General features: G+C 35.1%; 1 protein-coding gene across 1 annotated transcript; it reads right to left on the bottom strand.

The window, feature by feature from the left end:
* Window positions 1-23,221: 23,221 nt before the first annotated feature.
* Window positions 23,222-75,144, bottom strand: LOC144446372 (putative G-protein coupled receptor No9). Its single transcript, XM_078136118.1, has 4 exons — window positions 73,608-75,144; window positions 57,260-57,439; window positions 23,548-23,970; window positions 23,222-23,277 (listed from the first exon to the last, which is right to left on the bottom strand). The coding sequence occupies exons 1-4, from the start codon at window positions 75,142-75,144 to the stop codon at window positions 23,222-23,224; spliced, it is 2,196 nt and encodes a 731-aa protein (XP_077992244.1).
* Between the last annotated feature and the right edge of the window lie 63,677 nt (window positions 75,145-138,821).

Raw genomic sequence — 138,821 nt, 5'->3', positions numbered from 1 at the left:
GGTAATGTATTCTAAGCATATCATTCGTAAATCAGAAATCAGAATAAGGTAAACTTTGCTATAAATCTGCTCTTTCAGAGCAGCCTTCTTGTGATTGGAAATATATATAAATAGTCATCTCCTGAGCATCTCCTTCACAGAAATGTGACCTATCAATATTTATTTCTTTACATGTCGGCGTACAATTGTTCAATCAATGGAAAATGTACAGTGTGGAATAGGTTCAATTATCGTGGTAAGATTAAATAGGGGAAACTAATTTTGATTTATAACATCTGACTAACTTCACTCAGATTACAATCTCATCTCATGATCCCCGAACAGCAATTATCAATGTACATATTTAATGCCTGTGTCTACGTTCACCTCTTGGGGAAAAACCCTGCAACAATTATTTCTAGATTTCTCCACTATTTTCTATTGAAAATTACTTTGTAGTGATTATATCAAATATTCGATAACTGAGTTGAGTATCATTATGATACTTATAATCAATCTAATTGGATTGGCGTAACTCGAATCAAATAGAGATCTAAACGAATCAGGGTTGATATATTACAACTCCCAACGTCCCTTCGGTATCGAAACTATCTATCTACATACTTACATTATAATCCTGTCTACGTTAACTGGATGTTTACAGGCGTAGTTCTACATAATTACAATCACCTTGCGTTGTATGTGGGTGTGTATTGACCAAACCTAAACTCAAATGAATTCTTCTTTTCCCTGAAAAGGTTAAAATATATGCAAGTATGACGTGGTTAAAGTCAGCGAAGGTTATTTTGTAGACCATATATGCCAAATATTGAGCAGTTCTGTCTTTAAAAAAAAGTTCTCTTAACATTTAAATTTCTTAAAATTTCTCTTAACATGCAATTTGTTTAGGGATATATAATGGCCGTTAAACATTTATTTATTCGTCACACACAAAAAAGAATACAACATCACAAAAAAATGAAAGAAATTTAAAAGACACATGTTAAGTTTTGAAATTGTGTGACTGGGGACTGGCAAATATTAACAACAGAGCTAATCAGTGACCAGTCCCCACTTAAAGAGTTTACATGTTAAGTAGTCAAATTAATTTCATATCTACTGATGGTGATGATCTCGAATGACATGAAACACGAACTGTCTTTGGTGAGTTAACAACATACCTTCTAATCTAAAGCACTCTTGAATTTGTTTTTAGTATTGATAGATCTTCATGAGTATGGTAACCTATTCCATATCTTAGCTCCTTTATAGGTAAAAGAGAACTGGCCAAGTCTAGGTTTTCTGGGAAAAAGACATCTGAAATTGTCACAAATCTACTGTTACAAGAATGATTGAAAAGGAAATCTAAACTCAGGTTACTGTGAAACTATGTGGTAAATTTCATATGTGTAAATAATCCAACCTGGTAGTAAAATTGTTCATACATGTTCAAACTATTTATATGGTTAGCTTCATTTTCAGTTTCATCTAAGCACGTACACCCACGGTCAACGACGGTTAACAAAAGTCCCCTCGTTTAATGAGGTATCCATATGTAAATTTGGACGTAACCATGAATGAACACGATCTTAAGCCAGGTGCACACTAGAGGTATCAGCTGAGCCAAATTTCACTCGTGGAAATTTCCTCCGGTCGATACCTCTCTTGGGCAGGCAACATTTAATGAGAATTGGGTCATTCGTGGCCGTGAGCCAAATATCTAGAATGTTTGATATTTTTGGCCTCGCGTGAATTTTTCCTCGTGTGTGCACCTGAACGTGAGCATTCTGCCCACGACGTTCACATGCACATGCAAGGCGATGACGTAAGTACAAAATGTTTGTGCACAGTCTAAAATACAGGTGAATAACTTCTACATCAATAACGACGGTATTTTCATGATTTTAAAAGACAAACGTGTCGATCTTTGGCCGAAATACCCGTGGCTACTGCCTTCGAGGGAATAGTCAACAAGAGGCCTGTTATTGTGTCATATAGCATGAGATATTTATCTCGTTTGGTATTGGTTCGTGACTATTCCCGCTCATTAAATCAATGGCTAAGGAATTTTGGCCAAATGTCGAGAGGAATCTAGAGGAATTGGCGCGAGGAAATTGTCACGAGTAAAATATTGCTCAGCTGTTTCCCCTAGTGTGCGCCTGTCGTTATCAACAATAGAGACCCAGTAGTCTATTGACAATTAATGTCATTGAAATCATCTGCAATGCTATGTGCAAATCTTTAGATTCCGCCAATCAGGTTGTGTCTCAACTTGATATCATTGACACCACTGGTTAGCGTAGTAGAACGTTGCCATGCAAATTAATGTCATGAGATGTTCATTGAAATATTGAAGTATCACGTTAAATCATCTTAAACGGAACATAACTTTTGCAGTGTATCAAAGCAAAGATTAGAAGGAGAAGGGCGCAATACACGCTAGTCCATTAAAAATTATGAAATTGCCAAGAAAAACAGCAATAATTAGAATGGAAAATGTATTGTTCATTATTCCCAGAATCAAGAGGACAGTAATTTAAAGTATAGCCTACTTTGAAATGACAGTAATGCTTCGAAACGAATGCGACTTTTCGATCCGTCTTCTACTGACCTTGATCACTTCAATTTCAGACATTATTGCTGACTAAGTAAATCATTGAAGAATCAAGGTTTGGGTCAAAACATCGCATTCGTTTCAAATTTACCTTAAAGTTTCTATAGTATCTGTATTTTACCATAGACTTTATAGAAGAGACTTCTTCGACTTTACTTTCCTAATAATTAGAGAAAGTACAACTCATCAAAATAAAATATGTTACTCTAGCCATGTTACGTATTCGATTGTTCCCAGGGCATCGTTGTTATTGTCGAGCAGCACTATTACATCTAAGCACGTACACCCACGGTCAACGACGGTTAACAAAAGTCCCCTCGTTTAATGAGGTATCCATATGTAAATTTGGACGTAACCATGAATGAACACGATCTTAAGCCAGGTGCACACTAGAGGTATCAGCTGAGCCAAATTTCACTCGTGGAAATTTCCTCCGGTCGATACCTCTCTTGGGCAGGCAACATTTAATGAGAATTGGGTCATTCGTGGCCGTGAGCCAAATATCTAGAATGTTTGATATTTTTGGCCTCGCGTGAATTTTTCCTCGTGTGTGCACCTGAACGTGAGCATTCTGCCCACGACGTTCACATGCACATGCAAGGCGATGACGTAAGTACAAAATGTTTGTGCACAGTCTAAAATACAGGTGAATAACTTCTACATCAATAACGACGGTATTTTCATGATTTTAAAAGACAAACGTGTCGATCTTTGGCCGAAAAACAGCAATAATTAGAATGGAAAATGTATTGTTCATTATTCCCAGAATCAAGAGGACAGTAATTTAAAGTATAGCCTACTTTGAAATGACAGTAATGCTTCGAAACGAATGCGACTTTTCGATCCGTCTTCTACTGACCTTGATCACTTCAATTTCAGACATTATTGCTGACTAAGTAAATCATTGAAGAATCAAGGTTTGGGTCAAAACATCGCATTCGTTTCAAATTTACCTTAAAGTTTCTATAGTATCTGTATTTTACCATAGACTTTATAGAAGAGACTTCTTCGACTTTACTTTCCTAATAATTAGAGAAAGTACAACTCATCAAAATAAAATATGTTACTCTAGCCATGTTACGTATTGGATTGTTCCCAGGGCATCGCTGTTATTGTCGAGCAGCACTATTACTATCAGTATTACGCAACCCACTATTACTCTTTATTACTCGATATCAAATTAATTATAAAGTGGATTAGTCCATAATGTAGTTTTCTGATAGAAAAATGTTTCTGTGAAAATTGTTTTAACCAAATATTTTCTCCTCGAGCTCATTTCAACAATAAATTCTGCTCATTTCCTTTGTGCAGACTATTAACTATTCTGATCAAGTTGGATGACACCTTATTCGACGTCTTAATAAAGAGACGTTCAGTGACAGGTACCCGAATAATCCGTCCTCGAGCTCATCCTGCCATTTTCAATATTAATGACAATTCCCTGGAACACGTGTTCGAATTATTTTGATCACTTATAATAATGCATGTTAATTGCTTGAGTTCAATATTTAAAAGAGAATTAGAACGGAAAGTGAACATATGGTTCAAGTCATGAGAAATCAGTGGTAATGTGCTCTCTTCTCAATCTTGCAAGCCTACCAACCAATCACAATGTCTTCCGTTTCCTTAACACCTGCACAATCACAATGTCTTCCGTTTCCTTAACACCTGCAAACATGTGTACGAGAAAGGTATTGACAACATTAGAAAGCTTATGATTATAAAATGCAAATCACTTGACAATCTCGTTTGTCCACTTGTGCTGAAGACATTAAACATTGTCAATAGATTAATGAGGTTTATGTTGAATTATACTTGTCGTCAATTCATGCTTACGTTTGTATTAGTATATCAATAGTTTTTCGTCTGCATATATATCGTTCGTATAGGCTTGTATAGGAAATCCAACGAGTTGGCGTGGGGTATCGGCTGTGCCTCGTGATAATTTACATTGTTCCGATGTAAAGGGTGAGGTTTACACCCAATACCTCACGCCCATGAGTTGGGTTTTCGACTTATACTACGAAAAACGAATGAAATATGATTTTGTTTGATACTTTCTGTGATATTTCTCACAGAGTCGATATGGTTACTCATCTACATATGAATGCGTGTTGGTGAGAGGAATACAATAGTGGGTGTACAGCTTTGTCTTGTATGAAGGGCCCGTCTCTGATTGGTCGCTTAACAACATCGTAGAGATAATGTATTCATTAGATGTACGTAATTAGTTAACAGTTGTAACCCATATGAACATTGTATAGCATTGTTCATGTAATTATTCAGTTGTCTTTCATTTAGTCAACACTGAACGAGTGTCATTTTTGCCCAGTCTTGAGTCAGGATGGACGTGACTTCCCTGACATCAACGATAATGATAGTGAAGTGGAACGATTCTGCTGACAATTCCAATTGACGCCTTTGAAGACTTAAAACCAACTAAACAACAAAACCTAACACGTTTTGCAGAACCTGTAAGTAGCGAACAGTTAGAAACAATTCAGAGGTCCCCAGTACCAAAAGACACACGTAAATCAGCCGACTGGGGCGTTTCTGTAAAAACGTGCGGTAGTACAATGGCAAAGCAAATCCAAGATGTGTGGTAAAGCTGTTGAAACCTATTTGGAATGAATTCCGAAAAGTGGCCCATTCTATCGACGTCCTTCACCAAACAAGGAAGATGGGATATCAAACGTTTCATCGCAGAATGTTGGTGTCAATACACTGTCAAGAAGATGTGTGCAGTGGCTGCTATCACACAGCTGGACATTCTAGCAAGGTTAATATAATTCTATGAATTTTGCGCCTCTCTTCAGCCGTTCAAATCCTAAAATATTTTCGTCAAATATCTTTGTTGTTATTGTTGTCATAATTATTGTATAACAGTCGTTATCTTACTGATTTTCACTCGTTTATTAAGGTCTTCAGTACCAAGCACTGTCCCGTCAAAATTATTTGAAAAAAAAATTCCTTTCTTTCTTAGATTTTTGTCCCATGATAAAATTATGCTACAAAATGATTACATTTACTTACTAAATTAATAGAATTGGTGTGTCCGTATTGTTTCACACATGCCTGGTAGTCAAGGTGGTTAAACTAATTTATTTTTCAATTTTTCGTTTAGTTACAGTAGCTACATCTTTATACCAAGGTTTTAAAGAGCACCTTACCAAAGAGAAAACCAGACATAGATCTGACGATGCTCTACGATTATACAAGCGAACTGGCTGCTAGTTACAAAAGGTCGATTCTGATGCGCTGCAGGCGCCTAACCCAGAAGATTTAAAAGTTATGCTGACTACGTTGACTGTACCAGTGAACGTCCCTGAAGGTGACAATTGCCGTGAAAAGAAGTCCTTCTCAATTACAGGTAAAGAGAGTTCTCCTCATTGTATAAACATCAATATTAAAAGGAGCAACAGTACAGGTAGCATTGATTTGTAAATTTGTGAATAGTAATTTACAATTGTTGTGTAATTTCACCTTTGAAGAGCCTTATTAAACTGGATGCGAGTTGCACATACTCTGAATTTCTTTGCTATGTTGCATATTTTGAATGTTTGTGTACAGGTGGACTTTTTAATGATCTAGCACATTCATATGTTAAGTATTAAACCCTCAACAGTTTGATAATTATGTAAAGTAGTAAACCCATACTTAACTTCCTTTGTTAAAAGTGTGGGTTTTACAAATTAACATGTCAATAAAATGTTGAGGTTATATAGTAACATAAAAATACGTTGCGTTTAAAGAATATATGTAAGAGTAAAACAATAGGGCACATGAGCAAGAGTGGTATTAATGTGAAAATCCACTATTACGACGACTCTACTTGGGCAAACTTCAGCTTGCGTCGTGTCTCTTTCAGCTGTTCACATAGTTCTTCTTTGTCACTTTTGACTTCGGCCATTTCTTTTTATTCTTCAAAAAGGGAACTCATGTATTGTACTGAAGCTTGTAGCATGTGCAACTTTTGTATAACCATTGGAAACATTCGTATCACTGAGTTTGCACGAGGCTTTTTCTAAAGTAAAACTTATTGGAGGTGTTGGTTGTTATTGTGTGCGGACAAGTAAGTGTTGGCGGGTTGCTACATGTTGGGCTTTGATGTTCCGTTAGTTAACGGGTTTAGTTTATGTGATAGATGCTCTATTGAAGTTGGACAAATAAAACTTATTCTCGTGTCGGCATTTGGATATCAACTCAGTTCTTTTGTTTAGTGTGGAGCTTTCGTCCGCACCCAATAACTCACACAATAACAACCAACACCTCCACACATACAACACCAACCCACCGACACAGACAATAGTGATGGTATTTCTATTGTCTACACTCTATATATACAGCACACCCAGAGAGTAGGCCTCAGAGTTGTCTGATGATCGCACTATGCGTGGAACTCCGAGTTACAACCAAGAAAGAGTTCCAGTACTACCAAAACTATTACGCTCTGCCACTGCGGTATAGAGCACTGTCTTAGCAGATTGATACTCACCGAGTTATATATATATATATATATATATATATATATATATATATATATATATATATATATATATATATATATATATATATATATATATATATATATATATATATAAATATATATGAGTCGTTTGCACAATTAAATGATTTTTGGTAATTAGTCAATATGTTATGAATGCAATATTCAAATTGCATATAATCTATACATTCAGCAAGGACAAAAAAACACACATGTCCGATATTGCTTGATGGTGCAGTTGTTACTTTCATTGAGCCATTAGCATAATTAATGATTTTCTGGTAATTAGGCAATATATTTATGCATGGCTCAATTTCAAATTTGATATGACGTTATGCATACATCGGTCATGGCAAAACGCACGTACCCTACATCCTAACAACGCTTTACATTCTATATAATTTGGTATGCCTATACGTTGCTGATAACAAAGAACATACCAACATCAACCCTAAAGGATGGCATATAGTTTACATCTGGTTTTGACAAAGTGTTAACAAAATATTCGATGGGCACTTGAATAAACGGAATCACCCCATGCACACACCTATAGCAAATAATCATGATAATGATAAACCATCGCGCCAGTCCATGTGTCCCATAACATTTAAAAATCGAAATCAATGTAAGATAACAAGGAACAATTTACATTGTAAGCCATCTCTAAAAGCGAATTCGTCTTATACCGAGCATATGTTATTGCTATAGGAAATAATACCGACCTAACACTACATGATAACAGGATGCGTAGAGACATCTCCGTTGAGATTCACAGGTTTATTATACACAAGTAATCATGTAGGATTTAACCCCAGGGCATTATTGCCTTAGCATTTTTAAAAATATGTACTTCATATTCGTTAATTTTCTTAGATTGGTTTGCTTTGACCCGTGATCCATACGTAAATGAGTTTTTGGATCACTGGCATACTGTAGTCAACTTTATACGGATCTGTGTAATCGGACTACAATTAATATTGATATTGATAATCTGACGTGTATCATGGAAAGGAAAATGTTCTTATCTGAATTGTTGTGGTGACAAACCATTAAAATGGCTTGGATACCAACGTTCAATGCAAGCTTAAAGGTTAACCAGCATCACTGGTGTTGAATATAATAAACAGGTGGACGATATGTGCATAAGAATAAAAGACAATTATATCCAGTAAATGGCCTCGCATTTTTCCACATCTAAACCATTTTCTCAGCGATATCCTGATTTCAACAAAGACATCCATACCTTCGGTGATTCTTTGCCAGCATTATGTTGGCCCATTTGACGAAATTGAACGAAGATGTTATGAAACCACTGAGTCCACCTGGTTATGATCATTCTAAGTAGTTGTGTGAGGAATTCATATCTAAATAACTACCCTTACTGAGCTCCATCTGAGACTTTTCTAATTAAACAATTAACTGACTCTGATATGTAAATTCTTTGATTGGTAAATTCTATGATATATGTACGACGTATACATTTATTTGCAATACTTCAATTCAGTTACTGATGTGAAGGAAATATTAACCTAAGGGCGCGAAAATTGAAAGCAATTGAAAGTGGATATCGTGTGTATCATATAAGACGCCACTTTCGATCTCTTGCAATTGCCCACTTGAATCTGTCCATATTTTACAGTAAGACGACTGTGACATTTCAGGTCGTGCCAAATATGTCTTGACATTTCTAATAGTCCCATTGTAGTTTAATGCATTTAATGAAAGTATAAACTGAAGACAACAGAGATTAAAATCATGTTTGTGTCGTTGACAACAGCCGAGAAGAGAGGGTGAGTTTTAGCGTGTCGGATTGTTTAATTTGCATATAGATTGAAAATGATAATACACACCTGGAGTTATTTTCGCAAGCGTTTACATATACATCTGTTGCGCCTCGCCATCATTCAATTATTAATCGAAAGTTTACTTTTTTTATTTACGTGTTAGCTGATGTAAAAGGGAACGCGTCGCTTCACACACTATTTAAATCGGTCATGTGTTAGATGTTAGGGAAAGTTACAGATGTTTGAATATTCTCCTGTTTTTGACACTTATTTCATGAATTCATAATGAGAAATTTCCAACTAATATTTCAGTTCAAATGCGGTAAATAGCAAAAAATAAATAAAAGTAATCATCGACTTCCTCAAAGCATGATAATTTGATGCATTCTCATTGTATTTAATTATGGAGTAGCGATCAGTTGTTAATTCAAAGCTATTGATATCCACTATCGATATAGTCTTGTTCAAATCTAGGAAGTACGTGGACTGCATATGTCGTGCGTATGTGTATTGTTAGTAATGAGCCAATGTTATGAAGTATACACTTGTAACATATTATCTGGTAAAATTAAATGAATGTACTAGCATATATATGTAGTACTGTTGTCTTTCCACTGTACCGTATACTAACTCATTCCATTTTCACTTCCGAAAGGGGTGATATGTTATGGCGGCGTGTGTTGGGGGGGGGGGGGTGTCTGCCTATGCCTATGTCACCATTTTCTAAAAAACGGTTGGTTAAATTCAAACGAAATTTGGTACATAGATTTATTTGTGTTATGGCTATAACATATCTGATTTGGGAAACCTCTTTAAATATTAATGATGCACGAGCCATAGACAGCGATTTTTAGTTATTATGTAATAATTTCAAAGGGCAAGATTCAAATTTGATATAATTTGGTACATATATTGATGATAACAAGGTGCTTAATTGTATAAAGTTTGATGTTGATAGAGCTGATACTTTCATGAATTATTTTTTTTTGTAATTAGGTAATATCTTTAGATTGCATGTTTCAAATTTCATAAAATCTGGTTATACGTCCTATAATGTATTGTTACGAAATACTGGGACATTTAGCGCCCTCAGTGATCACCTGTGACCAGTCCTATACTGTCAGTATCTGATCCTGAGACAAGTAAAAGATCCCTGATTCTTAGGTGCGGTTATCCGACTATTTTGGTATGTCAGTCAGTTGTTGGGAGGCGGAGACTGGTCATGTGAGTCTGGTAACCGTATTTCTTGTGCTCGTAAACTATTCTCTTGCTTACCTCTATTTTCCAATTTCTTCAATTGGGAATATATTTCCTCGTACACCTCTGTGAGGTAGATTGTTGGTATATCGAGTTATTCCAGGGTTTTTCTGGTTTCTTTTGTTCCGTACGATTGGTGTGGCAATCAGTGCATTCGTGCCGACCCAGTTTTACAGTGCGAGTTCTGCCTCGCAGTCTAAACGAACGGCCCGTAACGAGGCGTTCACGGTTGTCGAAGGCCAGTTTGCACTACCGTTTACACTGGTTTTCGTGGGCATTGTGGTGTAGTATTTTATACAGTTTAGAACTTCAGGGTTTTTGGTATATTTTCCAGATATTTGTTACAGTATAATGAAACCCATGTGTCCTCTAAAGCTTGTTGATGTACTAGCTTTGAACTCAATCGAGTCATTTGTGAATTTCGGTTATTAGGTAACATCTTAACAATTCAATCTTAAATTATGATAACATTTTGTACATGCGTTGATTAGAAGACGGCGCGAATGTTTTACCGTACAATGATTGTTAATGTAGCTTATAATTTAATTGGCTCATTGGCATAACTAATGATTTTCGACAATTGGGCAGTTACTAAAGAATGCAAGTTTTAAACTTCAAAGAAATGGTATGTACAGTACTCTGATTATAACATAACAGGGAGCATGTTTTTTTCGATACAGCATGTTTATGTAGATTTTAACTTTAATAATGAGTCATTTTCAAAATTAACTATTTGAAGTTCCCTTAAATGAGGAATATTACAATGGGCTGCGTGAGTGCGTGCATTCGTCCGTCTGTCTTTAATACGTAATTTCTCTGATATGCTATATTGGATATCAATCAAACCTGGTACAAAACTGAAATACACAGAGACTCCAACCAAGTAGCTATGTTATTAGTTGCAAGCTGTCTTTTAAGACCCGGGCCTTTGACATTTACTTTAACCTTTGGGATAAATTGTCAAAATCAAGCCTGTCATTGCATATCATAGACTATGTGTAGTATTAATGTGTTGTCAGCTTCATTTAAATCGTGTGTACAGATAATATAAAAGACAAACAACCATTTCTTTCAGTATAATTTGCATAATTAATTATTTTCAGTAATTAAGCTATATCTTAAAAATGCATGCAGCAAACTCAAAATAGTGTAGTGCATACATTGATGATATCAAATTGTCATGTGCCATATAAAGTTTAATAAGTTCTAACGACTTTGTTGTATAATTAATATTTTCATTAATTAGGCTAAATGGAATGCACGTTTCAAATTCAATATAGGTGCACAGCTTCTAAAAAGCTTTGTAATGTAGATTTTAGTCTTATTGACTGATTTGCATAATTAATGATTTTCAGTAAAAATAATTTTCAAACATAACTAATTGCATATTAAGCATTGCCCTCACGGAAGGCATTCAATTTAAATCTGGTTACCTTCCGTAAGGAATGAGTAATTATCTGCGTTTCAAAGATTAGCAGATAATTGCTATCTGTTCGGTATGTGAATAAATTTGTCAAGTGCAGTTGCGACAGGCACTAATGCGTGATTGGTCAATGTATGCTAACAGGTGTAACAAGTGTTACAGGTATATAAAGGGTGTTGAAAGGCCGGTGTGTTCAATCTCGGTTGCCAACACCCACAGTCAGACATTTAAATTATTATAATGACTATAGTAGTTCTGCTCCTTTTCAGACAGACGTTCAGGATTTCAACTGTTAACGTCGGCACCGTTTCATGATTCTTGTTTGTTTGTTTTTGTTTTTTTCTGTCTAGCCTATTTTGTTCCGACTGTAATAACTTCATCAAGAAGATTGTAGTACATCCATGAACTGTAACAACTCTGAATTGCACTATTTATGAAATGTAAGGGGAGCTGAATAAATGCGTGTGGTACGTGGGGACAGCAACCAACGCAAACGCAATTTGCGAGTTCTTGTTTTCATTGTATGTTTGAATTCGTATGCTTTGAAATTTAGAATAGATGTGTAATGTTATGTTATGCTTCAGTGTGAATGTATGTGTGTGTGTGTGTGTGTGTGTGTGTGTGTGTGTGTGTGTGTGTGTCATAAACCACTGCATCAATCCTAATGAAACATGCTACACATCTTTCTTATGGTAACAACAAGAACTAGTTAGATTTTGGTAGACATCTTATGAATAATAGTGTACATTTGCATAATGAATGAATAATGGCATGACATTTTTGACCTTGACTTTCACCTTGGGGTTATAATAATCAAAATCAAACCGTTTCTTGCATATCAAAGATTAGTTAGTATTTATTTGCTGTCACCAATTTCTTTTAAATCATACCACCATTGTCACAAAACATAAAGTATTGGCGGCTCTGTGTCTCCTATGAAGACTTCTTATATTTAGGCATTATCTGAAGGATGCAAGTTTCTAAATATAGTTTTATACACATTGATGATAATAAAGCGTAAACACCTGTTTAGGCCTAACAATTGTTTGGTTTCGGTTAGCCGACCCTACCTAGTTTTTCACAGCCGACCCTAAACTTTTTTTTACGTATTCGAGAAAAAATAATAAAATCGCAAAAATTGTGAAATCTCACAAGAAATAGTGGATGCTCAACTTAAGAAGACAATATAAAACTGTTGTTCCAGTCTGTAATGGCTCTACATCTGATAGGAAGAAATACATAACACACAGACCATTTCGAAAACAATGGAAAACCTGAACTTAGACACACACACATGAAACAAATATTTGATAAAAATAAAAATAAAAAATCTACCTACCTCCACCTATCCTAAAATTGAGCGTAATCTGAACCATACAATTTTTTTATTAGACCTTATAGCTTTTTCATGTAGCTTTTAATTTTATTGAGTTTTGTCTTGTCAAGTACTGTAAAAAAACAAACCCGCCAGATCTGGCTATATACGTGCAGTCCATGGTGCATCGAGCCTATAGAATAGTTCGTAAAATTAACCACTTAAGGGATGTACCATGCATGTTAGAATTTCGCATTGTGATGTGTGTAAAAAACTAATCGAAAGTCTTGCGTTTTTTCCTTACGGAAGGTATCCAGTTTATATCTGGTCTGATGATATGTTTGTTTTTAAATGAATACTAGTAATTTTTTATAGTTGTTATGGAGGCGATTAATTGAAGAATGTACAGAGCTAAACACTGTCTATTAATCCAGGGAGTATATGTATACATTTTTCGCCAGTGAAATAAAATAGATAAGTTCATCCACTGAGTGGTGTGTTAAATTATGCAAGACATTGTAGACACCAGGCAGAGTCATGTCTTTGAGTTTCATTTCCATGACATGATGTATTGTTTGCTCGAGGCGATTGTTCAATCAAGATTTTGTATTTTCTTCAGTGGTTTGAGGTTCTATGTATGAAAGCATATATCGGATCCTAGACATAAACTGTATGCTTCCCGTAAAGGCAAAACCATAGACTTTGTTCCTACAGACATTGTTGGAATGCGAAATTAAGAGCTATACCTATATACATGTTATACACAGCTTACCTTGCTCACACCGTGTCACATCTCTTCCGTTAAAATTCGAGTTTTATTGGTAAGTGTAAGGTTGTTTTTACGGTTCACAGTGCCGCAAACGGATTTACTTTGATTCTTTCTGACCAGTTTCAAGCGAGATTCTGGGTTTTTTACTCCGAGTCTTCTTTCTCTGCAAAACCTGAGTGCTACAGCATTGTTTCGGCCCTCGTGGTTGTTTTTATTGTTCTCTTACCTGGTGAGTTGCTACTGTTACTCCAGCCAACTAACTTTTAATCAGTTTGCCATGTCTTTCTGCCTTTCAGATTGACTTTTAGCAAGATGGTTACATTCATCCCAACCTGGGACCTCAAAACAGTGCTCGAGATAAGGAGAGCTTGCCCATTTTCTATCAGAATGTGCAATGTCTGAGTAGAAATCTTTATTTCTCAGATGCTTCTTTCGATATTATCGCACAGGCAGAAACTTGGCTTCACTCGCGGGTTTCGGATTATGAACTTTAATTTGATTTGATTTGATTTGATTTGGCAAGAAATATTCACGAAACAAAAAAACAAAAACGGAAATAACACTACAGCTTTCACAAACAAACAAATACAGCATGGAATACCTTTGCCGAGGATAACACAAAAAAGTTTTAACAACTTATTTCCATTGTGGTCCTCCAACATGAAACATTACATAGCATAAAAAACGACGAAAAAAAACCAGTACATAGCAGACAGAATATACTAAAAAAAAAAAAAAAAAAAAAAAAAAAAAAACCTGACTGACCCGGCTACTACATATGGAGCGAGGCCAGTCTACAGTAAATAAACGAACTCACTTTCTTCCAATTCATACAATTTCTCGTACATAAAAGCTTTAACACTTTTCTTAAAAAGTTGCAAAGAGCTGACATTACGAATACACGAAGGTAGACTGTTCCAGATTTTTGCGCCAGATAAACGGAATGAATGTTGACTCTGAGTATTGAAGGTTGGAATATAAATAGAGGAAGAACTAGATCTGGTGTTGTATGAATGCCTACTACTGGTTAGGCTGAAATGATCGGAAAGATAACTGGGTGCATTACCGTTCAGCACTTTATAAACATGATTTAGTTTTAGCTGTTCAACTCGTTGTTCAATAGGAAGCCATCCTAGTTGTTTGAAGTGTGTGTAGGATATATGAGTTCTTGGATGCAAGTTTAACACAAATCTGATCAGTTTGTTTTGAGAGATTTGTAGTTTAGATTTTGTACGTCGGGTTAGGCTTTTGTACCAGTAGGAGCATGCATAGTCATAATGGCATTGAATTAGGGCTGAAGCCAGCAATTTCCTAGTGTTAAAATCCAAAAATTTAGATTTTCGATATAGAAATTTCAGTCTGGCATAAACCTTTTTGAGAACCTTTTCAGCCATGCCCTCACCACCAAGCGATTGGTCTAATTCTGCTCCCAGGTAATTGACTGATGTTTTGTGAGTGATTTGGGTATTGTTACATACAACATTAAGCTTAGTGTTGGAATTAAGTTTACGTTTTGAGCCAAACAGAATTGATTCGGTTTTTCCTAGATGTAATGATAATTTGTTGTCAACTAACCATTCACTAACTGACATGAGTTCCTTACCTAAAAGCTTCTCGATCTCTACAAGCTTATTACCAGAAATTAACAAGGCGGAGTCATCAGCATACAGGAAAAGTTTACAGCTGACAGCAATTTCCATATCATTAACATAAATCAAAAACAACAGTGGCCCCAAAATGGAACCTTGTGGAACACCACAACAAATATTTTCAACATCAGACGAAACACCTGACACATCTACAAGTTGCTTTCTATCGGTCAAGTAAGATGAAAACCAATCTACAGCTGAGTCATCCATACCTATGGCTTGTAATTTACCTAACAAAATCTCATGGTTCACCGTGTCAAAAGCTTTCTGTAAGTCCAACATGACCATTCCTACAAATTTCCCCTTATCCATTTCCATACGTATGTGATCTGTTAAGACCATTAAACACGTATCGGTAGAATAAGACGAACGAAACCCAGATTGATACATATACAGAAGGTTCGAATCTTCAACATACTTAGACACCTGATCATGTACGACTTTTTCAAAGACTTTAGAAATTATGCTTAAAATAGACACAGGACGGTAATTACTGACATCAGTTTTATTGCCCTTTTTATGCAAAGGGACTACTCGTGCATTCTTCAAATCATTGGGCACTTTCCCCGACTTAAGTGACAAGTTGATTATATGTTGTAGATGAGGGGCAATAATTTCGGCTGCATCTTTTACGAATCTGGCCGGTATGCCATCTAGCCCAGTGGCTTTTGCAGATTTAATATTTTGGAGAACTTTGCAAACGATGTCCTCACTAACAAGAGATAAACTAAACGAGTTTGGAAGAACACCCCTATTAGCATAGAATCGTTCCACACTCGGTATGTTAAATCGACCTGTGCCAGTAGGGAGTTTCTGCACCAAACTTGTAGCCACAGTAGTGAAAAAATAGTTGAACTTTTGGGCAACCTTTGATTTATCAAATATGATTGACCCATTGTCTGAAAGGCCAAAGGATTTAGCTGACGTTTTAGATTTTAAAGAGGAGCCAAGCTCCTTTAACGTTTTCCAGATCTTCTTTGGACAATTTTTTCCCTCCTCAAGTTGAGCACTGAAATACACCCTTTTTGCATCGTCAATCAGCCTTTGAGTATTATTTCTTTCTTTTTTATATTCATTGTAGATATCAGTGTTATTAGACCTTTTAAATGTAGAGAAAAGTGTATCACGTTTTCTTATACTGTTTAAGATACTATCATCAAACCATGGTTCTGATTTTTGTTTCAGACGGATCTCCTTTAAAGGAGCTATTTGATCTAAAGTATTAATGAATAACGATTTAAAAGTATTCCAAGCAGAATCGACATCCTCACATTCAATAACGCTAATCCAGTCTGCTTCTCGCAGTTTTTCATGAAAACCCTCCTTGGAGTAAGATTTCAATGACCGTAGTTTTACATTGTTATGTTGATTAATTTTTTGACGAGTAATCTTTCTAGTACAGTAGACCATGCAGTGGTCACTTATCCCAATATCGATCACACCACTATAGGAAATTTTATCAGGATCTGAGGTTAAGATCAGATCGATCATAGACTTACTTCTATCTGTAACCCGAGTAAAGTCCTTTATTAACTGAGAAAGGTTCATCGCGTTACAAAAGTCCTTTAGAACTCTCACCAGTCCGGTTTGTTTATTCTTCCAATTGGTGACATCAGTGTTAAAGTCGCCAATCAAGATCACTTCTGAATCCGCGCAACGATCATTCGTGATACAACATTGCTCTAATTTATCATAGAAGTTGGTTTGATTTGGTGGACGATAGCATGTTCCGATGAGAATAGACTTTGTTTTTGGCAAAAGAATTTCAACCCAGATTGTTTCCAATTCGGCACTTGCAAGATCTTTCTTTTCATTAAACGCTATATCACTTCGAATGTACATGCAAACTCCCCCTCCTTCACGATTCCTATCCTTCCTTACTACTAGATAGTTTGGAATCTCGACTTCAGGGTCAACTACCGATTCATCGAGCCAGGTCTCAGTTATGCCAATCACTGCAGCTTTTGTTTCCAACGCAAGCATTCGGACCTCATCAATTTTACTCAATAGACTCCGAACATTCAGGTGCACGATATGCATACCTTTCCTTTTGAACACTCCGTACTGAGAGTCTTTCTCTGGTTCAGAATAATTGGAATCATTGTTATGTAGATTAGTGACAGCGATCTGATCATCATCCAATGACATGGTTGGGAGATTTGACATCAAGCAGGGCCGACATATATGTGGTAACTTTAAAATGATCAGTATTCTGTTTGGCGGCGAGATCGAGAAAATACACCTTCAACGAAAAGGGATGGTGATGGCGTTCTCATTACACTTAATAAAAACAAGTATCACGCACGAAGACGTCCCGGACCATGAAACAGCTTATGGAATCGTGTGGGTCGAAGTTAAAGGTCACCCACAACAGATTGGTTGTGTTCATGACCCTGATTACACTTCTGCCGACACAGTTTGTGAATTTGACAAAACTTTAGAACTTGTTCGACAAGGTATGGGAATGCATACTATTATTTATGCATATGTGGTGATTTTAATCGCAGAGACATTAGGTGGACTAAGGCGATGCTATGAGCCAGAGTCATGGTCTTCATCAAAATCAGAATTATTCATGAACCTATTCATGAGCGAACACAATCTATTTCAAGCTAATAATTCAGCTGTAATAATTACGTGTCAATGACCTTATTTTTTTGCAGTAATCTTAATTTAAATACCATCTGTACGGAACCCGTCGTGTCATCCAATCACACAGCCATCCTTTGTGGTTTACGCATATCACTTTAGATTTGCATAACATCTCTATACCTCGTCGCACTGTTTATAATTACAGAAAAGCTGACTTGATGCATATGAAAACAATGCTGAAGTCAATGTCCTGGTCTACGTTGACAAAGTGTCCAACTTTGGACGAATGTGTTGAATTGTTCTATGATCTCCTTTTTTGTCATAGACAATTGCGTGCCCATGTTAAACATATGCAAACTCAATTTCCTTCTTTGTTCGACGGTGACCTACCTCATTTGCCTTTTGAAAGAAAAAGATTCCCTTTATAGACAATTCAAAAGGTGTAGAGTCAATCACAGTGAATTCTCTAAAGTGCGGGCAGAATTCCAGAAGGCAATAAGTGTAAATTTCAAGAATACATATACGCCCTAGAAATAGATACATCACAATTCGATTTTGGTCGTATTTGAAGACAATAACAAATCGCAAATCCCCAATTAATTCAGTCTCTCATAATGGTTCACAAATACAGGGTCTATGTCAGAAATATTCTGGAATACAGCCCAGTCGTTTGTCTCCTTGGCAAAATAAACCACAGGCTAGCATTGAAAGGGTTCAGGAATATGCATCAAATTACTTTGTCCATCCTCTCTCAGCGGAGGATTTTTTTAGACATGCCGTTCTTATACAAGTGTGTAAATAATGTTTTTGATAGGCCGTATATTCTCTCTAAGTTACGGTTTAATGTTCCACAGAGGAGAACTAGAAATTTAACTTGTTTTAGACCCGATTTCAGTAGCATTAATGTCTTTAAACACTGTGCCATTCAGAGATGTATGACAACTTATAATTATCTTTGTTGTAGTATTTCGAATATTGACTTTAATCTATCTCTAAGAATTTTTTTAAATGCAATTATGCAAGATTGTCATCTCATGTCCACCTGGCAAGATTGATTTTTATATATTTGCCTTGTAATGTGTTTTTATGTGCATTTTGTTAGTTTTGTTTGACATGTCTGTGATTTTTATTCTTGTCTTTTCATGAGTTTTTTATTTTTATGAGCCTGTGAATGGGACTTACTCCGGTCGATCTTCCATTATATAAATAGATAGATAGATAGATAGATAGATAGATAGATAGATAGATAGATAGATAGATAGATAGATAGATAGATAGATAGATAGATAGATAGATAGATAGATAGATAGATAGATAGATAGATAGATAGATAGATAGATAGATAGATAGATAGATAGATAGATAGATAGATAGATAGATAGATAGATAGATAGATAGATAGATAGATAGATAGATAGATAGATAGATGATGTACCCTTAATTGAAAAATCAGTTATATGAAACTATATGAATTTTGAAGCTAGCATACATGAGAAATTGCCTTAAGTATCGAAAATCTTTAATTATGGCGATTATAATCTACATCAAAACATGTAAGTGACGTAATTAGGTGAACCTCATATGTTGTATTAATTGTGCATCGTTTAGATTCAAAAGAACATTTCTTCATTCTATGAGCAGTAAAAAAATTTCATTACTATGATTGTCAATCATTATGGTCGAATTGACTGTTTTCCGGCCAATAGGATGTATCTCATGTCAAATTCCCAAAACATCTGAAAAAAAAACAGAAAATGAAATAAACACTTCGCATTAACAATTCTGAACAGACTTTCCCACGGCACATGCACGCCAACTATCAAAGCAATCCGAGTACTAGTTATGGAGAAGTCGGAAATATCATGTTCGACTGACAAATACTCTAAAATGTGCTGAAAATAGAAAATGATCGTATCAATTCGGCATGAATCTGAACAGACTCGCCCAAGCCACATGCATGCCAAATGTCAAGTTGACTGACGACATGCAATGACAGTTTTTTTGTTTTGTTTTGTTTTAATAATAAACCTTTATTCGTCCAAATAAATTCGGAAATTTGTTGAATGGTCGTCGCAGGAGCAGCACCCTAGTGTTGCAGAAGCAGGAGGAAACATGAGTCAAACTGAGCATCACCCTTCTTACATACAGACCTGGTTAAATTTTTAATCAAACCTGGCGGGTTCGAACCCAGGCTGCAGAGGTAAGAGGCGTACGAGCTAACCACTCGGCCACCGACAACCCTTTTTTTCTTTTTTTCTTTTTTCGTCGCATTAACAATTCACCTGTCACTAACAGGATAGCTAAAATTTAAGAAGGACTTCTCTTTTTCAAGGACTGGGTCTTTTGAGTTTGCAATGACAGACTTCATCAGTATCAAGCAGTAGGTTAGACGTTGGCAAAAAAGACGAACTAGTACTAAGACTCTCTGAACTTAAAAGTAGGTTGAACACATATGTCCACACAGATTAGCCATCACAGTTGTGTTACTTAATGGATACTTTGCAGTCCGAAACGTCTTAGTATATTATCCTTTGACACTGATATATACTTTATACAAGAAGTCCAAGTGATGCACGTTGATTTAGTCGAATACTGTCACATGAACCCAGGATACAGATCATCAGAGTATAGGTGAGAGCTGTTAACTCTATACTTATCACTTTGTATTTATACATACGATGAAGGTGGGAAATTAGCTCGGAAAGAAGGCTCACACTGACGCCATATCCCGGGCGCCAAATCAATTCATTTGATACGAGTTTTGACAAGCATTTGCATAAAGCCAATTCATCTACGCCTAATCAAGGCGTCTTGGCTTATGCACCACAATCGAGAGTTCCGTTATACGGTTTCAAAGTAATACAAGTTAATGAATATGCTCTTGAACTTACCGATTTAATATTCCCACTTTAATACGCATTCGGAAATTAAGAATTATCTTACTGCATTTCTTTGAACATTTTAATTACATATAATGTACATCGCGACATTACTTCTAAAAAGTCTGTATAAGAACCGAATGATTGTGTGTTATGGGATTTCAAATTGATAAATATATGATCGAAATGTAATGATTGCCGCCATCTTTCACCACAATAATTACGAAATGGTACTGAATAAGTTTACGAATTTAATACATTGCACATGGTGCGACTTAACTTTTATAATTTAGCGATTTTCTTTACTTGTGTGTGTGAGTGCGTACAGATAAGAGTAATATGTACCAGCTAATGTTAGTAATATTTTTTAGCCGTATAGTCGATTTAAAAGGTCGTTCTTTATGTGATAGAAGAGCTGCTGACATCTCTTTTCGTGATCGAGTGTAAGGCTTCCGGCAATTTTCAAAAGGGTATTGTTTGTGACATTTGAGGAGTTTGCCATATACTGCAATAGCTGATTACATTCTTTTTGTAAAGATGAATAGGCGTCGTCGTGTATTTCTATAAGTATTGAATTCACAGTGTATATATATAGTTTTACAGAATGAGGTAACAATACAATCTATTCGCACCCAAGTTATCGTAATACCATTAAGTTCACGAGTCTCCTTACACAGATTTTTGAAGGTAGGGGTCAGCTTCTGTCGATGACTGGGACAAGAATCTGCCATTTTTAAAATAGGAATATCTGTCTGTGTGTCTGTCTGTCTGTCTGTCTGTCCGTCCGTGTGTGTGTCGGTGTCATCATTTTCTAAAATTCGGCTGGCTCAATTGTAATGAAATTTGGAATGTATATTCTTTAGGGTAATAGCTAGACCTGATTAGGTTTTGAGCCAGATCGGTTAATGTTTAGAGAAATTTGCATATTAATGAAATCAAATAATTAAGCAATATCTTAAGACTCCATACTTCAATTTCAATAAAAATTAATATATTCATCAAACATTAGAAAATACATTTGTTTATGTACTTTAAACTGTTAAGACAATATGAATTAATATAATTATGCTATATTAATTTGAGTAAACTCGGAAGGCTGCCCTCAGCGGCCGGTCGCTGTCAATGGTTTTATGATATTGCATCTAGTCTGCCCAAATTAGCGGGTCGAGCAGACCAAATCCGAAACATTTGGTGATGTGAGTATACAAATACTATATTTTTTTAGATCTTCCCTTTGGCTCTAGTGTCTACATTTCAATTGAGTTATACCTTTACGAAGTTCAATTCCGTGAGAGAATGCAATGAAGACAAATGCGTATGCATGAAGTGTAATATATATTATTTATTTGCCAGAGGTCGAAACAAAAATTTACATATCAAGTGAGGAAAATGAAATAATCAAGTAATCACATCGCCAATGAGAAAAAAAAAGTATATATACAAGAATAACTTGAACTTCTGGCTAGACCACAAAAATAGTTTGTTCAAACTAGTCGAGTTCGAGGCCCAAGGAAGACATATACAGTAATATGATATAAAAATAACCAAAAAAACTTGAAATAACAGACCAAAACGAAAGCAAAACAAACACACACACACACACACACACACACACACACAAACAAACAAACAAGCAGGGAAACACACACACACACACACACACAAAGAAAACATATGCATGAAGAGCAATGTCTTATTACCAGAAACAAATACAACTGTCGAAAATATATACAAGGGGCAAACGAGGGTTATAACGATGTTTTCAGAGTAAATTGACTTAGACTGTTTTAATTCGGATTTAAAGGTAGATCTTGTTCCTATCTTTTTCAGTTGGTCAGGTAACGAATTCCAGTGTTTTGTGGCTGTGTACTTAAAACTGTGTTGGCTCAAAGTGAGATTAACTTTTGGAATGTAAAAGTTGTCTCCTGTTGAGAGTCGTGTCACATAATTATGCGGTATTGGGTCGAGGTAGTCGTGCACTGTCTATGAGAAATTGTTGTTTTTCAAATCAAAGATAAATAAACAAGTATTAAATATACATAACTGGTGAACATTTAAGATGCTAGGTTGGCGAAACAGAGGGGCAGAGGGAGCACGAAAATCAGAAAATGTGATGAGTCGGAGTACTTTCTTCTGAAGATTTAAGATAGGTTGAAGAAACGTCTTATAGGTATTTCCCCATATTTCTATACAATAAGACAAATGGGGTAATATCATGGAATTATATATTAGGAGGAGAATTGATTTTGGCATATAGTGTCGAATTTTTTAGATAATTCCAATGATGGGGAAAATTGAATTTATAACTTTTTCGATATGTGAATTCCAAAGCATGTGTTGATCTAAAGATACTCCTGGGTAATTAATTGAAGCAACTCGACGTATCTGAGAATGATTAATGCTCAGGCTCCCCTCTGTTGTCACTGATCGTTGAGAGGTCTTGATTATCATGAAATTCATCTTATCCGCGTTGATTGTGAGCATATTTGCATCACACCAATCGCAGACTTTCCTAAAATCAAAATTGAACAGGTCAAGCTGAATGGTATCAGATTTGTCGTTAATAAATTGAAACAGATTCGTGTCGTCAGCAAACAGACGAAAATCAAATGCATTTGTGGAGTGTATAATATCATTGATGAGATCAAAAAAAGTATTGGGCCTAAAATAGAACCCTGTGGAACACCACATGTGATATCTCTATAGGATGACAAGTTATTGTTGACATTTACACACTGTTTACGATCAGAGAGATAATTTTTGAACCAGAGTAACGGCAAACCTCTGATAACATAATGATTTAATTTCTCTATAAGAATGTTATGGTTGATTGTATCAAAAGCCTTCCTTAGATCAATGAAAATACCAAAAGTTAAATAACCCTTGTCCAGTTTGTCGGCAATGTCAGTTAGAGCAAGTTTCGTGCTGTGCTTTTTCCGAAAACCAAATTGAGTCCTTATAAGGATGTCATATTTGTCGAGATAGTTGATGAGTTGATTACTGACAATAGATTCCATTTCTTTGCTAAGAATGGGTAAAACTGAGATTGGTCGATAGTTACCAACATCAGTATGGCAAGATGGCGTCCATGATTCGAACATGTCGACTGTATTATATTGTAGGTAGTGTTTGCTGTGATTTTCGGGCTTCTTCTTCTGTGTTTGACGGTGACATTGAATTCGGCGTGAATCAAATCCTACATTTCCTACAATGTAAACGCAAATAGAAGCGATTCACATCTGAATTGCAAAGTTGAGTGGGTTTTCAGCTAAATTATGCCTTACTTGTCAAATTTGAATGTAACACATCGTGTGCAAAACGTTTCACCACTTTCATGTGCCGTCTTGGATAGTTTAGAAACTACGAAATATTATCATTACTTATACACGTGATTGGTTACTTATTAATAGACGTGGTTACAAAAGGTCTCCATCAATCGCACGGCCATTCCGGTGAAGCATCTTCCTTCACAGCCGAAGCGATACACTCAAACTGAAACCTTTTTTTCAGCTTCGTTACCGGATCGAACACGTTATGTGAACTTACAGTTCACTACATGCTCTTCGAAGATTCATTTGAGGTTAACCATGGTTCACACGTACACATCGTTCAGAAATAAAAATTATCATGGTGTATACCAAGTTCATAGTTCTCCTCAGCAACACAAATTTGTTTATACCATAGTTTTTTGTTAGTTTAATTTTAATAATTGGTGGTTCCCTTACGGGAGACGCTCAGTTTACATCCGGTCTTTAGAATGTATAGCTCTGCCATGATAGATGTGACGAAGCTCGAATCTGCATCTGTATGTTATGCCCTAACTGTCATTGTCAACCAGATGTAAACTTACTGCCTTCCTTGAGGCCTTTAGATTAGTTCCTTCACACATTAGTATCAGATTGTGAAATCCTGAGCGAACACATGCATATCACTTAATTTGTAAATTTGATTAATATATCGCAAATGACTCATTAAAATTGTACATCATCAACAGGCTATAGAGTACAAGTGTACATTCTTATCATCATTATATTACCAAATTATACGACATTGTAAGTATACATTCTTCAATATTGCTTAATTACCGATAATCATTAATTATGCAAAAGACTTATTAAAATGAAAAGCCAAGCTTTGTAGGGTATTTCTGCAGTGTGATTCCAGAAGTATCATTTTCTGAAAAACAACCTGGCTTTGGAATTAAGGTTTAGTGTTTTCTGTTTCATGAAACATATGCTCAATTTTGTTATATAGACATCTTTATTGGTATCCACGTGTTTCATTAACAACTAACTATAGAATCAATACAATCCCGACACTTGTTCATACCTCTATGCTAGCATGCTTAATTGGTTGCAGATAGAGTGCAAACACCGAGTGGTATATGAGTCCCCAGTTCAAGCCTATGCCGTAATTACATGTTTTATCAAATTCAAGGAAAGGAAGTGCATCAAAAGAAGAATACCATACGTGTCTCGATGAAAATATCCATGCCCATTGCTGGTATACAAATGACACTGTTTCATTAAAGGGCATGTAAACAAGTGCACTAACTCGACGGTTACATTTTGCTTTTTCACTTTCTACAAAATCACTTTGAAGTTTTAATTGCTATTTATTCAACTGCATGTATTTTTACCTTCCGTAAGGAAGGTTATATATTAGTGATGAAAAGTCTGTGTGTGTATGTCTGACTGACTGTCTGTCTGTCTGTATGTATGTGTGTGTCAGTATCACCATTTCCTACAAAAACGGCTGGCTCAATGCAAATGAAAATTGGTAAACGTGTTCCGTAGGGTAATGGCAAGAACTGATTAGATTTTGGTAAACATCCCATGAATGTTAATGAGTAATATACGTAATTAACGTTTTTCGGTAATTAGGCAATATCTCAAGAACGCATGCTTCAAATTCAATATAATTTGATACATACATTTGAGATACCTAGGCGCATCTGTCCTGAAAATATTATTGATGTGGCTTTTAGTTTTAATAAGATATTGGCATATTTTTGGTAATTAGACACCATGGCCACAAAAAGAAAGTTGCCTAAGGTGTGACGACGCAAAAAAAAATTTAATTGTTCATGATTAGTTCTGCAGTTGTCATCCCTGAAGTAACCAATAAAAACAAATGTTCATCATGCAAGTAACAAGAATATATGGAAACCACTTAACCAACTACATAACTTATTTTCATGACATTGAAGACAATCACAACAATGGTGACAGTGGCACACACGCAAAACTGTTTTATACAACTTTCATCATTTCATCGTTGAACTCTATCAAACTGGGAAATGTTTGCATGACTTACTTCTTGAATGATCCTCTAACGTAAACATTATTTCCCACCTTCAGAATAAAGGAATACTCACAAATGCGCTCCTCACTAAATGAAGTTCAAAAAATAAAGTCTCAATTTTGATCGAGACTGAACTAGTGAAGGGATCATGTGAATCTATCTAGGCGAGGAACATAAAGTCTTTGGAACTGATTGTCCACCCATAGTCTATTTGCCTGTGAACTATACCACGTTCAATACAACTGCCATTTTTTTAAATGTCCAAGGAGCACACGGAACACTTACAACATTTAGACAATGCAAGGTCATATTCAAATTAGCATAAGTCTCATGCTCAATGAAATGCCAAACATCCACCATCCTCAAAATAGCATCCTCACTGTCATATATAGAGTTGAATATGGACAAATAACGTGTAAACACGACCTACTGGTATGCACCACATTAAATGACACTTGAATGATGTATTCCAAAGATATTTTCATGATATTTTCCCAAGGCTTTTAATATTCGACCTCATTCGTAATTGGACATGAATTTCTGTTTTAATTTTTTTTGCTCTTAGACTGTTTTTGATATGTTCTTACCTCGATCTCTTTTTATCAGTATTGACTGCATTTTAATCCCCTTTGTTTCATGAACATTAATTATGTGTTTTTTGTTTTACTTTGTTGTGTACAATGCACTGAGACGTATGTGTAGTGCGTTCTTTAAGAATTAAATAATAATAATAATAATAATAATAATAATAATAATAATAATAATAATAATAATAATAATAATAATAATAATTTTCTTATTTCCAAACAATCGTTAATTATACAAATAATTCGTTAAAATCAAAAGCTACATGAACATCCTTTTAGGACACGTGCACTTTTGTTATCACCAAGTTATATGATATTTTAATTATGCATCCAAAGATATTTGCCTTATTCCTGAAAACGTCAATTACGCAAATTTACATTACGATGATGTTTTAAAAACCTAATAAGTTCTTCCTTTTCTCATAAGGACAATATTTAATTGACCCAGCCATTTTATTTGATTTATTTAAATTATTTGATTTATTTCTTTACCATCCAACAGGCATTGCCCATTAACATGAGGAATGTTCAGTGTTAGAGAGAATGACAGACAGACAGACAGACAGACAGACAGACAGACAGACAGACAGACAGACAGACAGACAGACAGACAGACAGACCCATTTCATAACCTCACCTAAAGGAGGTACAAATTACTGATTTGATTGAGTTACTGCATTCCCATCACTTCGTAATTATGTTTCCATCTGGGTAAGCATTGAGACAATTAAGTTTGGCAAATAGGTATGGAGTTATGAAGAGGTCCACTTATTTGGCAAAATGGAAAATCTTGATGTAGGCTTTACATTGAATATTCAATATTCCCAATATAGATATAAATACAACTGCTGTTATTTTAAAGCATTTAGTTCCTAGGGAGTTTTCATGTTGACCTTTAACAATATCGGAATCAGATGAGGATTGATTTCCTTTGAAAGAGCAATTCCAACCAGACTTTCCTTCTGGCGCACGTACAATAGATTTTCTGTGCTAATTCAGAAAATCTACAATACGAAATATGATTTAGATGAACTGTTTCATAATAGGCTTTTTTACAACCAATTCAAGCTTTTACAAAGACGACAGATTTTGCTGTATTTAGCGATTTTCTTATAACAAGGGCGTTATACCATACACTGAAAGACGGTCGTGACATAAAGATCTGTTTTGACGAAAGGAGACGTCGTTTGAGGAATATTCAATACTGCATAAAACAGCTGACGATCGATTTAACATTCAATAATAAGGTATTTTTCACCTTTTAACGGTAGTCGATTTGACTTGTCTGTTCAAAGAATCTACGGAGACATAGAGTTGTTATTGCCATGTTAGTTCGAAATAGAAAATACGTCCTACACTCTACACATTGAAGAAGTTTGGGCGTTCAATGTCATCAATATAAGCATGCATATTTTTTCGCGAGAAACTGTGTGTCCTTGATTGTCAAAGAATAGCATGATACATACTATAGTACCTGCATTACACTGACATTCTAACAATGTATACCTTCTGAGTTTACAATTGTATTTCAATACAAAAGAGGGGCTGTCTTTAACTAGGTAATTTTATTTGTTTTATAAGTGTTTTCTTAATTAATTTTAATTAATCAATTTACCGGAGTTCCGCATGAGTGTTGCCACTGTGTCATAAAGACACAACATTAATGTTTCAATTTTCTTGTCATTATGTCTTGATGGAAAATGGACACAGCACAGCACAGTCAACATGTCACGCTCCTACGTCAAAGAAAATTCACATGTAAGACAATTGGCCATAGTTCTCTTCAGTTTTTTAGAACTGTTTTTTTCAAAAGATAAAAAATAAGTTTGATCATGAAAATCCCTGTACCTGGGTGTCAGTTTGTCATTGTACAAAATCCCTGTACCTGGGTGTCATTTTGTCATTGTATAAAGTGTCGATCGTTTAATGTAATTTTAGATGTTTCCATTGATCTTGTATCGTAACTGTAGTTTTTGCCGGTTGTCTTAAATTTTTATGTACGTTTTGGGGTCCACGTTTACAGGTGTTCGTCACCTGCATGGACTGCCCGTCTTTTTTCAAAGTTAAATAAATAAAAATAAATAGTCAGAAAAGATACCACTGTATGGCTTCACTGAGCAAGTGTTGTGCTTTGAGAGAAGACGAAACCGCGTCTACACTGTATGGATAGTAATGAATCCATTCAAAAGAAAATGAAATGAAACGATTACATATATTTCGAGAGGGGTTTATATTCGACAACACTTTCCCATACTACGATTTTTGAGTTTACTAATATTTGGAAAGGTCATTGAATGATTCGTGATGACACAAGGATGTGTCTGAACTTGGGGAAGGGCTTGAGGAGAAACTTTACTTATGGCTATGTTTCCTGGTCTTAGAAAAAAAAACAATATTGAAAGTTATATGTTGTCTTCACTTGTTATGGCTTGTGTGCTCATTTCTGGAGCGTTCATGACTTTCATGCGACATTAAATGAAATAAGTTGTTGAAATATTTTACCAAATTACATGGATTTGAAAGCTGTATGCAGGTTGGTTGTTAAAAAAAAGTTGCATCAACTTGTTTGTAGATTGCATCGGGAGATAAAACCATTAACTTAAATTGAATATAACTATGAGTCAGTTAAACCTAGTGGTAAGTTTTCGTAAAGTGTTTGGATTCCAGTCGAATTGTATGCTTTATGAAGTATCGAAGTATCACAGCGAATGATTTACTTGTTCACTTGCTAAAACCTTAGATAATTTAGATAAATTCAAACATTTAATATTATGAACAGGTCAAACAAGATATGCAAGTCATAAAATCGCGTATCTAGGAAAGTGGAGAAAAACGATACTTTACGATTAGATGACCTCATTTCAAGTATCAGATAAATGATTACAAATATACAATCTAAAACTAGATATAATTGGAAACCACGCTTGTCAAATCCACAAGCTTAATTCGATCTGATCATAGAAGATTTACTTTAACAAATACATTGTGTGAATTTCATCAGAGCTAGAGAATATCTACTGAACCAAATTCACATGAAAGAGTTAGTTTTGCTATCATTTTGTAATTATATTGTTGTACACTGACAGGCAAATATTTGAATTACATAAAATTTGCAATCCTGTCGATAATAAGTAACGGACCGGACTCAACATATAACTAGTAATAAAGTTATATATCAGAATAGACACCCTATTATATTCATTACCATATATTTACAACTGCAAAGTTTCGGCCTGTGGCTCTTAAAATTTTAACGCCAAACAGTCGCGCTATTTGCACACGTCTGGGTCCCAGGCTACAAAAACCTAAAAATGTTTTCCCCACGTGAGTTCTGATGTTATTCAAAGTTAGCCAAAACCACCGTGCCGTTTGAAGTTGGTATTGTTATGATATTGTAGAATTATTATTATGTCACGAGTCATGTTTAGCAATTAAGAAAAAGCACCATATTTGGAAACATTAATTAAAAGCTGTGTGCATGATAAACATTTCACCATGTGGTATTGCAGTAGACGAGATTCACCTTTGTCCTCTTGCTTCTGGTTTCCGCTGTTCTTCAATAAAGATGACGTGGGACTTTCCTTGAAAGAACATTTTCTAAACACATTTTCCTCTGGGTAGATATTGGAGTTTGAATGCTTTTCATTGTAAAAAATACAAAGAAACATTTAACATACTGTAACCTCTCTGAAATGGGCATATACGTAAGCACGTTTTAAAACGCTATTATCTGAGATGTTGTTGAATAAGATATACATTTCTGTTGTTTATAAAGGAGGACGTGCTTGTATCAATATGCCATGCATATTATTATCAATCAAATAAAACAGTCTTTCACCTTTAATGGGAATTCCTGATGTCAAATTGGATTGAAGAATCTGTATTGACATACAAATTAAAACCAGCGTATTTCCCAACTAAAATTAACGCTGTAAACTGACCTCTTTCTGCGATGCTGAACCGTACCCATTCACGAAACTATCAGTACGGCTATTGATTTCTGAGTCTTTAACAAAGGTAACTTTAGGAAACATTATTTGTGTAATACGGATCACAATATTTAGATAACCTAAGGACGAATTTATGGAATATACAATAAGATGTAAAGTGAAGGTTCTCCATTCGTTTTTGTTTAACACAACATTGGACCAGATGTAAACTAAGCGCCTTCCCTAAGGGAACCGCCAATTATTAAAATTAAACTAAAAAAACAATGGTATAAACAAATTTGTGTTGCTGAAGAGAACTATGAACTTGGTATACACCATGATAATTTTTATTTCTGAACGATGTGTACGTGTGAACCATGGTTAACCTCAAATGAATCTTCGAAGTGAACTGTAAGTTCACATAATGTGTTCGATCCGGTAACGAAGCTGAAAAAAAAGGTTTCAGTTTGAGTGAGATGAAATGGTGACATGGGTCCAGCGATGTGGTGTATTTATTTATTGCTTCGCCCGTGAAGGAAGATGCTTCACCGGAACGACTCTCAACGAAGGGAAGGAAGGGACGACTCACTCCGTATGCAAGCAGGACTAGGGTTTGAGTGAGTATGTTCGATTTTATGCCAAGGCGTAATTTAGCTGAAACCCCACTCAACTTTGCAATTCAGATGTGAATCGCTTCTATTTGCGTTTACATTGTAGGAATTGGTTCACGCCGAATTCAATGTCACAAACACAGAAGAAGAAGCCCCAAAATCACAGCAAATGCTACCTACAATATATACAGTCGACATGATCGAATCATGGTCGCATGGACGCCATCTTGCCATATTACACTTCATGCATACGCATTTGTCTTCATTGCATTCTCTCACGGAATTGAACTTCGTAAAGGTATAACTCAATTGAAATGTAGACACTCGAGCCAAAGGGAAGATCTAAAAAAATATATAGTATTTATATACGCACCAAACGTTTCGGATTTGGTCTGCTCGACCTCGCTAATTTGGGCAGACTAGATAAGACTAGAACGAGTATAAAGTTGGCGTCAGATTCAGATTCAGATTCAGATAGCGTCACATTGAGCGTCATATTAAGCATCTGGCGCTGAATATGATGCTCAATTTGATGCTGGGGGGGGGGGTTACTAAACTTGGATGACTTGTGTAGAAGCAGACATTTATGACCTGGGGGTATCTCAGGTAGAAAGTCTTGGATGTATTCAGACGTTACGGTTAATTGTGCAATAGTTGGCAAACTCATGTAATCAGCCTTTTTTATGGCCTCGATGTAGTTTAGAAGTTCCGAATCAATGTTTTAAATGTTTTTCCCTTGTTGGTGTTCTATACTAGTCTGGTAACTCCTTAGCATGCCACCATGCTACCTTAACCCGCCTTAAACGATGATATTTAGTAGATTGAGAGATGAAATTCTAGCGTCAGACACTGGGCGTGGTGTTATCTTTTTGGTATGGCCGACTCCAACTTTTCTGTTTTGCACGTCAATGTTTTTGCTTGACCGGCAATATAGGAGTGTGGTTGTTGATACATTTCATCAAGTCTAAAATTTATAAGACTCTTTAAGTAATGGTAGTAAAGCTAATTTTCTTCACAAGGACTTCTGAAACTCATACGAAATTACCTTCTGTTCACCCTAAATCTCCAATTCAAGAGTACTTACAGCGATCGAAAAAACATATAACACTTCACTTCACTTCCAAACATGAGTTTGTTTCGCGTTCGAATGTTGACAAGCTTGCAAGAGTACCCGTTTCAGACTGCGCCGAAAGTTGTGTCGTTGACGTAATTCGAATTTGACACCTCCTACCTTAAGTGATGCTGCGCACGCTGACCAGAAACAACTATTCTGTCTTTTTTTGGCCGTAAGTGCATTCATTGTCTGATGAACGCATTTTTTCAAACTGTTGGACTGCGAGCGTCCGACATTGACACTAGGTGAATGAAGTCGTTTGATGTTTTGGAAGAACTATAATGTATAGTTAAGGTTTAGGTAAATCCCTTGGGTACACATCATTCACTTACCAACATGCTGCTGAGCTTGTATATATGTAAATTTATCATGTGTATAGGCCAGTGATGAATAATTTGCAACATGCTATTTCATTAGAAGTCTATTAGCCTGGAAAACTTTACAGATGGCGAATTTCCACTACTTCATTATACAGCTGTTCGGGCAACGGACACTTTGGGCAATTACATCATAGTTGTGTCCTCTTGCTTATAGCATGGCATGAGGCATGACAGAGCCTAAGACGATTATACGTTTCTTTGCCACCAATGAACGCCCTGTTTTCGAACGTTATTCCTTTAACTATATTATGAAACGTTATTTTTTACCAAATGTAAGACTAATGTCCTTACACACACACACACACACACACACACACACACACACATATATATATATATATATATATATATATATATATAATGAATTATAATAATTAAATATCAATTTATCAATTCCCACAACCATGAACTTCAACAGACTGAGAATTCTTTTAAATGAGATGGTCAAACCATCATGTATTTGTTAGACTATCTCCACCTCTAGAAGGATCTTGACCTATAGAAACGATATCGCTTTTCTTCATGAATTTGATTTTAGCTTCAATACCATATACTTATAATTGTAGTTCTCAATCAACTGAAAATACTATGTGTGGAAATACGCATTTACTCTGCAGTTATGAAATATTCGACATACTAGTTTTTTACATGCAGGTATATTATGTTCTTATCAACTTTAAATGGCCTTTTAATTCATTCCGTAAAAATCAATAACGGAATTGCGTCCTCAATTGACGCTGTAAGTAGTAATTATCAAAATTTATCTAACGTTGGTCACGCACTGCTGTATTATATATTTCAATATCTTTTTTTTTGAAAATGTCGACAGTTTCAAATGTAATATGTGTGTGAATGTCTTTATTATTTTCAAAAGCGTTGGGATGAAAAGAAAAACAAATGTTAATCTAATCAATTATCTGTAGTGTCCATGAAAGGAATGTAAGTGACAGGAAATTAATTCTCTGCTGTAGCAAGTAGTATTAATACCTTACATTGAAAAAACAACTGTATGGTTATTATGAGAGCAAGTCTAACGTTAATGTCTAATAACTATTATGAGAAGAATTTGCCTTGTCAACAAACAATGTCATACCATAAGGCTTAATAGGAGAGCTAAAAGGTCATCACGAAGTGTTCTCCCTCAGCTCATCATTAACATTGAGGCGTGCATTCGCCAAAATAACACATAAAAGAATCATTCTTCTCTTTTAGACAGCGTTAATGATTACACATACTATATTCAGATTAGTTTTGTGAAATATTATCTTCTGTCAAACATTATCTGTTTTTAAAAAAAATTAAGTCCTTAATGGCCGAGCTGAAAAACAAATTGGATTGACATTATTCAAAGTATGTTGAATTTTTTCTATTTGAATATAACCTAAATAACCTGGTCCTCGATGATAGTGAGAAAACATAGATTCTCTAAGGATCATTTTCCTAGGCAATACACTAATATTCATAGTTATAGCCCGGTATAAACTATAGCATGGAAGACAGAATTATTAGTGAGAATGTTGAACTCTTTGCAAGTTCATAGAGGTTGGACATCCCATTGTAAGACTACGTGATCCTGTGGACAATTGTGACGAATCAATATGCAAATATTTAAAGAAGTCATCGAATGAAGAATTTACTGAGTTTCATCAAAGGGTGGTGTTTATTTCATATTACTTTGCCCTAAGAGTATTCAGTCAGTAAACATTGATTCACGGGTGTGTTGATATTGATAACTACCTGAGTGTTCTTGCGTAGACAGTGACGTTTGTATGCACGCACCAATAAGTTGACAATTCCATATCCAATTCAAAACCTATCATCATTTATTACTGTCGACATAATCATAATCATAATGTTTCATTCTTATAAAGCGCATTACATTGAAATAAATCATAATGTGCTGTACAACTGATTAAAAATGTCCCGATATTAGAAACATACTAGTAAAAAGGTTCTCATGCAAAAAGGTAAAATATGTAAAATGACTAAAAACGACTTAAAAGGGTAAGTTTCCAAACTGCTTTTAAAACTGTTGAATGAAGAAGCAGCTCGGATCAGTGATGGCAAGGCAAGAGTCTGACGAGGGACACAGATTGAAAAAGCTCGATTACCATAATACATAATGCTGCTAATAGGCTGGTGTAAATTAATGTTACCATTGGACTGAGAACGAAGGGCACGACCAGTGGCTCGTCTTGTCAGCAATTCACTTAAATCAGATGGTGCGATTCCATTTATAACTTTAAAAAATAATACATAAAATGTTGAATTCAATTCACTGCTGAACAGGGAGCCAGTGTAAATTATGAAGAATTGGAGTAACATGGTCACATTTTATTCTTTCTGGTGACAAGTCACTGAGTTTTGAATTGTTGTGAATCTCATATAAAGGAAGACCATAAAGTAAGCTATTACAGTAATCTAATCGATATATTATGGAGGCATGAACAAGTTGCTCGGAAGAGGTTTTACCCAGTATGTTGCGAATTTTTCCAATCTTCCAAAGCGCAAGGGAGGCAGCTTTGCAAACATTCACAACATGGTATGACATGTTAGCAGCTGCATCCATTGAAACACCAATATTTCGAACAATGTCAGACGGATGTATATGGACCTCATTAATCCGCACATTACAGCGTGGGATCATCCAAAATATATCGTTTTGAAAATCGTCCACTTTCTTACAAGGCTGTGGTTGGGGTTGTGAATAATAGTATCTGCCTCTTTAGCTGCCTATCTATTCGTATGTCTATTCGTCTGCAAGCTGTGTCTGTTTGTTGGTGGTAGTTGTCCCCAGTAAGTATTTAGCATGTGTTGACTAGTTATATAAGAGGGTTTTTTCAAGATAAAATCTGACTGTTTCATTTTCAGAATAAACAAAAGCTTTGCTTTTGACTCATGTTTAACAGTTCAGTACACAGGCGATGGTGATACTGGTACAGTATTAAGAGTATACATCATTGCATTTTAATGGAATGTTGATGGGAATTATTTTCAGATTTGCAACTTTCTCATATCGTTTATTACTGCATCAGGTTATGCATATTCATTTTGTTGCCGTTGTTGTTGTTCTTCTTCTTCTTATTATTATTATTATTATTATTATCATCATCATCATTATTATTATTATTATTATTATCATTATTATTATTATTATTATTATTACAAGTGAAGGGGTTTAAATATTACATAATAATGAAAAATGTCGGGAGGACTTTAGAGGAATATCACTTATGGTTGTTGTGTATACGTAGGAGGTGTAAAGGTTGACGTTTTGCACCCACAACTATTTGTTCAACATTTCCCATTCAAGCTTCAAGTCGTAACAATTGGGAGCTTGGTACTTGCCATGTATATGAATAAAAGTATAACAATATCATTTTATTTATGACTAAATTGGCACTAGCACTGCGGCCCAGCGAAGATCTCAATTGTCCAGTATTCCCCGAAGCATTTAGGCACTAATATGTGATTGACAGCTACGGTAGCGGTAGCGATGACTCAGATTTTCACAAACCCCTTTGGTCTCTACTTACGATTTTTCAGACAGATTGGTGTGCATTTGAAAAAGTTGAACATGAGCTGAGCGAAGTTTAGTTGTCATAAAATAATGTTGCAAAGTTTAGTGAAAAGAATATCGATTTCAAGTTTTTCTGATATGAGCGCAGTAGTACTGTGCTGACTGTGTGGTGAGTGTCCGTGGAACACATATCGCTGACCTGTTGATAGCATTATTTGCTGACGGGTATTAAACTAAAGTATACGGAATAACTCGAAACTCTCGATTTTATTTGCCACACAGCTTTCATGAAATTAAAGACTGACTTTTGTGAAAGCAAATGCTAGGTCAGTCTGTATGTATTACGTGTAATTTACTTACAGAATAACGAAGTTAGAGGTCTGTATTTATGTAGGTGTACATGGTAAAATGTGCCGGTTTACAAATTAGAATTGTTTTCTTAATGAGTTTTAACAACATAGTCAGCGATAGCACATCATTTTCCAGAGTAGAATTTAAATAATAACAAATCTAAAACCAAGCTATTTTTTTTACTAAACCTCTTTGGTCTCTATTTATGAATTTTTAGACCGATTGGTGCGCATTTGAAAAAGTGAAAAGTGAGCAAAGTTCAGTTGTTATAAAAGAACACGACCATTGTTTTTCTATGGGAAATCTAACATAATAGTATTCGGAATTAAATGCTAAATTCGCACTCCTACAATCGCTTGATTTAATTTTTTTATCTTCGCGTTACTCGCGATACAATTTTGAGATTTTAAGTCTCTTCTTGAATCTCTTCTAAAATCGTATGGATTTGATTTGATTTCATCGCAATCAAAAATGCGATGTCATTGTGCTGGCATGCCATAAAGTTGACTTGACCTGTGTCATAACTTCTGCTACTGTAAAACATTGTAAAGAATATTATTTCATTTATTACAAATTGTACTTTCATGAATAGCCGATAACATGTAATAATATATTAATCCGAATGCAAAAACGTACCTGAAATTATGAAATGTACGGCATACATGTGAAGAACACGTGATATAGGTCATTCCAGGCATTCCATGTCATATGTGTCAAAAACAAGGAAATGTTTTCATTGATTTTCATTTCTTTCCATGTTTTTTGTCAAATTTTGGAAAAATCATCCACATATTATGGTGATTTTGGTTACCATGGCAACCGATGTTAATAAAATGACACCTTTTTTGAACTCAGCATAAAAACTACCCCAGGTATGGTGGTTAATATTCAAATAAACTCGATTATTACAAAAATATCATATTTAATTATTATTATTATTATTATTATTATGAAATCACGTTAGAGTATGCTGCGGTGTTTACATGTATAGCCTTGCTGTAGTTATATTGCATTCGTAGAGTAAAAGAAGATTCTGATTTTAAATATATTTCCTTGTGTTCCTTGGTAGAGATCAGAAAGTTTCGGCTACATTCAACGTGTACGCGCACGTGTGACGTAGGAGATTTTATGCTACTACGTCGCAATTTTGACCTACTTCTCTGCGTACTGACAAGTTTCGCGGGCGTTTCGAACGTGGCGACAGCTGTTTCCATGTAAGTAAACAATGTGAAATTTCTTTAAAAAATTTTTGTAAAATCATCACTAATATAATAAAAAAATGTTAATGCTTTTAGCAAGGTTGACCCTTCACAACATAATACACCTCAGTAATTTTGTTTTCCTTGATAAAATATTTAAAATGCAGCCTTGAATCTGTGGCTGCCTTCATGTAACTGATTTTGCACAGAAATCACGATGTATGATGATGACTGTCGCGTCGCTGCAATCGTCAAGACACTACAGGGTGATTTTATTGTGAAAATACGAGATTATTCAAGTTAATATATCTGCTTAATTATTTGTCTTGTCATAATGTCGAGCCATACGGTTATTGTCATTGCGCTATTTATGTCATATAACCAACACATTAATGTAATATTTAGGCTAACGATGTAATCTATTACTGATATACGTAAACGCCTAGCCGAAGCAAAATTAGGTCACAGCTGGTACGCGAACGCGAACGTGAGTGAGATGCGCGTTGGCGTACACGTTGAATGTGTAGCCGAAACTCTCTATCAATGACATCAACGGCAGCAATGAAATTGAGATGCATTAATTAGCAAAGGACAAAAACCTAACTTCACACAAGAACTGAAATAGATAGGTTGCGCTTCTCGAATTACTTTTCCTAATGTGTTATATATAGTATTTCCTTACAGGAATGAACAAATTATAATACCTTGTGCATTTGTTCAAATCAATTAATCCATCGTGCAATCGATAAATCAATCATTCAACCAGTCGTGTCACAAATAGACAAGCCTTCCAAACTGAACGTATATCATGTCACAGATCCCAAAAGTGTCTTTTTGACAGTCACCATAAGGCAACTTGTTTAATTCAAGACTTCGGTCGTTGGGTTCACTCCCCGTGGAGTTAAATAACGAAAATATCTGGTTTGGTTGCGAAAAAGGATGAGTGAACGAATATAACACCCGAGCGTTAGAAACAGGAAATCATGCGAATGTTGTTCATCACGACTTTAAACATCAGAGTAAGCGTTGTGAATATTAAGGATGTTTTCAAAAGTGTCAGCTAGCCAAGCATTAATTTATTCACGCTTGCTGATCGACGTAATCCGTGAATTGTGTCATTTTCAACACATTAATAGCCATGCTTAATTTCTTAGCATTATCAAATGTCACGACATGTGTATATAAACCCCAATTGCGTCTGTCTGCAAAGGTATATATTTACCCGAATGTACTCTGATTTGTGGAAATTGAAACAACTTTAGGCTAGTTGTTTTTTAAACCATCTTAATCATCTTAATCGAACATAACGTATCACGAAAAGTTAGCCCATGATAGGCAAGAAACTCGACTTAAAGAGCCAGCAACACCCTTTGATGTTGGCAGTGTATGTTTAGCGAGAACTGAAGAACACAAAGAGTTTCGCATGTTCTATGAGTAATACACCTTCTACTTAGACAATGTAGTAGTAAACGAAATTGCAGTGAGCCTGAAAACCTAACTAAGTCTTGAAATGTACATATTTATGTAATGATTTATGGAAATCTTAACAAGATCATAAGCAAACAACAAGGTTATTTTACAGTTTACTTTGTAATATCCATCGCAACGAGCAATATAAATCGTAAAACTATGTTACTTATTTTTATGGCGCAATGACGGTTGACATAGCAGGTAATAATTGCTAAGGTTTAATGCCTTTTCATAAAGGAAAGAATAAACATCTTTATAATGTACTGAAGAAAGCGGAATGAAGATTTCATCGGCGTAACAGATTTGTTATTAGTCATCATCAGAACATATTTCTACTCCAATCATTACATTGTGATTAATAATAATAATTTTAATTTCTCCCTCCAACAATCACTCATGTCAATACATGCAGTTAAGGTTATTCAAAGACATCTTATTTCCGTACCCTCCAGCAGTAGTATTCCAGTCAATCCGTCGTGAGCCCATAATAAAATACTATCAACAAATAGCATATCTCGATGGTTTAGGGATACATGTCCGATATGTGTACAAAGTTTATCAATTTAGGTTTCCGGTGCTTATCTATCAAACGACTCAAACAAGTTGTGCTACTTATATTTCATAATTATATTAAGATAATACATGGTCAACTAGATGCCACATTCTATGTATAAATCATTGCAAGTTATCTTTAAGAGTGTGGGAATTAGTGGTTGCCTTCTAAATGAGAACAAAGACGACTATAACAGTCTGTCCAGGCATACAAATCTAATATAGTCATGTGGCTTAACACCAGTTTTGAGCATTACTGTTACACGTTGGATAAAAGCGCCAAATTTGGCATGAATGTTCCTAAAGACCTACTTATTGATTTTAGAAGGGACCCTCTTGAATCTTTACATAAATTTGTATCAATCAGTAAAATTAATAAAAGGCCGCCATCAACCATGAAAAATCATATCAAAATGACTTATTGAAAGGCACTAATTTTGGAATGAATCATGCTTCAATGTACAGCTATAAGAACAAACAACCACTGCGCGAAGGGCTTACATAACACTTAGATGTATGTTATATTTAGACTAGTATAAAAGAACTAAATTCCCATTTTCACAAAGTTCAAATGTACTCGTAAATGGAAGTCTGCAAAATTTAAACTTTGGCAGAATGTCGAATATTTTCTGTTTAAACCAGTATTTAAGTGATTCATCGGATTGTGTTCAATATTTCATATTGATTTATCCAAAGTAGCCAATTTGTGATTTGTCGTTGTATCTTCCTGCTGAAGAATTGCATAGATGACTTACCGCAAATAAAGCTGCGCATACATCATTGTCACTTAAAGGAAATCATGTGGCTATCTTTACAGATAGTATGTCATAGTGACGTGTCACACGTTGACTACTACACAAGTCACGGTGCATGCCGAACTGACATTAATGAGAATACAGTTTTAAGAGACAACAATTCTTCCTCTTTGATGAAGCTGGGATTTCATTTGCAGTGCCTGAATACACTAATCGGTCTTCATTTATATTACTGTCATTGACCTATGTAATACTCAAAAGACGACATTATATCTGACAAGCTACCTGTCATGTATGATAATTGATGTGTCGATACTTAAGATTCGTTATAGGTCATGATTCGTGTCTATCACTCTTCTCATAAAGATTGTAGCGCATGCTTGTTTTCTGACAGATTTAAAAATAGAAAACAGCAATGTAAAGCTGTGGTCTGAATTTATGACGGGGACCTGGGGAGAATTGGGGGTACACGAAAATTCGGGACTGGTCTGTCGCATGGCAGTCACCCACCTTATCACTGAATATATATATATATATATATATATATATATATATATATATATATATATATATATATATATATATATATATATATATATATATATATAGGCTTTACTTATTGGGTGAAGCTGCAGAAGCTCCTGAGGTTTACTTTGGTTCAAATCATCAGGCAAATATTTAGTGCCCCCCCCTACCACCTTCGCACCCCAAATATTTCATTTCCCCTACCCTATTTCTTCCTAGCCCCCCCTCCGTAAATTCTGACTCAGCCTTACTCCCCCCCCCCCCCGTAGCTAGCTGTATGCTTTATTGTGTGTAATCGTACCTGCTGACATTGCCTGGAATCAGTGACAGACTTCTCCAACAGCATTATTCCTCAATGCTTACCATGAAAGAGAAACGCATGAAATGCTTATATTTGTTTAAGTCAATATCAGTAAATAAACGAATTTGTTTATTGATCTCTAATTTCACCTGACAGCGTCAAATGTTTTGACTGTGTGTGTATGTCTGTCTGAGATTATGTTTTAGTTGTAGCCCGGGGGCCGGGGGAATTAGGGGGGGGGGTCACTTTTGCCTTATTACCGAAAATCTATATTAATTGATGCAAATACCAGTTATGCAACTACCATAAAAAATGTGTACCAAAATTTATTTAGTAAACGATGACAGACAGACAGACCCATACTCACAGACAGACAGACAGACAGACAGACAGACAGACAGACAGACGGGTTATACAGCAATGGGGCTGAACCACTACAGTGCAAAATTAAAAATTGCTATGCCCAGCTATGTATTATTCCATAATTTTTTTGGTATCCAAGCATGGATTAGGGTTAGGGTTGTTTTTTTGAACAACTCACGTAGTGCGTAGTAACAGTTTTCTTATTGCGTTAGTAAGATGGATATGTGGATGGTACTGCTGCGATAAGTCAATAGGGTGAAAATTTACATCAGCATATTCACACTCACACACACACACACACACACACACACACACACACACACACACTATATATATATATATATATATATATATGAATATGATAATAATAAAATATTTTTCCCAGAGACATAGTTGACATAGTTTGGTAACATTTGAGTATGAGGAAGCCTGCTAGAGAATTAACCAGTGTATGTCGTAATTGGTTTTGCTGTCTTTTAGGTGCCAAATGTATTTGCTGAGCGCAGTGTCTTTCTTCTTGTGATCAAGTTTAAATGAAGACTTGTGGTTGTTAAACCTGCTTTTGAATTCTGTGTCACTAATACCTATGTGTGATTTGTGATCTTGGTTAGTGGTGACTGTTGCTTTGTAAACAATGCTTTTTATGAGGCATTTTCCTGGGAGGGGGCACTCCTTTGATTTCCTGCAGTTTCAGGTACTTTGTTGTGTTTGCTTAGCTTTTGAAAGTATGGCTTTGTTGTGACCGTTAATTATTTTACCCATATTGTCCATGCAACTATAGCTCACTTTAATATTATAACGGTTGAAGCTTTTATGCAGTACACTGGATATGGGGATATGCTTGTCGATGAGGTTGAGAAATTTTCTGCCAATGTTTGTTGCAACGTGTTTACTGTAAAGTGGGTTGAACCAAGTTATATTACGGCTGCGATTCCGCTTGCGTTGAGTGTGTCGTATTGGGTCAAATTTGAGCGTGTGTCATCATATCCTGCTTCATTAAGTGCATCTTGGTAGGATGATGTACTGGCGTCGAATAGTTGTTCATCACTGGAAATGTTGGATAGTCGTTGGTTTACCGAGCTGGGTATGTTCTTAATTATGGCTTTAGAATGGTTTGATTTCTTGTTGACGTAGTGGGTGGTGTTATTTGGTTTTGTGCACGTTCGGTATGACTCGTCACGCAAGTTGAAGGTGACACCAAGGAAGTTGACAATTTTGATACCTTGGTCGGTTGTGATTCTAAGGCCGAGTTTCTTGAATTCTGAAGTTAGGGGAGAACCATTTGATTTCGGGGGGGGGGGGTATGGAGGATTTTGAGGGGAAAAAATTTGTTTCCAGGTGAACCAGAAAAAAATTTGATCCTGTAATGGCTTGAGAAAAAAATTGTCATAACAGACAGAAGTGAAAAAAAATTTGTCACAATGCACCAGAAATGAGCAAATTTGGAAACCTTATTCTTATGTATTCTTTGGCGGCGCGCCGCCATAGGCAGCGCAAATGTTTTTAATACAAGTATAAATTCCTGTTTTTATCCAGCACTTATCATTAAAGCATGCACTATATAGCTCTGCTTTAAACCCAAGTGCACACAAAGTTTTCCTTTCCTTTTCTGACCCAAGAAAACATATTTCAGGATTTTTGTTGCAATATCTCAATGACACAGTCAATATCTGAAGGGGACTATTTGGCTTCTGTAAATTAAGACAATTTTAAAAACAAGACAGGATGAGTCAATAAACGTGTTAAAATCAATAAATTTTTCTTTAAATATAAATCTCTTATAAAGATGTACAAATAAATCTTTCTCAAGTTGACAATGAAAATTGAGGAACAACAAATATAACGAAATACAAAAAATAATATCTTCCCTGAGAACTTAGAGGAATTGACTGATTCAAAGAAAAGCAGGTTTAGTACTGATCAGAGTTGATTTTGGAACTGTTCTATAATTTTAGAGGTACAGTTGTGAACCATTGTGACGTGGTATAGGTATGAACAACGCATTACAAACTTAATGACTAATTTAAAAAAAATTGCACTGCTACTCCATTTGAAAAAAAAAATTGATGCAGGACTGACATTAGAAAAACAAATTGCTGTCACTCTGACTGGAAAAAAAAATTTGCTCCCATACCTACTTCCTCCATACCCCCCCCCCCCCCAGAAATCAAATGGTTTTCCCCTTAGCTGCTTGGCTACTCTGTTGGCTTTCGATGGTGAATGGTTACGGGGTACAGCTAGGCCATCATCCCTGTATAACCCTACCTCATTATCAAACATATGTTTGACTTTACTAAGTAAGTAGGTGCCTATAAGTTCCCAAGTTTCTGCTCCGTCATAGCAGCCCATAGTAATATCAAATAGGTAAGGCGGGTTAGACTTGTGCCATGGTGAATCATCGTGGAAAAGTAGGGTTTTCTTGGTATGCATAATTATTTCCTTTTCTTCGTTCTTGATATCTGTAAAATTCGATGCGAAGTCAAGTGACCTTGAACAGCAGAACTGAATTAATCAGTAAATGCCGGCACGCTAACAAGTTCTTAATAATACGTAACCTTTGTTTTCAATTTTTTTTTGTGTACACACAGCCGTCAGTGAACACACATACGTTATGTACATAAACCAGAATGTAAAGCCAACGACTACTATTACACCCTACTATTACACCCGACGATCCTTCTGGTGAAACGGTCCGTAGTGTACATCCACAATGTAATATCAGTCTTCTTTCATTTTTATGTATGATAGCTCTCCAAGGTGATCGAGCATTCTACTTGGCGAAAAGAAGAATGAAACTATATATATATATATATATATATATATAGTTTTGGTAGTACTGGAACTCTTTCTTGGTTGTAACTCGGAGTTTCACCAGACAACTCTCGAGTTGTCTGATGATCGCGCAATGCGTGAAACTCCGAGTTACAACCAAGAAAGAGTTCCAGTACTACCAAAACTATTACGCTCTGCCACTGCGGTATAGAGCACTGTCTTAGCAGATTGATACTCACCGAGTTATATATATATATATATATATATGGCAAGGAAATAATTATTTATAATTATTTAGTAAATGCCGCCACGAAAATAAAATTAATATTTCATTGCCAACTACAGAAGTAAACCTTCGTAAGGAATAATTTAGTCCCACCATCTTGTTACGCAATGAATACACGAACATTTACGTGTACATATCGACCTTGACAATCTCAATTTATCAGTCGCCTGATGATCGCTCAGGAAGCGCCAAACTCAGAGTAACGACTATAACATCCTTATTCTTTAGATTAAGTCTGTAATGCTCTGCTACTAATATTGCATCCAGCACTGTTCTCTCCAGTATATGAGAAAGTAATATCTTACACGTTGAGTATGGTTTGTCTTCCTTACGTTAAACTTGTTTGACTGGTAATATCAAATCAAATTACGTTTTCAATCCACATGACAGACACTTTGTTGATTGTTTTTTTATTGATTCTATGCAATAATTCCCAACAATTGCATTGGATTGAATGAAAAGTTATCAAGATTTCATAAGACACTCACAGTGTTTCTTTTAAGTCATAAACTTGACAACTTGAAACAGTTAAACATTTGGTATTTGCTGAGACAATCAGGTTTATGTAATCATTGCCTTGTTAAAATGAAATCGTGCCGCTACGTATACGCCATAGTAATTTATAAATATGTCCGTAGTGACAGCTGAAATAGCAATTCTATATACTCAACGTTTTCACACTCTTGTGTATTATGGAATACAACACATTTCCACATTTATTCAAGTCTTTGTATTGAATGAACTTGTTTGCAGCACCTTTTCGCCTTCGTCATTTAATCAAAAGGAAGGTGACGCATGAAGCTTACTTAAATAACGAAATTGCGAGCAAAGTTTACACGCAATGTTGAATGATTGTAAAGAATATGTAAACTATACTTAACACAAACGTATTAGCAACGAGCTAGCGTTTTGTCTTTCATGTTATCATTTACATTATAAATGGTTTTATGAACGTATCTTAATTCTAACTAGGGTTTATATCATATTTCTTCGTACTGTAATCGGAATGGTACTGTTAAATATACAAATTATCAAGACATTTATGTTCTATAAATCAAGCCTTGTAGATACTGATTAAAATGGAAGATTGGTATTTCACACGCCCTTTCGGTGATTAGTGTTACCAAAATTAGGTGTGTCACGAACCCTTGGGAAGTTTTATCACAATAATTACAGTGAATTTGAATGCAAAGTATTGAGAGTGACAATTTAATCGAGTTCATTACATATCAAGGATCACTAATTATTATATGGGAATGCTTTACAAGTGAAATTGTATGCGGTCACCACATGATAGACGTATTACAACACATCAATGGAATAAAAAGCTAATATTACGTTTCAAGAAAGGTCATCCAATACAACAATCAGGATTGCCTCAGATCTTCTATTCAGTTAATGGCATGCGTGCAACATACGTGTATAGTTTCAAGTTCCCAAACTAGCACTGTTGGAGTTATTGGCATAACGTCAATTGACCAATCTTTGGAGGCCATGATGACAAAAGAGAACGTTCACTCTGCGTGTGCCACATGCCTATCTGTATTTAGATCTGTACTTGTGTTCATTACTTTAGTGTGGATATAACGGTCTTTCGATCGGAGTATACGTATCCTCATGGAATTCCTTGATGTAAATGAATTGAGTAACGATTTGTTTTGAACGAATAAAACATGCAGATAACGCTGACAATGTATATAGATGTTGATGTCACACATTTCCTTGTGTGTGTTTTACGCGCGTTTCGGCGTACTTCTGTAGTTTTTGTTCAATAAATAAAGGATTGGACCGAATCCCACATTTTCTATTGCAGCTAGAGGCGTGTAATATTATATATTAATATAACAAACTATGGCATAGATCAGCATGTACATTTTTATTGTTGAGGTTTACCCACCTTTTGTGCGTAAGTAGTCACAGACGGAAAGAAGTGAATGTGGTTGTTAACTAGTTCATATTTTTGGACGGGAATGACAGTGACATGGCTGATTTCATCACTTTGAAATTTTGAAATGCTTTTAATGAATGATTTCTTTTTTATGATGATAAAGATAACTTTTATCATGGCAGTGACAATGATACCTGTAATACTGTGTAGGAGTGAATATGCAGTACCTTTAAAATCAAACCAACCAAGAATCAGTTTTCAAATCATGTATGCAACACAGAACAAGTTTTTATGACACTCATACGGAAAATTAAGGTTGCAAAAAAAGAATGCAACGAATGCTTTAATTGTATTGTATGAATACACTAATATTACACATAAAGTATTACAAAGTTTTTACTTTTATGATGCAATTAAAAGAAATACTCTAACCCAATATACTTATTTTAAATGGAACTGCCATTAATGAAACATGTGACAACTTCAGTTGTATCCGTGCTACAGAAAAAATGAACTGTGTTAAACTATTACACTGGTTTGAGCTATGACCAAAGCCTATTTACTATGTTGACGTCAACAATTATTGTTATTGCATGCATCAATTTCCTTGTAGCCCATCAATTCTAAAATCACAAAACGTCTCGTATGTTGTAACGTTATGTTTGTATAATTACAGATTCACGAATACAGTTACAGAAAAAGAAAACCCATTTCGTATAATATGGTGCAAATGTCAACCATAATAATACGCACCTGTCCTATGAAGTTTGTTGCTACAACTTTTACCTTTAATGGGTATTTTTAAAAACGAACGATATTCAGTAATTAAGCAGTATCATGCACTCTTCAAATTCCATATAATTTGGCACATACATTAACTTAAGAAAGCACGCTTGTCAAAAAACCTGTTACCATAGGTTTTCTTACGTTTATTGAGTTATTTGCATAACTAGTGATTCCCTTACGGGAGGCATTCAATTTAAATCTGGTTTTAACTTTCATATTGCTATAATTTGTCATTTAATAGATAGTATTCAAGGGGTAAGGACTGAATACGATTTATTTGTATATATTAGCAGTACTGTTTTTCAACAAGAACAATAACCCAACTTTCGATACGAAATATTAAGTCCCAAACAACTTTCTAATTATAAAAGACCAGTAAACATTTTCACTCTTGTAAATAGTTCTGTTTCAAAGTTGTTTTGAACTTTAAAGGCTGAACAAAGAATGTTATTCATCTAACTGTTAATAATTAGATACTACATATTTTTAAACCAAACCTTTGGTGATTGTGTCATCCGGAATTTTGTGTAAATGATCAAAATGCATAAATATTCAAACACTTTCAAATGTTATCAATGTATACATATACGTCATAATGAAAGCTTTAAATGTCAGAGATCAGTACAGAGTAGTATAGTGACTTATTTGGTGAACCCTGCTCAGGTTTGAATGGATTACGGATCACGTCAAAAGGAATCTGCGGTACACTATTTCGACTGCCTATGTTGAAGTCTGAACTTTAAACCTTGTGAGAAGTGTATCATGATCGCACGCAAATCTTCGAATTCTTTTTTATTTTGATTTCAGTCAAAAAAACAAGATTTTTTAAAGCTTTTTTTCAGCAAAAGACAACAATATCATGATACTAGTTAGGATGAATAGATTTCAAGGAGGCCAGCAATGGGGTAAGGGATGGTGAAATGGTTGTAGTTACTGTTGTAATGTTAAAATCTACACAATTTCGCAACAAAAAGTAACTGCTTTATATCAAGTAGATATGTCTTTGTATTGGTTGCGATAACAAGTTGTGTTTCAAAGATAAGTAAACCATGACAAGAAAGTGAGTGTTATTTAATAGTAGATTAAACAATTTACCAGTCAAATACACAGTAATGAGCATCTATCGATTACTTGTATCTGATTTTGCCTTTCATGTGTACTGCTCCAGGAAAAGATCAATTACTTTTCGAGCCGTCTACAAAGAGAATGTACTATCGTCGGGTAACCACTTCTGACACCAAATCTCCTGCGTATTCACGAAGATGAGTTTACGTCTGAACGGCATCAAGAGTACAGATATATTGTTGTGTAATTACTCTTTGCAGCGTAAAATGATGAAGAATGACGTCGAATGTTCGCCGTGTACGCAAAAGGCGTCAAGGGAACTGAGTGCATTAACTGACATTTTGACGTTTAAAGGAGGGTGTTTAGCAAAGTCGCATCGGTCACTTAAATTGTTCCATAATAGATTCCGTTAAAATTGTCAATTGAAATGTCAGACAATTGTCTGTACTTTGTAGGACTATTTAGTGTTGTAGAGTCAAACATATTACAGGGACAAGTAACATTTATATTATTTTGTTATATATATGTTCTCTTTTTTGAGACACGGAGATACCCAGATGAGACTTGGAAATATCGTAACCAGTCATCACGACGTCCCATATATAATAACATATTTGAAGTTTATTGCAATTACGATATATCCCGTGCTTGACGTAAGTCATATTTGCCCACAGGCCATAGTGTTGGAATATTCATTGCACATTTTCATCTAACTTTGATTCCCTGGGGCAGCAATCAGGAAACGTAAACATTGTTCATATTGATCTCCTTTTTGGCTTATTACGATGAAACGAATTTAAAGATTACACGTCTTTGGGGTCAAATTCTCTATTCCAGTCAGTACACATAGTTTTAATTCATTGCTTCCGGTGTTGAAACAAAAGACATTGAACGGGCAACTAAGAATGAGTATATGTACTTTGAATATTTAATGCACAGACTCTGAGGATTACTTCAAATCATTTTAAATATATGAGGGTATGAGTCAGTGCGACTTATTAATCTCATTAAATAATACATCCCCAGCCTTTAGTGCGGCAGAAGTATAGATGAGGGGCAATGACAGGATAGAGCTTAAAAGGACAAGAATTACACACGAAAGAGGATTTTATTACGTTGCACGTTTATTAAATAAACATCTATATTTGGTTTTAAACTTTTCATAGAGGGTTATATGGGTTTCTGCGAGATCGTACGCATGTAGACATTCTATAATAAGAGAAGTATGGTGACATAACTAATATAACACACTTTAGAGAATATACAATCGATTCATTTGAGAAATTGTTATAAATAATATCTGATGCTCTAACTTGAATGCTCTATTAAATGTAGACGTGATAATGTTATATAAGAAACCCCGTTTACATCGCTGTCTTTCCCGCTGTCTTCATATATTGATGAAACAAATCAGACTTGGATTACCTTATATATTGATAGTGATAGGTGGGTGGGTGTATTGATGAATGGATGGATGGATGGATGGATGGATGGATGGACTTATGGGTGGAATTATGGATGAGATTATGGATGAATAGATTAGCATTAACTAACATTCCATGACGTAACTCTTCCTGGCAAACCTCCACTCAAGTATGTCCCAGGTATCAATGCCATTACAATTGTCCGTTGCACTCTTGATAAGCTGGTATTCATGTATCGTCAACTTGTGCTCATGGCGAAAGGTTTAATAAAGATTGGCCCACACAGACACAGGTATAGGATTACTGGTTTCTTGAAGTAGAGTGGCCAGAAATGTTATAATGCATATGATTGTTCGGGTAAAAAATGTAAATGGGTAAACTTCAACATATGATTTACTGAAATAGTATCTATTCATAGCAAAGATTAATGGCGTTTGTTGTCTTTTTGACAATAGAAGACTTTTTACTGATAACTAAGTTTGTTCTTAGATCACTTAATTTTCTGCTTTGCCCGAGACAAAGCTATACTATTCAAGGTGATAACCTCAAGTGATTAGCTACTTTATTTCGTTCTTTTCCCATGTACTGTCATTCTTATGAAAAACTGCCAATGTCAATCAGGAATTCATGTGTCCTGCCAATTACCTTTGAAGGTTAACAACCTTAACAGGTTGTTGGAGTATTTCTGTCCATTAATACATTTTGTATTGTCACACCCTATGGAATGATATTCTACATGTCATTGCATGTATCGATTTGCCATCATAAACTATTATTTCACAGGAATTTAAAATGACCCTTAAGGACCGAGGTTTGTTTTGAGTTTCGTCGTATGTATGGCTGTCGCAAAAAGTATACCCCTAAGCTGTCACTTATTAATCTTGTCAATTATTTTATCAATCAAATGGATGAAGGCAAAGTTACTCTTTGCATTTCCAGACTTTTCCAAGGCTTTTGATACAATTAATCATGAAATTCTTCGTTCTAAAATGGCCCATTACGGCATTAGAGGATTGCCTTTGCAATAGTTCACTGATTACTAATATAACAATGGATATATTATGTTTCTGATCATACATACATACATACATACATACATACATACATACATACATACATACATACATATGCATATACGCACACACACGCATACACAAACGCATACACACGCGCATACATACACACACACACATACATACATACATACATACATACATACATACATACATACATACATACATACATATGCACATACGCACACACACGCATACACAAACGCATACACACGCGCATACATACACACACACATACATACATACATACATACATACATACATACATACATACATACATACATACATACATACATACATACATACATACATACATACATACATACATACATACATACATACATACATATATAATATACATTCATTCATTCATTCATTCATTCATTCGCTCACTCACTCACTCTTTTATTCATTCATTCATATATATTCCCATATTTTCGTGGGGAAAATGAAAAACAATAGATCGAAGTCAAGTCGATGCTAGGAGTCGATGTAAGGCTAATTAGACTGGTATCATCGGTAAGATAGTACGTACTCCAAAGGCACTTAAGGCGAAAGCTTAAAGAGGAAATGTAGCATAGGAAGTAAAACTCCGTATTAGAGGATCTCTACAATTTACATATGCCACGTGCAATTACGGAGAAATTCTTACTCCATGTACCATGTATTTTCAACGTATCAACCTTTTAAAATATGCAATACATTTCTTTTCGCATATTTTATTTGTGGGTATCATATTCGATGGGTCTTTGACACAATGTTTTGTACAGTGTTCATTACATGAAAACAATGTAGTCACAAATATGACTGATTACTTGGAAGTTATGACCCCAGGGAACCATGCCTCTCCAGAACATGTATCATCATGATTCCGTTGACGACGTCATGTAACACCCCCACCCTCCCCCACCCACCATTGTCGAGCTGAAAAGTTCCGTAAATGTGATATATTAACCGTCAGGTTGAAATTATCTAGTTCTAAATGTCATGTTTGTATTCAGCAAGGTAGACCATAGTGGCCTCGAACAGCTATATTTCCTTGTGCATGATCAGTCGCATGGGAAATGAACAACTATTATTGCATTAATATTCATTTGAAAGTGTTTGACTAATATACTTGAAAGTGACAAGTTGCTTCATGGATTAACAGTTGATTGCTATTAAATTGTTGTAAGCCTGTGCATAAAACAAGTCCTTCCGAATCGAAAAACTCCTTAGGAACCTAAATAATCCAGATGATATTTAAGCTTATGATTGATTAGAAAGAAAAACAAATTGTGTCCACTTCAATGATGCAAAACGAAAGTGTGTGATAAAGTGTTTCTTGACGGAAATGAATTCAAAGAAGAGAAAACAAAGAACTATTTTAGTAACATTCACGGGAAGAGTATGGCGAGCTGCACTCTAGATTTGAAAATTGGCATCCATGTCATCTCACAAACTTTTGTCAGATTTGTAAATTCACTTGATAGGGAAATAGTGATCTTATATGCTATTGGTTCCTTTTAGTCGTCTTGTTGGTGTAACTGTCAAGTGTCTTCCTGTCTGGCGTCATCGTCTTTCACTGTTAGACTAAACCCAAACGAATCACTAACGATGAGTCTTTGTGAAAGAGACAAATAGGATACCTACATGTGAAGAGTAAACACTAAAGACAAGTTTGAGCATTTGATTCAAGAATATCAGCTGCAGAATAAAATGCACTTTGTGAATCTATATAGAGCACCTCACCAACACGTTTTCTGGGAGCTGATTATAGACTACGATGCACAACACTCGAAATCGTTAGTCTTTAGGGTACAGACAGATTCATTGATTGACATTCATAATGATCGTGGTTTCTCTACACTTCTAATAACACCGTAGATATTACAGTCGTGTATGTCGACGTTTCAGACACATGTAACTTACGACATGTACAATTGAGCCTGTAATATATTATATCAGCGTGAAATGTTTACTATATACGTCGATGTTGTTTCACTATGAATAATTTGTCGACATATGGTCAAATGAATGACATAAAACCCTTAGAGAGCGAAATTAGCGCCTATGATTGTGATTGATCAGCGGTTTTCTGAAAAGAGTTAAATAAAGATGTTCAAGAATTTACAATGAGTTCTCACATTATTATTGAGAATACTCTTGCTTAAATATAATCTGCTGAAAAAAATGACACTAAATATTCAGTTATGTGTACACAGTTTCCCTCACAAGGCATGGAAATGTCTTTCTTCAGCCTTCGTACATTGAGGTCAATTCTAATTTCCAACTTGTGTGACTCATTCGTAGTAGTGCCTTACCCCCAAAGCTAAACATAAAACTGTACCTTTGATGTAGAATCGTTCATTGTCGTAAAGTCTATGCTTTGGGCAGAGTTCTTGTCATACAGAGGCTGCGCTGCTCGACATACAAAGCTTAGGGACGATAGTTACTAGTCTGGCAGCGAGACTACCCTAACCCTAACCATAATCCTAGCCCTTCTCCTAACTGATGTGGCTGCGATTGAATTCCAAAATCACAAATACAATAAAAAGTTAGACAATATAATTAGTCAAAGTAAAATTTGACAATCCCCTTATCCCATGTTCTAAAATTTGGCTATCCCCAAGAACAGTTTTTTTACCCCCCCCCCCCCCACCCCACCTAATTCTCCCGATCATCTTTCCTTCCAATTACTGAACAATACAAAGTTGCAGCACATGGTATACATTGTTTACGGTAATTGAAACTAGTTCTAATAGTCCTTATCAGTTAACGGTTTCATTGTATAAGCTTTAAACATTAAAGGTTAATAATGACTGGGTGTCTGGGCAACATAAAGCAAACCCAGATATAAATTGAATGCCTCCCGTATATTGTTGTTCCAACACACACTGTTGGAATGCAAAATTCTGTGCAATAGCTATCATACATGATGTTCCCTTTAATTAGAAAATTAGTTATGTGAGAACTATGTGACATTTGACCTTGCGTACTTAAGATACTGCCTAATTATCAAAGAATAGTTAATTATACAAATGATGTTTAAGATTATAAGTGACATCAACAAGCTTTAAAGGATACATGCGCTTCTTTGCCATCAATGCATGTACTAAATTATCTGAAATTTGGGTTCTTAAGATATAGCCTAATTGCCGAAAATAGTTGACAATGCAAATTAATCGTTAAAACTAAACATTTATTTATTTAGTTAATTATTTAGTTATAGTTATTTACTTATTTTCATTTAAGGAATAATTAAATATGTCAGTGAAAATTAAACTCCACTTGATTAACAGGCACGATAACAACAATAAAACAATGATGATGATGATGATGATGATGATGATGATGATGATGATGATGATGATGATACCAACCTCTTGAGTGGATAGAGGTAAGTGTTTGGGGGTAATATACATGTATGTCGGCAATAGGAACTGAATTATAAACTTTGCATTTAGTTTCGATTCGCTAATAGGAAGCATCGGTTAGGGTTAAACTAATTAAAAGGAAATTTAATCCTGGTTTGATGAAGTAAATGAAAGCGTTTCTATCTGCGGATCAGCATCCTTGGGTGTAGTAGAAGATAAACAGCTTACGAGACTATGTTAAGACATGGACAAGGAAGAATAAATTGCTTCCTTGTCTGTAAAGTCGAGTCGAGTCGAGTCGAGTGACCTCACTCCGGGACCAAGTGAGAGAGATGCTCATCTGTCCAAGACCCAAGGTAAAGTGTCGTCAAAATCTCCGACACTTTGGTCTTTACAATAATTAAATCAAAATAAGTTAGGCATAGTAAACGAGCGTCCCAAGATAACAATAGGTCATTCATAATTATGAGCGTCCTCGAACATGGAACAAAGGACACTACAACTTAAATAACGTCTCTAGACATTCAAGATAGATCCTATTGTTGTTAAACCGATAAAAGATGTTCATTTCTTTAACTGTGTTTGGCGACATGTAATGAACCGCGTTATGTGTGAACCATAGACGTTGGAGAGACAAATTCATGACAGTTTCGTAATGTTGTTCAACTTGTGGTATTATGATAGGAAATGATTCCAAAGTAAAAGTTAATATTGGTATGTTTAGTGATTTATTCAGTTATTAAATATTCACGTTTGACTTCCTTACATGTCTACAATGTAAATATTCCATATTCATCATGTTATAGAGATCGATATTAAGTGAACAAATGCAGACATTAATAGTTCTTAATTTCTCATCATTCAAATTCCTAAAATACGTGAAATAAGATATAATTCTGTAGGTATAAGACTTATATGTTTCTTTATGAATCGTATGGCAATGAACAGGGTGAATAAATATTATACCTACATCTATAAAGGATATACTTTGAGATATGTTTGAATTGTGTGCATCATTACCTTCAACATCAATTTACTTTTGATGAATTACGAAATAAACATTAAAATTATGTTTGAAAGATTCACAAGACTCGGAATTCACACGTCTGGCGAAGCACAATATCGATTTGATTACATATACATTGAACCTACTTTAGGAGATCGTACTTAATCATACCTACTAACTTATTTTGTTTTCTTTTATCATTAAGGCGTAATATTTAATGATTTGATAACATAATTGTCCATATAGTAAAAAATGATGAAATATCTCATGGAAGGTACGACTATTCATTCCTTGCTTCTAGTAGGGCGCCAAGTGGGCATCATCTTGAACTCAAAAAAACTGTTTTAATTATGAATGCTTTCTATTGAAGAAATGATTTACAGGAAAATTTTTATTATCATTCAATCCTTGATGAGCTTATTCCAGCAATCCATTTATATCTTTAGTTTCGTCTATGTTTAGTTCGATCGATTTCATTTGTAAAAATTGCCTATCATAATGTGCCCTCTAACCTACCACGCAATCAATAACATTACTCTGTTCGGTGTATTTTGAACGAAAGGGGTATATAAGTCAATATTTCAATATTACAATGTACAATTCCTTTTCTGTCGAATGTGTAAGATGCTAAGGAGGTTGAAGGACACAACGATCTTTCATTATAAACTAACAGCAAGAAATAAATCAGCACGTATTGCTAGTTTTACGACCATGCTTTAATTTTCCAAACTGTTGCAGCGGAAACCTTTCTAATAAAAGTTAAAAGTAATTTCCGACTTGTCTAGTGGCAAAGTGGTACATGAGTTTCTTTGATCGAATTCTTTAGTGCCGAAAACAAGGGAAAGACAACCTATTTCGAGTTTTGTTTTTGCACTTTGATTTAAATGGGCTATGTTCATCTTCAGATCAATAACAATCTTGTCAATCTTGTAAACTTTCTGGTGATTGAAACTGTAGGTTTCCTAGGGATGTTGAAAATATTAAAAACTACAAACAGTTTTTTTTTATCTTAGTCTGTAAGATACAGACATTCATGCCAAGCTATCAGCCAGCACCACTCATGTCTGTACTATTCTATGGGACTGTGCCTGCTAGATCAAAGGATCACAGGTTTTAAGCCATGCCTTTAGCGTATGATACTTCAAAGCAGTCACTTTGAGTCATTTTACAGATTATAGACTGTAAAGTTGAAGGAATGGCGATTGACAGAACCGTCAAATCTTTGACATTCTTAGAGAGAGAGAGAGAGAGAGAGAGAGAGAGAGAGAGAGAGAGAGAGAGAGAGACAGACAGACAGACAGACAGACAGACAGACAGACAGACAGACAGACAGACAGACAGACAGACAGACAGACAGACAGACAGACAGACAGAGGGGAGTGGGAGGGAGGAGACAGAAAGAGAAAGAAAGAATGCGTAAATAGGTGGCTTGATACAGTTAAAGACATGCTTTGTTTCCGTTTTTAAAAACCTGAAATAGATTAAAAGGAAACACTAATCTGATTTATTCAAATGAATACATCTTTATCATCCTGTAGTCCTCTGATAGCTGAAAATCGAAGCATTGTTTCATTTAGCAAAATGTCAAATCCAACTAGATGTCTACTGTAACAATGCTATCTTCAGAGTTTGTCATACAAAAACACTATGAATAGTAATACATCAATTGAACATATCGGACAGATAAACCCTAAAGCACCACATTTGTAAGTAAATACGCACACAAACAACACAGAGTAATAAGTTTACTTCATTTGTTTTGTCTTTCTATTCATTAACGTGATATGAATACAATTTACGAATATATGATTAACTGAATTTACACGTTCAATTTGGTACAGTTTGTACAAGTTGTACGAACTCTTTCATTTACTTACCGTTCAATGTTATCCCAATCACTGTCACCAACACCATAACCATATGTTCTTCTTCCTCCATTGTCTTCACATCATCATCGTAATCGTCGTTGTCATCGTCATCATTATCATTACCGTCATGATTATCGTCATCATCATCAACAACAACATCATCATCGTCAACACCAGCACCATCAACAACTACAACAATCACCACCACCACCACCTCCACCACCACCACCACCACCACAACAACAACAACAACAACAACAATAATAATAATAATAATAATAATAATAATAATAATAATAATTTAATATTATATAATAATAAGAAGAATAAGAAGAATTATAATAATTGAGTGTATTTGAATATTAACCACCCTACCTGGGGTAGTTTTGTATGCTGAGTTCCAAAAAGGGGGTCATTTTATGAACATCTGTTGCCATGGTAACCAAAATCACCATAATATGTTAATCATTTTTCCAAAATTTGACATAAAACATTGAAAAAAAAGATAATATAGTGAAAAAATGTCCTTGTATTAGACATGTATGAGTTAGTGCCCCCTGGTGTAACATAAACTGTATCAAATTGGATAGCTGTTTCCATGGAAATATAAGGTAGACGTGAAAATTATGTTTTCATTACATACACATACATCTCACAAATAACATTATAAATCTGATAAATATATTTTTATTTGCACATTGACCCCACTACCAAGGGTAGTTTGTCATGCTTAGTTCAAAAAAGTGGTCATTTAATGAACATCAGTTGCCATGGTAACCAAAATAACCATATTATGTGATTTTTTGAAAAATTAGACATAAAACACTTTAAAAAATTCAAATTTAGGAAAAAACATCATTGCTGTTGGCATGCACTAGTTGATGATATCTGGTGTAACAAAGTTTCATGATTTTTGAATTATCTCCAACTCAGCTGACAACATGATGAGCGTATGCGTACGTACATACTTCCGGGTCCCAGTGACACTGCATTTATGTGTGGTACACAGTGTGCCGTACACACATGATATACACAAGCAAGATAGGCAATGAAAGCAACCAACTCATTAGTCTTGCTGCTAGACGTTCGGGCTTTCTTTCGATGCTATAAATATAAGCGAACGAAGTTCGTATGTGAGGGCCTGCCTTCTTCATCCTCGATAGCGTTGTTCGGCTGTGTGTCGTATTTTATCGGAAGAACATCCGAGGGCTAGCTGATAGACTACCAACTCATTAGTTTATTGTTTACATGACTTTGCCGAACAACTAGGAATAATCAGTAATTTACAAGTTGCTAAAATTAACACGAAGTTGACTTAAAAACAGAAAGGGGCATTGCAAATATTTTGTAATGCATGCGTAGTCCGGATTGTTTGTCTTGCTGTCAAGCAGACTACCGAGAATTGATTGCTTTTATTTTGATACAATAACATGTACCACTGACGCAGTCTAGTCAATGTAAAAAGACGCAACAATGATGTTGCCATTGTTGTGTCTACCTGGAAAAATACATACATCGCGGCGAAAACACGTTCATATGGACATAGCACAGTGTGGTGAATACGTCACGCTCCCACGTCAAAAATCAAAACAAAATAAACAAACAAACAAACAAACAAACAAACAAACAAACAAACAAACAAACAAACAAACAAACAAACAAACAAACAAACAAACAAACAAACAAAACAAACAAAACAAAAATTTGCACTGTAAGACATGCTTAACCATAGTTCTTGTCAGCATGTTCAAATTTTATTTTATTTTACGAGACAAAAATAGTCGTAGACGATATACGGCACCATGACACACTGTGTAAGCATGGGTAGTTTTTTGAAAGATGACAAAACTGCTGCTGTGTGGGTGGTAATGAACCGAATCAATAGAAAATGAAATAATTAAAAAAAAGTGAATACATAGTTATCAACAGAGATAGTACATCCGACAACATTTCCGATGACTTTGCTATTTGTGAGGCTAGCTAGCCACTTCGCTGTAACACTGTGAGTATTAATCATAGTATATTGTACTGCGACGACACATGATACGTCTAGATCAAAGGGGGACCTAGCGTTCATTCGATACTGACGTGGCCATTGAAAACCATACTGCCGTATTTTTCTTAAAAGAAACAAATCAAAGAGATGCAGCGACTTTGAAAACCATACATTTTGGAGTACATACATGTACACATAAAAAAGGACATTTCCGAGATAACCCATCCAAGATCAGTGAACTCGCCCACGTTATTTATACATTGCCTCATGTGTTGTCTTCTCGTGAAGCCCTTTCTCATCCGATTTCTGTAAGTTCGCGAGTACGAAAATATCAGATCACTTTCGATTAGAATTCAATAATTGGGAATTAGAATGTTCCATTTGGTTCATTTCAGTGACATGTTATATTTAGAAAGTAGTGTGCTGTAGGTAGAAGACACGAGACAGGGTGTGTTTACATGTAAACATGGCTCTGAATTGATATGCTACGACAAGGTTCAACCAGGGACGTATAAACTTCATCCTTCTATTTTTTATCGTCATTATAAACCCTTTAACTTTTTTATTTTCCTGACATGCAATTTTGAAATTACTTTTATTATATTTTAGGGAGGCCCTTTTTATTTTTCTGTTTCTCATCTCCCGACAGACCCTAATTTGCAGCTCCGACATCAGAAAAAAAACTGTTTTTATTTCCAACCGACTCCTGAGTTCAACACAGCAAGATTGTAAGGTTCGAACGAACATCAAATGTTCCCCATGGCGTCTTATACCAGTGTTCTGCCGAGGCCACGACCTTGCGACGTTGCCCCCCCCCCCCACCACCACCCTAAAATTGCAAATGACGCAATAACTTTCCCACCTTGCGTCGCTTTCGCACATTCATTTTACCGCAGACATCAAAATTGTCTAAGTCCAGGGCCAGGCCCTGACGTCAATCCCACAAGAAGTATACTGACTCCGTAAAGGAAAGGGGTTTTTTTGTTGACATTATATAAGATACAGTGATAACGCACAGTTCTATTGTTAACATAAACAATGGGGTGACCCTACAATGAATGACAGCATTTTCATTACGTAAACAGTGGAATGACACCCATTTATACATTCAGTTAGTTGAAGGACACCCTCTGCACTGTAAAAACCAGTGGAATGACAGCCACCACTCTATAAAATAAGCGGAATGACAGCATTGTCATTGCTTTGGAACTGGAATGACAGCGTTTCCAGTATGTAAACAGTGGAATGACACCACTTTCTACATTCAGCTAGTTGAATGACACCCTCTACACTGTAGATCCAGTGGAATGACAGCCGTCACACTATGAAATAAGTGGAATGACAGCATTTCCAATGCTTTGGAACTGGAATGACAGCATTTACAATGGGTAAACAGTGGAATGACACCCTTTTCTGCATTCAGTTACCTGAATGACACCCTCTGCACTGCAAAACCAGTGGAATGACAGCCGTCACTCTACAAAATAAGTGGAATGACAGCATTTCCAATGCTTTGGAACTGGAATGACAGCATTTACAATGGGTAAACAGTGGAATGACACCCTTTTCTGCATTCAGTTACCTGAATGACACCCTCTGCACTGCAAAACCAGTGGAATGACAGCCGCCACTCTATAAAATAAGCGGAATAACAGCATTTCCAATGCTTTGGAACTGGAATGACAGCGTTTCCAGTATGTAAACAGTGGAATGACACCCCTTTCTACATTCAGTTAGTTGAATGACACCCTCTACACTGTAGATCCAAATGACAGCCGCCACTCTATCAAATAAGTGAAATAACAGCATTTCCAATGCTTTGGAACTGGAATGACAGCATATACAATGGGTAAACAGTGGAATGACACCCTTTTCTGCATTCAGTTAGTTGAATGACACCCTCTGCACTGTAAACCCAGTGGAATGACAGCCGTCACTCTATAGCATAGGTTGAATGACAGCATTTACAATGATTTGAAACTGGAATGACAGCATTTCCAGTATGTAAACAGTGGAATGACATCCTTTTCTATATTCAGTTAGTTGAATGACACCCTCTGCATTGTAAATCCAGTAGAATGACAGCCGCCACTCTATAAGTTAAGTGGAATGACAGCATTTTCAAGGCTTCGGAACTGGAATGACAGTGGAATGAACTGTTATTGTGAATGGAATTTTTTTATGTAGTTAGGTAATTTAGTCTATGTGTAATGGAATATCTCAGACCACAGTATCTCTATAGTGGTCTGAGGTAATATATATGAATATTTCATACACAATATTAATTGACCCAACTCCCTGTCAAATGACCCCACTTTTTGCAACCAAGGGGCCTTTGTCCCCACTTGTTGGAAACCTTGGCAGAACACCGTCGTTTACCCCCCCCCCCCCCTTTGTTACATCGGAGCAGCATGTGTCTTTCATGGCTGAAGTCGTTGAGGTTTGATGAGGGACAGGGCTCAAAATTAATGCCGTCGCGCGTACATTTTGCTGCAATGTAATAATAGCTCAGAATATTTCTATCATTTTCAAAATTATGCTTAAAATTGGTAAAAGTCATACTGCATTCCTCAAAAAAAAACAATTTCTTGACCAGTTTTTAGCTTTAAATCGGTTGTATCATCGAGGACAAATTAAACAAGCTTCAATTGTGTCATAAACACAGGTTTAAGCCATGGATGTTACAAAAATTGTACAAAATGACTCAAAAGGAGCAGTGATTGATGATTTAAATAGTTTAAGCATTGGAATGTTTGAATTTAAATTTGTCGGTGTCGATACTATGTAACAACGTACTGCAAGGTCAACCAAGACTTGCATGGCATGTTACCGATGTTTACATTATTACTTTTAATTACTTTTAAACAGTAAATCCCAAAGGAGTTCTGAGTTCTAGAAATGGTTACATGTTATTTGGTGGATTATTTTGACAAGTTCACAAAGAAGAAAAATGTTTCATATAAGTAATGATATATATAAATGAACATTCCTCTAGCACACTGATGACAATCACGCAAGTGTTTCAAAAAGTTATATTGTATATGGTGTCAAGAAGAGAAAAGAAGTTATAGAGAAACTGACAGGACAGAAAGGACAGAGAATAGAACTGAAAAAATACAGATTTTTTTTCCTTACCCCCTTTTTTTATTTCGCCCGCCCGCCCGCCCCGCCTGATTATTCCACTGGAGATGAGAAACAAAAAAAGGTCACCCTTAGACTCTCACAAATTAAATGCTGAATTAAGTATGTACAGATAAAGTTGTGAAAGGGCGCCCTCAAAACGTCAGCCAGCATAGCAAATAGCAAATATGAGCAGGCATAGCAAATATATGCTCAAACGGATACATTTTATTGACAATAGGACCAAAAGGCACCATTCCTCTAAATTGTCTCTCACATAATGCTTCATTATCATATAATATTTAAACCCCTTCACCTGTAATAATAATAATGATAATTATAATAATAATAATAATAATAATAATAATAATAATAATAATAATAATAATAATAATAATATCATCATCATCATCACCACCATAAGGGGATGAATTCTTTATCTGTCAATATGATATATTATACAGTAGACTATATGCACTCTCATGTGATTTCAAAGTTGAACATGGCATGCCCGGTGTTCTGTTTAACATTTACTGGAATTGTCAAAAGGTTGGAATAGTTGATGTCGACAGGCGACACGCTTATATTTATTTCCTTCCATGTTAGTAACTTATAGAGATTTGTCAGCATGTTCAAATTTTATTTTATTTTATTTTACGAGACAAAAATAGTCGTAGACGATATACGGCACCATGACACACTGTGTAAGCATGGGTAGTTTTTTGAAAGATGACAAAACTGCTGCTGTGTGGGTGGTAATGAACCGAATCAATAGAAAATGAAATAATTAAAAAAAAGTGAATACATAGTTATCAACAGAGATAGTACATCCGACAACATTTCCGATGACTTTGCTATTTGTGAGGCTAGCTAGCCACTTCGCTGTAACACTGTGAGTATTAATCATAGTATATTGTACTGCGACGACACATGATGACGTCAGGTATTAGTAAAATGAATCAGGAAAGCAAATAATAATACATGTAATGTAACCGTAAAGACGTTCGTTGACGGAGGAAATAACTCAAATAACGAATTCAGACATTTGGCTTTCTTCCCAGATATTTACAAGCTCAACTCATTTGTGAAGAATCAAGAAGGTCACAACCTTGTATATCTCTAATGTTGCTTTTAGTTAACAAACATTTGACGAATAAAGGTGATGACATACCATTACTAAGTAGATATCCTCACTAAATTTACAGACGTAATGTTGTAAAATACCACGAAGGTTTACTTACGTTTGTTTATCTATTTTGCTGGTCCGATTTTGTAAACTTACATATAATGCCAATACTTATTTAGCAATGTTTTATTTCTTTGATCACTTATCCGGTTTGCTTTTCCCTCTTGCTATTTTCACAAAGTGTCGAGGAAAGTATACAAAGAACATAATAAATTTCCGTAGATATTACACTATGCGATCATGCACTTTCATGTAGAGCGTCCTCATTTGCATTTCATTTTCATACAGGTATGCAATAATGTTTTCGATACTGCCCTGCAGTGCCAATACCACTAGTATGCGCACACCGGTGCAAGTAATCTCTAATAAATATGTAACGATATATATTTTGCCCCTGTCAAGTTGAGTTAATACCAACCATATAGTTTATTTATCTGTTATCATTAAAACCCTTTCAAACTTTTCACGAAAAGGTAATTAACAAAAAGTGTTTAAGTGTCCTCTTTCTTTTAAATCATGAAATATTGAACAATTTTAACAACATACCGTTTATTATTCGTTTTAGTGTTCACTGAGATGATCAAACAATCATATGTATCGAAGGAAAATGCCCTGTCGTGATTTGTCGTGCTGCTTTTGCTTGATCACACTTTTTCTGACATTATCAGAAAGAATAAATCACACTTCTTCAATTTAAGTGTTTTTTCCTTTGTTTTTTCCCTTTTGATCATAATGGCGCACAAACCCTATTTTTGAGTTTGACACACCACAACGAGGATATGGGCAGGATATGTCTCTATAATGTTTCTTTTAGAAATGGTCCACACCCATAATTTATAATAATGTACTGAGTAAAATTTGGGTAGCGAAGACAATATTCTCGTACTCCGTGACTTTAAATTCAATAAATAAATGCGTATGGTTTTAATTTGTATGCCTCTAAATGGCCCTCTACATGTCCTTAGGCAACTTTTTTTTAAAGGCAATGTTTTCGATCACAAGGCGAAGACATGAAGATGTACATGGAAATAGAAGTCAATTGTTACCATTTAACCTTTTTGCATGCAATATGTTTAGGGTCGGTCGGGTTATCGATCGTGAACAGACTATTATTTAATTTGGTCTTATTTTCAAAAAAGTGCTCACCATGGAAGTCAAACATCCCCTCCCAGACCCTCCCCACTAGCGACCATAGGGATGCTGTTCCCGCCCAAATCAAAACTGAAATTGACTGGGGGGCTGCTGGCTAAGTATCTCCAAGTACAGGTTACAACCCGATGTGAGCTATCTCCTTGTAAATATCACATCTATTTGTAAATAAATAACAATATATATGAACGCTGAAGTCGATTGCCACTGTTATTTTCATGTAGTGTGCCATACAATTGCATATCTCCAGAATACAGGAAGTGGGATGGGGATATCGCATAAATTCACAAATAAAAATTAGTGTAGCATTCGGGCAGCTACGAAATTTAATTTTGAAGTGTAAGACGATTTTCATGAAAATAGCATACTCAAGCATACACAATACTATCAATCCAACAATATACACCAATAACAACCGCCAATCAAACTTGTCAGAGGAACTGGTTGCTTTGTTGAATGGAAAAGTAATTTCATTGAGATTTGCCCTGCCCCTGTATTAGATGTGCTACATCCAAGTGCAAGTGGAACTTTAGCTGGCAGCCCATACAGAAGGGCATTGCAATAGCCACGTTTCGATTATTTAAGTGCATGAACAAGTTTCTGACAAACTTCCTTTGTAAGATACTGGAGCTTGCGACCTATATACACACGCGCGCACGCACGCACGCACAGACAGACAGACAGACAGACAGACAGACAGACAGACAGACAGACAAGTTTCTGACAAACCTCCTTTGTAAGATACTGGAGTTTGCGACCTATATACACGCACGCACGCACGCACGCACGCGAACAGACAGACAGACAGACAGACAGACAGACAGACAGACAGACAGACAGACAGACAGACAGACAGACAGACAGACACTGACTGCCCACAAGGTGTGCCAGAAAGACAGGTTGATAGATACACAAAATCTAAATACAGACAGACACACTGGTAAACAAGGATGCACATGCAAATATTAAAAATTGATTATACAAACCTCATTTTGCCATCAAGGCATACCTTTCCTCTTCAAGCTTCAACATTTTGTTGTAGGGAAACTCGGTTACACATCTAAACTAACTCTCAGCATACTGGAGAAAGGTGACGTATAAATAAAAAATGTCCATTTGTTGAAATACAAGTTAAACGTAGATTTGTGACCAAAGAAGATTCTCTTAGTACATATAATCAAAAGAAACATGATGCTTGTTTTGATAGTGCATATAATTATTAGACTTTATTTTAAACTCGATAGACTGTTAAGCCAAAGGCTCTTCTCACACAGTGTTGTGTTTGCTGTTTATAGTATATAAGATTATTGAATTGTACATTCTTTTAATAGTATAATTTTAAACGATCCGTTTCGTTCGTTTTGTTACAGTAGCGATGTCGCTATGTGAGCAACAAGAATCGATTGAACACGATTTTTTCAACAAAAATGCACATATTAATCTCTTAGAAGGAAATATGCGGTTACGACACTCATATACTGAAACACTGAAAATGGGACACTGAAAAATATGGAAATGATTGATAATTCTATTACAAAATAAACAGAACTTTAATGTTCATTTGCTATATTAATAGCTTGTGTCTTTGGCCAAGCTATGTAGAGAAAGTGGTATATATATATATATATATATATATATATATATATATATATATATATATATATATATATATATATATATATATATATATATATATATATATATATATATATATATATATATATATATATATATATATAGTTATTACGCTCTGCCACCGCGGTATAGAACACTGTCTTAGCAGATTGATACTTACCGAGTTATATATATATATATATATATATATATATATATATATATATATATATATATATATATATATATATATATATATATATATATATATATATATATATATATATAACTCGGTGAGTATCAATCTGCTAAGACAGTGCTCTATACCGCAGTGGCAGAGCGTAATAGTTTTGGTAGTATTGGAACTCTTTCTTGGTTGTAACTCGGAGTTTCACGCATGGTGCGATCATCAGACAACTCTGATGATCGCACCATGCGTGAAACTCCGAGTTACAACCAAGAAAGAGTTCCAATACTACCAAAACTATATATATATATATCATGCATAGTTTCTAACTAGATTTATCCCTTTGTACCGATTTCTTAGCATATAACAATAACAAAGAAAATAAACTTGGGATTGAAAGATGTTGTGAAGTAGCGTCTGTAGTGGAGATTGCAGGCTCACCTGCCCGTGATCTAGGGAAGCTGTCTGTCAGAAAATTGATCTCATCGACACGGGAAGCGGAGTCACAATAAATGATATCTCAATCGCATTGTATGGCATACAAGATTGCATTGTACACAGCCATAATGAGATAACTATTCTTTTTTTTCTCTTTCATAAGAAATAAAATATTGCTGTGGTACTAAATTTAGAACCTAATCAGTAATAACTTAAAATTAATACAGAATACATACGGATGATAAATTTGATGAAGGTAGATAGGTAGGTAGGTAGGTAAGTAAGTGGGTGGGTGGGTGGGTAGGTAGGTAGGGAGGTCCAAGGCTTAACGTAAAGTAAGTACTCTATAAATACATGGCATATCTATATATTGAATGGTTTCAAGCTTGTATAATTATGAGGTCGTCAAATAATGTCCTTGGTGGTGGTGGCGGCGGCGATGGTGTTGCTTTTGTTGTCACTCAGGCTGTATTGAGTGTGACTGTCACATTCTCGGTCGTACATGACAGTATACATAGTCGACATAGCCGATGAGTTCTTTTGAACACTTTCAAGGATGCTCAATAACAAAATGAACAAGTTTTTATTTTGAAGACAAACATCCTCGAAATGTATAGTCAGAAATCAGCTATGTATGTTAAACTTCGAGAGTAATACAACTGCACTTTTCTTGGTAATGTTGACATCAAACCTCGTAATAGAAAACAATACAAGACTGTTCATATTAAATGAAGTAAGTGCTGATCTCCATACCGATCTCACATAGTGGTATACAATATTACCCAAGCCTCCAATCATAAATGAGGTTTACAATGCAGTTTTAGCACTCCGAAAATGTTAGTTTATTTTTATCTAAGAGCACTATTAGTTCGGAAACCATTTACTGATTGAATATTAATGACGTCACTTCAAGCCATGCATGCAACCGTGAAACCTAGAATAGTAGTATAACATGTTGGAGAACATGACGAATGAAGGGTTAAAGGTTAAATCAGTTGGTAATTCCGTTTTCTTGTAACATGGCAAGGATCGTCCACTTTTACAATATTGATATCAATATCCGCTTCCTACACCACTCTACCTACTGAAACACGTTTAATTGGTAGTACTATTTACTAATAATTTAAAAATTCAAAATATACGTAAGTCGACAATAAAGTTGGAACATTTCGCCATTTAATTGAATACGTGTTCTTTTCAAATGACAGTCGAGAATCGTGTCAGTAACTTGTAATGATTAAGTTTAACATTTCACCTAATAATATAGCCATGGCAACCACATAGCTATAGATTGCATAGATTGTCTTCATTTCAATTTACACCTTTTTCATGTTACACAACCGTTAGAATTATTTCTGAATTTCTAAGTTATTTCAATACTTATACGTCATTGTGTAGACATGTATAGTATGTGCCAATTCCTATTTAGAAAGTTCTGCTAGCTGTCAAATATACTAATAATAAGCTAAAGATGTCGATCTTTAATCTGTTTAAGAAAGGAAGTAATTTTATTTTTTCTCGCACGTTTTACTTATGACTTTATCGAATATATTGGATTTTTACACGAAAAAGTCTAAGTTTGTACCATTATGGACGGATTTGTAATTACGCTGATGGAATCCAACACAGTTGGTCTGTTATTTATATGCCGGTGATACAATCGACATTAGGTAGGAATGAATAAAATATAAGTGAAAAGAAGAACAAATCAATGTTTTCGTGACGTAAGAAACGATTCTTAAGTAGCTTGCGATTCGGCGTGATTCAAAAGTAAAATTCGACCCAATACATTTGTAGAACACATGTGAATGACACACGGGCGGTTGCAAATCAATTTATATAAACCTCCTTTGTGTGTTCAGAGGGATTTTTCTGACACTTAAGCAATAACACAAGATGACAGCCGTCTTATAATGGCGAGTCTTTTTACATGCAGGGGTTTTGAAAATCAGTCGACAACAGCCTCAATTGTTATAAGCACTCAGGGGACGCTAGTAAGTAGCCTTTGAATACCACTACTGATTGTATCCAACGATTGCTGTTACACGTGTTTTGTAAGCAGCATGATTTTTTTAAATAAAGTAATCTTTGTTCGCCATCTTACATACAGTTAATTCATTCTATACCTAGGTTTATTAAATGATATCCTGTCGTGCCCCTTGTGGTTTCTTTATTTCAATAAGTCGTTTCTCAATACGTCGTCCTTCAAAAAGCAATCGGGTGGCATTGCTCGAAGTGAAATAGGGGTATTCTGGCTGTGTAGGAATAGCTGTTTTTAACCCAGAAATAAAAGGACTAGGCCTATATACGAAAGTAAATGACCTCCGGTATTTTAATTAGAGTAAAATTAGAGATCCTGTAATATCACACTATCAAAACGACTCGGGGGAATTTAATTCAAGAATGGGTCGGCCAGCTTTAGTTGTATGAATACAGTGTTTCATCTGAAATTACTCATAACATAGATTAATACGTTTGGAGGCCTTCAAATGAAAACGGGGAACAGCCTCATAAAATGTCATGGTTTTAAGACCATTTGCAAATATTTATATATAAAACTGTTAAGTGGTCTAATAGATGGCATGTATTTGAGTGTTGTATTTACTAGAGAAGCTTTCAAGCTTAGCTAGTAACTTTTTGCGTTAACTACTATTACAGTGGAGAAGTTCAAACAAGTACCTCTCGGAGACAAACGCTACTAAATCGTAACAAGTGACTAAAGATGCTTAAATAAAACATTTGTTCAGAAATTTACACTATACTCTCCGCCCACGCCCTCCTCCGCCCTCTTTATATGAATTCCATGCAAATAAGTCAAATTCAATACGATGGTCTGAACTTCGGATGGGTAACAGCTTCCACATCAATCGCAAATGTGACACATCGTCACAACAGAATGCACTTCATCCAGACATGCATATTTAATGGACAAATGGACGTTAAAATCTAAGTAATTCATATTTGTTTATTTCTTTGCTTCCGTCACTGTACAAAACACACATCTGGTATATATTCCTGATCGACAACGGTGTTGATTTAATAAGTGCTGTATTATTTCTGATAAAGTAATTTTCAGTTACGATGCCTGACATAAATATTTACACAACAAACTAAAGCTATAAGAAACGTTATAAATATGTGAATATTCGTTACCTTTCGAGACTATGAATTGTTTCTCTGGCTTCATGATATATGATATATGGTATGGTAGTCTGAGAGAAACATGAACAATTAAAGGGTCTGTCCATGTCCAATCAGGCACCACAAAGGACCATTGCGTTCCATTGAAGTCATTTTTAATCTGCTTAGCTACTTTGCCGTCGCTGAATAGAGTAGAATAAATCTAACAGTTATCACTTTCCAATGATGTCACAAAAGATCACAGTATTGCACAGATGTCTCTCACATGAAATGAATCTGTTACTACAGAGAATCAGTATATTGCCACAAAATGACCAACAGAAAAGACGACCGTGGCACGTTTTATATGTTTTCACTTTACATTTGTATTAGGTCAGTGGTATCAATGCTATAGGACAATTTTTGGTGACAGTATCCCAATTGTTACTTTGTCCGCTACAATTTGTGAAACATTAAATATTAAGTGGCACAAGCTGTCTTATTATGAGTTTTTTATTTGAGTGAAATTACTTGCACAAAACCTCGATTAAACTACTCTTGTATAATGTTAATGTCGATGCATATTTTCAATGTCATTACAAATGTCTTCTGGAATTGTTAGAACAGTTGATTGCTTATTAGGGATTTCTTCAACATTTTGTTATATGTTTTAATTACGTCATTGTATCGTTTTTAAGTTAATACAAGGTCTGAGTTCAGTTGATCGCAGGTGATGATTAAGCATGCTTCAGTAGAATAGTACAAGTACCTTTTAAATATACAGCAAGAATTGCGCTCAAAATTAATCGTAGAAACTCAGCTTGTGCTCTTTTAATGATGACAAATATTTTGTTCAAAAACGCATATTTGTTTAGTATTTTCTTGATTACATCTTAAATGGTCTTCCACGATATATCCGACAAGCTTTCGGAATTTTTTGATACCATCATGCATCAGTACATGTTATAGTGAAGCCAAAACGAATCACCACCCATAACAATGATCATATAGGCATTGGCGCGGAAAACAAACAATCCCTCGTATACATAATGAATACGAAATTACAATCAGAAATGATCCATTTATAGTCGTTTTAAATTCCTTTTACGAATATCACGAAATCGTAGTGACGACGCAAATCTTTATACAAACCCTTACAACCTTAGGTTACTACGCACTTGTTTCGAGCGTCCTTTGGGGGGAAAGTGAAATGACTCTGAGGATTTTTTCGTTCCAATAATTCTGTAAGTGGCAATAATGTAATATAAACCATACATTCTTGGTACAACTGATCAAGTGTGGTCTTCTTCACTATTTATATATGTGATTACTTTTTTAATTAGTAACGTCAAATACTGAAGTATATGTATTTGCATAGTCAAGTGTGACGAAAGCAGACTATTTGTCCCAATACTCTTATTACATTACTGACACCAAATGGGCTAGACCGACAAATTAATGCGACTGTCATACGATACATGCCGACAAAAGAATATACTAACGAAATGTATCCTCCGGAGTTCAAATGTAGACAGCTAGATATTGTAGAGTAACCGTTGTGTTCGCACGGCCTGATTAGTTTTGACTAACGTGTTGGCAAAGAATAGTAACATTCCATTCAGAATTTTTATTGCATGCACAATTCAGGACATTAAAATGAATAACATTCTTTTCGATATTGGAAGTTTTATTCATGTTGGTGAATTGCATTTTCTCTTTCAAGAACATCTTGCATTTAACGCGCCCATTCCACAAACATGATTGAATGCCCAAAGCAAATGAGTATATTTGTTTTTTAAAACGTACCTATATGTATATTAATAAGTATTTGCTAATGAGGAATCACGTGATAAAGAGCAAAAAATAGGTTCATACAGCTGTAGTCATAAAGAGTCATGATTATTTAATTGATGCAAATGTTTTCAGAAGAATATTTCACATTTTGAAAAATAAGTTATTTTCAAAACGGGTATGCATATCTTTTGCGTTACAACAACTGTCGCCTCAGAATAGTCAGATTTGAAAGTAGTGCTCGTGAACTTGAAAACAGTTGATTTGCAAAGTTTAATCATAGATAGTAGAAAGTTTCTCTCCATTTCGATGGTTTACGGTTTTAGCATACACACAGATGTAATTGACTATTAGATAATGAAGTTATTCTATATAGTCGATCGCTATCGTTCCATTATATTGGCCTACTTGTGTCCGGACTAGTACTGATAATCATACCGTAAAGAAATCGATAATCATAACTGATACAAAGAGTTTTTATTACACCAAAATACAATGGTTAAAACCAAATGAATATAGGTGTCCTCAACATTAAAATAATTACTATTTGATAATTGTGTCTACACGAAAATGTGAGAAGGTTAGTGACATGATCAAAACTTCATCATTACTTACAGTCAACTATCCAGGTTCAAGTGGACTTCAGCAAAGGTATGGAACATCGATAAGATATTGATATTGACTTTGAAACGACTTATATGTCTACCAATACGTTAGGTCAATATGAGGTAATAATAAGCAGTGTAAGCTTACATGTTCATCTTAAGGGATTGAGTCACTTTTGGTGCAGTGATGATAGTGGTCATTGAAAACCTACCTTTGAATACTTTGGTTAATCATTTATGTTCAGGAAAAAAACACACATTTACCTTTCCGATTGTCAAATTTGGCATAGCTAAATATGTTTTGGGAATATCAAACTTTTGAGTACCTTGAAAATGATTTAAAGCAAAGGTATGTTTTGACTTTTACGATTAATTAGAATCGTATAAAAACAAATAATTAGTATATTTGGCAGGATATTTACGAAATACTAAATGTAGTACACATATAGAATTGTCACTGTACAAACATTCGAGGTGTTTAGATGAATAAATAACCATTGTATTCTGTCCTGGACTACAGTGGAATTGTTGGAACGTATGTATATGTACATTATTATTTTCGATTTAATAAATCAACAACCTACATGTGCATGTAATATCTATCATTCTCTCAAATTAACAATTGTCACCCGACATCATAAGACGGTGTGTCCTTTTAACTTGTTTGTAAATCTGTCGACATACCTGTCCAGTATAAAATGCATATTTTTAAATAATCCTTGTAATGTTATATCTGAATGACTTACCAAGTTAATCTGTACTTTACATGATTTATAAATATGGTAACGAGGAAAGCTATTTCACGTTTCGTTTCAAATGTCGAAAGTCTATTGTTCAATATCCTTCAACTGTGATTAGGCTGTGGTGCTGATTCCGACAATTTCAGTTACCACCGTTTTGAATAAAATAATGATGATAAAGGGTATATTTATCACCTAAAGTTACAGTTGCAATATGAAATGCTCATACTCACTGGTCGTCTGTGCTGTGTCTGAGTTCTGTTCATTAGCGCCCTCTCCTCGGCCAATGAGTAGCATGTTTTACAATAAGCACTCATTTGTTGGCGGTAAGTAATCTCAGATGACGCTCACTGATGAAGTAATGAATCCTGAAACACGAATTGCGTCGTCAAATCGATATTCGCGAGTTACAGCTTCTACTGCCATGAGATGGAAGTCGCTGAAAAGACAAAGATGTTTCTGCTGACGAAAAACTAATACTCTCTCTCACCGTCCAACGTCTTGCCATATTCACTGTTGCAGGTATATTTTTTCGTCGAGAACAACAATACCAAATAATTTCTTTAAAAGCTCCCCGAAAATCTTTACTAAACATGGCGTATATAGCGGGATTCACCGCAGAGTTACAATAACCTAGCCAAAAAAATATTTTGAATACAATTCCAGGTGTACAGTTAGGGCAAAATGCTCCGAGGAGGTACACAGTAAAGAAAGGCATCCAACAGCAAATAAAAGCTCCCACTATTATGGCCAAGGTTTTTGCGGCCCTCGTCTCCTTATGCAACCTTTTCAAGTGCTCAGCGAGTCGTGTACTTGATTTTCGTCGAGTTCTCTCCAACGTCGACCCGTTGGAGACACCATGGGGATTTTTTCGAAAAAGGCAATTCAGTCGTTCCTTTGGTTTCCTCCTGTTTTTACAATAGTGGGTTGGGCGACATGAATAACCATTATTGAAAGAGCTAGTCATATGATATGGTTTGGTTCGAGTCGAATTGCCTCGATGGATACGCAGAACCATCGACGAACGTAACGCCTCGTCTTGACTGGCTGCATTACTCCCTTTGGTTAGTTTGTATCCTCGTTTATTGCTCATATGCGCTTCACACGCTTCCCTGTAAATTCGCCAGTATAGAAATAGCATAATACACGAAGGAATAAAGAAGGATCCTAATGCTGAGTAAACAATGTAACTTGGTTCCGATGTGAGTGTGCATTGCAACGCAGACGAATTACTCACATATAAACCACCACATGTTTCATTTATTACATCAACAACGTTATCGCCTGAGGCCATGGGATAAAATTCATCCTGGCTCAAGGTTTGTAACCATGTCTCAGTGAGATTCTCCTGTGTATTATAACTGCCCTCACTTTGGTTTCGAAGTCCATGAATTAGCAGCCACATATCCATTTCGCTGGAATCGTTAAAAGTAAAATTGAAGTCTGAGTGACCGCCTGTCAACATTTCTCCCGAATTTGCGTTAGTATGTCGTTCGTTCCATCCGACCAATGGCGGAAAGCTAATCACAAAGGCTACAATCCATACCGCGGCTATAAGTGTCTTTGCCTTGCATGGTGACATGATGCTGTTGTAAGTCATCGGTCTTGTGATTGCGATATATCTGTCTAGGCTGATGGCACAGAGATTCAAAATCGAAGCAGTACAAATTAACACATCAACAGCGAGCCACACCACACACCATGTATTTCCAAAAACCCAGTAAGACAACACCTCAAGAGTTGCTGAAAACGGCAAAACAGATAATCCTAACAGAAGATCTGCCATGGCCAACGACACGATAAAATGGTTCGTTACTGTTCGTAATTTCCTCGAAATAGCAACGGCTAGAATTACTAATATATTTCCCAATATGACGATTATATTGATGCTTCCTAACGCAACTGTTTTGATCGCGAACGTCACATCATATGCGTCAAAAATGTCCATATTTGTTTGGTATGTGGTATTAATTGTACCTGGACATGATATGTTGATGTCAACGGAATCCACCATGGTATGTCGGATAAAGCTGCTAGCTCGATTAGAAAAATAAAGCTTCGATGATAACAAACAAAGCCACTGTGTATACCTACAGCTGACTACGGCTTGCCAATACGCCAGAGAATAATCACGTTCTGTCTCCCTTACACTTTATGCCATGCGTCTACTCTCATCACAAACCATAACGAATATGTTTAACTCGTGGGCGTTAGCTGCCGATATAACACACAGTTTGTGAGTAGATGCGACGGAGTTTGCACTGCTGGGCTGACTAACGGGACCTGTTCACAGCAGATTCCACTGTTGACTACAGTTACAGAATTTGATGTTAATGTACACACGCTAAAATTACAATCCTTCCATACTGATAGCAAATAATCACCTGCAGCTAGTCACAAGAAATCGTCCGTCGGCTGTCAGTAAACGTTTAAGAAGCGGGTTTTACAAATCGTCCTCATCTTCCTGCCACTATAACACAAAGTCGAAATGAAGATACCTCCTGCCGATCCCAACAATGTACTCAGCGGAGAAGTCAGACTCGTGACTGCGATGAAGGCGACTGAAAAATAGAATGTATTGGATTTATCACAAAAAATGAAAAACACTCGCGTTCCAAACCCTCAAAACCATACAATGCGTTGAAGTGGTCGATAGATCGAAGGATATTGTTGTGAGACCCCCTAGGCAAATAGTAAATCTACCAGAACACTTTCAATGTGATGACGGTGATAACTTGTGATAACGATCTGCGCATGTCGACTATTATGTAAATAAAGTTGAATACAGCATACCTATAATAATGCTCAAACCATCGAACAATCGTTACAGCAGGAAACTAGATTAAGATACACTCTTAAAACCTATCATGGTTATATTAAGTCATAAAATTGCGAGACTTTAACAGGAATGAGAGCGTTTTCCCTGCAAATAATTCCCTTTCACAGTTCAATGTAGATGCCTACCTATACAATATCAGAAATACTTCTCCGATCAGAGAACTACGTCAGCGACTCTGTGTACGAATGGAATCAGTTGAATACTGTTTTCATTACGATGTATCTGTTTCTGTCAGTTTGTCTGTTAGAATCACCCTTGCCCGGTTGACAAATGATGAACGGGGTAACTGAAGTTTTTAGTAGCATTGAGGTATGTTTCTACATGAAACAGCATATGTGTTCCCAAAACGATGGGCTTTGTATATATTTTTTTGAAGCGCTCAGGGCAAGATCCATTCGGACTGTCGAAAATTTCAAGTTGGATCTTAAAGCCCAAAATTAGCTAACATTTAATCAAGCTAAAATAGTATTTTAGAGGGTCGAACAATTGTGTTTTATTTATACTAATTTACAGCTCACGTTACTGGGAATGAAACACGTGTCATGGTATTTTGACATTGCAATGAGTATTGGATGCTTCTCTCTGCTATTTTGACGATGATTTTCACATGAGTAGAATACACTACATCTGTGTGAACATGACATTTATATAAATTACATCAAATAAACCTTAATTGATAAACCGACATTGAAAACTTTATATTTGAAACCATAAAATGAAATGTCTATATGTCTAAATTTTATTTACATTGACATAACTGCTTAACATTTGGTGCTGTACCATTCTGAGTTAGTTATCCGTTCTGCTATCGCTTGTTTGCAAACGAATAGCATATTTGCTGAGATAACATTCGTCATAAATGTAGGCTGCTGATTCAAATAGATAGAGTAGAGATAAATACCAATAGTGCTTAGGATCGACTTTAAAAGTAAGTCGTGTGGTCGCTACTGTACGAAATGAACGCATGCGCGATATAATTGGAGAGTTTAGCTTTCACTTTCCAGTGTCAAGATTTACTTATGCAAATCGCAATTTATACATATGAGAGACACGTAGGAAAGATTTTAACCTTATACACACAGGCCTCCTTGCTTAATTCCTAATTCTTAATACAATATGAATATTACGTTCATACCCCCATAGATGTATTTCCGTTTATACCTAGCAAAACAATCTACTTTTGATTCCTTTTCATTTGAATTATTGAATTGCTTTTCCGTCAGAATACCAGAATAACCATATCATGGACTATACGAATATGTAACCGGTGATTCAAGAGTAATATCATGAAAGTGTGTCACGAGGATGTGACATTTATATTCATAAGCATGTCCTTGGGGCAGAACATGCCAGTTAAGATACTGAATTGAATGACATTTGAAATGTGTTTTAGAAATTGTACATGTGACTAATATTTGAAATTTAAATACTTTTTCAGTGAATACTAATCTTATTGAAAAGTGGTATACTGAAATGATTCTGGAACGTACATCTGAGATTATCTGGCCTACATTAAGTATACTATAAGATGTTCACACAGGTCAGATGCAAATTTGAATGTTGTAAGAACTAGGTTTTGATTGTGGAAATTTAGGTGAAAAGCCACTGCCCAGTAACGGTCAATTACTTCCAGTGATTGATCGATAAACACAAAACGATCGATTTGGAAACGTTTTACATGGTAACCCTCGCATCAAGCCAAATGACCATGAAAATAAGTCTAAATAAGTTAAATTTATACCATAATATATTAAGCCCATTTTTCTTATATATATATATATATATTGCGCTCCATTGCACTCTGCCACTGCGGTATAGAGCACTGTCTTAGCAGATTGATACTCATCGAGTTATATATATATATACATACATATATATACGTCAGTTACTACTTGTAATTTTAAACGGGTAATTAAATGTTCATATTAAACATCTTGACCTTCTCAGGATCATACAATGCAAACACTGAAGTTTGAAGGGTGACCTTTGAGCTACTTTCTACGATCTAGGTATTCTAACAATATATATTTTCTTATTTTACTTGTCTCACAAGAAATTATTTCCTCTATTCTCTCTTATTAGAATTATGAATTAATTTAGTATTTTGGCGAAATAAGCAACTGGTATGCATTGCTACTTTTTATCAATTGAATCAAGGTAACGCTAGTGAAAGTGAAAGAAAATATATAGTTCCGATCAACATAGTTTTTCTAAGCCGACCTTAAATTTCGATTGAAATATCGTGAGATGTCAGAATCTAAAAAGAAATTTTTTAGAAACAATGGTAATGCCATGCCCTTCAAAAATTAAAAATTAAAACGTTTTACTAATACAATATTTGGGTTTCAATAGGTATGTGAACATCACCACAGCATGCTTTCAATTTGACACAAGCACTTTCCGTGTGCCACAGTATAACGATTCCAACATTTAGCCGTTGATGATAAATAGGGTTGTTATCGTAAAATGTTGGAACGCATATATATAAGTTAATTTTATTCTTCCAGTTTATTGATATTTTGTGATATAGGATGATTGAAAAATCAAGTACACATATTATTGATAATCCTGGAGGAGTAGTGTAACCTACTAGTATCACTAACTGTACATGTTTTCATGTGGTGTAAAATCATTGCAATCCAGTGTGACTTGATATAATGTCTATATATTCATATAAAAGCTCTTTGTACCACATCTAGCAACACTAAAACGTAGCTTCCAATGGCGTCATCGCATTAACATGTGAAAGCATTTGAAATCTAACACTGTACTATGCGTTTACATTGTGAATGTATTTCTATAATGTCATCCGGCACCAAAGGTGAACATTAAATGTGAGAGTTTCTTTCCGTTATACAGATCGTTAACTTTTATCAAACGTGCACATCGTCTCAAATCGCATGTTGAAAAGAGTAATACGTGTTAATGATCTGGTCACGGATAACACTCAAAAGCAGCGGATATCTTTATGTTATTATCACATAGTTCGAACCTGTAACCAGATAGAATTGCAGGGGGCAAAGTCATTTCACGTGTAAATCCATTGATAAGCTTGTGATCGCTATAAAATGTACATTTGGTGAGTTTTCGCACAAGTAGAAAGAAAAACGAAATAAACGTTGGGAGATCATCAAATAATATGTTATGTTCTCAGATCACATTTTATTTGTGCTTCTGTTTTCCAAGCAGTAAAATTAACGTGACATATAAGAATATGGCATTCGTATACTATACGTAGTTTATATAGGCAAAAGCAACAGATACCATATATCGATTTTAATAGGGCACAACAAAAAGAGATCTTTTCGCTTATAGACGAACATCAACCCATGTTTATAAGCTTGTGGGTTCGTTGATTAATAGACATTTAAGAGCTGAGACCGACAAAGGAATCCAGCTAAAGAGGAAATGAAAATTGTTAGCTGAAAGATTCTTTTATTATAATAACATAAATGTCCTTTATTAGAACACTTTCACTTCTCCTTCTCTACCTTGAATTCGGCAACCAAAGACACCACACTGACTTCAGAAATGTCATTAATTTAATTTTACCAAACTCTTAGAGTCAAAGATTCCACTTTTTGAATTAATCAGCGTTTAAAAAAATCCCCATTAAATGGTACGAAAGTAATAAATTTAACAGAATTTCATTTCAGATACTGTACTGCAGAAGAAGAAACTAAAACTATTTTTATTTCGACTGATAATTTAAAAATGTTCAGATGTTTTTTAAATGTATTCAAACCACCCTTATATATATACCATAAAGCTCTGTGTTAAATCTTCTGGTGGGTGACTATCATCTTCAACAAGAATAAGTACAATGCGCATTTGAAAGATAGTGTCAAATTGTGATCACATAACTGCAGTGCTTTGGAGTGGGGTTCCGTAACTTTTGTTTTCATAGTGCACACAACCAGATAACAAACAGCAATGTTTATATTCCGTGTGATGTAAATACAAGAGATGTGATGAAGTCCGCAACAGCTGTATCCTATTGAAAAAGCATCCATAGCTGTATTTTAAACAAACATGGGCATACTTTAGCTGTATTTACACAGTGACTATAGCTTTGTAACTTACAAAGTGTACCCCAGTATGTCTGTACTGTGGGTTAACACCATGAAAGCGGGCTTTCTCTGTAATCAGCAAACACAGACGTAATAGTTTGGCACGTCCATTCTACAGGACGGATTTTGACATCTCTTTGTATCACTCTAGATATTGTCTGATAGGTGTCCATAAAGGAAATGTGTTCGCTTTGACGTATATTCTAAATGTAATCCACATAAATGATACGAGGCAACACTGTGCATGCTGACAGGCTTTTCATGCAGAGTATCTATAAGGTCTACAACACTGTGTATGCTGATAAGCGTTTCAGAGTATCTATGAGGTCTGCAAATTCGCACACCTCGGATAAAGCATCTATTGAGGTAAATGCGACCTGAGTATGTTTTATTTTCAACTTATTTTGGTCTACCGGAGTTCGATTAAAATTTCTTAAATTAATATTAATCGATAAAATCGATTAGTTTTAGTTGTTTAATTTGGAACCTTATAACACAAGCTAATGTCTTTAAGGAAAATACGCTTTTGGGACAAATTTTGACATTCACTTGGAAAACCAAAGCTGCGCGAATTAGCCAGAACTTGGTTAAATTTTGTTCTCTATTCATAAATATTGCATGATGACCACTCATTTTACCCTTCAGTAAGGGAAGGCTATATTTTCGGGATGAAAAGTCCGTATGTATGTATGTATGTATGTATGTATGTATGTATGTATATATGTATGTATGTCTGCCTGTGTCATTGTTTTCCCGAAAACGGCTATCTCAATTCAAACGAAATTTAATTTGGTGCATATTCTTCAGGGTAATTGCCAGAACTGATTAGGTTTTGTAAACATGCCATGAATATAAACCAGTCATTAGCATAATTAATGGTTTTCGGTAATTAGGCTATTGCTTAAGAATGTACACTTCAAATTCACATATAATTTGGCACATACATTAATGATAACAAAGTGCATGTGTCATATATAGTTTTTAGTTTTAAAGACTCACTTACATAATTAACGATTTTCAGTAGTTAGGCTATATGTTAAGAATGCACGCTTGAAATTCCGTATAACTTGGTGCATACATCAAACACATAACAAAGTGCACATGTCCTGAGCTTGTTGACGTACTTTTTAGTTGTAATGAATCATTTGCATAATTAATGGCTATATATGAAAAGTGGAAGCTTCAAGTTCTATAATTTGGTACATTCATTCATAATACCATGGCGCACATTCTTATAAAGATTATTGATGTAACTGTTAGTTTTAAAGAGTCATTATCATAATTAATGATTTTCGTAATTAGGCTATATCTTAAGAATGCTCTCTTCAAATTCAATATATTTTGGTACATACATCAACCACAATAATAAGCAACTGTTCTAAAATGCTTGTTGATGTAAATGTTAGTTGTAATATTTTATAATTAATGATTTTTAGTAATAAGGCTAGATTACTCATTTGCATAATTAATGGTTTCCTGTAATAAGGCAATATCTTAAGTATACGAACGTCAGATTCTTATAACAATTTGTATAGGTATAACAATTTGCCAAGTAAGGAGCATACCATGTATGATAGCTATAGCTAAGAATATTGCATCCCAACAATTATTGTGTATAGGAAAGAAAATGTAAAGACTTTGCCGTTATTGAAGACAGTTCAAATCTGGTTATCGATAATTTTATCTTACAATAGGGTGGTATTTCCTTGAACAAGTAACAGCAAATGTTCGACACGTTAACTTATCAGGTGCATAACTAAGTACTTGTTCAGACAATACAGGTAAATTTCAATGAGTCTAAATGCTACATGAACAATTTTTGTCTAGCTTACTTTGGGGCGAAATTGCCTTATAATTGTCCAGTTGTACTCAAAACGTAAACTATGAAACGTATAGTTTGAATGAAAATGCATCAAGATAACTTCATATACTCGAATGCAAGATAACAAAGAAGTAAACAGAAGTGTACGCCAAAAAATAGCAACAGCACCATCCCTCACGTCCCCTCTCCAAACTTACTTTTATTTGCACGTTCTAATTCGTTCACCGGCTGAAATAAATACCTTCAACTTTTATAAGGCAACGCTATCTGTTACATTTCTTCCACTTCAATATCCGTTATTACACCCAGATTTATAATTAAGGGACCGGTCAGTTTCTCATCGACGGGGTGGCGATGGATTGGTGGGTGGGGGTCACCCTGTTTTTGAAATTGGCAGTATAGGGTTGATGCTGTTTTGAAAATTGTGGATAGGGGTCATTGTGTTTTGGATTGTGATAACTATACATATAAATATACATGTATTACCTAGCTACCACACTAGTTACAGGACATGTCATGTAAATGCTTGGCTCTTTCACAATCAATATTTTACTTATATTGCACTTTGGGGCAAAAGTGAACTTGTACGTTTCGTAATGGTAATCTTTGTAGATAGTTTATAAAAAGAAGTTAACCTAAGTTGTTATACTCTTCAGTATGAACTCTTGTCAGATAAGAACAATGCACTTTCTATTTCGGACACTCATTTACATTTACGTCAGCTTTACAAAGCTTGAAAATATTCCTCAAAGGCTATGAATAACCTAAAAATTGCCTTAATAGAAAAAAATCCAGATCTGCCAGGGGAAAACCCCAAGGACTCCCTTACCCTCAGATGTCACTCATGCATTCAACTGACAGTCAGAAGCACCAACCTTTTTACTGTCATAATGGTATTAAACTTTTCTTAAATATTTTCACCCTATGCTAAGTTGAGATGATATTGTCTTTTAAAGATGTGAAATGGTTGCCAAGATAGTCTACAATTGCCTTAAAGCTCCAAATCTCCTCCACCAATGACACTACCATTAGATGTGCTGACCTTTACTATAATGATACCATTAAATACTTGATGGTGTTGTCTTGTAAAGCTTGGAGGTTATTGCTTGAAAGGGTCTGAATAGCCTAAAAATTGGCTTTAAGAGCTAAAAACAAAACTCCAGGGCTTCTAGGGGAGACCCCCTAGGACCCCACATGAGGTGAACACATCACAGTCTCAAGCTCTTCCTCCTACCTCTTGCTGTCAATATGCTATTAAACTTTATTTCAAAATACTTCAACCCTATGTAGTTGCTTTTTACATATTGGTATTGTCTTGTAAAGCTTGGAAATTATTGTCTGAAAGTGTCTGACAAAATTGACTTTTAAGAGTAAAAATCCTCCAGGGCTTCTAGGGGGAGACCCCTTTCCCCCTACATTTCACTGTCAAGATGCTATAAAACTCTTTTTGGAATATATTTATCCTTTGTAGTCAGTGATTATATGATAGTCCCGGGATCTTATAAAATATGATACATGGGGGTCATCATGTTTTAGAATTAAGTGATAGGGGGTCAGCCTGTTTTTGGTTTTACAGATGGGGGGGGGGGGGGGTCAGTGACTTTTTGTCGGCTCGATGGAAGAATCCACCCCCCCCCCCCAGTCACCCCCCCCCCCCCGGCCGGAGAAACTTACCGGTCCCTAAATATACATATTTGTTTTACATTATAAACCATATCTAGTGAACTGTAATTAAGTCACGACGTTTGAAATATGATAGTAATGGATTAAAGGTACGGGGTATTTGGTGTAAAAATCCTTCACAATTTCTGTTTTCAACCATTATAGTTATAGTGCCTTGCTAGGTAAAATGTTTCGTGCTTTCCAAATCTGTTTTTCATGTTTCGGCGTACTTCTCATGTTATTCGTATGGAAAGGGTATAAAATCACTCGCTTAGCGGCTAAGTTTAAAATTATCGGCGCCCAACCATAAATTACAGCGGTATCTGTCGACATTGATCGAACTGTTTGAATTTGTATGCGGATGTAGGGAGTCTTTGTGTGCTTAGTTCCATGTTTCTATTGAAGGGGTTTCTCTCTTGTATGCATAAGACGTTAACTTAAACACAAGAGACTCCCTAGCTCGTTGGCGCAACAGATAGTGATGTACATTCACTGGACATTGGTCGTTTGCGTGATTGTTAGATGCTTCAGAAATACCACTTTCGTTGCGTTACGGCGAGCATATCGAGCTGTTGAACGCAACGTACATCAATTTCAGACTTTATAAAGTATATAGATAGACGTACGTCAACTTAGTCATTTTTGAGAATGTCATTTTTAAGTTTTGTCCGACTTTGTAACATTTGTATCGCTTTTAGCATTATACAGCGCCTCTAAGCAATTCTAATTTGATATATTGGCGCTTTATGAATCGTTTATTTTATTTTTTTATTATTACATGGAACTGTAATTTCAAGAAGTGCAGGCTGAGTTGAGAAATGTTTTTACAGGAGTGGAAATACTTACAAGTCGATGCATGCCCTCGGTGGCCTTAGAAATTATCTTAAACGTTCTCAGTAAAGTCGATTGCATAATAGGAGTCTCATCGACATACTTACACCAGAAGACAGATATGGACAGACATGTACAAGAGTACAACATGAGTACGTAGTCTTGGTTGTACCGACGTGACGTTTATTGGTTTTGAAAAGCTGTTGTTTTAATTCATAATAAAAGGGATTCAAAGGGATTCAACTATACGTGACAACTTAGTGTCCATAATCGTTTGGCATACACCATTGATAAGATTCTTGTAACCTAGACTACAGTGTCTATTTTCATGACTTCAATAACTATTACCGTAGGCTCGGTCTGGATTGTGAAAATTTTGCAAATTATTGTTATTAGCTAGACAGAACTAAATCAATTGAAAGACACAGGCAGGGACAAGCATTTGCACTGATGAGTTTGAATTGCGTTTAAATTACATCAAAATAAGACGAATCTAACTATTTTCATTCATAAACTGAATTAGATGTTTTATACGATATTGACTGGTAAAACTGAAACTAGTCTGAGAAAACCTGTTCCTTCTGTGTATGTGGTGCTTTGGGGTTACTCTCTTTTATACGGCTTTGAGGCGGCGGATTTGGTACGGTATCATTTCTAAGGCATTGCTTGAGGTGAATGGCCATTCTGACATGAACTCAAATCATTTGCTCTTATCACACGTAAAACTACAAAATTATGTTATTTATCGTTTTGGCAGTAGATCCTCGGACATAAAATATATGATATATTCTAACTTTTTCTGCTTAAAATAAATGGCTTTGCAAGCTAAACGTACGCGTGCAGTATTTCTTACTATTTAGGTCTGTATTTCAATTTCGAAAGTATGCAATTGTGCTTTACAGAGACAGACTGTATTTTCTTACAGTTAAATAAATTACCCACAATGTGTACATACAAGTTATGTTATTGTTTGAAATAGCGAATAAGTAGTTTTAATGTATAACTATCTACATTTTTTATTCATCACTTTATCTTAAAATTTCCCCTGGTTGAACTTTAGCATTAGACAGTGGAGAAATTGTCGATGACCTTAGGAAGTATAGTGGTATTGTTATTACGTTTTTGGTTAGTTCACATTTATATATGGTGTTATAGATAATCTGTATTCGAGTATTGGACACAGCCTGGAGGGGGTTATAGGGTTGAACCATGTCTGTCAATACTTCTGCCTATTCGCGGACAGTCATATCTCTAACGCCTATGGCACAAAAGTCAGACACTATACAGTGACTATAGCTTGATAGACGTTACTGATTTTCGTGACCTTGATCATCATAGTCGAATATTGGCCATATTTTCTCCTTCAATTTAACATTTCCGACTACAATTCAAGAAAATAAGTGCCAGAGACTCCATTCAATTGTCCAGTCAGAGTAGCTAGATATGCTATATTAATGTTATATGTTATGTTATATCACTGACGTCAATATTGTCGAGTAATGGGTAAATGAACATCCCTTTGTGTTATGAGTAGAGAATGTACGATGTATGATGTTATGAACTTGCCAGCCAATTGTAGGATTACGCAAATTTACACTTTATTGTTGGGGAAAGACTATGTCATCGCAAGTAGAAGACTTGCTCTGTTAGACATTCTACTGCATCAGAACAAAAACTAAACAGTTACTTGCACCATACACGTTGGTCGATTTGAAAGGTTATATTTTAGGGATGGGATGTCTGCGTGTCGGTATGTGTCTGTCTGTCTGTCTGTCCGTCTGTCTGTCTGTCTGTCTGTGTCACCGTTTTATCAAAAACGGCTGGCTCAATTCAAACCAAAGTTGGTGCATATATTCTTTAGGGTACTGGCTAGAAGTGGTTACGTTTTGGTAAGCTTCCATGAATACTAATGATCATTTACAAAATTAATGGTTTTCAGTAATTAGCTATAGGCTATAATAATATTAAAATAATTTGATTTATACATTGATGATAACAAAGTGCATATGTCATTTTAAGTTGATATTATACCTTTTTAGTTTGAATGAATTATTTGCATTTATTAATGATTTTCAGTAATTAGTCTATATCTCCAAAATGCATACTTCAAATTCAATATAATTTGGTACATACTTCAAACATAACAAGCTCGTCCAGAAAAGCATGTTTAGTTTTAATGACTAATTTGCATAATTAAAGATTTTGAGTAATTAGGCTATATATGAAGAATGCAAGCTTCAAGTTGTATATAATTTGGGTACATACATTCATAATACCAGGGCGCAGGTGTCTCATAAAGCTTATTGATTTCATTTACTTTTAATAATTCATTTTCATAATTATTTATGCCAGTAATCAGGCTATACCTGAAGAACGCAATTAACGATTTTCGGTAATTAGGCTATAGTTTAAAAATGTACTCTTCAAATACAATTACATAACTAATCGCATATGTTCTGTTGCATTCCAACAATGATTTTGTGTACAAACATAAATCTAAAGATATTGCCTTTACAGAAAGCATTCAGTTTAAATCTGGCTATAGCGTGTGTAAGTAACATAAACAAAGGAAATGTTCCAACAAATTTAGTTTTATCATTATTTAATTACATTTTCATGCTCATTAAAGAATAAAATGATACCCATTGAAACTAATCTAATTCTAATTACAGGGTCAGAGATATTCAGAGACGTACGTGGGAATGGGTCATTTTTACCTTCCGTAAGGAAAGATTATAGTTAAAAGGATGAAAAGTCTGTGTGCCTGTCTGTCTGTCTGTCTGTCTGTGTCATCATATTTTCAAAAACAGTTGACCCAATTCATACAAAACTTGGTGCGCATATTCGTTAGGGTAATGGCTAGAACTGATTAGGGATTGGTAAACATGCCATGAATATTAAAGACCTATTAGCATGATTAATGATTTTCGGTAAGCAGGCTATATCTTAAGAATGCATGCTTTAAACTGAATATAATTTGGTACTTACATTACCACAACGCATCTGTACTGAAAATATTTATGATGTAGCTTTTAGTTTTAATTAGTTATTTGCTTATATATTTTTGGGGTAATTAGGTCATCTCTTTGCAAGCTGTGGAAAACTCTTGGTGCAGTGTGATCTATACTAATTTGATTATTGACCCAAAGATCTATAAACGTTCGACATTCAATGTTCTGCTGAGGCTGATTCCAATAGAGCCACTTTGAGCCTTGAGGCTTGAGAATCGTGTTGTACGTATGGTTTATTAATGATATGATTTCAGGGCTCACATGTCTGATAATGCTTATTAATGTAGTGTTTAGTTTTAATGACTCATTTGCATAATTAATTTTCTTCATTAATTAGGCTATATATTACGAATGCATGCTTCAAATTCAAAATAATTTGGTACATACTTCACATAACACAATACACATCTTAAAAATCTAATTGGCGTAGTTTTTATTTGTAATGATCCATTTGTATAATTAATTATTTTCAGTAATTAGGCTATATCAGAAGAGTTCAAGTATCACATTCTATATAATTTGGTGCATACATTCATGATACCAATGCACACTTGTCTCATAAAGCATATTGATACGCTTAGTTGTAATTGTTTGCATAAGTAATTATTTTCAGCAATTAGGCTATATTTGAAGCGGGAAAGTGTCACATTCTATATACTTTGGTACATGCATTAGTGCACATGTGTCATAAAGCTTATTGATATAACTCTTATTTTTAATGAGTCATTTGCTTAATTAATAATAATAATAATGTTGGTTTCTTATATAGTGCTTTCCCACTCTGTGCTCAAAGCGCTTTACAATTATTACCCCTGACTCGGATCAGAATGGCACAACGGCCCTTTAGTCTTCCTCAACTCCCCGGGGAGCATACAACTCTTCAAATTCAATCTAATTTGGTACATACATCAACCATATCAATGTGCACATGCTCTAAAACGATTGTTGATGTATCTGTTAGTTGTAGTGTTTAATTTGCATAATTAATGTTTTCAGTAATTAGGTTATCTTGCACCACAAATTTTATATAATTTGATACATGCATTGATGTAGTTTACTGGTGTAGATTTTTGTTATAGTCGGTCATTTGATAATACAAGCTTCAAATTCCATATAATTCGGTGCGAGCATTGATGATAACAAACTGATTGTATCCTATAAAGCTAGATGATTCATATTCAGTAATTAGGCAATACCTTATGTGTACAAACTTGAGATTTCTTATAGTTTGGCAAAATAATTAAGGGGTATATCATATACGATAGTTAAAGCTAAGAATTTGGCATTCAAACAGTTGTTGTGTGTATGAATGAAAATCTAAAGATGTTTTCCTTACGGGAGGCATTCAGTTTTAATCTGGTTACCTTCCGTAAGGGAAGGTTATAATTTAGGAATGAAAAGACTGTCTCTCTGTCTCTCTGTCTCTGTCATGGTTTTATCAAAAATGGCTGGGTCAATTCAAACGACATTTGGTGCATACATTCTTTACGGTAATAGCTAGAAGAGATTATGTTGTAGAAAACATTCCATGAATATTAATGCCCATTGCATAATTAGTTATGTTCAGTAATTTGGACATCTTAAGAATGCAAGCTGCAAACTCAACATAATTTGGTACATACATCAACAATAACAAAGTGCACAGCTTCTAAAAAGCTTTGTGATGTATCTTTTAGTTTTAAGGACTCATTTGGATAATTAATGATTTTCAGTAATTAGGCTATATCTTAAAAATGCATGCTTCAATTTCAACTAAATTTTGTACATACTTCAAACATTACTAATTACAGTTCTGTTGCATTCCAACAATTATTGTACGAAATCTAAAGACCAAAGGTATTCAGTTTAAATCTGGTTGAAAATAGTCGTTACTGTAGTGGAGTCACTTGTTACGACCATCTTAAAAGGATGCTTGACGCCCAAGCCAACTAAAATGTCCAGTCGCTAACAATTCAAATTGAAGCTATTGTAGTATGTCATGCTAAATACTTGTCAACAAAATGTCTGTTTTACATTCTTGCATCAGGTCATGACCTCGCTGTATATGTTTAACTCCCTTAGACTACATTAAATGAGAAACGTAGTCTATCGATGCCAAAATTAGCTGACCTTCCAAGCCCCATAATGTTCTATTGATACACACATACCACTTCATTAAGACCGTAAAATTCAAAACGTTTTATGAGGACATAACCTATGAGTGAATGAATGTGTTGACCTTTCGAGATTTAAAAGAGCACTTCGTGTCAACCCCGAACAACAACGCGTGATCTGGCGCTGATAAAGTGACGACAGAGTCTTCGTTCACACATCATGTGAATCGAAGAAGTAGGTCACTCCTGCTTACAAAGTAAGTGTTGTACAGTACAAGGTGCTGAGCGATGGAAGCTCGTAAGAGCAGGTAATACCTGATGAAATAATAATGTGGAGACAATGACGCTGTAATCATGTACTCAATTCGTATAATGAATAACAAAACGTCCCTTTCTCCTATATATATAAGTAAATGTACAGCCAAGTGGCTCAGTCGCTATTGAACTTTTCATATGTTAGTTATGGTTGACAGAAGTTTTAGTACTATGCAAGTTGAGGCTGTCGTTATCACTTTCCGGAATAATAACGCAATGTGAATTATTATAGCTGCCGTGTGTGCTTGACAAGTGCACTGGTGTGGTAATATTCAATTCATAGGTTTAAACATGTGCAGAACTGTCAAACAATGATATCAAGGGAATTGCAAAAATGTGTTTTGCAAGATCGCCTTGCTTCGTTTGTTTTTTCACCTACTAAAGTGTTATTCGACAATTTTATGTCGTCAGCTTATGCCTTACTAGCACAAACACTAGTATGAATTTATTAGCATTTCTTTTGCGAGATAAGATATTTTATCAAATACCCTGTTTGTTCCTGTGATTATGCATGGAAATGTTGACATGCTTCTATGAAAGTGGACATTTTTTAATTAAAGATAGCAATAGCCTAAAGGAACTCGAGCTATACTCTTTACAAATTCCCAGCAAATGAATAACTCGGTTAGCACGCATAAAGGGAAAACCTGTCAATACTAGAAACCCAAGTGACATAACACAATTTAATAAAATTCACTCACACAAAAATCGTAATATATGTTCCTTATAACATAACATGAACTGTTTAAAACAAGTATGACTCAACTGTAAGCAACCTAATTTCCTATATGTGTGTTTTAAAAGTATTGAATATGCGCACCAATTAATATCAACATGTCAAAACAAATATCAACATGTCAAAATTGACATCAAATATTAAAATGTTGAGATCAATATTTTCACAACTGAGTGATAGGTATTTCTGTAAGTGCACAATAGACTGGTGCCAGAGTGACTAGTAATAATCGTTAGGAGCAGAATCCATATGCTTGTATATATGTCTGTAAACAAGTTCCTGGACTCTTGCGGGCAATGTACATTTATACTAATATGTGTGTTTGTAATGATTTTGTAAAATAGGTCATCATGCAAATGACCTGATCTATTTAAAAACAGCTGTGTGAATGATATTCAAATAAGGTAAGCGATAAGATCAATGAGTATTCTGATAAATGTGGTAAATATTCATAGATCCTGATACTCAGGGGAATAATCACTATGGAACGTCACTTTCACTAATTTCACATTCTGATTCATTATCGATTATGCATTGTTTTCTATCAACTGATCAGAACTTGTCCTTCATTGCCGAATATCTGAAACTTGGTCATTATATATATTTTCAAAATTAGCGCTTGGTACGTATGATCCAAATCAATTATCAATTATAAAATAATGGAGAATATGATGTTCATGGTTCCAAGAATCAATAGGACAGTACAATATAGTTACTTTGGAACCATAAATTGGAAACGAATGCGACATTTTGATCCATCTACTACGGACCTTGATTACGCAATGATTTAATTATTCAGCGTTGATGTATCTCTCTGGATACATCAACTCAAAACAATACTTTTATTAAAGAATAGTTTTACTTCCTTTCCAAATGTGGCTCGTCAAATGGTCAAAATTTCACCCTAGTCTTCATCATTACTAGACGGTGAATCTCTGCTTGGGGCTCTTTATAAAATCGCTTGTCACACAAAAGAAATTGCCTTTTGCAAACATGAACTTAAGACATTAGCGATATATCTTTTATATCTATCTAGCTATCCGACCAGAACTAAAATCAATGACAACCTTCCGATTCCAAAAGTAAACTTGTCAATTAACCAACACAACACAATTCTGTACCCACAACAATAAGAAAGACCAACAATAGACAAATATTTAAGGCGAACCAAAAACAGTATTTTTTTAGGGGATGACTACATCTTCCCGACCCTTTAACTTGCCTCTTATAATTTCATTTCTATATGTATGCTTTTTATTTATATTTATTCATTTATTTGCTACAACTAGAGAGTTTCTGTATATTTATTAAATTTTCCACCGATATGATCACCATCACTATTCACAGGAAATGTATGTTTCTTGTTATATCTCGTACCCTAAATTTGCCTTAGATTCCAAGTACGTTTGGTCCATGGACTTCGATTAGTTCCTCGGGAACTATTCCCATGCCCGTCACCAGAATTCTGTTTTGTTTTACTTTTAAAGAATGTTTATTTGTTTTCATTTTCTGGTCAATTCAATTCAATTCAATTCAATTCAATTCAATTCAATTCAATTCAAACTAAAGTCGACAAGTTCTGTTAGAATGTATGGAATTGTATAATATTCTGTGCACATATATATTTGGTATCAACGTCTAAGAAGTAGATTACCTAAATATAATCTTTTAGAATCAGTTAACATGCAAGAAAAGTGATCAAATATCTGATTATTTGGAATATACCTAATCAAATACACGTTTTAGAGTCCGGTCCGTTAACATGCAAGGAAAGAGATCAAACACCTGACCATTCAGATCATGGGCTAATATATTTAACACAAACATTCATACTCCTGTACACTGTCATATCTATTGGAAAGAAGTTGTGTCAGAATCAGAAACACATGCTGCTAGATTTTTGTACATATAAACAGTCCATTGAATGGCACTGGATGAGTTTAAAAGGGGGTCTAACATAAGATTTACTGGTTAGACATAATACTTACAGGAAACGCCAAAACCTCTCCTACATCCAATACGCACTTTGCACGTTTGAAAACAATATGTTTTGTATTTTAACGATTCACAAATGCCGTAAACAACATATGCTGCTTACCAGTACTTTCGCTTAATCTGCAGGGTTTGCTAAACCAGTGCGATTCCATGTACTGAGATCCTACCCTTAATTTAGCCCAACCGTTTGTGCAGTTACGTAGCTGACACTATTATGTGCTTAACTGACAGAGCTCTCGGATACGCCTACCATATCGGTAACGTGGGCAGAGCGAAACGATTATTTACAATGTAGTTTTTCAGATAAAAAGCTACATTTACTCATATATCACTCGAGGTTAGTAAAATGATTCATAAATGTTGGATAATACTAGTAACACACATCTTAAGTAGATGCATCTAAGGTATAACCCATGCATGACAGGAAAGACAACTATTGTGAGCAGTCACGGTCATATTGAATATGGTACGTAGTTACATGTCAAGATTGTATAGCACAGCTTGTGCCCTATGTTGCCGATGGTGTGTAAACGATGATACCCTACAGATTGACTAGATTACAAATCGTGTAATATCAAGACATAAATCTGTCGACCTTCCTCCTCCATCAACTTTACGTTCAAATGTCCATCATAGTCAATCAAGAAATATGTCTCGGTCAAATACTTCGGGTTTTAGCAATTTTGGCGAAGCTCTGGTGCAATTAAAGTCGTGCATCATCCTGATTGATATATCTTAATTATATAATTGAAAGATAGAACATGCCAACAGGGAAAGTAAAATGTTTTCTCTTCATGTGATAGACAATCTGTTCAAAAAATGTAACTCCCGTATGTACTGCCTTCGTAAATTGCGATCATTTGACATCAGTCGTGACTTTCTGAGTAATTTCTACACATCTGTTGTGGGCAGTGTCTTGTTTTTTGGTGTTGTGTGTTGGGGAGGGAATTTGAATAAACAACTGAAAGGTGGCATAGATAAGATTGTTAAGAGAACGGGTTCTGTTATAAGCAAAAGACAAGAGAAATTCGAGGAGATATACAATAAGAGAGTTTTGAAAAAGCTGTTAACAATTCTAGAGAATAACCGTCATCCTTTGTATTCCACTTTTTGTGAATGTAAGAGCACTTTTAGTAAACGATTGAATTTACCAAAGATTGTAACTGAGCGCTTCAGGAATTTTTTTTACCACAGGCAATACGAATTTTTAATGACCAGTGTTGCGCTGCAGTGCAGTGATCTTGATTATTGTAGCTGTTTAAATTTAACATTACATGTATGTGTATCGTGTTGTGTATCTGTTATAATTGTATAATTTTTGTATTTTGTGAATTGTTGTACTGCTGGCAGTGTCCCAATTTCCCCTTGTGGGATCAATAAAATATTATTTATTATTATCATCATTATTATTATTATTATTATTATTATTATTATTATTATTATTATTATTATTATTATCATTATTATATCTTTATACTTTCGGACCACGTCCTACATAATAAGAAAACATTTCAATTGCTGCTATAATTCTATTTACTACATCGAACTCTAAATTATGAAATAAGGTTATCATAAATCAATAGAAGGAATACGGTTAATTCTATACTACATAGAATGATTATAAACAAACTGTCCCTTTTAATCAAATAACGTTGTGTTTCTATTTATGAGGCCAAGGAAAAATAATAAGTTGTTCAACAGGCGCGCCCTATCTATATTTGTGCCATTTCATTTGTTTGTTTTTGGTTATGGCATCCTCATGTGGGCCGCAAATGTCATTAAAAGGTTGTTGGACTATGGCTCACACAATCAAGTATATAGTAGTACATAATGCTATAAAACAAAGCCGAGTTATTATAAGAAATACTCATTCTTTTGTTGACACTTTACTTTATTATAATTATAGTGCCATGCATTTACTATAGTACAAATTCTTCTATTTCTCAATTTGACGACATTTGTTAGAAATATTTGCATTTAGGGGTACAAACAGATCCATTAAAAGTAAAATTGATTATGTAGGATTTGAACTAAACTGACTCAACTCTCCACCCCCACCCAGACCCTCAATGTGACTAATATCCAATATAATTTTTTGGTTCTGTAGGGTGTATTTCAGCTTTCAATGATATCTTACCTGCAGGTTATGCCTCTTTCATTACAAATAAGACAAACCTTGTTGCATTTTTAAGATTTAAAAAAAAAACTTTTAACCTTGAAATGCATTTTGAACATTTACTATGAATGCAGTCAATAGTTTATGCGCATTTGTTCAGAATATATTCTGATAACATGTGATCAGATGTCAAGAATGAAACCTATCTATTTATACATTTACATAACCTTATTGTTTTAATGGTATGATATCAGTTTATGATATGTTGTTTATGTGTGAACACAGGTTGGTATTTTTTATGATCAAGGTTATGATGTTACTTTCGATAGTGTATGTGAACAAATCTCAACCCCTTATGTAAATATGGTTTTAAACATGATATGGGGGCATATATACCGTTATGTGGTATTTATGCATTGACAGGAAAAATATAAATGGAAAACAAGTATGGGTAAGTTTGTTTTGCTTTAGATTTATATTGCCAAAGGGGCAATGAGACTAACATCGTGTCAAGGATATAGTTTGTTAAAGCGCTTGCCTCATTCATAGAGTGCTCGTGATATCCGTAAAGTTCATTGGCAGGTCATTCAGTAATGAGAATTTATCGAGATGCCGTAAAAACATTGATTAGGTTCACCCATCAATTGCCATGTCAAGTATATATGATATTGATTGGTTTCTTTTGTTAAAAGGTAAACATCTGTAAACGAGTCCATAAAATGGCTTATGTTACTTATCGATGAAGAGATAGTTCTGTCCAATATGCTTTCAAAGCAGCCATGAGTATAAAAGATGGTCTGTCACTTTGCAATCTCGGTAAATGGGAAGCCACATATCAGAGAATATACAATCTATTCCTGAAACATTCACAGAGTTACGATTTCATTAGGTGAACAACCCTTTCCCACTTGGGGTTATTAATTTTATATTTGATCAAACAATACATTACTTATGTGGACTCATTTACATATTTATAATAAGCAATTAGAAATTCAAATATGTTCGTCTATTACAACCTAGGGTATAGGCTTGCAAAGGTAAAAATCAATAATTTAGGTATTTCAGTATGAATCTTACTTAAATAAAGAGTGGTACAGAAAATAACTCGTGCTTAAATGCAAATTAAACTCAAGTCGCAATGCAAACACTGTTGTTACTATATAAGCTTTCGATTACTCTTCAAAAATCCATTACTTTTCCGTTAAGATGAATGTTATTATTGCTTTTGTTGTGGATGCGAAAATTCCCTCAATATAAAAGGTACACCGTGACCCTTAGAAATAGAATTATGTTTTTCCATTAGAATTCCACTTTAACCATCAATTGTACTGTTGATCATGTATTGTTTTCAACACTGACATCACTTGTAAATATTGATCTTCATCATCTGCAATATATTTCTCAAGTATACTTACGGCCTTCTGGTGGTTTATTGTAGTTGAATTTCTACCTATGTAATTTGGAACTCCGTCTTCCAATTAAGATTACTTCAGACAATACGTATAAAACTATTTCTTGCCAATCTACGTATTGAAAAAAAATTCTCCTGGGAAATGAAATATTCGAATTGGTACTTTCGAAACGCAAAATACAACCCTCCCACCACTGTGTCTTGAGTGATTTTTAAGGTTATTTATTCCATGGTGTAAATCTCGAGGCAGGCAGGCAGACAAACAGGCAGGCAGGCAGTCAGGCAGGCAGGCAGGCAAATACCGATATGTAAAAATACATTACACTATTGCTAATCAGATGGAAAGTGACTAGCGACATAAGATTTTTATGTAAATCGATAAAACTTACCAAGGAATCTTGCAAGTTCGTAGACAAATGTTGTAAGACTCACTACTCAATATTCGAGAGAAAGGTAAGTCGATTAAATACTTCGTGGAAAAAATAATGAGAACTTCGATTATTGCCCTTCAAAGTTGTCATAGCATTTCATAGACATTGCTTTGTTCAAAGCTTGCAAACGTATGTCATAGCAGCATAGGTAATATTCATGAAACGTATGCCTCTGGGTAGTACTTACTGTTGCGCCAGCCCATTGTTTAATGCACATTTTATGCAAATGAATATCGAACCACCTGTCGTATTACCAGCAACTCTCGCATGTGTCACCAATCCCTCGTTTATCAAACAACAATAGTTCCAAATTCAGAAACTATGAATGCTGTAGGCACTTTGGGGTAAAAGGAGGAAGGCAAGTTATCTAAAATAAAACATGCCTCCCAATCCATTTACCCCTATAATTTGTATACATTTGCATAATTGTGAAAAAAGTAGTTTATCAGTAGTATCTTTGATTAAAACCTTTCAGAAAACCTCCAAAATGAAAACTTACAAAATGAGTTTTTCCTCTATTTTTGACTAATTGATATACTTTGAGAGCAAAGTATCATGGAGAAAATCAATACTGTGACAACAGTCATGTTGAATTCTTAGATAACTTTTTCACTTTGTATGCAGTTTTTCCTTTATGGTTTGCAGACGTGTTCAATAGTAATTAAACAATTCGTCAATTAAAAGCAAGTTAAGCAGAGTTTTACTTGCAGGGATTTCTTCATTGATGAGCACTAATGAAATAACCTTTTACAGTGATTCCCTTTTTCCTGTGACATTTTCTAAAATCGGATTCCGGAACTAGACCACAAGGCGATTTTTTGCGAATGATCATTCCATCATTACTTTTTCTTCCGATACCATATTCAGGCAGGTATCTTGGCTAATCATGAGTCTGTGATGATAATAACAATCTTAACCATTTGAAAGTGAGAAAATACATGTATTGTGATGCCCACGTTTGCTTTATTATTTGTGGTTTCCTGATAGATATACGTGATTGGCATTCGTTTATCTAAGATCATGGATAATTTTGTCTCTGTCGTAATTCAATAAAAACTTCTTTTTTTTCATTCCAGCCTGTTGGTGGTCTCACTACAGAAAGTGATCTGTCTTATTGAATCAAATTCCATCCAAATTGGTATAAAGAGTATATGGTGCGAGGTCAAATATCAGTGTTGATCCCGACGTTGCCATATGATGAAATGTATTGTGTACAACAAATAAACTATCACTAACATTTTATACATATTAGAAACTATGTCATCAAGGTGAACAAAGAAAGAAATTAGACCCTATAATCTTTCTGCAAGCAAAACTAAACTTCTCGAGTATTGAAGTTCATGTTATATAAACCCAATTATGTGCAAAGCTAAATATGCCACGGTTGCACTGTTATTCTATCATAATAAATATTGAAATTCGAAACGGAGTTGACGTTTGGCATAATAATGGGGAGATATATGAAGAGTAATTTAATATGATGAACATACTGTTTACACTATATTATCTGTCAATCATCATTGTAGGAATTCAAATCTACTTACTGCATCTCATACATAAAACAAGTTATTGATGTACACGTAAGAGTGCAAACCGCTGTATAAATCATCATATTTGTCAAAGGTAATATCAAACTGTCAAGATAGCAAGATTTGTTTTCCAAAATGATTATGGCAATGATGTTAAATGTATAATGGGAGATTCTAATTTTGTTGCCTTTTTCTCAACATATATTATCTCACGTCACGTTTATTTAGTTTTATTATATCACAACAAATAATTTGCATGGAAAATGTGAAATATATTTATAAGCAAGATACTCATTATCATTAACAGACTTTAACCTTTTTTATTGGATGGGAAGAATGAATATCATCACACGTTTCTGCTTTCTTGATGTAACCTACTTGATTAAAATTTCTATTCTGACGATATACGCCACACTATTGCTTTGGGGATTTTATTCAAATATTTCTAAATACTATTTTAAAAATCAACAAGGTTGCGTCAAACCCGTACCTCACTAACTCACAAGGAAATCACTCTCAATCTTTTTCATTTTTCCTTCTTGCTTGAGTTACTTGTGCAAAAAAGCTGCCTTATATCTAAAATAAATTTATTATAAAACTAACTCAAGTAAAATGAAACTGTAATTATTGCACCAGATGAACTATGATCTATCTATTATCAAGGGCCATGTCATACCTAGAGCCGTATTATACTCGAATTGTACAATAAACGTAGTCAGCAGACATGCAAATTTATATATATATATATATATATATATATATATATATATATATATATATATATATATATATATATATATATATATATATATATATATATATATATATAACATCTGCCTGTCGCTATTTTGGATATTGAAAAAAGGGAACATTGATTATGAATCATGAACATCTGAGATCAAGTATATCATATAGGACAGTGATTAACAGGAAAGTCGAACATGGCATGGTATCACTTACATGTGCTATATATTAAGTTTGACATTCATATGACAAATGGTCATCGGAAGAGCTTGCCGGTCAGATAGTCGGCCTTATATAAGATAACAGATGTTAAATTTGCCACCCGGACAGAGAGACATAATCACGTTGATAGCGATAAAATTAATTATGGTAGACATAGGCATAATCTTAATAAATACCAGCAGTAAAATCGAAATAGCAAGACAGAATATCTGGGAGAGACAGGCGTATAGACAGAATGTGTAAGATGTACATCTTCAACATCAATGTTGTCTGCTGTCATTATATATCCGCCTTTATGAAGCGTATAGATGCGAGTTATACTACAAAATAAACATTCCATCAATGCCATCATAATTAAGTTGGTGTTGTTAAATTTAATAACTGTTTCCATTTCTATGTAGACACTTAATAAATAACTATATTTCAAAGTCTTAAAAACTATCAGTAATATTTGGAAAAAGGCTATCAAATCAAATGAATTTCAGAGTTTCAAAGTTGTGAAGCATGACTGTATGCTTTTCCAACAGTGAACTTCTCGATTGTGTTTTTTTCAACTGAACAATGTTAGCATAGGTTTTTTGATATTTAATAATTTCTGCAAAGGCACTAAAATTGTTCTTCAAATTATTGTATGTGAAACGCACCGCTTTCGACATCTGACACTGTTACTAGCCACACGGAAACACACTTAGAAATTTAATATAAAGTGAAATACTTCAAAGGCAATATTAGAACTCTAAGAGACGAACATCAATCTATATATTTCAATTACATATAAACGCATTCCCTATATCAATCGTAGGTGACATTTGACTATTTATCAAATGTAACTTTCATGACAGGTTTTAATATATCATAGCAAAATTAGAATAAAGTATCTGAAAGTTGGAATATCAAATTATTCAACGTCAGACAAATATAGAAACACAATGACATCATTACCAACAGAAAGCTTTCGATTTTTCAAGTCAGGTTATGTTGTAGGGTTATTGTGATTTTAATACAAATCTCGAAATATGAAAGATATGTCTCAGCATTGGGTGGATGGTTTATATTCAAAATATTTATGACTGCTGTAAATGTACTATATACTCCTCTCCGACTCTTCCCCATTGTTTCAACTGTGCTTTCACTTTCATTTAGCAGGCACTTTTTTCAGTTAACGGGACACTTTTACACAAAGAAAGTACCGTTAATTCATGAAAGGAACTGTCTGCTAACACTTTCAACCCATGAATGAAACTGTCCTCAGTATGTTAAAATTTTCTATAGCACTGTCCCCAACTTGTCAACTGTTACAATGCAACCAGCATGTGCTTCCCTGCCTAATACAGCGCGCCTAATTCTGCGCCTGTCATTCTGTAAAGTGTGTGTAAAAAATCGCCCTCACCTTAGTAGGTCTCAAACACAGTACCTCTAGTTCTGTACCTATATGACGAATGAACGGTCATTGGTATCGGAATATCTGCTAGAAACAGTTAGTTTAAGATGTGTCGGTGTATTCATAGCTATTCACTTGTTTCCTTAAGCAGTTTCGAAGCTAATTCCGAAATTACATCACCTTAATATTGTTACTGTGTAGGAGATGAAAGCCTTATCATATTAACAAACCGCGCTTGTATATCCACTAGCGTAATTTTTCCTTTATGTATGAGATTCAATATAAGCCATTGCATTGCTAATTGTATATTGCAATAGCAAAACACACTTTCATTTCGACGTTGATGATATGATGACTGAGAAAACAAGCTAAATATTCTAGACAAGTTTATTGAAGTAATGGGCATTTGTGGTAAACATGCTTACTTTTTTTACCTAACGTCTAGTAATATTTGTGTTTGTCCGTGATTGTGTCTCCATGTATGTATGTATGTATGTATGTATGTATGTATGTATGTATGTATGTATGTATGTATGTATGTATGTATGTGTGCGTGCGTGTATGTATGTATGTATGTATGTATGTACATATGTATGTATGCATGTATGTGTGTATGTATGTATGTATGTATGTATGTATGCATACATGCCTGCATGCATGCATGTATGCATATATGCATGTATGTATGTATGTATGTATGTATGTATGTATGTTGTTATGTATGTATGTATGTATGTATGTATGTATGTATGTATGTATGTATGTATGTATGTACGAACGTTTTAGTCTGTGAGCTCGTTTGTTACCGTTGCCTTTTTACGTCCTTCTTTTATCCATCTTCTTATTTATTCTTTGATCAGTTTATCCCACATAATGTTCGGGATCAATTTTTCTTAACATATAGACCTGTTAAATCTGACTAATTAACTTTGAAGTACCAATTGAGGCACTGAACCTGAAACTCTTCAATAACCCAATCCGCTGTAAACATGCCTCCCGGATGAAACAAGAAATTAACATTAAATTTAGAATCTGATAGATTAAAAGAAAATGAATATATCCATATTTTTACTGTATACGGAAATTTAGCAAATCCATTATTACATTAAATATCACAGAATAATATCAGCTTGGCCAATAACAACAGTACAAACAGACTTGCTGATAGGGAAAGTATAACCATTTGCCTTGAAAAACGATATAACATATTCCAGTAGAAAACGCTTGCATTAACTACCTACAACTTGTAGAAAAGGATTTTACTGTAATTAATGCACAAAGCGGAATATAATTAGCTATTATTGTAAATTATTTTCATAGTGACCTTTCGTGACAAATTAGAAACATTGGAATGGTGTAGTAGGTGATATTACACTGTGTAGGCAGCATTCTTTGTTAGGGTAGCCAATATTTAGATATTGACTTATAAACTGGGTTTATTGACAATTATATGAGTATACAGGGTCTATCAATGTGTAAAACTATGACTATGAAATCTGTTTTATTGCAATTATTAAGTACTCAGGTATTTAAGAGATACTTCTGTGCTCCGATTTTCCTGTGTCGATGTACTTAACATATATTTAATCAATTTGTTATATAATATAATAACATAATTTGCATAGAGGCCACATTGCTTTATTCTCTTAACTGACAGTGTGTAGTTATTGTGTCATTTGAATGTTTCATTATAGGTTTAACTGTTACACGAGTTTCACTAGTTAAGTAACACATGTGATGATATTTACGCGCACCGGGGAAGGGATTGATTAAAAGTGATTTGAGGTTAAAGGTTTGTACTCGGTAACCAAATGCATTGTCATGATAACCAAAACTGACGTATGCATGCCAAGGTGGTTTAAATGTAACTGCAATATTGCTTATTCAAATTTTAGTTATTACACAAACGTTCTTACATACTGAAATGTCTGTAAGGGATATTTCAGGCATTTTTTCTATATAATCTATATAAAAAGAGCTAACATTTGTAATGCACTAGTATTGTCGACCTATTTCACTCACACCATTTCTGATTTAAAGCTTCAAATTCCATAACATGGAATTGAAATGCTTGCCTATAGTCGTTTATACATCACACTCATTCGAAACCAAAACTCTGTATGTCTTTTCTTATAACCTTTCTAACTCAAAATTATTTGCATCTAATTAGGTACGCTTTAGTTTAGTGCTCACAAATAAGCTTGGGACATTTAAATTACCAACAGCCGAATGTCTGTGGAGTTTTCCATAAACTGCCGCCCCGCGGGTATCTTGTGACTGGTTATAAGTCTTACAATTTCAATATCTTTTCACGTTTTCATTCAATGTATTTTACTGCTGTTATAAAATGAGGTGTACGTTGTTTGCTTGACAACGTAGTTCTTAACAAGGATGTCTTTTTTATGTTATCGTACATATTGAAGACAACTTAAATTCTGTCGATTTAGGATCTTAAATTGAATTGTGCATAATATAAAACATGTTCGGAAATGATTTCACAATAAACATCATCAAAGGTCAGATTGAATAGATCGTATATAATAATGCCTGGGAATAGCAGAGAGATTCTTTAACTTACGTTGATGGTATTCTTAAAGTTGTACGTTTCAGAATTAAATAACATATGTGATTTAAAAAGGGTAGCTATTCTGTTGATTTGAAACTCAGCGTCTGCTCTAACATTAGATATTGCTGTAAGTTTTAACGGGGTTCAGAAAATGAGTATTGCCTGAAACGTAGAAGGAAAACAACGACATAACAATGATGCTTAGAGCCAATAAAAGCAGTATTCCGAGATTTCCAATCACGTCTAATAACATTGTATGTTCTGATTTCAAGATAACAAATATACAACTTAAATAACATTTCAAGTGATGGGTACCTGACCTATACATTGCAATATAGTTTTACTGTCAAAAAATATATAAAACAAAATTACTACATCGTAATTTCCGTTTTATGTACAGTGATAAAATAGACTGTGTAGTTTGGCAACGTACGGCGATACCCAGATCGCACATCTCGAATCAGTACAATGTTCAACTCCATAGCTCTAGCTCCGTTAGGTTTTATCTCACTGACATGCTTTAGATTAGTTTATGGAGGGTAAATGCTATGAAACCATACAAGTATTCATTTCATTATTATATCAATCTGCTCAACGTAGGCCTTACAGGTGAAACACATATCTTTTGCGACAGTGTGGACAAGAAGCTTGAATGAAATTTGGACTCTTTAAAATGAGTCCCCGCTATTTACAATTAGTCATTTTAAATTACATTGTTTGTTCTTGTATTGTGTCAAATGCTTGCCTTCCATAATATAGGTTATATCGCTATTCCAATTCACATTTCCATTAAAAAACATGCGAAAACATCAATATCATGAATAAAATGAACTTATCTGTTAATGCAACCAAAGAGGTTTTTGGATCAATATCTGGAGAACGAACCACTTTGGAAACGTTAAGGTCTTTCTAAAGATATCGATAGACTTAGTGATAAACAAAATTCAACGTCACCATCACTCATGATTACTTTTTGCTTATAGGAGATGCATCCTACAGCTAATCTTTTTCAATATTGAAGTTAGTACCAGCTCAAGGACAGGTTTCCTACTAGTGTGCCTCAAAAACGTCCAAGCACTAGTCTATGATAACAATGACGACAAAGGTATACATAGAGAAGTTCTTCTGTACATGTGACAAGACAGATCACTTTGCTATCAAGAAAGAAGATAACTTCCACTCAGGAAAGTGAGCCTGAGATGCAGTTGCTGAACTTTGAACTGGGACCGAAAGAATGCCCGGCTACGTTTTACTCGCATGGTGTTGACACTTCACTGTCCAGAGAATACATAGAATGAATAGTCAATAAAACATGATGATAAATGATCTGAGCAAAGCAATTCCAGTGTCTGCAATACATCACATCCCCTTAAAAGACCCCACGTGAAGTTTTGCTTAAATGCTACAATTGTCCTCTCGTTCCACATCTACAGAAAGAAAGGTCTGTTGGTAGGATTAATGTAACCATACAGTTTTACGAATTGCCTTGAAAAGCCACACTTTGTAATTACAATGTAATGAGTATATTATATAACCTGTGATAGAACGGGACTTACTTGACTTTAATGTGTTTCAAAAACGCACGGCATCACCATTTCAAACGTACATAACTTTATCACTCAGTTTTAGTGATATGAGACCATTTAAACTGAATACCTTCTGTAAGGGTAGTTTACTACACAACACCAGAGTCAAATCATCGGCATACTATTAGTAGAATTTCACGTATGTGACGTCACGTGATGGTGTGCGATCGGGTCAAATTAACACAACTAACAATTTCATGAATTATGTCAGAAATCTAGCTCTGCATGTGTGATTTTTGAAGTCGCAGTAAAATTTAGTTCTCGGAAAAGTTGTTCAAATTCCTTCTAGCTATTCTCAGTACAGGAAAGCTTATCGTCCTCGACTTCACTCGGCCTTCGCGATCTCCTAATACACACCGGGGATACACACTGTAGCCACGGAAAATAATAAACAATATTCAAACCCTCGTAACATCGCTAGTACACATCAGAAAGTGTACACACTGCATGGAAAGCATGACATTTGATCCTATACATCTAGTTTACAAACTTCATGACAAGCATGATATAGGTGTATACTTTGATTTTAAATACAAGTCGTTTACGGTATCATCCTTACATTGTATGTAACACTCAGTTCAAGAATTTAGCAATGCATGCCACAATGAAGTGAATTTCCCATGGCTCTCAAATTTGTCTGGTTTCTTGAAATCTAAAAATCAAATCTGGACAGAGAGGTTTTTGATATATATTTCGATACAGTCACGTACCTTTTAACACAAGCAACCCGAATACTTTGAACAATCTAGAACAAAGCCAAGCAACGTCGGAAAATTGGAGAAACTTTGACCCAATTCAAGCACTGTGTACAGAGCCGAAGGTAACCTCGCTATACTTTTCTCATTTGCATTGTCGTGATTATGATAATGAATGTGATGCGTTCTGGCAGCAAACTTGATCCTCGGTATCAAGAGATTTATTTAAAAAATCAATTTTGATCGAAGAAGAGATCTTATGGATTTATTTTGGCGAATTCTCCAGCAAGATTGTCCACAGATGTGGTTTATCTATCGCGGTGTGCGATCGTTGGATCAATATTCAAATTGGGATAGGTCAAACCGTAACAAGATTGTCCAACAGTTTAAAGTGCGATGCGATCTATAAGCAAATAAGCGAAATCATAAATATATAAATAAATAATTCAAACTAATAGCTACATCAGAAATATTTTCAGGACATATGCACTTTCTGTATCACAAATGTCTTAACCAAATTATATTGAATTTGAAGCGTGCATTATTAAGATATGGCGTAATTACAGAAAGCCGTTACTTACGCTCATTTATATTCATGGTATGATTACCAAACCTAGTCTAGTTCCTATACAGTATCGTTACGATTTATACCTTCACTCACAGTACAGTCAAAGCTTTTGCTCTAGAAGTCCTGAGATGCAATTTAAAATTCATCCACAGCCACCCACACAGTTATTAACATCATGTCTTTGTTACTCAATAACAAAATTCTAACCAATAAAAGTCCCTTATAAAGTTAGTGTTTATTGAGGCAGTTATGTAATGTCCAAATATGGTATATTTGTCAGCTCAGGATACTACTTATACACTGTTTATATCACTAAAACAGTTGGGGTTCACTGATTAGATGAACAACTTTCTGTGCTGATCAGGGGACTTTGACCATACTGTGGTTAGACCACAGCTGGCATCCAGACTAACCAACACCTGATCAGTTCTCTAGCCATTACCCTAAGTCATACGTGCACCAAATTTCGTTTGTATTGAGCTGACACACACACACACACACACACACACACACATACATACAGACAGACAGACAGACAGACAGACAGACAGACAGACAGACAGACAGACAGACAGACAGACAGACAGACAGACACACACACAGACAGACACACACACACACACACACACACACACACACACACACACACACACACACACATTACATAACCTTTCCTTACGGAAAATAAGAATTCGTAATTTGTCAGACATACAACGCGTCCCTTAGTATGTATTGTCGAATGCACTTGGATCAAAGCAGGCAGCAATCCTTACCCCACATCCTATCATATAACATATGTATCTAACTTTGATGTGTGCCATTTTTCTCTGATTGTGGACTTTTATAAAGCTGTGATATCACAACGACCTTGATAACATCATGTTACCAAACATCCCGGATATCCAAAAGACAGTATTTGTTATCAATTGACCGTCAAAGATCGTTTTCTGAGCTAACAAGACGGATGGTTTATTAAATACGCTACTAAGTAGGATGAATATCGTCATCGACTTTTATTCATAATTGATTTACGTCCGAAGTGTTTTCAAGGTACTGTACTTAGTGAGGCTGTATGACATTAGAGGTACATTTGAACCCAAGCCTCTTCTCTTCTGTTGACTGTCGCGCTTTCTACCTGATTGAGCATGATATTAACAGCCATCATATAACTCTCATCTAGCACCATTTTACAGCCATTCAAGCGGGTATTTAGATACAGATGGTTCAGATTCCATGAGTGTATTTTTTCCATGTAAATAGTTTCGGCGTGCAAAAGGATTAAATCCATAATGTAACACGAAAAGAAATATTGTTTCAAATAGGTAGGTAGTTTAAAGAAATAAGTACGAATAGTTGAGCGTGCCTAACAGTGGCATGTGCCTGCATATATTCGTTATAATTGTGTGTCACCAGCAACTATATATCCATTGTGCCTACCTTTATATATCAGAGTTGACATATTTGTTGGTATATTGTGATTTTTATTGCATACATAAAGATTTGTTTATATGACTGCTCTCTATAAGTTTTACATTTCAGATTTTCATCGACAGAAAACTGTCAAAAATAGTTTTTCTTATTTGCTTACCTTACATTTGTATCAGGGAGTCCCATTTCCTTTTGAATGGAAGCTTTGTTGGGTTTTTTGTACAAATAAAGTTTGCACACTGAAAGGCTCTGTATGTATGTTAACCTTTCTTTAGAGTGTGTACAGAAGTAACTTAACTTACTTACTTACTAGCAAACAGAAAATATTGATCGACAAAGATATTTTCTGGGTCCGTGAGAATGATACGGTTTACTGGATCATGTATTTAAATATAGTACGTTTGCTCATAAAAAGAGTAAATCTCTGCATAGAGAGTAGAAAAATTAAAAAATATGTTAAAACTATTTTGCAGCAGTATGGCAGAAGTGCACATATCTGTGTGAAGGGGTTTAAGCTGTTATTCCTAGTTTAGCTGTCTGTTAACATTTTTAGCATGACCATGTAATTTTTTCTCATTAAAGAAGACCACAGTTGAGTTTCACCTTTATCTCTCTTTGACTTACAGGTGTTATGTACGTTCTTTCTATAATCTTATTTCTAATGCTCCTTTGAGATTTTATCCAATGATGTAGCAATACTTGATTTATATTGGGGAGCCAGAACCCGTACATTTTCCAACATATATTCCATTCATAGTTCACAGTGTGAAAAGACTGATACTTGATAATGTGTGAGAAAAAAATATGCAGATTAGAAGGTTTTTTTCATAATTGTCCGTTAATTATTATTGAAAGAAAAATAGGTTCCATGTGTTGCAAATAGAATCGTGTTGCTTTTCTTTTAACATAATTTTTTGTAATTTGAAAGGTTGGCTCAGATTTACAACATTGTTATGCTAACAGCTGTGAAATCTCTATGGTGTGTTCAAATCTACGATAGATATTAATCATTAACACGTTTGAGTTTAGAAAAATACGTTCAATAATAAACCTATACAAATGTTCAGAAAGGGAGAGCAGGATTACTATCGATGCATCAAGCAAAGAATTCGAGTTTAGCAATTACTGAACTTGTTATCAAAACAGTACAAATGTAAGCATGACAGAAAAAAAATTCCCATGTAAAGCATCCTGTGAATGGATTGAAATTTGGTGCTGTATTTGCTCATCATCACAGTACGAAGATGTATAGTCGATAACAATGTATATATTTTCAGTCTCATATTTTATCAGTTTGGCTTTAACACTGCCGACGCAGCTGTTTCCTTTCGTAATATTATCGAAAGGTTTTATGGCTTTGTCGAGAACCGATTAAACATCAGCCTATACTTGGTATTTCGGAAATCGCCCATTCAATAAATATATCTCATCTTTGCTCATGTGGTTGTTTAATTTTCTTGTAGGTATATTTAACGAAGAGCGGGTATTCACTATCCATGCCTTTCTTTATGTACACTCATACAAACCTTTAGAAGTGTTCCTTACAAATGTATCTTGCGGAATGCAGTATGTAGTCAACGTATATATCGTCGTCTTGCATAACAGAGCAAAGCTTGCCGTTAGACAAACGCAATTAACCACACTGATAGATCAATCTTGATGAAATCGTGCCTGTCAGCTAAGAGATGTGATGTGGGCAATTATGGCTGATCTTTGACATTATTGCGTAGGCATATCTTTGAAATGGCAAATATATCGGCCTTTTTAATACCCTTCTTCACGTTAAATCGCCGTGAACTACATTTATATATCTAATCCTCTCACCTTCAAAACTTTCATTAATATGAATGTTTGACATTGCTTTTGACAGTGTATGCCTAATGCATCTTTTATCCTTCGATTTGCACATTTGCAAAAGTTTGTAATGTAGCACCTTAATTCTCCTTGGTCAAGGTTTGTTGCCTGCCCTGTTTTATAAAACAAGTTAAGGAATGTCCTAGCTATCATCACGTTGACATAATTTCACTTCTTTTTTCCTCGAATGTAGTGTCAGTAACAAAAACACTTACTCCTGAAACGTAAAAGCTTAGCTTGAAAACATAGTTGTCGCACGCGATTTTCACTATATCTGATAATACGGATGGGGAATTGTGAAATGAGTACGTCCTTTGTAAATGGTAATTATGGGTTAGACATTAAGTTTTTCGAAGATCAGCACGGCAGACAAACTAAATACGCATGTATACATAAATTGCAATCTAAAAGAGTGCAATGACAGTATTTGCCATTAACTATCTGATTCAAGTTTGTAACGTATTCTTTTCGTTCATGACTCAAACGTACAAAGATAACGTGCATTTATTCATCTACGTAAGTCTCGTTTACGTTTATAACATTCATTTTTAAGAGAATATTAGTTATTTCACTATTTTTAAACTGACTACGGGATGTCATTCCAAAATCCTAAATCTCTTTTAGGCGTATTTTATTATTCCGACTCGTCAAATGAAATCAGTGTCAGATGCGATACATTTGTCTGTCTGATTGCGAGTCCTTTGCATGTTAAGTAGGCTATGATGTCAAGTTTGTTCTCTTAAGAGAGTTAACAAAGAGATTCACCATTTGCCTACAGATTTTAACAACGCCTTCAGATACGTCTGTAGATCAAACAATAACATGAGCTAACAATTGCTTTGATCTGTAAAACTGAAGAACGAGTATGAGAGACTATGACATGGATAGCTACATTATATCTTATTTCAAATTTTAAAATATTTTAAATGGTAATTGATTACTAGTCTGCCTGTATACGGTAATTGATTACTTAATGACATGGTCTGATCAATGGCAACTGAAGTTCAATGCTTCTAAATGTAAAACCATGCATATGGGCCATAAGAACACAAGCTTCCAGTTCACTATGGACTGTGGAAACACACAGACTTCACTTGAGACAACTTTATTAGAAAGGGACCTTGGTGTCTTCGTTGATACAGAACTGAAATTTTCTCCTCATGTACAGAAACAAACAAATAAGGCAAATCAGATACTCGGTTTAATTAGAAGATCATTCACATATCTAGACAAAGAATCACTGAAAAGACTCTTCATTGCCCTTGTGCGTCCGCATTTAGAGTACGCAATTGTTGTGTGGTCACCACGTTTTGTTAAAGACTGCAATTTAATTGAAAATGTGTTACGGAGAGCAACAAAATTAATTGGAGGAATGAGAGACTTGAGCTACAATGAACGTTTGACACACTTAGATATTCCCAGTATGTCATACAGAAGGATGAGGGGCGATATGGTAGAAGTATGGAAGTATCTTCATGGTAAATACTCTGCGAACCAGCATTTTTTCCAGTGCGAAACACATAGTGCCACGAGAGGCCACCCACTGAAACTTCGGAAGTCTTTGTGTCAGAAGTCAACTCGCGCCAACTTTTTTCCAAACCAGATCATCAATGCATGGAATAAACTGCCAACAACAATTTTTACAGCGAATACTATCAACTCATTCAAAAACACTCTAGACAGTCACTGGGCTGAATACAGATACATCATTAACATAAACTTGGATAGTGCTTGATTTATATACATGTTACTATTCGTGGAACTTTGGACTATGGACTGTTGAACGTTTGATTTTTTTTACCTTTGATCGGCTCATAGGCTTTTAGCCTTCAAAGCTGTGCATAATATGATATGATATGATATGATATGATATGATATGATATGATATGATATGATATGATATGGTACGGTACAGTATAATAAACACACTTGAAAATTATTGAAGCTACATGTGTTACGTTCAGTTAAACCTTTTAATAAATATTCGAATAGTTTCAAGAGCATGACAAGTACACATAAACGATGTTTTAGGAGTAAGTATATTTTTCGAATGAAGTACAACCTTTGTAATCATTCTTTGATATCTTACAAAGTTACTTAGTTAACATTCATACTTATGTAATAAAACGAACATAAATGATACACGGATCGATGTTCTTATGGTTTATGATTCTAACAAAATAAGAAGTACTGATATTCAATGAAATAACGCTTGCTTTGCCAATCGAATATGGCTGATTCACATCTGTTGTATTTTCTTGTTATTTCTTTTCGTTGATTTCCTGTAAATTTGTTAGGTTATAAGTTGGTTGGTTGGTTGCTTTGTTTGGCAGCCGAAATTAAGGTATCAAACCTGACAAGAGCTCAACATGTGCAAAATAATAGGTCAGTCAATCATCTACCGACAGCGTGTTTTCAGATGTTGTGTTTGTGCTAATAAATCATAATGAAATATAAAGATTTACATAAAAAGTAATTGTGAAGCTTAAAGCAGCATTACACATCGAAGTGAAACGACGATAACCTGTATCACCCGCCGTATATCAAAATGGTATGTAACAATGTACTGTCTAGGTTTGAATTTCCTTGTTATAAAATATATCATCATTGTGGTGGTGGTCATTATTGTTTTATTACTCGCATTAAAATTGTACAGAACATATTTCACAGGAAAACCACATGAAATGTATAATTTCCATTATGAAAATGTATTGAAGCACAGCACAATATATTTTTTATCTGATTGTATCTATGTAACAGCTTGAATGCACACGATAAGCTAGATATCAGGCTTCAACAGAATGACCTACTTTTGACGAAAATGACAAACCTATCCACGAGAATTAAAGAGGCGAATCAAGTGATATTTAATGAGGGTTGGTGATCGTCATCGTGGTGGTGGTGGTGGTGGTTGTCGTTGTTGTTGCTGTTGTTGTTGTTGTTGTTGTTGTTGTTGTTGTTGTTGTTGCCGCCGTCGTCATGGTGTGCCAGTGTCGATGGTGAGAAACAGAAGTGAGAGGAAAGTTGGAGGAAATAGGAGAGTTACACAATACAGGATAGCAGTTGTCGAGAGATCTAACGTTGCGATTAATTGGCCGGAAGGCCATGAACTATAGGAATTATTGAAATATAAGTTATAATATAAGCCCACTAAATACCAATAAAAATGTGTGTTTTGTCTGCCTTAATCCTGATCAGTTAAGTGAAACCAGATGTAAACTGAATGCCTCCCGTAAGGACAAAACCATAGATTTTTGTTCCTATACATGATGAGTATTTATTAGGCATGACATATTGGAATGCACAATTCTGAGCCATATTTATTACACATGACGTATCCCTTAATTATAACCTAATTATATGAAACTATATGAAATTTAAAGCTTTGCATACTTATTACCTAAAGAAATCATTAATTATACAAAGTAACCATTGATAATATCATAACTAGGCAAAGCCCATAAGCTCGCGCATGGTAGATTCATTTGTGACCGGCTGCCTGGGCCAGGGTTCGTACACTTGATTTGGGTCATTTTCCAGGGGTGTTGACCATCAAAATTTATTTTATTGAATGACATCTAATTCTCTGACATGGACGAGAAGTAATTAACAACGGCTCTCACAATATGTCACAAAACATTTTTTTAAAAGTCAACACTCTATACAGTTTTGGGTTTCAAAAAAAACACTATGGCCATAAGGTTAATATTGTTCATTTTTCATCAGCCAACATATAGATCCTCCACCAACGTTGGTCTTTGGTCAAATGTTTTGTTGGCATGTTGCCGAACATCGCGATTTCTCAATTCAACTCGATGATTTAGGAATGTTACTGTACGAACAAACATAGGAAAGTAGTGATTCTGTTTAGAACATGTAAACAAAATTCAATTATCGACAATATAAATGTCAAAACCGCACTTCCTCAACCCCGGATATTCAACTGCGCTATGTCATCAGTGGTCCGTATCGCGTACTGTGCGTCAAATTTAGTCACTGCACGCCGCAGTGCATCCCTGGGAGAACCACCAATTTTTTTCACAAAGTATACACGACGCGCATGCGTACTAGTCATTGAGCCGCTGCGCGAGCTATTACAAACTGACATCAACAAGCTTTACAGGACACATTGCTTTACCATTAGTGTCATTCCACTTTTGCTATCGAGTGACGGCTGTCATTTCACTTGTTTAACAGTGTTTTGGGTGTAATTCAACTAACCGAATGTAGAAAAGGATGTCATTCCACCGTTTACATACTGCAAATGCTGGCATTCCAGTTTCAAAGCATTGATATTGCTGTCATTCCACTTATGCTATAGAGCGGCAGCTGTCATTCCACCTGTTTAACGGTGCATAGGGTGTCATTCAACTAACAATGTGGAAAATGGTGTCTTTCCACTGTGTACATACTGCAAATGCTGGCATTCTAGTTTCAAAGATTTGATATTGCTGTCATTCCGCTTTTGCTATAGAATGGTGGCTGTCATTCCACTTGTTTTACGGTGGAAAGCGAGGGTGTCATTCAACTAACTGCATGTAGAAATGGTTTCATTCCACTGTTTACATACTGCAAATGCTGGCATTCTAGTTTCAAAGCTTTGATATTGCTGTCATTCCACTTTTGCTATAGAATGGCGGCTGTCATTGCACTTGTTTGACGGTGGAGAGCGAGGGTGTCATTCAACTGTTTACATACTGCAAATGTTGTCAATCCAGTTGCAAAGCATTGATATTGCAGTCATTCCACTTTTGCTATAGAATGGCGGCTGTCATTTCACCTGTTTAAATGTTGCATAGGCTGTCATTCAACTAACGTAGAAAAGGGTGCCTTTCCACCGTTTACATTCTGCAAATATTGGCATTCGAGTTTCAAAGCACATTATTTTGAATGTTTTATGGCTTTCATTTGTACATTCAGATGTAGCCAATACCATAATGGTACAATTTCATTCAAAAGAGTGAAACGGTGATTGAAACACAAATGGCAAGTTCAATCACCAGTTTAAACTGCTGTCAATATATAACCAGTGGTGAATTTAATAAAAATGAAAGCTCACCCTAACCGTAACCTAATAATACACAACCAGGTGTTCAGGTGCCATTTGACGGCAACAAAATGACACTTATTTTGTCATTTTCCAATGTGAACACCGCCCCCCCCCTCCCACTTCAAGTGGTATATTTCAAAATGACCCCCCCCCCCAGTCGGTTAAAATCCCCGGCCCTTAACGGGTATGATGATTATAGTCATTCTCACACAACTACAGTAGAACAGCCATGACTGACAAGTTATGTCAGTTCAAAGGCGAAATACTGAACAAAGATGTTTTGTACAGTATAATTGAACAGAAAACTAATAATGAACGAACATTACATCACCACTTCATCAAAAGCTACACGAATCTGTTATATTCTTTCAGCCTAGGAAGTGAACCCTTTGGTCAAGATTTTTTAGGATCGATTCGCTCCTGAATTTTTAAATTTTGGAAGCAAAATGCTCCTAAAATTTAAAACTTAGGAGCAAAGTAAAATAATACATATCAAACTTCTTATCAACATTATTTGTGACAAATCCCATATTTATCTGTTAGATAAAGTTAATCACCAATGTTGTAAACCATGTTCATATTAATGCAAATAAAAAGACTCCTTATCATGGAAAAAGTCAATATGCAAGTGGGCTTCAAACTTTGTCTGTAAAATACAACCAAAGTTAGAATTTGTCAGTCAATTTAAAATCCCACCTGCTGAATGCAGGTATTTATGAAAATTCTCCTGTATTGGAACACTTATCACCTACAAATGCCAGTAATTGCTGGTAACTTCCTAGGCTGTCTTTTGATGACTTTGAAGAATACCTGTTGAAAGCCTACTCGCACATCAATCCAGAACCAAGGCCGTCAAAGCTGTGTTACATTAACTTAACATCAATTTCCTTCTGAAATTTTTACATGATGAATTATATTAAATTGTTGATCTGAATAAATTTCTTTAAACTTTTGTGTATTCTAGTTTGCTTAATGAATCATTTTAGAAAATAGGAATTTATAGATTTTCGGCCTTTTTTGTAGAAACCATTTTACTGCCTAGTGTTAAGATATGAACGAATATGCTAATTATATGCAAAGCATTATGTAAATGAGGCCATCCCTTTTCAAAACGAGAGAACACGATCAGCACTACTCTCAAACTTGGAAGAACAATTACAAACAAAAATTTAATACAAACAAACTTACTACGGGGAGTCCCAGTTGTGGTAGTAATACCTGGCCCAGTTTGTCAGAGTTGACCAACTGCCAAACCCAGCAAATATTTAAATACAAAATCCAATTCAATAGCCAGACGGCTGCTACAAACATTACAAATTGTCATCAGGCAATACATACATACATACATACATACATACATACATACATACATGCATACATGCATACATGCATGCATGCATGCATGCATGCATACATGCATTCTGCCAAAACCAAATAAACAGAAATTCCCATAGAGCTGCTGTAAAGAACGAAACTGCCAAAGAAAATATAATATCAAGTAACCCCCAATTACGAAAAATAACAAGAAATCCTCCCAGCCCCAAACTAAAGCATACTATAATAATTTGTATAAGGAAAGTTGTTATGCCAAAAAACCCACAACAGAGTCAGTTATACCTGCCTTATGTATAGTTCCCTTTGTCACATTCCAATATTGTCGCCATACTTTGTATATGTACATGTATCGGTTGTATATGAGGAGATGGTTATTATATCGCGGCAATACTTGGAAGTTGCCGCCATCTCAGTTTTATGATGGCTTTTGTGAATCCATGCGCACAAATAGTTTGCAATTAATATTGAGGAATGTATAGTTATAAGTCAGACCATTCATCTGATTGCAGAATACGGATCTTTGCTGATATTAACGAAGGTATTGCTGTAGTTATATCACTTATTCAGATTATCTTGAGTTTTATCTTTCAACATGTCAGATTTGCCCCTGGCTTCAAAATTAAGTCTCATTATGTTTTATGTCATCACACAAGATAGTGTGTGTCGTTCTAGGCCAGGAAAATGACTAAATATTGATGCATGCACTTCAATCATACACCAACACATCACGAATTTTGTCAGAAAATGAATTCAAAAGTAGAGAAAAGAATAGTCAGTGACAATAACGTGAAATGTCAAAATGTAAAAACAGAAATTTTGTAGACGGTGAGTTTCGTTTTGTGTGGGAACTTATTAAAAGCATTGCGTTTATTGACAGACGGCATGGTTAAACAATTATTTCATAAACGCTTTGTTTGGTGGGTAATACACACACACACACACACACACACACACACACACACACACATGTATATATATATATATATATATATATATATATATATATATATATATATATATATAATATTTATTTATATATATATATATATATATATATTTATATATATATATTTATTTATATATATATATATATATATATATATATATATATATATATATATATATATATATATATATATATATATATATATATATATATATATATATATATATACTGCAATGCCATGACCCCTCATCACGTTTATAATGGAAATGACGAAAACATGCAAATGTTTCCATGTCTTGAGACCGACTGTCTTTCACTGTATTCGTCAGTCGATTGCCATTCTTAAAATTGCCTATATGTATTTTAGCGCTACCTCTATCGTCCACAGTAGACTTATTAACTTAGTATGATAAGGGTGACATTTTCGTGAGATTGGTTAAAGAATTACCTCTAAAAATTAATAAAGCGGCATCATGAAGCATTCAGGGAGATACCACACTAAAGAGGACCTAGTTTTAGAGAGTCAACATTAAGATGCATCAATCTGTTTTGGTTTGTCAAATACTTGTGTTCTTGATGCCATTAAAGGTATATATTTACAAAATATTATTTCTCGTGTACAGTGTTGTCCCTGTTCGGCCATTATGGCAGATTTGTTTTTCTGAAGACGTGTATAAAAGACATGGACAAAGAATGTACTAGTAAGTTACCGCACTAGTGCTAATGTATGTCAAATAATGATCATTTGCCGACAAATATGGTTAAGCCAAACACGACTTCAAAATGTTCGTTTACTTTGTGGAGTTTGTGCAACATTTAAAGATTCCAATAAATGGCAGATGTGAGGTTGTGGAATGGTGTCCACATTTGTGTAGCAATGAGCTCTATACGCGCATACGTACACGCGCTTTTTGTTTTCCATCAAGTGGAAGACTTCAGGCGTTCATATCCTTGAACAATGATATTGAATGATCGTTGTGTCCGTTCAACTATGTAATCGTTTAAATACAAAGTTCCATGACTCAAATCATATCGCGTCTGTCATATATCTGCAATCACCCTACATTCAAACTATGTTTACAAACAGACAGTGATTAGTGCTCAGATTTGGGGACGATTGTGTTCACTGTCACAGTGGTATGTTCAATACTTCGTTAATCTTGTTTAAATGCAATGACTGTATTTCATCTTGAACGTTGTTATCATCACGTAAGGCATATCCAAATGCACCAAAGACAACAAAGACCATTGACAGCTAGTCATGAGCGTGTGGAATCATTCCTTCAAGTCAATCTCGTTGCCGCAGACCTGGTGGTTTTACGATGATGATCAGCAAAGAGACAGAAAGGCATACTTGTTTTACGACGATCGAGGTACGCAGGACAGTTGTTCAGTTTGGGTCAAAGGTTGATTAAAAGTTGATATAATCCAGTCAAAGGATGGGTCTATGCGAACATGGCATCAGCTGTTAAGATTGCAAATTTTCCCAAGTGACAGAGACGATTCTGCTTACTTTCATGGGCCGATTACTCTCTGGAGAACAAGGTTGGATACGCGTTCTCTAAAATATGTTGCACAGCCTAGTAACTACTAAATCAGTAAGCAACTAAACAAGAAGGGAATAACAAGTCGTGACACAAGTAGCATTCTAAGTCTAATTTAAGAGTAAAGTGCATTTTACAAGCAAAATATAATGTGTTTAGTTGGGCGACGATTCTATCTCTTTAACAAACACATTAAAAATCTAAAAATCCCAATGGTCCCAAAGGCTTGCTTGTCAAATAAACTGCAGCTTATCATACTACTATAGTATATAATACGATATTGCACTTGAAACGTAATGCACTCAACCATTATAGATGAACATGTGCCGGCTCGATGGATTTTCCCAGAGTAGTTAATTTGTTATGTTTGGTGAGAAAAAAAGCCAATATTAGCATTCGTGTCAAAGCATTCATGTGTTACTTATAATAACACAACGTTGTAAACTGATGTGTGTGTGTTTTTTATCTCACGACGTAAATGTCATCTTTGTAATGTAATGAGTTGTATCTGAAACAGTTACGGTTCACGTACAAGAATGTTACCACCAGAGTGCAACTTATTGGGTTTCAACTCGATCCCTCGGCGTTCTCATGTTTATCTAACCTATTTTTGTCACCTTCGAGTATGGATGACTGGAAAATTAAGCGTTATGGTTTTTTTTATTTGTTGTTAATTTTGGCTAAAATGAACTGGATTGTATGTGTCGAGTCGGGTTCAGTATACAGCTGTACGAAAACACCTTGAACACAAACAACACAGTCGACTTTGATCATAACTCACCAAACAATTAAGACTATGAAAGAACGAGCAGAATATACGAGTGGGCCAGAGGAGAAAATATTTTGGTCAATTTTTTCCAGAGTCTTCCACACACCTAACGTTCTCAAAGCAAGAAATTTTGCAAATGTACAAGGTACACGGCTGGCCCCAGGCCTCTTTTGCACAATTCAAGAGCAAAATATTTTCAAGGCCCCTCTTTAAGACAAAGTTCCTCCCCACCCCCACCCCGCTAGCGAACCAATTTTATTTTGTGCCACCCCTCCCTCCATTCTCTCTTCAGCCCCCTGCCGTAAATTCTGCTCATTCCCTAATTAAATTATTCAAATTTATGTTGTCTCTCCTTGAAGTTGCCATGGTAATAGAATCAAAGACAAGGTTTAGTACTCTATTCCTATTTACTTAAAAGAAATAAAGGAGCATTAGCTTTCTCCAGATAAATCTCCCGAGGAAAGGGTTTTAAATGCAGATTTATTGCGTGTATCCACATCCGTAAACTTGTATAAATATCGATTAACGAGATACAAATCTGAACCTTGTTGTACACTTAGTAAGTTATGTATACTCGTAACAGTGTATTTTCTGATACAACCTGTCTAGAATAGAATGTGGAAAATCTTACGTCAAGATGGAAGCTACTGGAATTGTTTATTGTACTTGTCATTCCAACAACAATAAGCTACTTTATCGTTATAATTGATAATTACCCATTTATATTCATGTATGCGTGTTCACCCTTCTACCGATCAGTGACCAACATAACATATAATCTACTCATTCATCTATTTTTTAGTGTGTAATAGTCTATATAATGGTATCAACATCAACAGATAGAAGAATATGCATACTTCTATCTGTTTGGCAATAATTTAATTTCAGGATAGCAGTAGATTCCCAGGAAACGACCATCCTTGTTCTAACCTCATTTGCTTGAGATAGCACTACTGTTTTCCGTCGCATATTACGTATCAAGATTTCAAATTTGCTTCAAGATATCAGCATGAAATCAGCTTTTTTCTGAACATACTACTTTTATTCAAAGCTTCTATATGAATTCCTTTATTCCATTTGCATCGTTCTCCTGACCGGCAAGGCCATGGTCATGTTGATATTGCTGAACAAACCAATATCCATATTTGGTCCCTTGTGTTCATTAAATATCAACACATTTGACTATACGGACTTGCCAATACTCTTAGATGTGACCATTGTATAAATATGGCTGTCTTTGGCGCGCGAAATCCCAATTGATTGTTATGGTCATGTAAGGACGTACGAGTTGTAGTGACAATATATCTAACAGAACCCGACATTCATATGCTGTTAAGTCTTCCTTTTACGTTTTGATAAAATTATTACATTAATGCATAGCAATAATGCACGTAATGTCTAAATTAATATTCTGAACAACCTTCAAACGTTAAATCATTGTTCATGGTGTGCCCATTGCTCAAGCATATACGAATATAATGTTTGTCATTATTGAACAAGCCTAACAATTGAACAAATAAAAGAATACAATTAAACACATGACTTGCATGGAAGAATTATCCCCCGGTGATTGCTTTCTGCCAGTGTATAAAAAATGAAATATATTTTTGACTATCAGTGAATAGTGATTTTAGTGGACAACGTTCCTCAGGACATGAATAGTTGTAATCCTTAAAAGCAGTTGGTTAGTGAATCAACAAAAAGGCTCACACGCCAGGATCTTTATATTGCGTTGAGTACATAACTGAGGTAAAAAATACAATGATAGATGTGGACTCAGGCTGACACGCTCAGAGCCATATTTAGTCAAGACATGACAAGACATGCTGACAGGCTATGCAAATACATTAGTATACATATGCTTTGGTACTCGTTATGCATACCAACGAGTAGCATAATGAGTTTGTTTTCATGAATCAATAATTTTAATTGAATGCAAGTAATCATATTATATCAGCGAGATATCCCAAGGCAGTCATATCAACAGAAAAGAGCTACTTTTAGATTACGTTTTGCAATGTATCTAACTATTCAACCTAATAATACAGACAGACAGACAGACAGACAGACAGACAGACAGACAGACAGTCAGACAGTCAGGCACCCACCCACCCACCCACACACACACACATACACATACATACATACATACATACATACATACATACATACATACATACATACAATTAGATGCACGATAGCCAGTTTATGTAAACCTAACAACAACAGCCACTTGCTTCATTTCGCATAACTACATGCATGGCTTATTAAAGTTCGGAGTCTAAATTCTCTATATAAATATTCTCTCCTTAACATTGACCTTCATCTCCCAATGCCTTTGTACGCATGTCATAATCTGCGTAAATCCACATTGAATTATGAAATATAATCAGTCAAGGACGATAGTGGTCATATCAACTATGTTTTTGTTCCCAATTCACAAGGGTCATATGTCCGTCCAAGAATCTCTCTCTTAATATGCATTCATGCGCGGAATGTTTGACAACGAAGCGAATAACGTCTTCCAGATTCTTGAGTATTCAAGCGAATAAATGTATTTCGATTTCCTAATGCCATATGCTGAACTTTTAACATGCTGTCCTCATCACTAAACACAGAAAACCAAGATTTCCTGGAAAGGCACCCTAAAGCTTAGGTATGATTTGCAGTATCAAAAGCTGTCTGGTCGTATCATGTCATACTCTAGTGGAATAGATGAGCTGTAGCGTACAATAATTCAAAGTATCATAGTCATCCATGCATTAACACCATGTCAGATTCTCTCAATATTGCTGTGATCAATTTTAGGGACATGATAATTCTGAATATATTTGTAAATAAAACCACCGAAGAATCTATTCTATGTTTGCTTCTCTGGACAACAATCAGTATAAGGTCGGATGATTGAAAATGTATATAATGATGCCGACAAGCATATAGCTATCAGATCATATGCGTCTGTCTGCAATAAAATCATTTCTGATAATATTGATACACGACTATACAGAATAAGATACTATTAGGTTATTATCAGATATCCTATCTTTGTTTGTATGTATGTATCAAGTGAGTGCCAGTTCTACAGAAACAGGAGACGAGTGTCGCCATGTGAAAACGGTATGAATGGTGGTGGTGGTGGTGGTGGTGGTGGTGGTGGTGGTGGTGTGAATAAACGAAGACGTGATATCACGGTAATTGATTTATCGTGATGCCATCCTCGACATTATGGTTGAGAAGAATGACCAGCTAAGAATCTTAACTTTGCCGGTTTTTCTCACCACTACCATATGTCTGAAGGGCTAAAGTTCTTATACTAGGATTAGAACTAACACTGACTGTGTCCCAGACAAACCTGCTGGATACGCGCTGACCTGGAAGTACAGGGAGCAATTTTGATCCTAAGTGCCTCTCTGTCTCTTGTATGTTCCCCAGGGAAATGAGGACGCTGATGGGCTACTTAGCCATTATAGTTGTACATGGGGTAATAATGTGTGCGACGAATCGAAGATCCCAACTTTGCAGAGAACAGGCGCATCATAGATACTCTCTATTGTAGTGGAATTGGAGCGTCACCCCAAAACCCACTCAGAAACCAGGCTAAACGATGACCACTGTCGATTACCTTAAAATTTCTAGACGCATTAAGGGTGCAACAGAGTGTGAGAACCCCTGTCCTTCAAACACATGATCTTGCGATGGGGTTTACAGAATAACGGGCGATGCTGAATAGTCAACCACACAGTGCAATGGCGGGATCAGCATTGTCCGTTTTTCTGTAAACCCCATCACAAGATCTTGTGTTTGAGAAACAACAGTTCACACTCTGCTTCACTCTTAATGCGTCTAGAAAATATAAGAGAACCGGCAGTGGTCATCGTTTAGCCTGGTTTCTGAGTGGGTTTTGCGGCGATGCCCCAATTCCACTAAACTATTGTTATTATCATTATAGATTATAGATACCATGTCAAAGAATTCGATCACATTCAATCCATCACCAGTAGAGCCCTTAGAATGCTAGGTTTATTAAACGAAATGGTAGGGACTTCAGATGCTATTGTAACATTATATTTAGCACATGTTCGTTGTCATATTGATTATTGCTCCGTTGTTTGGAACCCTTGGTAACAAACAAATATCAACCGACTTGAGCGGGTACAACAAAAGTCATGTCATAAGTCCGGTCTAAATTATGAGAGTAACAAGTACATAGAACTGTGTTTCTTTTTTGGATTGTTACCATTGCACAATAGGAGTAGAATACTGGATTTAACGTTTTTGTATAAATGTGCCAATAGTATTTATAATAGTTCTTACATGTTATCTAGGCTTGATTTCAATGCTCCAACTAGAATTTTACGGAATCAGACTGTTTTTAGGGAGAGGCGAAGTCGCATAAATATAAAGAGCCTTTAATTAGGAGCATGAGGTGTTTTAATGAAGCTGTACAGAGTAATTCATCGATTTATATTTTTAGCGTGTTTAATGTGCTTTTGATTTGACTTTTCAGTTGATGAGTTGAAGTGTTTATATTGTAATGTGATATAAGTTTTTATTTTTACGTGTTTATTTTGTGCATGTTGTGGTGTTTGTCTTGTACAATTGTATTGTTGGCGCCTGGCGTCCCGTAGGTCATCCTTGGAAATAAATAAATAAATAAATAAATATATCATTTTAAAAGTCTGAGTTGCTTCGACAAGTTTCTTCGAATACAAGAAGTAGTCTATATTCCACTAGATACCGCCAATACCACGCACCTATCCCCGCCTCTCCCAAATGCAGCAATACCAAGTACTTGCTGTGGGTAAATGTTTTGTGAATAGACGAAAATAAATATGATACAGACACTACCCTTCAATATTACACACCCTCCGTAATATGGTTTGTAAATGACACTTGACCTTTTCAAGTCAAAATTAACTTGATTAATGAGCACCCTTTTAGAATTTATAATATTTCAGGCACTCATATGTCAATCCTTGTATGTACTCATCGGGTGACTGTGACTTGCAAGAAATTATTTGATTCTGAAATCTGACCGTAAGCGCCAATGTGAGTATTCCCAAATGAAATTTCGCTAATAGATATTTTAATGGAGTCTCTACATACTGGTATTTACTTCCTGAGATATTGTACAAATCATAACAAATATGTCCGCCATTTAGAGGGATGCTATCGGAGTACCGATCATCGTGTATATTTATTTCTCAGGCCTACTCTGTCTATGTTTCACAAAGGTTGACCAGTTTATCTTTTAAGTAAATTTTGTCAATGCCATTGATATGGATAGAACTGCAAAGATTTTATTGTTGACATCGAAGGCCAAGGTCAAACATACTAATTTACATATAACCCTATAGCGTTTTAACTGTCCCGCCCGAACCAAGTCAGGTGACTTTTGGCTGTGTTAGTGTAACTGCACGAAGACCTCCGGCCCTTTCAAGGCGGTGTCGTTGTGGGTAGAATATATTAAGTTTAGTTGCAAACAACTGCAGGAAAACACGAATATTATATCAGTAATTTTAGCAGTAGTATAGCCATTGGTAACAGTTGGTGAAATATCCCCAAGTCAGCTTGTACTATTAGATAGAGCTTAACATATGGGTAGGAAATCGTATATTTCAATATATTTCTACTGCTAGGAAACCCTTGCCAGCTAACGTAATGGACGCCTTTCAATTTCGAATTTCACCATGATGATCGTACCTAAAGCAAAAGATTATAGTTCTTCCAGCATTGCATTATACATTACATCAGCCTATACTAGTATATCTCGTATCAATATAACAAACCTGTAAAATCTATTATAATTTCAACAACCTAAGACATTTTACTTTGAGATTTTCCTTAATCCGCTCTGGATAACATAACCGGTGAATTCTTAACCAAGATATTAGATATCAGATAAGCAAACGTTGTCTGGCTTACCTCGAGCAACGGTTTACATGTCGCTGAAACAAGACACGCAAGTTCCTGAAGATGAGTGTACGGAACACTTTTTACAAAGCTATACTTCATACTATCTTGGAGACGGTGTTTTCGTACGTGATTCTCAAGGGATGGTTGGTGTCCTATGTGATAATGTTGATGTTTATACACTAGAGGTGTAGGAAATTAAACACTCAACGAAAGAGAATTTTAAACATCGCCAGTCAGGCGTGCACGATGTATATGGCTCTGCACATATAAATAACATAGACTGTATTTTCTAGATGTGATACAAGTGTCATTATCTTAGAATAAAAGCACAGAATTAGAAGAACACATGTGGTGTTGAAGTAATACATTTTGAACGTGAGTTGAATTGTATTTTAATGTTTGAATTGGTATGGTAGAAATCTCGACTTACGGTCTAAGGGTTGTGATGTTTTTTGATAGAAGTATGAGTATTCCTATAAAGGTTCGTGTTATCTGAGTAGCTGTGGCAATTAATTTAATCCATATGATTATATACGTCCTATTATCTATACGTTTCAATATCGTCTCTCACCTCACCCTAATGTTTAACTGTTGTGAAATTGACATACATACATACATACATACATACATACATACATACACACACACACATACATACATACATACATACATACATACATACATACATACATACATACATACATACATACATACATACATACATTTATACATACATAAACAAAAATATTTTTGATTCAAAGAAAGTGAAGAGTTTATTTTACAACATTAAAACACTGCAATATTCAATACAGTAGTTTATTCAGTACATTAGGATTAGGCCACCGGCCCCTTTGGACAAGATGAAAATAAATATAAGAATAAATATATATACAAAAAACAACACTGCGATATGCTGAATGGCAGAATTCAATTCTTTAAGAATCAGATTATAGGTATTTCCCATATTAAGTTAATACTTAAATTCGCCAAAATCGTTACATCTTTCTGTCGTCAGAAACTATAAATGTGTCATGGCATAGTATTGCACTATCGAGTTCAGCTTGTTGATATGCTGTATGCATATCAATAAACACAAAAAGCCTCAAAGGCAATGTATATAATACAAAATGTTAGTTTCTATAAAATGCTTTTCTCGTGTCACCGCAAAGGCTACTCATAATTATATCCATGACATGGACCTATAACGGCACAACGACTCTTTATACTTCCTAATCTTCTTGGCCGCTTGCATTCCATTGCTAATATTTACAAATAGGATGACACATGAATCGGCTTTAAGGTTACTATAAATAATACACATATTATTCTGGCTTTCATAATTACCAATATGATATCTATAGTTACACTGATAAGTTGTCAATCTCTTAATGACTTTAAAAAGTGTCACTAGATTATGAAAAGGATTTGATATGTATCTTTTTTCCAAGCTATCAAATCTTTCCATTATACTAGATCATTGAATTATTGAGATTAATACGATGGAATCATTTTCAATGTAATGTATTGATATATGCCAACATATACATTCGTGAACGTTTGTCTGTATGCATGATCTACATTTCCAATTGTAACTTACATTGTCAATCTGAATGTTTATATCTTTCTGGCTTATCTGTCCAAGTCTGATGCCATCGTGACTGAAAAAGTTCAACATGCACCAGTTTACCGTTATGAAAAAAAAATATAAATAAAAACTCCGCAGATTCATGTTAGCGATTCTCCTTCCCTTATTTGTTTTTTCCCATCAATTTCAAATACAATGCCTACATCAATGTACCTGTGTGACTAGTATATTGATACGTGATTGCTGTTTGCCTCATTGTATGTAAATGGATACTACTTGTAAATAAAACAGTTATCGCAATTCTATCCGAAAATCCCCAGTACTTGTAAATGAAAAGGAAAACTATTGACAGGAGGGGTCAAAGGTCACAACTTTCCACAACCATGGTGAGGAAATGGAAAATCCTTTATCTTCACCTGTGCCAACTGTATAGAGAAAGTAATGAGAATGTGCAATTACTCCAAATTAAAGATTCTCCTTGAATGTAAGGTGTATTGTATCCATACAATAACCAAAATGGATTCTACAAAGGAGTATATCAAAGTATTGAAGTCATTGCCTTAAAGAAACTATGTCCGCAGAGACCTCGCGTGCAAAAATTGTTTCGTAAACTTTGCCGTATTCCACCTCTTAGTTAATGCATTTATTTTAATCAATGGGTATTATGTCGTGCTCTTAAAATACACAGAGCTGACCTCGATACTTCTGTTTATTTTCAATTCCATATGGCTTCCTTACGTAGATAATTATAATATACCTATCAACTATTCCTCGCGTCACAGAAGCCATCATGATATGTGTGGTCTGATCGTGTAAACTAACTTGTGTAATAAGGAAATTGTCGTTATGTATGGCCTTGAGGTATGAATTTGATAGTGTCATGTGAAAATACACCCATTCCCGTTGAATTTCTGGGAAGGTGATGGATTTGGGAGAGGGTAGGGCTACATGAACGTATACTTGTATCCATAATATAATGATACCTTGCTGCGTAGTAAAAATACAAGAAGTAGAATATCTCGAATGGACGGTTTGTACTCTCAAATACATCGAGCATCCATACATGTAAATTTACACAAAATATGGGGTTGATTCTAAACACACTATTCTCAGATAATACACTTTTATGTTCAAAATTACAATCACCTAGTTTTTGTTATATAGATATAATAGTCTTAAGTTTACTTATATTAGGTATAAAAATATACATATATCAAGAAAAATAATGTGGCTAATAATTTCTGTAGATTCCTATCTTGCTGTGGTTTGTCGCCACCACATTAATGATTACATCATCAAAATGAGTGAATTGTATTTTGTTATTATCATTCAAGGTAATCTTCCCTTTACATATTATCTCTTCTGCAGTCTAGAAATAAGATCATTATTGAGAACAGTAGAACACAAATATAGTTATAAAAAGTTAAAACTGTCCAAATTGATTTATATTCTGAAATCATAAGTGATAAATGGATCGTGCTTTGGTCATTGCTAGGTGTATTTGATTACGCACAAAACGGTCATGAAAACTGCACAAACTATCAATCCAATTTTTTAAATTGAAAAGATTCAACACTGGGTGGATATATACATTCGATCAACAGTTAGAAAGGCATGTAATAAACTGATCCTTAAATAGTCGATTAGATTATGGACTTTACTTAAAGCTTCATCTGGATCGTGTTTTGGACAATGTTTCGTTAGATGCAATAATTTACTTGTAATATCATACACAGTGAATGGTATTGCATCACTTGCGGGTAAACGTATTTTTGTAACTGTAAACACGATAAATCAAATGAAATAGATTTTTGGGTCCGTACCTAATCGGCGCCCTCAACGGTGGTCACGATTTCAATCTGTTCTGTACTGCTCATGGATAATATCGACCAATGATTACCACGTACAATGTCTAATTATTAGCATTTTAACAATTTTCAGTCAATATATTATGGTTTCCTGGTCGCAAAATGACACAACAGTTACAAACTAGTGCAGTTCAAACATGGTGACAGATTCAAAACCTAGCTTTTGCTCAAGATTTAACTTGCCACTATGTACTAGTAACTAGCATTGTTTTATACCGTTGTTTTATACCTGCGACCCACATTCTGATTGTGTTTAATCAAAAGCACAACTTTTTTAATTCTTTATCATGAATTCACACTGTTAAACACTTGGTTTTCAATCTAAAACATACCAGTTACGTCGACATTACCAGTCTTATCAAATTTTGGCCTGTGGATGCATCAAACTACACCAGATGTTGCAACATTCCAAAGTATATGTATAGTTTTATTATATGTTTCCTTCCACCTGTTTTATATCTTTTGACAGAACTAATTTTTTTTCTTGTGTAAATACGGTATTTTGTAATTATTCCATACTTCATAGTTACTGTAGAGCAATTATATTGATATTTTACATAATTCTTCTTTTAGAAAGCCCTCATTATTTCTCATTGTACTACGAATTGTAAAGTACCAAACTCGGGAAACAGATTTTTACAAGCTACACTTTAGCTTTTCCCTGTTTTCCGCCCATAGAACTCTCAATTGTATTCTATACAGATGTGTTGTGCAATTTCTCTAGTTTGTCAATTTCTGTATATGTATGGCATACTGTGACAAATTCATTCTTTCTATGGTAAATAAACGGTTAAACGGTTAAACGGACTACGTTGATGTACAAATGTATCCCTGAAAACTGAATATAGCATCACTCCGTGTCTACTCCAGTACAGACTGTCAGACGAATAAACTCTTGTCTCAAAATCAAAATCTACGATAAGAAACTCGCCGTGGCATCAGTTCCTTTTACATGGTAATGGCACTTGGCATTCCATTGCGGCAGTCTATTTAATTTCCTAAGTCACGATTCATTGTTCACTTTCACAGACAGTATAGTGGTCACGATTCATGACGACAAACACGCTTTGTTGACGCACATAGCCAAACATTGACACAATGGATGTATACAGAAGGTTTGACGCAAACGTCAGTGCAATCATCGTTAGCATCAATAGTTAGTTTACGAAATTAGCACATTAAATACAACGTAGACATATCACCTGAAAAAAAACACATTCGACATTCAACTGATCTTACAGTTTATTTTTGTATATGAATTTTTGTTCGTCAGTTGCCTCTGCAAAGTACTTTAGTCGATGATACTAAGTTCGTGAACGTTTGATAACCTTGGCGATACAGCTGTTGTTGAGGAGACATCGTCTTTCAAAGCATGTCTTGGAGCTAGCACCATAGAGTTGTGTCCAAATATCTTGTAGTTAGCGTTGGTAACAAATATATTGCGAAAAATCGCAGAAGTGTTTGGACAGCAAGCAATCCAAAATAACGTCTACAATCCCACTTCAGTAATAGTAGTTAAGCAACCTTACAATTCATGAAAGCGACTGATTTCAAAAGGTACATATACAAGTCGGCAACAGAAAAGTAACAAGTAAATAGTCAAGTTTATGAAAATGTGTGACCATGAAATAATGAATCAAGATGGGTGGGTGGATGGATGGATGGATGGGTGGGTGGGAGTGGGTGGGTGGGTCGGTTGGTGGATGGATGGGTGGATGAGTGAATGCGTGAGTGAGTGAGTGAGTGAGTGAGTGAGTGAGTGAGTGAGTGGGTGAGTGGGTGGGTGGGTGGAATCATATATAAATATCATCATGTTTTCTTTTCTTTTTAAAAACGTTTTAATCATTTGTTCTATGCCTTTTTGTTTAAGTGCACACATGTAATTCTAAAGAAATTGAACACGTGACGACATCTGACTGTCAGGCATGACATAGATGTTGACCTTTGATTGAATGTTAGATGGCGTTCCTAAACACTAACTAGGGTTAAGATGTTTACAGCCTGTTTTAAATGCTATTTTAATGGTGACGAATGTGCGCTTACAAGTAGAGATAATGTATGTTAATAATTCCTATGTTTTCTCTAAAACTTCTCGGTAATTAATTATAGATTTCAGCAGTCTAAGAGATTTGCAAGTCACCAATGAGATAAATCACTAGCCTACGTTGACCAATCTCACAGGGATACGTATACAACTATAATCGAAATGTATAGTGAAGTCATAACTTTCGACTAGACTAAGTTGGAAATGCAAAGTGCCGGTTGAAGCCTCGATTGTTTTAAATGACTGAAGTCATGAAAGTCGTTGGGGCAAGATTTGAACCACAAAAAAATGTGACCAGTCAACACAGTTCTATAATTGGAGACCTGCTAGGGAAGAGTTAAGTTTGCTATGTGATCCCCTTAATCATACACATTTACATAGGCGGCAATGGATTGTATGCTCCGCAGGGTGTAGAGGAATTATAAAGAACAGGTGTGCTGTCGTAGGGCCTTGCCATGAATAATAACTTTGAAGTGGTTTGAGCACAGTTTACAAAAACACTCTATAAAATATAATATTGCTATCATTATGTTCATGTCTTTCTCCTGCGTTATTCCAGTTTCTCAGTTTGAATGTACACATTTTGGCCTACCTGGTCTTCGTTTCGATAGTGTGCTGGTATTTCATATGTATTAGTCAATGTGAGATGTAGATATGTATCCTTGTGACCAGAACCTCCTTTGTACCAATATAAGGGTGCACGGCGGTAAGAACACTAAAGTACTTTTCCTCCTATGGACAAAAAGTTGTTGTCGAGAAATGTATCATCTGTCATAGATTTGGGTACGGTGTGTCTTTTGAGTATTCCTTTATATTGGGGTATATTATGCGCATGCTAACAACATATAAAAAGAAAAAAAGAAACTTAGTTGAAATGCCACGAGAAATATCCTTACACGGATCATGTTTTGTTGTGATTCAGTTACATCATTTAAAAAGATTACGTGCATGCAATCCTCTCAGCCATTGTAGTATATAAAGGAACTTGTATCGGAATGAAATTAAACCAATACTTGTGCTTTTTACCCTTATTGAAAAAAATAAATAATTTCCAATCCCCTTTATGCTTTGCTACTGGAAAATTATTATTGCAAGTTTGCACTTTATTGCAAGTAGCCACATACCTGTCAACTGAGGTGTGGCTACACTAATGTATACATTGCTGTGGATATACTCTCGATACATTGATGTGTACACAGCCATGTCACAGAGTTTTAATTTTCTATACGTGACAGTGCATGTGTGTACACGATGATTATATACATGGATGTGTATACAGGTATGTCACAGGCCTGATTTGATTATAATATCATTTGACAATGTTTAGACATGCACTTAAAGCATTACTATAACCAGTTTGCGAGATATTCTCAGACATTAAATACCTGTATACACACCTGTACCAACATACCTATTACAATATATGTGTATGCAGTCCTGGAATTTGTCAAAATTTACACACCCTGTAATGGAACATGCACAAACATATATGCATACACATCTGTTTGTACATTATTGTTTCATTCATGTTATCACAGCAATGTATACTTGTGTCAATTAGAAACCACACACCCTTAAGCTTATACATGTATCAAACAGCCCTGTTACATACATGTGACTGAAGCTCTGAAATCTTACCAACTATGCAGACCCTGTAACAGCACTTAATGAACATACCGTGTTACGTGATTTGCACTGGATTTATTGCAGTCATGTCCTGCATCTGCCTGTGGGTTTCTAGCTGGGTAGTCATATATCATAACCTCTGTTCAATATAACCAGTCCTTGTGACTCAGTAAAATGAATAAAACTGTATCAAAAGGTGCCACATCCTGTCCATTAATGGTGATTCAAGTAATCGTGGTTTGTGTTTAATAGAAACTTACTCCGCTCACTCAAGGAATGTAATTTTGACGGTCCTTTAAAACGTATGTAGTATCTCTACGGGTGGTTGATAAGAATGAACTCAGAAGTGTGCACAGGAAATGCAGTAACCCAGACACGTGTTAAAATTCTTGTTAGACTTGTTAGTGAATAATTTACATGAAAGGTCATTTAGTGCTAATAATTTGTCGGTTGCGGAATTAGGGTAACTTACAAAACGGGTGATATATACTCAAGATGAAATAATGAACCTATTCCAATGGAAGAAATTTCTCTAACCTAGTATGCCTTTCGGATTAAATTACTAGATTTGACAAAAACCTGTACCGCTAATGGAACATTCTTGACATGTAGAAATAACATTATTGTGTTTATATAGATTTTAGCTTCTTGGAATGTCATGATGCTAAGTATAGTTGCATCTATTTCACATCCACTGTATGGAAAATATTCCATCTGTGTTACAGCTTATGTCAAACGAGAAGCATTGATGATATAATACGGCATCTGTCCTGAAATAGCAGGAACGCAATGCATATTGCCATTAACCATACGTTGATGTCGTATCATCTGAATTGTCAGTCGCATGAGATAATTAGTGTACCCGATGGACACATTAGCTTATGTTGATATCCTCGGAGGAAAGTCTTTGTGGAAAGGAACACAATTAGAACAATAAAATAATAACTAGATTTATGTACACAGGCCAGCTATAATTTATAATGGTTTAAATACAATAATCAGCATTACTGAAAACAATACATACAGAATAATGGGTTATTAATGTCTTTCTAATTTCACTGTATTGGTCGTTATTGAATATGCTGTTTGAAACCAAGCCAATACAAAACTACTACTTGTACCATAATCACACTAAATTATTTCGAGCCTCGATTGACACTTGCACGTTTTATTCATTACAACTGATACCGAAATATCTTTTTCGAAAAACAAGTATATAATTCTTGAGCGTTTTTCACTCATTAAGATTACTACAGTTGACCGTCCAAAATAACATCGAACGTAAAACTTTCGGTCGAAGTGTCAAAGCCACATAGCGTCTGTAATTTGTGGCTAATAGTTCGATTATGGTATTTGACCTTCAATGTGGAGGTCAAGGCTATTTAAATGTAGGTTCATCACTTAAATTAAGAACCCATTAAGCCTAAGGATGCGAGGTATATGGTTTGTTAGATAGCAATTGTGGAGTTGTCGACAAAATGGGTACGCATAATTAAACACTATTCAAGTTTAAATAAGTGCAGGAGAACAAATGAATTCATTTCACAATGCATTTGCAAAGAACATGCAAACGTACGTAAATGTGATATTTATATACAAAAGGAGTGAAAAGAGCATGCTATCTGTTGAGGATAATGGGATAGTTCAGAAGAACTATTCGTATCCATGGCCCATATGTTATCGATATTGGAACGCAACATACAGAAGGCGTTTTATGGTATGTCTCGACGGTCTGTCTGGCGTTAAAAAAATATCGAGTTCAAGATAGCTCAGCAACAGAAGTGGCAATCTATGGATGCAGGCAAAGTCCCTTCGTGCTAGCATGAATCTAATGAATTGAAATGAAAGGCACTTTTCTAATGCTCATTAAATCGTACTCTGTGTAATCATAGTAAACTAAGTCCTTATGATCGTAATGGTAATGCGTGATATAACAAATTGACATTCAACAATTCTTGCTGAAAACCTACTGTGTAAGAAATCATTAAGTTACAAATAGCTCAAGAGGAAACAGCTGTGAGTGTGACTTTCTCGTTTTCTGCAGAAAGTCGAGTATCATATTATAACTGCCTTCATTTTGCTATTTTATTTCCTATTTTAAATCTCATACAACCATGTGTGTATGTTTTCAGTTGTTTGGCACATCTAAGACCTGTCTGTCTTCTGAAGTGACCAAAGTATTTGCTTGGATGAAACATAAATCATTCCGTAGAAGTCGATGAACTTTCTAGACTGGTCTGTAATATTACCACTTTGCATTCTTCTTGAAGATTAAAATACGTTAGAAAGTGCTATAGCAATGCAAGCCTTCGGTATAAATTGGCATTAGGCATACAAGTAGATTGCATACAGGCTATACAGACACGATATTTAGTCATACAATTTTGGAATTTGCCAGTTGATTGTTTAATCCACATTTAGGCAGTGTATATGTTTGGTTCTACATCAATACTAACAGATACCAGATTTAAACTGAATGCCTCCCGTAAGGGAATCACTAATTATGCAAATAACTCATTAAACTAAAAAAACTATGGTAACAGGCTTTGTTTTTGGACAAGCGTGCTATCTTAGGTTAATGTATGTAAGAGTGTATGATACTGCTTAATTACCTAACATCGTTCATTATTCAAAATACTCATTAAAGGTAAAAGTTGTAGCAACAAACTTCATAGGACAGGTGCGTATTATTATGGTTGATATATGTATCATATTATACGAAATTTGAAGCTTGCATTTTTAAGATACAACCTAGGTACCTAAAATCATTAATTATGCAAATTTTTCATTAAAACTGTAAGCTATATCAAAAAGTATATAGGACATATTCGCTTTGTTATGGTTAACGTATGTACTAAATAGTATTGAAATTGAAGTATGCAGTCTTAAGATATAGCCTAATTACCTAAAATCATTAATTATGCAAATTATTCATTAGCACTGTAAGGTACATCAACAAACTTAATAGGACATATGTGTTTTCTTATGGTTAACGTATGTACTAAATTATGTTGAATTTGAAGTATGCATTCTTAAGATATAGCCTAATTACCAAAAATAATTAATTATGCAAATTATTCATCAATGCTGTAAGGTACATCAACAAATTTATAGGACAAATGTATGTTGTTATATTTAACGAATATACTAAATTATATTGTAATTGAAGTACGCAGTCTTAAGATATTGTGTAATTAGTTGATTTCATTAATATGCAAATTTCTCTCATTAAACATTAACAGATCTGGCTCAAAATCTAATCAGGTCTAGCCATTACCCTAAAGATTGTATATTTCAAATTTCATTACAATTGAGCCAGCCGATTTTTAGAAAATGATGACACAGACACACACATGGTGAGATATACATACAGACAGACGGACGGACGGACGGACGGACGGACAGACAGACAGACAGACAGACAGACAGACAGACAGACAGACAGACAGACAGACAGACAGACAGACATTCCCCTTTTAATACCTCCCGTACCCTTACGGGAGGAAAAAATGTTATTGGCCAATAGCTATACGATACTTGATTTACGTCTGTAATTTGACATCCCAAAGGTTTGACTCTGACGTTCGTTAAGAAATATTGAAACTCTGTACAAACTTCTTTTTGTAATTACAATATTGCAATTAATTGATATTTTCCAGTAGGATAAAGAGACAATTTTGATAGTGACACGTGACACAGAACGAAAAACAGGCTGTTGGTTCAGAGGGTAATCCCAGTGCACGCCAAGAGAAAAAATATAGAAAGTGTTTTTATTTTATGAGCTATCAAGTATAACATCGTGAATGTACGTCATAGGAATTAATCCACACACGATGAAATGCAAATAAAAAGGATTCGTACCTGAACTTTCGATTTTGCTTCTAAGTGTAACTGCATTTATGAGCTTTGTTTGGCATTTAGCAGGCTTACAGTTTACCACTTAAAATAGTATTGGTCTAGTTCAATTAATGATGACAGTCTCTGTGGTTAAGGAGCAAACCATTCACGCCTAAGATAAAGACTTACACATTATTAAGTTTTTTAATTCCTCTCGTTTGAGTACTTGAAGTGACTATTTTATAGATTTACACATATTCATATTGTTCAAATAACATCATAGATGCATTTTTATGCTCACTGTTTAACTTGTTTCTGTTCTACGTATTTTAGAGCACGAAGGCTAAGATATGATATTTGATATCAATGTACGTTTGTATATGAGTGTTAACATAGTGTATGCCTCAGAAATAAAAACCTTCAACTTTTGCTGAAACACAAGTGTCACTTTCCTTGAAAACAAGACATTGAACCCCAAACTTTATAAGTTCAAAAGGACCAGAACCAAGCTTGGCAAAGTTTAAAGAGATTTTAAGATTTTTGATTTTCGGTGGTCTCCAGTGTGCATTCTAACTTCAGGGGAATTATTCTAATGAATGTTCTTACCTTCGCATTCGGAATTCATTTAGATGCTCCCATTGGCCCTATAACCAGTTTCAGAATTTATATGGAGGAAAACAGAGCCATGGGCTTTACAATAAATAACGTCACATCGATGCCTCGGAACTGTTGTCCTTACAATATCGATCTGCGAGGGAAGATGATTAAGAAAACTTAGATTTCGGAAAAGTCTCCCGGCATAGTGATGACGTGTAGCTAAACGATTGACTGGTTTGCTTAGAATATACACCTTATGGTCAACGAGCCTTCCTTGCACCTAAACACATAAAGCCATTTTTACATGTGACAGCTGCGAAGGTGAGCTTGCATGAAAGTGTCTACGACAGCAAGCCACTGGAGTATGATATTTATATGTACTAAGCATCCGATGAATATCCCGTTTTTGTCCAGACAGAAAATTGACAAGTTTCTGAAGAATTTACGTGCTAACAAGTTCCATGTGCAAAACACCTCATTAAATACATAGACGGGTCTCTTATACCTACTCTCCAAGTCAGCACACAAAATCGAGATTTAGTTCTTTTGTCTGACACTGCCGATTTATAAGCGTTTGTAGTCACATTACTCACAGAACTAGATGTTTCGTCTTGTTGTCGGCGTCATGTCGTCTTCGGTGATAAAGGAATACATGTTAGTATACTAGTAAATCGACGAACCTGGTTCTTAAGAAAAGGTCTCGGATTTCAAAACCTTAAAGAGTCATTATGGAACAGAGTGACGTGACACAATATACTAATATACTGTTTTTTAAAGGATGACGTAGGTATGTTATTCTACTTGGTACAACACGATCCTTCAAACGGAAGGCCTAATGCGCAACTTATACGAATACAATTTTAAGAGAAACTTACTAAAAACAGATTTACAATGAAGTATTCACAATGTGACATGTTAAGCTTTTGATAATGGCGACTTTAACTTGTGAATACGGACGTCCACATTTTCCTATGAGCTAATAAAGTGATGAAATTTTGAACATCAACTGTGATGATTTGTCAGGGGTCCATGTGGCCATTTTCGCACGTCGGGCCCAGACAACTCGATCCAGTCCAAGATTTTAGTAATATAATAGGTTAACGAGTACATATATAGGATATTCAATAACAACGGAAGGAGATGCGGCTTCAACCGAAATATTAACTTGACAACTGTAATTGGGTTAAGTAATGGAAATAAAGCATCTCTGGGGGGAGTGATTAAGTAATTGAAATAAAATACATCAGCTTGGCTGTTATCTAAACAGACGAGTAAACCATTTAAAGATTCCTCACGTGTAATTGTAGAACGACGTTATGACACAAGCGATTTAAGTAGGATCAATTCGTAATCGCTCTATCCGTAATAACGTTAATTAACTTCCGTTCTTCGTAAAGGTCCACTCAGGGTGTATAACGAGGATCGTAACTGGATAAAAAATGATGTTGTTTGTCAGGGGTGGATGTAACGTCACTTACAGTAGCTGCTATTCTGAACCGCCCAGTGAGTCTATTCGGGTAGACGTTTTTGAGGGTAGTAAATGATAGTTATTGATTGCGCAATACGGGGAGTGCCCGCACGAAAGGGGTTCTTTTTTCCTACCTTTTAAGTTTAAGAAAGGATATGCTTTTCATGATAATGTCCATTAACATAGTATGCCAATTTTAAATTTAATCGTTCTCAATTGTCCAACCATCACTTATTCACAGAGTTGTAATACAAATCTTTGATGCGGAGAGGGGAATGCGAATTTACAATTTCCAACGTGATTGACATCGATAATGTTTTATACTAAGTGCAAAGAATCAGTATGTTGATAATAACCCAGAGATAATAAATGTTTGTGGTTTGCCCTTTAAGTCGGATAGCCATAATTCGAAAGATTTTGATCACATAGGCTTTTAAAAGGGCAGTAAAGTGGTATTAAGATATAATAATTGCCTTTATAAAATTCTTATCCTCTATTCAACGACCTTAGATTTTTATATACTGAAATACAAAGCAAATTATTGTAGGGAATATACACCACACATGTTACAGTGTCATTGAAATTACCTTTATTGTGTGTCCATCTGTTGATGAGAGGGTTCATGGAAACGACTTCACACCCGGTGAATAATACAGTAAAGTCAATGGTATCACTGCAGTACTTCAGTCAATATGTTTACCGGTATCACTGCAGTACTTCAGTCAATATGTTTACCGGTATCACTGCGGTACTCCAGTCTCAGTCTCATGAGATTAGTTTTCAGCTACTAAAAGAATTATGATACTTTTTGAATAAGCTTCCAATAATGTCTAAGTTAATCTAGATAAAGTCCATTTTATATCGCTCATCAGGCCTTCCATATACTTGTTTATGTTTACTTTCACTTTCTAGATAGAAAAGAATTGATGATAGAAGCTACATTTAATAGCAATTTAAATATAAATCAATATCCATAAACAAATACAATTTAGATTCAATATATTATGATGGTAGCAGATTGGTTAGGGGCAGTGGAAAGTCAAGGTCACAGGTACCACCTAACCTTCCAAATCAAGAAAAAAAGTGGCAGGGAACATTTTCATGTGTCAATTTATCCTCTGTTGTAATCAAAGGG

The sequence above is a fragment of the Glandiceps talaboti genome, chromosome 15 (assembly GCF_964340395.1).
Source record: "Glandiceps talaboti chromosome 15, keGlaTala1.1, whole genome shotgun sequence".
Lineage (NCBI taxonomy): Eukaryota > Metazoa > Hemichordata > Enteropneusta > Spengelidae > Glandiceps > Glandiceps talaboti.
Note: the sequence above shows the minus strand (reverse complement) of the source record. Positions and strands in the feature narration are given on the sequence as shown.

Bases quoted from the DNA above. Each gene is read 5' to 3' on its own strand.
- LOC144446372 (XM_078136118.1), bottom strand. From the start codon at position 75,144: ATGGACATTTTTGACGCATATGATGTGACGTTCGCGATCAAAACAGTT. The intron at 57,440-73,607 runs GTAACTCGCGAA...TGATTGTTGTAG, and splicing joins ATCTCATGGCAGTAGAAGCT to TTGTTGATGGTGCTGGTGTT. The intron at 23,971-57,259 runs GTAAGTAAATGA...TTTACATTGTAG, and splicing joins GATTGGGATAACATTGAACG to GAAATGTAGGATTTGATTCA.